The sequence below is a fragment of the Mesoplodon bidens genome (genome assembly GCF_964165515.1).
Source record: "Mesoplodon bidens genome assembly, chromosome: 8".
Classification (NCBI taxonomy): Eukaryota; Metazoa; Chordata; class Mammalia; order Artiodactyla; family Ziphiidae; genus Mesoplodon; species Mesoplodon bidens.
The window spans coordinates 40,377,169-40,508,284 of record NC_138165.1 but is presented as its reverse complement, the minus strand read 5'-3'; the positions used below and the strand labels follow the sequence as shown (position 1 = coordinate 40,508,284).

The 131,116-nt window shown below is 36.8% G+C and overlaps 1 protein-coding gene across 3 annotated transcripts; it reads right to left on the bottom strand.

Annotated features, from left to right (window-relative positions):
* Window positions 1–25,360: 25,360 nt before the first annotated feature.
* Window positions 25,361–108,604, bottom strand: ACVR1C (activin A receptor type 1C; the record flags this gene model as incomplete). 3 transcript variants are annotated; one of them, XM_081242757.1, is made up of 9 exons in its annotated part: window positions 25,361–25,486; window positions 29,941–30,071; window positions 32,434–32,558; window positions 34,289–34,445; window positions 35,789–35,956; window positions 38,497–38,727; window positions 43,499–43,738; window positions 64,755–64,985; window positions 108,532–108,604. In XM_081242757.1, the coding sequence occupies 9 exons, from the start codon at window positions 108,602–108,604 to the stop codon at window positions 25,361–25,363; spliced, it is 1,482 nt and encodes a 493-aa protein (XP_081098883.1). The 3 variants fall into 3 exon arrangements, with proteins under 3 accessions (XP_081098883.1, XP_081098884.1, XP_081098885.1); XM_081242758.1 differs by lacking the exon at window positions 43,499–43,738; XM_081242759.1 differs by lacking the exons at window positions 38,497–38,727; window positions 43,499–43,738.
* Between the last annotated feature and the right edge of the window lie 22,512 nt (window positions 108,605–131,116).

The window sequence follows — 131,116 nt, the reverse complement described above, 5'->3', positions numbered from 1 at the left end:
TCCAGCTTCCAGCATTTTCCTCTTCCTTTAAGTCTTCACTGAAAGCCTTTTTAAGATCCATGAGGCTTCCTCTACTCATTTCCTTGACCCCTTTAAGATTGCACTAACACTGTCTTAAAGATGCTTCTCATTTCTGCCTGAGTCCTAGTCTTAAAGCTATTTCCACATATATTTGCTTTAGTTTTGGCTGTATGCTACTTCCTGAAACCCAAATGTGTTCCAACTGTTTACTCCTGCCTGTAAAACCACCCTATAACTCAATGACCTAAAAGAATGATATTTATTTTGCTCAGGAATCTGCAATTAGAGAAAAACTCTGTGGGGATTGCTCATCTCTGCTCAACTCAGCCTTAGCAGGGGCAGCTTAAAGGCTGATGACTGAATTCACATTTTATCTCTGCTCCATGATGTTTGGGACGTCAGCTGGTAGACTAAAATCTTGCAAATGATTTGTAGGCTGGGGCCTGGAATAACCTTAAGGCTTATTAACTCACATGCCTGCTGGTTGATACTGACTATTGGCTTAAATCTTTACTGGGGCTGTTAGCCAGAACACCTACATGTAATCTTTCCATGTGTCCTGAGCTTCATTACAACAAGGTGGTTGGATTGCAAGAGTGAACATTTTTAGAGAAATAGTGAGCCAATAAGAAGATGTATTACCTTGTATGACACGGATGGATGTCATGGATGTCACTTCTGCTGCATTCTTTTCATTGAGACAGTCACACAGGCCCCATAAGTTCAAGTGGAAGAGAAATAGCTTCCATAGAAGGGACAGTAGCAATGTTCTGGAAGGATACGTGAGACCAAAAAAATATTTTTGTCATTTTCGGAAAATACCGTCTGCCTCAAAGGAGATAAATGAAATAATTTACATTAAAAAAGTAAATGTTCAACACATATCAATTCTCTGTCTCAAGCAAAACATATGTTTCTCTTCTACCTTCATCCAGAATACTGCCTTAACATGGGATATATTCATGGTCTTTAAAGACAACTTGGATTGAATGCACAATCTTGTGAGTGTTTGTGTGTGTAAAAATTTTTATATGGGGAGAACACATCACATTCTTAAAATATCATTGACCAGAAACAAATACAATTAAGAACTATTGCTATGATCTGTATTATAGAGTACAATATTTTAAAATTGCATTTTTGGAAAAGGGACCTATTTCCTGTAATGCTGAAGTCAGTTTTACAGGTGTTTCATTCAGAGAAATTAACAGAAGAAAAAAGGAGCATTGGTACAAAAAGTTAAATTTCCTATCATTTTTTAATCTAAATGATATGTATTATATAGTCTTAAGCAAACACATATTGTCTCTTTATGTGTTAAATAAGCTCTCTCAACTGAAACCAGAATCAATTTGCAGTAATTCAGCATTACTATTTCTTTAGAGTGGGCATCAAAGAACATACATTATGATAGTACTGAAAGTCACTGGGGACTGTGTCAACCTGCCCCTAGAGTTGTTTGTTCTCAAATTTCGATAACAAGCTCTGGTTTCATGAATCTAACCTCAAAAGACATTAAGTTAGATTCACATGGGTCATGATTCAAAGGTGACCAAGCTATGTGAAGGAGGAAGTAATGAAGCAAAATTCTTTTCCCCTTCTAAACCAGTCCTCGCCACTATAATTCCTATTATCTACTGCTTCTTGAGTAACTAGAGCAGGAAATGGAAAATACACATAATCAGAAAGGAAAAGAAGAAAAAGTGGTAGTAAGAAAGAGGGATATAAGTATTATATTAGGAAAGATGTCAGGGACTTGCCACTCCAACCCCCAATTCCAGAGAAGAAAAACTTATAACTGTCAGAAATAAGATGGCAGTGTCAAAAGTACATATAATTACCTACATTCATTTAGAATAATAATCAATGGTTTTCTTCTAGCATTCTGTAAAAACTTCAAATTTCATAACGATCTAAAACTAAAGATCCAAGTAACATAGGCATGCTAGAAAATATTATTTTCAATCTATTTCTACAATGAAATTGAACATTGCAGAGACAATTTTGGAAATGCTTGCCTGCTTACAAGTAGTCTGTACCTCAAAGTTATTATTCGCCACCTCCCACCATCTGTCTATACTAACTCCTCAATATGAACAAATGATTGTGAAGCCTTTGTGATCCTTTTCTCTCTCTCTCTCATTCCCTTACCCTGCCCCCTTTAGTATAAACACGGCTTAATGAATTGTACCTGTCCAAAATTTTATTGTAGTTACTCGATTCAGTTTCAAAAGACCTAGTCCACAGAATAGACAAGCTTATTGATAAGTAATTCAAAAAACACATTTAATACATCAAAAACTTAAAAAATAAAAGTAGATACTTCTGCTTCCATCCATGACAGACCATCTGGTGCTATAATTGCCTCCCTGCCATAAAGAGTTAAAAATCTGAAATGAATGAAATATATGCACAATATATATGTGAAATAGATATGCAAATATACTTGTATAATATACAGTTGACCCTTGAACAACACTGGTTTGAACTGTGTGGCTTCATTAGATGAGGATTTTTTTCCCTAGTAAATATTACAGGACTACACCATCTGTGGTTGTTGGAATCCCTGAATGCCAAACAGCAGATAGGGAGAAACTGCATATATGAAGGACTGATTATAAGTTATATGCAGATTTTCAACTGCATGAAAAGTTGGCACCCCTAACCCCAACATTGCTCAAGGGTCATCTATACATGGAGTATTATATATTTTATATTATATATATTATATATAATATATTTACATATATATATTTCAGACATCAAACAATAGGAAGCACAGGATTATAATTGCTAAAATGAGGGAAACACATGAAACAGGCAGCCCCACCGTTGCCCAGGATATTTTCCTAGAGGCACTAGGAAGGAGGAGGATTGTGAGGAGAGAGGAGGAACCAAGCTCACTGAGGAGATGGAGTTTGGAGTTTGAGAAAGCTAAGATAACTCATATTTGCAGAACAGGAGGGAGCTTCGCAGAGAAATAGCTGCAAATGTCTGCAAATGTCTTTTGCCAAATATAGTACAGTGCGTGCTTAGGTGAATCTTAATGAGAAAAGGCAAAGAACAATTATCGAGAAGTTGTAAACTGAACAATTCCCAGAGCTCACACAGGACTGGGAAATGTTTGAGTACTGACCAGGCAGTGTATAGAGAGCTTACTGAAACCTGGGGCATTCAGTTGAAATCCCAGGAGGGTCACACCTGTGTAATAGTGTTAAACTAGCCCTAGAGTTAGGCTACTTTAACAAAAGTAGCTAGATTAACAAAACAATCTTGAAAACAAGATTTGAAAGGATAAAACTATTCTCCAAGCCCCTTAAATGCCTTCTAAATCAAACTTCAACTCTCCTAAAAGGATGACAATAAAATCCAGACACTCACTAAATGTAGCCTTTACAATGTTCAGCTTCTAATAAAAAATTACTAGACATGCAAAGAGGAAGAAAAATATAATCTACAAACAAGAGAAAAAGCAGTTAAAAGAAATAGACCCAAAGGAAGACAAAGATTTTAAAACAGCTACTATAAATATGCTCAAGGACACATAAAAGTACACATGAAAATAGTGAGAAAAGAAAAGGTGTATAAAAAATCCAAACGATACTTCTAGAGCTGAAAAAAGCATAATATTAGAAATGAAAATTTCACTAGAAAGGTATATAAGCAGATTGGAAAATGCAAAAGAAAGAGAAAATAAACTTTAAGTCATAAGCAATAGAAATGAATCAAACTGAAGCACAGAAAAGAAGCAGCAGAAAAAAGATGTTTAGAATCTCAGCTACCAATGGAACAATATGAGGTTGACTAATATAAACATACTTGAAGCCTCTTATTTGAAGAAAAAAGCAAAAAAAGATCATAATACAGAAGAAGACAAGAATTACCACTGACTTTTTTTATCAGAAATAATGAAAACTAGAAGATAACACAACATCTTTAAAGTGCTGACAAACAAAACAAAGCAATTTAGATTTCTATGTCCAGTGAAAATATTCTTCAAAAATGAAAGGTATTTTCAGATTAACAAAAGCTGAGAGAATTTGGTGTTATATAAGTAATGTTAAGGGAAAATCTTCTGACTGAAGAAAATAACCTCAGATTAAAACTCAAATCTACACAAAGAAATCAAGAGCATCAGATATAGTAAATATGATGAAAAAATAGTGCTCATTTAAGGATTTTTAATTTATTTAAAATATAACCGACCATTTAAAGTGAAAATTAAGTCAATATATTGTGAAATTATAACATATATAGAAGTAAATTGTACAACAATAAAAACACAAAGGAGGAAGAAAATAGAAATATATTTTGTAAAATTCTTACATTATATGTAAACTGATATGACAGTATTTGAAGGTAGATTATGGTAAATTAATTAAAGTTGCATATTGTAAAACCTACAGTGATCCCTTAAAAAAAAAAGAGTTGTCGCCAAGTTATAGAGGAAATAAATTAGAACAGTGAAAGTAGTGAACTAGTTCAAAATAAAATAAGAAGAAAGTAAAATAAAAGAACAGATGAGAAAACTACAAAAAAATAGCAAGGTAATAAATTAAAATTAAATATATTGATTTATATTATATAATATATATTTAATATATATATATGTATTTATATATATACAATATATAATATATTATATATAATTATATATAATTATTATTTTATATAATTATATATAATTTTTTATATTTTATATTTTATATTTTATAATTTTATATATTTTATATTTTTATATTTTATATTTTACAATTTTATATTTTTATATTTTTTATAATTTTATATAATTAATAATTATATTATATATAATTATATATATTTAATATATATTACATATAAATGGTCTACACACTCCAATTTTGTAAAGTCAGAGGTTATCAGACTGGCTAAAAATGTGAGACCCAACTATATGCTGTCTACAAGAAATCCACTTTAAATTCAATCTATAAGAAAGCTGCATTGGCTTTACTAATATCATACAAAGCATATTTCAGAATAAGAATACTATGAGATTTCAAAAGAGATATCTCATAATAATAAAGGGATTCATTAACAAGAAGACATAAAATCATAAAATTTTAGGTGAATGCACCTAAAACCAGCTTCAAAATATATAAACAAAAACTGACTGAGTGAAAGCAGAAACTGACAAATCCACAATTATGTTTGGAGTTTTCAACATCTTTCTTTCAGTAACTGATAGAAAATAGAAATCAGACAGTTTAAAAAGACTTGAAAACTCTATCAAGTAATGTGTCTTTATTTACTATTATAGAACGCTATACACAAAACTACAGAATTCGTATTGTTTTCAAGTGCACACAGAGTACTCACCAAGATAAACCATATTCCAGACCATAAAACAATACATTGAATAATAAGTTTAAAAGGATAGAAACCATTTGGAGTATGGACAACTCAGGACAAAACTATCCGTAAACTAGATTTGAGCTCAGAAGACTGATTCCAGTAGCAAGGACAACATGTCATCTGCAAAGGGAGAATACTGCCAACTTCTGGAAAGATGTTCTTTTTTCCAATGATCTGTTGGTCAAAGTATATAGAACTTGCTTATTCCTATTTGATAAGTAGAAAGAAGGAGAATGAGATTTTGCTCCCTATTTTTTATGACTTAGAGTCATCATACTTATGTTTTAGAACTATTGTAAATGTTACCTGAAAAGGAGGCAACATAAAGAGTAGAAATGAGCTAAAACAGTAGTGGCATAAAGATGAAGAGGAGGAATAGTCATACTAAGGAACTAGCAACAATAGAACTTGGTTACTGGGTGGAACAAGAGAATCAGTCAAGAGCACAGGTTTGTCATGAAGAAAATGAGTTCATTTTGACAAAATATTTGTACCTAGTCCATATAAAGAACAATCACAACTCAACAATAAGAAAACAAACAACCGATTTTAAAATGGGCAAAATATTTTAACATACCTCCCAATATGAGTCAATACTCACAGGAAATGAAGCTAAATATCATTAGCCATCACAAAATTGCAATTTAAAATAACAAAGAGGGCTTCCCTGGTGGTGCAGTGGTTAAGAATCCGCCTGCCAATGCAGGGGTTACGGGTTCAAGCCCTGGCCGGGGAAGATCCCACATGCCGCAGAACAACTAAGCCCGTGTGCCACAACTACTGAAGCCTGTGTGCCTAGAGCCCGTGCTCCACAACAAGAGAAGCCACTGCAATGAGAAGCCCGCACACCGCAACGAAGAGTAGCCCCCGCTCACCACAACTAGAGAAAGCCCGTGCCCAGCAACGAAGACCCAATGCAGCCAAAAATAAATAAATAAAATAATTAAATTTTAAAAAATAACAAGGAGATACTACTGCATTGTCACTAGGAAGGCTAAAATGAAAAAGTTGGGAGCAACTATTACCTCATACATTGACAGTGAGAGTATAAAATGGTACAAATACTTTGGACAATGGTTTTCACTTATCATTTGATCCAGAAATTACACTCCTAGGTATTTACCCAAGAGAAATGAAAATACATATCCACAATAAAACTTTTGCATGAATGTTCATAGCAGACTTATTCATAATAGCTCCAAACTGGAAAACCCAAATGCCCAAAGGTAACTGGATAAACAAATTGTGGGGCTTCCCTGGTGGCGCAGTGGTTGAGAGTCCGCCTGCCGATGCAGGGGATACGGGTTCGTGCCCCGGTCTGGGAAGATCCCACATGCCGCGGAGAGGCTGGGCCCGTGAGCCATGGCCTCTGGGCCTGTGCGTCCGGAGCCTGTGCTCCGCAATGGGGGAGGCCACAACAGTGAGAGGCCCGCGTATAGCAAAAAAAAAAAAAAAACCAAAAAAAAAACCCAAAAAAACAAATTGTGATATGTTAATACAACAGAATTGCACCCAGCAATACAAAAGAACAAGCTGCAGATACATCTAACAACATGAACGATTCTCAAATACATTATGCTAAGCAAAGGAAGTCAGATACAAAAAGGACATTTTGACATTTGAGTCAAGTAACTGTAGCACATCAGAGTGGATACATCAGGAAGCAACTAAAAATTAGGACTGGATCTTAGAAGAGAAGTCTGGAACAAACATGTAGGTCTGTTAAAGAAAAAGAGCAGATGAGATCACCAAAAGGGAATTTTTAGGCTGAAAAGAGCCAAAGCCAGAATCCTGGGTAAATATTAGCATTTTAGGGATACACAGAGAAAAGAAACTTTGTGGAGAACACTGAAAAAGAGAAAAAGAGGTAGTAGGAGGAGAACCAGAAGAAAATGATTTCAGAAAATAAGGAAAAATAATTCTGGGAGAGGACATTCTGTGTCAAAGATCCTAGAAAGACTAAGAAAGAAAAGGGTAAAGTGTTTTCTGCACTAGGCTATATACGATCATTCCTGAGCATAGAGAAGGATACTTTAGAGGAGCAATGAGAAAAAAGGTCTATTACAGTGGGCTGAGGAATGGATGAGAGGGGAGATGGGGACAGACAATATATCCTACAGAAGTTTGTTTCAGAAAGGAAAGAAGAAATAAAGAAATTGCTACGTCTACGTATTTCTATGAATTTCTGTGAATGTAATCTTCCTACCGGATTATAAATTTGGGCTATTTAATATGTACTCTTCAGCAAATGGCTTCTCAGTAAGAGGTTCATGATATCACCCATGCATTTCTGATAAAGGAAAAGCTAACTTAGAGAAAAGCACATTTTATAAACTAGTTCACATATTATATAAAAGCAAAGATCCAGATTGCGGTATAGAATTGAAAGTCTTGTTTTTGCTCTGTGCAGAAAACTAGGCTGTATTTCCTTGTTTCTGGTTCACTTGTATCTCGTGATTGTGTCACCTTGTGTTTCTCCATTTGAAAATAAAAGGCAAACTCAGCAGTTCCTTTTTTCCTAAACTGCTTCAGTAACCAGCAGTTGCCACATTAAAAGCTTTAGCTGGAAGATTGTAAAAATAGTCTAATGCTTCCTAGCAGGTAACTACTTTTGAACAACTTCTCCTTTCAGGGATGTAGTGAGGTCAAATCAAATGGCCTAGGAAGGACAGGCTGTGAGAGAGAAGCAAGAGCTGGTTGAGATTCAAATGGCAGAAGTGCATTGTGTTTGGAATGTTTTGTGTAAATGTTAAACAGCGCCCACATTTAACCACCTGCTTCTTATTTAGAAGAGTTCAAATGAACAATTTCAAGCACAATTGAGTAACACTCAAAAGAAAATCAAGTGTAATTTCCTAAGTTGCTGAAGCAAGTGTTCTTCTATGAAATCACCATTAGTATTTCTAAACCGAATTTGATTATATGTGAAATTTACTGCACACAGTTCAGTGGCACCTGGAAATTTCTTCACGCATAGATAAAATTACAAGAAAGACTTTATAAGATGATTGTTTCTGTGTGTGTGTGTGTGTGTGTGTTTTAAAATACCCTGGGTCATATTTGTGATAAAAGTAAATTACTAAAGATGAAATCTTTAATTATCTTTAATAATTTTTCATTTAATTTTTCTCTTCCTTGTGAATAAAATTTGCTTTTCTTTTAAGGCACAGTAAAAAGTAGGGAAAAAGTACCATATAAAGACACCTACATGACACCAACTGTACAGCTTATCTTGAAATTCTTCACCTGTCTGCTCTCTCCAAATATTGACCAATTAGGGAAGAAAGGTAATGGTAGGATTTTCAGGTTACTTTGATAAATCTCCTAAGAAGATAACTCTTTTACTGCCTTTATTAAATACCAACGTCCCATTATCTTTGCTGCTTTAAACCCTTCAGTCTCCCTCAAAGGCAGAATCAAGTTTAAATGTTGAACCTCATCAGATCTTCCATTCTAGTTCCATGGTTACTCACTGCCATGAGCATTCCTGACTTTCAGATATTTTTTCCTACCAAGGACTTCTCTGTTTATTCCACTTACACAGATCTTTCCCATCTTACAGTATCAACTCAGTAATTTTCTTGCCTCTTCCAGCTTAACTGATACTTCATTTCTTTGTCTTTGTTATCATTCTATATCTGTACCCACACTCAGCCTTAATAATTTTCTTCCTTATGACATCTCTGTATTACTAGCTTCTAAGGCTAGATAGCAATTCATGTACATGCTTTGTCTTCCTTAATAGATTATCTTTTTAAGTGCAGGAGCTTACTGGTTTCTTAACACCACCTACAATGACTCTTACGATACTATGCAGCAGCAATATTTGATAAAGATTTGTTGACTAATATATGAGAGGAAAATAATTTTAACTTTTAATTATAGAAGTGATTGTAATTACAACATTGTTAGATATAGCATTAAAAAACTATAGAAAAATGTTTCTCATTAAATAATTGTAAAGAAACTATTCAAATTAAAGTTTTCATAACCCTCCTTAACTGAACATACATTTATTTCCTCTAAAAGTCATAAAAGTCATAAATCTCTTCTAGAACATCCCATAAAACAGCCTGGATTTAGTAATTCCCTGATCTCCAGGAATCCATCCTAAGGGAAGGAAGGTAACTCTTCAATTGTTAAGTTCACTCATTAGGTAAATCATTTCATCAGCATGAATGTTCAACTTTTGCACACATTAGTGCTAAAATATCAAATGCTAAAAAGTTATTACAAAATTAGAGCTGAGGATAAAATACTAACACTAGTGCTGCTGAAACTAAACCACTTGTTTTATTTATTGCATAGGTTTCACCATCTAGGTTGATGTAAAATAAATATATTTTGCCTTTCTCCTCAACTCCAAGAAGAAGCTAATGATGAAGCCAGATGAGAACCTAATTTAATGATTGTTGAGCAAGAATATTTGGCTTGTAAATCTGGCTAGTACCCACTTAATGCAAGATAACGAGGACACATCAACAAAACTACCCCCCAAATGGAAAAAAAAAATGAAGAAGCAAAAGAACTTCAGAACCCACACCAAAAATAAAACCCATGCAGGGTTCTGCTTCTCTTATGCTAAGTCCTAGAAAACTCTTTGTAGGGTTGGAAATATAAACCAAACAACCTAATTTTCTCATAATGTCAGTCTGGAACAGCCACTATGAAATTGGCTAAACTATTCTTGATTGGGTTTTATTACAGACATTTCTGGGGGCGGGGGAGTTAATGCATTCCATACAGTATTACTCACTGTGCAAAACAATATATTAGAGAGGGGGAAGATGGCGGAAGAGTAAGATGCGGAGATCACCTTCCTCACCACAAATACATCAGAAATACATCTACACGTGGAACAACTCCTACAGAACACCTACTGAACGCTGGCAGAAGACCTCAGACCTCCCAAAAGGCAAGAAACTCCCCACGTACCTGGGTAGGGCAAAAGAAAAAAGAATAAACAGAGACAAAAGGATAGGGATGGGACCTGCACCAGTGGGAGGGAGCCGTGAAGGAGGGAAGGTTTCTACACACTACAAGCCCCTTCGCAGGCGGAGACTGCGGATGGCGGAGGGGGGAAGCTTCGGGGCCGCGGAGGAGAGCACAGCAACAGGGGTGTGGAGGGCAAAGCGGAGAGATTCCGGCACAGAGGATCGGTGCCCTCAGGCACACACCAGCCCGAGAGGCTTGTCTGCTCGGCCACCGGGGCGGGCGGGGCTGGGAGTTGAGGCTCAGGCTTCGGTCAGAGCGCAGGCAGAAGGATGGCAGCGTGAACACAGCCTGAAGGGGTTAGTGCACCACGGCTGGCCGGGAGGGAGTCCCGGGAAAAGTCAGGACCTGCTGAAGAGGCAAGAAACTTTTTCTTCCCGCTTTGTTTCCTGGTGCGCGAGGAGAGGGGATTAAGAGCGCTGCTTAAAGGAGCCCCACAGACGGGCGCGAGCCGCAGCTACCAGCGCGGACCCCAGAGACGGGCATGAGACGCTAAGGCTGCTGCTGCCGCCACCAAGAAGCCTGTGTGCGAGCACAGGTCACTCTCCACACCTCCCTTCGGGGGAGACTGTGTAGCCCGCCACTGTCAGGGTCCCAGGATCCAGGGACAACTTCCCCAGGAGAACGCACGGCGCGCCTCAGACTGGTGCAACGTCACGCCGGCCTCTGCCGCCGCAGGCTCGCCGCGCACTCCGTGCCTCTCCCTCCCCCTGGCCTGAGTGAGCCGGAGCACCCGAATCAGTGGCTCCTTTAACCCAGTCCTGTCTGAGTGAAAAACAGATGCCCTCCGGCGACCTACATGCAGAGGCAGGGCCAAATCCAAAGCTGAACCCCGGGAGCTGTGCGAACAAAGAAGAGAAAGGGAAATCGCTCCCAGCAGCCACAGATGCAGTGGAATAAATCTCCACAATCAACTTGATATACCCTGCATCTGTGGAATACCTGAATAGACAACAAATCATCCCAAATTGAGGAGGTGGACTTTGAGGTCAAGATTTATTATTTTTTCCCCTTTTCCTCTTTTTGTGAGTGTGTATGTGTATGCTTCTGTGTGAGATTTTGTCTGTATAGTTTTGCTTTCACGATTTGTCCTAGGGTTCTTTCCATCCATTTTTTTTTTTTACTTAAAAAAATTTTTTTCTTAATAATTACTTTTTTATTTTAATAAGTTTATTTTATTTTACCTTACTTTATTTTCTTTTCTTTTATCCTCTTTCTTTCTTTCTACTTTTTCTCCCTTTTATTCTGAGCCGTGTGGATGAAAGGCTCTTGGTGCTGCAGCCAGGAGTCAGTGCTATGCCTCTGACGGGGGAGAGCCAACTCCAGGATATTGGTCCACAAGATACCTCCCAGCTCCACGTAATATCAAACGGCGAAAATCTCCCAGAGATCTCCATATCAACACCAGCACCCAGCTTCACTCAACGACCAGCAAGCTATAGTGCAGGACACCCTATGCCAAACAACTAGCAAGACAGGAACACAACCCCACCCATTAGCAGAGAGGCTGCCTAAAATCATAAGTCCACAGACACCCCAAAACACACCACCAGACGTGGACCTGCCCACCAGAAAGACAAGATACAGCTTCATCCACCAAAACACAGGCACTAGTCCCCTCCACCAGGAAGCCTACACAACCCACTGAACCAACTTTAGCCACAGGGGACAGACACCAAAAACAATGGGAACTACGAACCTGCAGCCTGCAAAAAGGAGACTACAAACACAGTAAGATAAGCAAAATAGAAAAACACACAGCAGATGAGGGAACAAGATAAAAACCCACCAGACCTAACAAATGAAGAGGAAATAGGCAGTCTACCTGAAAAAGAATTCAGAATAATGATAGTAAAAATGATCCATAATCTTGGAAATAGAAGAGAGAAAATACAAGAAACACTTAACAAGGACCTAGAAGTAAAGATGAAACAAGCAACGATAAACAACACAATAAATGAAATTAAAAATACTCTAGAAGGGATCAATAGCAGAATAACTGAGGCAGAAGAACGGATAAGTGAGGTGGAAGATAAAATAGTGGAAATAACTACTGCAGATCAGAATAAAGAAAAAAGAATGAAAAGAACTGAGGATAGTCTCAGAGACCTCTGGGACAACATTAAACACACCAACATTCGAATTATAGGGGATCCAGAAGAAGAAGAGAAAAAGAAAAGGAATGAGAAAATATTTGAAGGGATTATAGTTAAAAACTTCCCTAATATGGGAAAGGAAATAGTTAATCAAGTCCAGGAAGCGCAGAGAGTTCCATACAAGATAAATCCAAGGAGAAACACGCCAAGACACATATTAATCAAACTGTCAAAAATTAAATACAAAGAAACCATATTAAAAGCATCAAGGGAAAAACAACAACACACAATTCCCTTATGGGAATCCCCATCAGGTTAACAGCTGATCTTTCAGCAGAAACTCTGCAAGCCAGAAGGGACTGGCTGGACATATTTAAAGTGATGAAGGAGAAAACCCTACAACCAAGATTACCCAGCAAGGATCTCATTCATTTTTGATGGAGAAATTAAAACCTTTACAGACAAGCAAAAGATGAGAGAATTCAGCACCACCAAACCAGATTTACAACAAAGGTTAAAGGATCTCTAGGCAAGAAACACAAGAGAAGGAAAAGACCTACAATAACAAACCCAAAACAATTAAGAAAATGGGAATAGGAACATACATATCAATAATTACCTTAAATGTAAATGGATTAAATGCTCCCACCAAAAGACACAGACTGGCTGAATGGATACAAAAATAAGACCCATATATATGCTGTCTCAAGAGACCCACTTCAGACCTAGAGATACATACAGATTGAAAGTAAGGGGATAGAAAAAGATATTCCATGCTAATGGAAACCAAAAGAAAGCTGGAGTAGCAATTCTCATATCAGACAAAATAGACTTTAAAATAAAGACTATTAGAAGAGACAAAGAGGGACACTACATAATGATCAAGGGATCAATCCAAGAAGAAGATATAGCAATTGTAAATATTTATGCACCCAACATAGGAGCACCTCAATACATAAGGCAAATACTAACAGCCATAAAAGGGGAAATCGACAGTAACACATTCATAGTAGGAGACTTTAACACCCCACTTTCACCAATGGACAGATCATCCAAAATGAAAATAAATAAGGAAACACAAGCTATAAATGATACAGTAAACAAGATGGACTTAATTGATATTTATAGGACATTCCATCCAAAAACAACAGAATACACATTTTGCTCAAGTGCTCATGGAACACTCTCCAGGATAGATCATATCTTGGGTCACAAATCAAGCCTTGGTAAATTTAAGAAAATTGAAATTGTATCAAGTATCTTTTCCGACCACAATGCTATGAGACTAGATATCAATTACAGGAAAAGAGCTGTAAAAAATACAAACACATGGAGGCTAAACAATACACTACTTAATAGTGAAGTGATCACTGAAAAAATCAAAGAGGAAATCAAAAAATACCTAGAAACAAATGACAATGGAGACACGATGACCCAAAACCTATGGGATGCAGCAAAAGCAGTTCTAAGAGGGAAGTTTATACAAATACAATCCTACCTTAAGAAACAGGAAACATCTCGAATAAACAACCTAACCTTGCACCTAAAGCAATTAGACATAGAGGAACCAAAACCCCCCAAAGTTAGCAGAACGAAAGAAATCATAAAGATCAGATCAGAAATAAATGAAAAAGAAATGAAGGAAACGATAGCAAAGATCAATAAAACTAAAAGCTGGTTCTTTGAGAAGATAAACAAAATTGATAAACCGTTAGCCAGACTCATCAAGAAAAAAAGGGAGAAGACTCAAATCAATCGAATTAAAAATGAAAAAGGAGAAGTAACAACTGACACTGCAGAAATACAAAAGATCATGAGAGATTACTACAAGCAACTCTATGCCAATAAAATGGAAAACCTGAAAGAAATGGACAAATTCTTAGAAATGCACAACCTGCCAAGACTGAATCAGGAAGAAATAGAAAATATAAACAGACCAATCACAAGCACTGAAATTGAAACTGTGATTAAAAATCTTCCAACAAACAAAAGCCCAGGACCAGATGGCTTCACAGGAGAATTCTATCAAACAGTTAGAGAAGAGCTAACACCTATCCTTCTCAAACTTGCAAAATATAGCAGAGGGAGGAACACTCCCAAAATCATTCTACAAGGCCACCATCACCCTGATACCGAAACCAGACAAAGATGTCACAAAGAAAGAAAACTACAGGCCAATATCACTGATGAACATAGATGCAAAAATCCTCAACAAAATACTAGCAAACAGAATCCAACAGCACATTAAGAGGATCATACACCATGATCAATTGGAGTTTATTCCAGGAATGCAAGCATTCTTCAATATACGCAAATCAATCAATGTGATACACCATATTAAAAAATTGAAGGAGAAAAACCATATGGTCATCTCAATAGATGCAGAGAAAGCTTTTGACAAAATTCAACACCCATTTATGATAAAAACCCTGCAGAAAGTAGGCATAAAGGGAACTTTCCTCAACATAATAAAGGCCATCTATGACAAACCCACAGCCAACATCGTCCTCAATGGTGAAAAACTGAAAGCATTTCTATTAAGATCAGGAACAAGACAAGGTTTCCCACTCTCACCACTCTTATTCAACATAATTTTGGAAGTTTTAGCCACAGCAATCAGAGAAGAAAAGGAAATAAAAGGAATCCAAGTTGGAAAAGAAGTAAAGCTGTCACTGTTTGCAGATGACATGCTACTATACATAGAGAATCCTAAAGATGCTACCAGAAAACTACTAGAGCTAATCAATGAATTTGGTAAAGTAGCAGGATACAAAATTAATGCACAGAAATCTCTTCATTTCTATATACTAATGATGAAAAATCTGAAAGTGAAATCAAGGAAACACACCCATTTACCACTGCAACAAAAAGAATAAAATATCTAGGAATAAACCTACCTAAGGAGACAAAAGACCTGTATGCAGAAAATTATAAGACACTGATGAAAGAAATTAAAGATGATACAAATAGATGGAGAGATATACCATGTTCTTGGATTGGAAGAATCAACATTGTGAAAATGACTCTACTACCCAAAGCAATCTACAGATTCAATGCAATCCCTATCAAACTACCACTGGCATTTTTCACAGAACTAGAACAAAAAATTTCACAATTTGTTTGGAAACACAAAAGATCCTGAATATCCAAAGCAATCTTGAGAATGAAAAGTGGAGCTGCAGGAATCAGGCTCCCTGACTTCAGACTATACTACAAAGCTACAGTAATCAAGACAGTATGGTACTGGCACAAAAACAGAAAGAAAGATCACTGGAACAGGATAGAAAGCCCAGAGATAAACCCACACACATATGGTCACCTTGTCTTTGATAAAGTAGGCAGGAATGTACAGTGGAGAAAGGACAGCCTCTTCAATAAGTGGTGCTGGGAAAACTGGACAGGTACATGTAGAAGTATGAGATTAGATCACTCCCTAACACCATACACAAAAATAAGCTCAAAATGGATTAAAGACCTAAATGTAAGGCCGGAAACTTTCAAACTCTTAGAGGAAAACATAGGCAGAACACTCTATGACATAAATCACAGCAAGATTCTTTTTAACCCACCTCCTAGAGAAATTGAAATAAAAACAAAAATAAACAAATGGGACCTAATGAAACTTCAAAGCTTTTGCACAGCAAAGGACACCATAAATAAGACCAGAAGACAACCCTCAGAATGGGAGAAAATATTTGCAAATGAAGCAACTGACAAAGGATTAATCTCCAAAATGTACAAGCAGCTCATGCAGCTCAATAACAAAAAAACAAACAACCCAATCCAAAAATGGGCAGAAGACCTAAATAGACATTTCTCCAAAGAAGATATACAGACTGCCAATAAACACATGAAAGAATGCTCAACATCATTAATCATTAGAGAAATGCAAATCAAAACTACAATGAGATATCATCTCACAGCAGTGAGAATGGCCATCATCAAAAAATCTAGAAAGAATAAATGCTGGAGAGGGTGTGGAGAAAAGGGAACATTCTTGGACTGCTGGTGGGAATGTGAATTGGTACAGCCACTATGGAGAACAGTATGGAAGTTCCTTAAAAAACTACAAATGGAACAACCATATGACCCAGCAATCCCACTACTGGGCATATACCCTGAGAAAACCATAATTCAAAAAGAGTCATGTACCAAAATGTTCATTGCAGCTCTATTTACAATAGCCAGGAGATGGAAACAACCTAAGTGTCCATCATCGGATGAATGGATAAAGAAGATGTGGCACATATATACAATGGAATATTACTCAGCCATAAAAGGAAATGAAATTGAGCTATTTGTAATGAGGTGGATAGACCTAGAGTCTGTCATACAGAGTGAAGTAAGTCAGAAAGAGAAAGACAAATACTGTATGCTAACAGATATATATGGAATTTAAGAAAGAAAAACAAATGTCATGAAGAACCTAGGGGTAAGACAGGAATAAAGACACAGACCTACTAGAGAATGGACTTGAGGATATGGGGAGGGGGAAGGGTAAGCTATGATAAAGTGAGAGAGTGGCATGAACATATATACACTACCAAATGTAAAATAGATAGCTACTGGGAATCAGCCGCATAGCCCAGGGAGATCAGCTCGGTGTTTTTTTTTTTTTTTTTTTTTTTTTTTTTTTGCGGTAGGCGGGCCTCTCACTGTTGTGGCCTCTCCCCCTGCAGAGCACAGGCTCCGGACGCGCAGGCCCAGCAGCCATGGCTCACGGGCCTAGCCGCTCTGCGGCATGTGGGATCTTCCCAGACCGGGGCACGAACCCGTGTCCCCTGCATCGGCAGGCGGACTCTCAACCACTGCGCCACCAGGGAAGCCCCAGCTCGGTGTTTTGTGACCACCTAGAGGCGTGGTATAGGGAGGGTGGGAGGGTAGGAGACGCAAGAGGGAAGAGATATGGGAACATATGTATATGTATAACTGATTCACTTTGTTATAAAGCAGAAACTAACACACCATTGTAAGGCAATTATACTCCAATAAAGATGTAAGGAAAAAATATATATATATTAGTCTTAATGTTTTAAAACTACATCTTCAAACTTAACTGAAATTACCCCTAATTCTAGTGCTCAAGGATTTAGTCACCATGATTCTATATACTACAAGACACATGATATATTATAATGCCAGCTAATGCAGAATGACTTAAAGAAAAATAAAACAGACCGAGTGGATAGAATGACAAAGGGTGCTGCTCTAGAAAAGGTGGCAAGAAAGGTCTGTTTGGTATGATGGTTTTCGAACAGAAACTTAAGCCATACAAATGTGTAGAGAAGGAACAGGCAGAGGAAATAGAGCAAATCCCTTAAACAGGTATGTGTAGGGCAAGTTCAAGGAACAGCCAGATGAGGCATTTCCAGAACAGCTGGGGCTGGAGATAAGGGGATACCGGAAATAAAGGCAGAGAGGTTGTCAGGGTCCATATGCCCAAGGTGCTTGTAGACCTCGTGAGTGTTAGGCTTTTATTTTAAGTGTGAAGGAAGCTATTTTAGGCTTGAAAGCAGGACAATCCAGCTCAAATATTTTTCCTGTTACTCTACAGGAAAAATAAAACAAAGGCTATTGTCCTAAGTCTCATGTAGAGAAATAGCTGTTGAAGAAGCAAGTGTCACTTCCAGGAAGGAAGGAAGGAAAATTCCAGTGCCCATGGAGCCAGCATTTAAATTCCCAAAACCCCCTCCATATACTGCATGCAAATATAAATACGATTTTAAAATAATAGAATATAATTGTATAGAAACTGGAATATGACACTTTTCATTTTTATTTAAAATAGAGCTCTATATGCTTCACAGAAACAAGTTCAAGGAGTGCTTAATTTATTATCTTTGCCACTTTACAAAACAATACATTTTTGGAAAATGCATACATAAAAATATAACATTTAGGCAGATACCTATTTACATCTGGAGGCAACTGAAAGTTATGCAATAATATTTTTAAAAGCTTTAAACTAAATACTTTTATGACTTGCTTTTGGTAAAGTTAAACATTTGGTATGAAGGCTATCACTGAGTTCATACTAAATTCTAAAATACTGTTATTTTTAAACAAAATAAGTATACATATATTACTATAAAATGCATATTTCCACCAGCTAGAAATTAATGAAACCTCTGAATATCATTCATTTCTCTTTGGAATTTGGAATTCTCTTCAGCATCAATGATTAACTTGCAACTACTAAAATTTCCATCTACATATATTTTATACAATTTATTGCCTATTTCTCATTTTAAAACCTAATTTATTTCTTCATATTTCTTATATACATTCATTTGTGCCTGTCTGTTGAAAGGTAATATCTTTTTACATTCTTAAGTATTTCAGCTAGCTTACAACGTCTTTACAACAGTGATTCTTTTCACAGTAGTTCAAGAGTTCAAGGCATGCTTTGCAATGTCAAAATGCAATGGTTTTGACATTTGTAATATGTTCTTAGGTATAAGAAAAGTCACACTACCAAAAGAAAAGTATAATTAGTATTAGTACTTTGAAAATCAATCCAAAATTACTTTTTTTGAGATCTGAATCTAATTTTCTCTTTTTAGGATATTTTAAAATCTGAAACACAGATTAAGTTTGAATAATTTTCTCCAGTCTAGGATCAGAAGAGTACAAAAGCTTAACACTAGTCATTGTGGAAATGCACTAGAATTTAGTATTTTAGCTAAAAACCTTACTTTATATAAAGAGAAAAAATAGTTGGCTTTTTAAAAATATTTAACTACTTGTATTTAGCCTACTGGAGGAAATGGAGATATTGGTAAATATAACTCTAATCCTGCATTAGTTAGACAGAATTTAGGCATGTCATTGCCTTTTTAAAGGCAAAGTCAGCGAATAGGTTTGGGCGTGGAATTAAAAACTCAATGGAGATATAAAAATTAGGGTCCATGTGTCTTGCTACCTATTGTCTGGGTTGAAAAATTAAAACAACAAGATAAACATGCAATCTCTTTTGCTCTCTTGGGAATGTAGGATGAAAATCTAAAGTATTTTTTTTCCAAGTTCTCAATTTGCAGATATCAGGAACCATTTTGAAGTTTTAGTTCTCATTTTCTGAAGATTTGTAAGCAGGCCCGTTTCTAACGTTATATAAGCTAATACGGTGCTTTTCTGCAAACTATAAAAATATTTCTGCAATTGCAGGTTGGAGTTCAGCCCCTACCTACCCCTCAGCTGAGAGGATTCTAGCAAAGCACACGCCCAGCTGGATCTGGTGACACTCAGCATAAGGTTAATTTCCCTAATGCAGTCGGATTCTTAGTGGCTATGCTAGTATTCAGGTTCATGTAGCCCAGAGTAAAAATCTAGCAGTTAAAACTGTTAGTTATGGAGAGAAAAACTTCTTGTAGGATAACATTGACCAATGATAAAAAAAAATTAGTCATGTCTGAAAATATTAAAATCTAGGATTAGATAGAGCTCATATTCTCCTAAATGTTGTATTAATCTACAACTTAATTCAGAAGTATCCTGGAAGTTATATTAATAGAGGGACTTTTTAAATGGGGATTATTACCTAAAATCAATATAATATTATATTCCAAACCATATGGCATAATGGCTTAATTTTAAAGGACAGTCAAAGCAAAACAAAGCAATAGTATGAAATATAGCAGGAAGAAATTTAGCAATCACATTATGGGACATATATTTCACATTCTCTGTCCAATCCACGTCTTAGGTGGAATTTATCATTAAGGCAAAAGTAGATATCCTTTGTATGTTAGCTAAAAGCTAGAATATACCTAGACTGCTTAGTCTTTTTAAATTTAAAAGATAGTCTTCTCTGCCATTAACAAATACACTCTCCATAATGCCAAATGAAAAAGTACCAGAGAAGTCATGAGATGAAAGCTCTCATATGTGGATATGGGAAATTAAAATCTTGTTAAGAGGTTCAGTGTGTAGCAATCTGGACAGGAGCTAGAATACTAAAAGAACAGTGATTGAAATTGATGAAATCCAGCAAAGATATTTTTTAATGAACTGAAAGAATGTGAATGCCGAGGATGAACTAACGAGAAACTAAGAAAGAAGTAAGATAATGTGCTACTACACATGGTCCCACATTCAACTACCAAATCATCTTTCACTCCCACTCCAGTGCATACAGAGAAAGAACAATCCTTATAAAAAGAAGTCATGAAGCATCTCTTATCACTACTTGCACCAAGAAATTCTATATTCTCACAATTTCTAAATTTTATTCAGCACTCCAGTGGTCACCTACCTAGCTGGACAGCTATTTTACAACTCTTCCTTAGCCTATTTTAGTTTTTCTCACTGACCTCACCATTAGTGAGCAGAATATTTTAGCAGAAATAAAAAGAGAAGGGGGATTTGATCATCACCATTAAATGGCATGTTAGTTTACATTCAATGTAGGTGTAGATGGATGCTAATTATTTTTTAATTAGTAAATGTTGGATGTGGCAGGGCAGTGTGGTAGGTGTCACCACTGGCTTCTCACATTAGTTCTGCTAATAACTAGTGGTCGTTTATCTCTGATCTTCAGTTTCTTCATCTAACAAAATATGGGAATTGAATTATAAAATCTCTTACATCCTTTACAATTCCCAAATACTGGGTTTGGTTTTTGTCCGTGACACCTCTAAAATAATTTAGACCACCAAGGGATTATCCCTTTATTAGAAGGCTAAATAGTAAAATGATTAAGGTAAATATTAGCTAGTTTTTTTTAAATTAGAGACTAAAGATAATTTTGGGAGACAGTGAGGGAATATTTTAAAAGGAGGTGAGAAAAATAATGAAGCATAAAAGAAAAGCTAGAGGGAGAAAAGAAAGCCAAATATCTGAAAATTTGTATCAAAACACTTTGGAAAATTGTCTATACTGTAGAAATTCTATTTAATATTAACATTTTAATGAAATTTTTATATTCCAACTGACATTTTTTTCTGTTTAGAAGCCCTCAGGAGCAAAGGGATTAGTGTCTTCACCAAATAATGCATCAAGTCCATGTAGGTATTAGCTTGTGGAGGGAGCTAATACAAAACATTATCAAACATAGAAGAATATGTTTCACAAAAGAAAAAATATTTAGAATCTCTCCAAAAACCACAATGACACCATTTTAAGATACTAATTCTTAAACATTTCCAAATAACTTAAAATGTTGTACTTGTAAATTTATTTAAAGGAACAATTATTAAGACATCAACTGCCATCACCTTCACTCATTTGCTATTTTTAATTTCCTGGTGGGAAATAAAATGTCCATACTTTAAATAATTTTTTGTAAATGAATTACATTTCCGTATTTATTTTAAACAATTAATCAGAAACCATTCCCTGCTAAGTAATTTTAAGTTGAACTTTATATAATGGCAAATGTGAGCTCCCTGCCTTCAGATGATTTGCTAAGTAGTTTCCCTGGTACTTTTGCATAAATTCTAAGATAGCCCTGAGTTTTCTCTGCCCCAATAAGTCATATGGTGGCAAAATTCCAGCATAGTAGAAGTAGTTTTCTTTTATTTTATTTAATAATTCTACTAAGGTAGAAATATTACAAATAATAAATTTTTGTGGAACGTCTAACCTAGTGAATCTATTGTAGATTTTCATTTTAAAATAAAAGCTGGTTTTGAAGTCTTCAGACACTGCAATCAGGTTACTATTTTCATATAATCATGGAAATTTAAAATGCAAAGTTAATTGAAAGTATAAAGATGAGAAGCAAGTGCTATACCTAAAATAGTGCACGACACAGTCATGTTTCACTTAACTTTCAAGTCAGAACATAAATTAAGAATTCTAGATGTGACATGCCAAATATTTTAGACAGAAGAAAGCACACAACAGAATCTGTACCAATTACACACTTAAATGCTTAGCTTATAAGGCAACAAGTTCATGCTGTAATATTGACAACAAATGATGTTTCCCTTAGTTTAAGGAAGTGATGCTGCATATAAATCCCATCACCACTTTATACAGTACTGAAATTTCATAAATAGCATTTTCCCAAGCTTCACGTTATACCCAAAGCCAAAATATTTGAAAGGAGCAAAGAACACTGACACTTTGAGCCTAAGAAGAATATTTTTTGCTTGTAACACAATTCAAAAGAAATAAATATTACACAATGACTCCATTAAAAAGAAATAATATAAAGTTTAACAGCATAGGTTATATACAGTAAATTTGCCTAATGCTCTAAACTGTATCATATTTCTGTAAATGAGCATTTTCTATTTATAATCATTCTGAAAGTTAAGGAAAAATTAGAACTTTTAACTTTTTCTTACAATTTATGTTAACCTACCCTCTTTCTTTAAAAATGCATTTGGAAATTGAAATATAAGACTATTCATTTAGGAGTTATAGTTAACAAACACAAAAACAAGAAAAATATCTCAAAATGTACAGATTTCTCTAGAGTGGAAGTTGACTCAATAAAAATATGGAATTATATTTGGACAACTTCAAATAGATTATAAAACATAATGTCAAGGAAAATGGGAGATTATAAAACACCTTCTCTCAAAAATTAAATAAGTATATTCACCCATCATATGTGAATAAAAGAGGAAATATTACTCTTGTTTTTATGAAACTATAGTACAATCATAGTAAATAAATAATTTCATTCTCACATATGCAGAAACAATCTATGAGAAACCAGGGTAACAAGCACAAGCAAGATTACTCCTTCACAGAACCTCTTTTTAGAATTCCTTCCCATATGCACTTTAAAAAATTGATTACATAATTTAGATTGTCTCGAATAACCAATAAAGATACTTTCTAAATGTGTTGCAAATTGAGAGCAATTTTTGAAACCCAAGGTCATATAGAATTCAAAACATCCTCACATTTGTCAATTTACTTCCCCTACACACCCACATCCCTGTTCCAATTCCCAAATTAGACTTTAAAATCCCTGAGGGCAGAACCTATCCACCATTTAATTTTCCTGTTGAACCCAAAATTGTGGCAACGAAGATATGCAGTGCCCCACATTTTTTAATGAATGGATAATTGCATGAATGAGAATGAAGGTATATGTAAACCATAGCTGTCAGATTTTTGCCTTTGATATCTCATCCTAGTCAAATGAAGATGGGTTTAGTAACACATTTCCATAGTGGAATGAAGTGTAATCACTAGATTGTGCTCTATGTGATAATACACAGGTATATCCTTTAGAACACTGTTACCCAAGTCATGCTTTGTAGAAACTAAAATGTGGGCTAGTAAAAGGTTTCCCCTGTTTTTTATAAAAGAGTTCCACTGGGCAAATAATTTGGAAAATCCAGTTTAAAGAAATTCAAGTAACATTTTTTTACCGCTAGACTCCTCAAAGCACATAATATACTAATATGCGGTATCACTTTCTAAAAATCTATCAAAGAAAGAACACTTTTGGTCTTTGAGCATCTCAGAAGAGCATTCTAAGGAACAGAGTTTAGGAAACAATGTTTTAGAACAATAAATGATACCATGTTAAATCTTCCTTCACCAAAGCAGAATTATAGATTTGAAGGAAATATTTAATGTTCCATGTATTATTCAGAATGCATCACTTTTGTCTCCACAGGAAATAGAATAGAAGCAAAATTATCATGAGCCTTCTGTACCCATTGCTCATTTTGAAAAGGTAAGGGAATTTCTCTTTACTGATAACCCTTGCTTGGGTTTGGTTATCATATTTCATTTAAGAGTTTTCTTAATTTTTCCTCAAAATATCCCCTAGTAGCCTCTTCCTTTTCTGTTCTTCTCTTTCTAAATGCATATGTACAAAAGTAGTAGGGACCTCTGCAATACATCTTAAAGACATCTCTGACAATTTATGACCTTATGACTGATTAATGTCTGGAAGTATTCAGAGAACATTAAAACTCATCTAACAAATAGGGTGACTATGGAATTTCTATGAGGAAAATGTCAGTGGATATTGTCCTGAGAGTTCATACAGATCCATTATGATTCTGCAAAATAACTTAATTTGTCTTCCGTTTAACTAAACCACAAATTCCATCATGAAAGATGTTGTTTCTCCATAGGGAGAAAAAATACTATAGGAATTAAAGGGAAAGTAGGAAGCTAGCTAACTACCATGTGGATTATCATAAGATTTGGACCTAGTGACAGCTCTATCACTAGCTATGTGACTTTGGGACATCTGTCAATGTCTCAAGGTGTCAGGTGTCTCATTTGAAAATAAGAGAAAGTAACAACCTTGTGACTTTCCAACTGTTTGCCTCAGGGTCTGCTGTGATGGTGGATTATGAAGAGGAGAACACGGAAGGAGAAACCAAGGAAGTGATCTGATCTCCCTTCCATCTTCCACCTGAGCAGCACTACTTTTACATGTTTTGTAAAGTTCAGAGCAATATTTAATTTTTAAAAGATCCTGTTTAAAGAGAAAACCACAGATTCTATGATCTAAAGTTTTGTTTAGATATAACATCCTCCAGTCCACATTTTTAATAAACGTGTTTTCATCTCAGGAAAAAACAATGGGCTTTTATATTTTCTTTTCTATTCATTCATGTGCTCCTGATTCAAGTAAAATAAAACCTTAATAACTTTCATTATTTCATATAGCTTATTTTACACTTTTATAATATGTTTCTTAAATAAAAAGATGAGTTGATGTGTTGCTTTTCAAAATAAAATTAAAGACAACATGGGGAGTGGATGAAGTCAACTCCAGCCCATACTTGACTTTAGTTATTTTTTCATGGTGCCTTTGGGCACTTAAATACTGCACTGCATTATCTTTGAGGTAGAACAACAGCAACGATGACAAAACAAAGGCCAAAAAATTCACATAAAAAGGAAAAATGAGAAAGAAAGATGTGAGAGGTTTCTTTTTAACACAATTCTCATCATCAGGCTTTGCAGTCTTCTTTGACACAAAGTTGAGAAATAGTCTTCTTAATCCGAAGGGCGGTTAGGCGGGCTGCCCCATTGGCATACCAACACTCACGCATTATTCTCCCCATGACTCGGAGTGCCTTTAAGAGAGAAAATATCAAAGTCTTTAGCACAAAACACAGTACAAGAGAAGAAAAACCACAAACACAGGAATCGATGCTAAGCTCTGATACAGAAATAGAAAACTTAAATCAATATGAGAAGGAGATCAGGGCCAAATCACTTCAAAAATCCTGTCAAGGGTGTCTCCCCCAAGACAAGGAACAGGGCATCTCCCCCCAGACACAGACCAGGGTGTCTCCCCTCTGAAAGGGACCAGGGCGTCTCCACTCAGACAAGGACCAGGGCGTTTCCAGACAAAAAGGGACCGTGGCTTCTCCTCCCAGACAGAGACCAGGGTGACTTCTCTCAGAAAAAGACCAGAGCGTCTCCTCTCAGAGACCAGGGTGACTTCTCTCAGAAAGGGACCAGGGTATTGTCCCACTGACAGAGACCAGGGCATCTCCCCTCAGAGGGACCAGAGCATCTCCCCGCAGAAAGAGACCAAGGTGACTTCTCTCAGAAAAAAACTAGAGTGTCTCTTCTCAGAGACCAGGACATCTACCCTCAGACCAGGACCAGGACGTTTCCTCTCAGAAAGGGACCAGACTGTCTCCCCTCAGACAAGGACTAAGGCATCTCCCCTGAGAGGGACCAGAGTGTCTCCCCATGGACAGAGACCAAGATGACTTCTCTCAGAAAAAGACCAGGCTCTCCCCTCAAACAGAGAAAAAAGTTTCTCCCTTCAGACAGAGACCAGGTCAACTTCTAGCATAGAAAGACCAGGGCTCTCCCCTCAGACAGAGCCCAGGCTGTCTCCCCTCAAACAGAGACCAGGGCACCTCCTCTCCTAGGGAGACCAGGGTGTCTCCTCTCAGACAGGCCGGGTGTCTCCTCTCAGAAAGGCACCAGGCGAACTCCTCTGGCTTTAGGCAGAGGCACAAGGCCCACTGATCTGCTAGATGATTTGAAGCCATCATTTGTGAACCTTGAAGGTAGCTACAGGAGATGATAGGGAGCCTTTGCTCAGTGGCATTTTGGTTTATGGAATTACACTATCATTTTTAAGGTCATGTTTGATTAGCATAATGTGAAATGATGGACCAGTTTCATTTGTTTTAATCCTTTCTGTTTAATGTTTAGTTGTTTATTTGTCTTCCACCTACTCTGTTGAATGTAATTTTAGGAAAGAGAATATGGTCACCTTATACAACATCCTTTTACAGTAAGTGAAATCAATTGAATAGCTTTATCTTCTTGAGATGATCAATAATCTTTGAAACATAATTAACCTTTTAATGCATTTTATGTATGCATTTTATGAAAATTTTCCTCTTCCTTCAAGCTGCCTGAAAATAACATGCTTTCAATTAAGAAATTATATATGTTATGTATAAAAAAGCTAAAATTTCTGCCCTTGGGCTTTCAGAATACATAAACTTTCTTTAAAATTTTTGTAGTGGAATTAAAATATTTTTTAAAATCCTGTCAAAACACAGATATTAATCCTATAGAGGGAGGCTATTAATCCTCTTTTAATTGAAAATTCTGGGAATATGGTAGAATGACTATCTTTTAAAATATTCTAAGAAAGGACATGAAAGACAAAAATGGATAAGGGATGGGTTGGAAATTCCCGGTATTGCTCTGGATCGTAAGTACACACATATACATTTTTTTAAAGTCATCAAACTATATACTAAGATTTATTCATTTTATCATATGTAAATTATGCCACAATAAAATAATGATCTAAATACTAATATCAAAAATTTTGAATTAAAAAAATCAGTATAAGTGGACTGGTAAATAAATAAGATAAATACTCAGAGGGGAAAACAATGAGAATGCATGAATCCAGAGAGGTATAAGAAATCACTGAAGCAAGGTGTTGCTCTGATGGCATCTGCTGATCTCACAGTCTAGAATTTCAGAATTGATGGACCATATGTGAAAGACAGGAAATACAGCCCAAAGCACACAGAAGGTGTCAGATCAAGACATTTACAAAGTCCAGACTGTAAGGATGAATTGGTCTTAGAAGGAACTTTGTGAAGAAAATTGTCTAAATCTTTGATCTTGGTAAAGAAAAAAATCAAACCTTAGCCTTAAAATGTTGCAGTAAGCCTGAGCTCATAGTGAAAATTCACAAGAAGATGAGGAAATAAAGTATCATAAGCAAGAGTTAGTCAAAACAACAAACAGGAAAATCAAACCTATCAAAACATTAGATGTTAGAATTAAATGATATAAAATATTTAAAAAATAAAGTACATTTTAAAAAGCAAAGAGAAAAGTCTAAACATAAGTAAAAAGCAAAAGTATATTTAAAACAAAACAAAACAAACAAATGGCATTTTTCACAGAATCAGAACAAAAAACAAAGAAAATTTTAAAAAGAAAACAAAACCCCCAAAACAAACAATAAAAAAACAAAACTAATATAAAAAAAGGTGTCAAAGGTAAGCCATGCAAAGTTTTAAGGGGCCAAACTATCATAACTTTCACACATTATACTGGAAGTCCTAGAAACTGCAATAAGAAAGGTATGAGTCTCCGGACTCTCATTATTTGGGGATATGATCATCTAAGTAGGCACCCCAAAAGAATCTATAGTTTTATACCCTAAAGAAATAATTTTTACACACAGACACCGCAGTATTGTTTTAAAAGAAACTAAAAATCACACATGTGACAATCAACAGTAGAGTAAAAAAAAGAAATTGTGCTATATCCATACAATGGAATACTACACAGATATGAAAATAAACAGATTATAGCTATACATATATAAGGTAAAGTAAAAAAAAATTAAGAAGAATATCTATAGTAAGTGTCATTAATATATTTCACAAATAAACAGAAGTTAGCCATATACACGTACATATATATATACATATATATATATGTATGGCTAAATTTTAAAGCAAAGCAAAACAATAATAAAATGATTAGTTATAACAGTAGTCTCGGGCTTCCCTGGTGGCGCAGTGGTTGAGAGTCCGCCTGCCGATGCAGGGGACACGGGTTCGTGCCCCGGTCCGGGAAGATCCCACATGCCGCGCAGCGGCTGGGCCCGCGAGCCATGGCCGCGGAGCCTGTGTGTCCGGAGCCTGTGCTCCGCAATGGGAGAGGCCACAGCAGTGAGAGGCCCGCGTACAGCAAAAAAAAAAAAAAAAAAAAAAAAGAAAAAAAAAATAACAGTAGTCTCTCAGAGGGGTGAGGAATCTTCAAAGGTATTGGAAGTGTTCTATTTTTTAAACTTGGTCATGAATTCTATTATCTCTACATATAACTTTACATATATGTTAATATCCTCTCATATGCATGAAATGGTTAATATCAGAAAAAATTTTAATTTAACTTCAATTTGCTTATAAATGCCTCAAATTCTGCTTCTAAAATGAGTATATAGGTAAGCTATCTACACAAAATAGAAATATCAGGACATAAATCTTGCCTTAAACAAGAAACGAGTTGAGTGAAACATGAAGGAGAGGAAAAATAAGGAAAAAAGTAACTGTATAAGATATGACATATGACAGAGCCAAAACTAAAAGATGTCACCTAAAAAATCGCCTCAAGCATTACATTTAAATATGGCAGAAGACAAACAGCCATAGTTGGGATAGGGGAGATTAAAGCATTAAAATAGTTGTGGAACTAGTTAGATGATTTATAGTCTTTCCTCCACCTTACCTTTTACTTCCTGTGGGAGCTAGAGAAGTCTCTCTCTTCACACAGGCAGAACAAGCATTGCAATATGTCTGCTCTATGATGGCTACTACATGTGTGGTTCAAGATGAGGAGATAAACAACAATGGTCCCTGCCATGGGGAAGCTTTTCTGATGGAAGAGAATAAACTCAAATTTCAGCAAGTTAGGGATTAGGAATAATTTATTGACTCTAAGGATGACTGAAATTGTAATACTCTGTGTAGCACAGACATTGACTACCCACCAAATATGCCTGTGTTCCCGACATTCCCAGCTCCCTTTCAGCTGGATGGGACTGTGTGACTCGTTCTGGTCTATGAACCATGAGTGGAAATGAAATGTGTCACTTGAGCCAAAGTATTAGACAGCCAGTGTGTGACCCTCCAGCTCCTCTCTTCTCCTGATCTAGACCTCTGGAAACTATGTGTTGAGATAGCATCATCACAAGATCAAAGTCACCTGGATTACTGAATCACCACAGGGAGCACAGATTCCAATGAAAGTTGCCTAACCTATAGGGGACTTGGCATAGCAAGAAATAAAGTCTTGTGTGAAGTCACTGGGATGTCAAGGTTGTTCCTGCCACATAACTTAGCCTTATGATACTGACAGCTAAAGGGAATAAAATCCTTCTGAAGCTTGTATGAAGACATATACCTACATACATGAAATGAATTGGATGCCTAGATAAAGAGAAGGACTATAGCCTCTGAAAATCCACCCTGATACTTACCTCAAAATTATAATGGCAAAAATATACATAAGAACATAGCCTTACTTCACAGCTTTGCCACTGGTTCGGAATACTTGGTCGGAACTTCTGGTCACAGACAACCTTCCTCATTTCCTCTATTGACGGATCTGAAGGCACCATGTCATAATAAGGCAACTGGTACTCCTCAACAATTCCTATAAAAAAGTTGCGTAATAAATTTCCCAGTGTGAATAATAAACAAAGATGTTTACTTCAAAATAATACCAATTAAGTTTTCTAGGCACAAGTGGTACCCTGGAAAACTGGAAAATCAGGTTTATTAAAATTATGTATCATTGTAAAACCAAAGATATAAGTTTAAAGCACTAAGTTGAATAGTTATATAAGTTTATGAAATTTTATTCTATGAAAATTTATATAATTTTGATAATTAAATAAGTTATATGAGACAAAAGTATATGTAATTACTGTACAAAATATATAATTTTATATAATTATACATATATAATTTTATATAAAATATGTTACATTTACATAACTTTTAATAATTATAAAAATATAATTTTATATTATGAAAATTATGTAAATTTTGATTTACATAAAATGCCATTGTGCAATTCAGAAGTAATACCTAATTACAAAATTTATAGCAAGCCTCACTGATCTGTGAATGATGTATATTTCTCCATGAATGAAGTATATTTCTCCTTTTCAAAACACAATAGCTTTCTCTTTTTGAAAATTGTTAGGCAATCTTTTAAGACCTGAGTTTTTTACATTTGGATTTTACAGCTACTAGATCTGAGAATGTTCCAGAGAAATGGCCAAAGATATTTGAAGATGAACAGTTCAACGTGAAGGTTAATAGTTAAAGAGTCTCAAATAATAGACAAAGATTTGACTTTAATTATCAGAATGTTACTTGAGTTCAAGAATTTCCTTACAGAATCAATTGAATTAAACTATAGTTCTTTTAATTTAAATATTTAAGATTGGCATAATTTAGGGCTTCCCTGGTGACGCAGTGGTTGGGAGTCTGCCTGCCGATGCAGGGGACACGGGTTCGTGCCCCGGGCCGGGAGGATCCCACGTGCCGCGGAGCAGCTGGGCCCGTGAGCCTTGGCCGCTGAGCCTGCGCTCCGCAACGGGAGAGGCCACAGCAGTGGGAGGCCCGTGTACGGCAAAAAAAAAAAAAAAAAAAAAAAGATTGGCATAATTTAGAAAATGAAATTCAAATCATGTTAACTAAATTACCATTTCAACTGTTGAAGAAAATTTAAGGACAAAAATCTAAAAGCAAATCTAGACAAATATCAGTATGAAATTTAAAAAAATAATAACATGTTTGAATCTTGCTATTTACCAAGAACCTTCCTAAGCCCTTTACATGTTTTAACTAATTATTCCTCAAAAGCACTGAATAAAGAAAGTACCATATTATCCCATTTTTACAGAATCAGGAAACTGAGGCACAAAGAGTGTCATGAATTTTCTCAAGGTCACATAGCTAGTAAGTGGCAGATCTGGAACTCGATCCCAGGCTTGGGGATTCCAGTGTCCATGTTCTGTTTCTGCACCACTCTAAGTCTATTGCTTCTATGAATAGTTTTATCTTCCTGAATATTTTATTATCTAACCTAGGAATAAAAGGGGGAAAGTATGTTTTCTCATTCAAATATAATTTTAAACTTTTAAGCTTTTCATTTTTTAAAAAATGAGATTGATGTAAGGCAAAATGACATCAATACAAAATGCAAAAACTGACAGTGGTTTAATAATGACAGTTCTTTCATTGAATGTTTACTATGAGCAGGCTCTATACAAAAAGCTTCACATGAATTAATTGAATTAGTCCATTAAATCCTTAAAGCCCAAGAGGTCAGTTTTATTATCTTCATTTTACAGATGAGGAAAGTGAGACCATATAACTCACCTAAAGTCAGACATTCAGGAAGTTGCTAAACCAAGGTTTAGGACTAAGTCTGTCTCACTTGAAACTGAAAAATCTAAATCATTTTCTACCAGGATTTAACTTTTCTCCACTGATGAAACAACTTCATCAGACTGCGTTTTCAGGGTTTCATCTTCCCAAATTCTTCCTCTCATTGTTAATCTCTAAACTGCTGGGAGCAGTAGAGTCAGGAAGTTAGTCTTTGCTTACCTCTGCCCTCCACTTTAATCCCCACACATACATCATCACCAGAAAGAAATGAACAAGAAAAGCCTGAGAACCAGAAGACTTCAATTTAAGTCCTGCGGCCTTGGCAAGTCATTTAGCTTCCTTGGGTTTCATTTCTGATATAAAATAGGAATACAGCTCAAAGAAGAAAATTTTCAAGTGCTTTGCAAAGTATTATTATGGAAATCAGAATTATCAGGAGAACTAAGCGGTAATCACAACCTAAAATCTCCGTTCTGTTCAAAATGCTCCACTTTTGCCACTGGAAAGATATCGCCAAAAGGTAATCTCTTAAATATTTAGAAACTATTCAATATAGTGCATTGAATTAGAGCATCAAGGAAAGGCAGACACAAAGAATATTTCCAAAATCTTACCTCCAACTGAACACCTCCGGGCTATTTCCCAGTAAACCAGACCAACAGAATAGATGTCAGCTCGTTTGAAGGACTCGAAGATATTCACATTTATTGTATCATCAAGCATTTCAGGAGCCATGTACCTTCAAAAACATGCACACTTCAGATTCTGTGTATGATTTTATAGCAGTCCAGTAAAACACAATGTTAATAAATCCTGATATACAATATGTTAAGGCAGTTTACATCAAATTTACAGGTTGATCTGAGCCACTATAATAGAATAAAATTAAATAATACAGTTATTGAATGATAATTTAAAAACATTTTAAATAGAACTAGAGATCATCCTAGTGTTAAAGCCTGTGGGCCAGGAGCCAAATACTTGGAAAGCACTCAATAGGAAAGATGGAACTCAATTTCCGGTAGTTTGTAGCCAAGAAAGCTCCTTGAGGGCAAGGAGTATGTTCTATTCATCATGGTGGGCCCAGTACACCAACACAGTGCTCAGCATCATTCCACAAATACCTGCTCTGAATGAACAATATTATTATACATTGGCTCCAAGACATATATTCATATTATATATTGGATCCAATAAAATTACAGCCTTGCTTGAATAGGACTAAGTCAAAAGTTCTACAGTCCCTGGGACCTGACTGAGCCTAGCTGTCTTAGGGATGTTTCGAGGATTTCTCAGAATATTGAGGTGAGGATGCAACACTCTCCCCAATCTTTTGAAACCTTTAGATTCTCTGAAGGAATCCAGCATCCCAGGCTTCCCTGACGGACAAGTTAAAACTTGCTTTTTAAAGGGAAAAAAGAAGAGGTCCCTTAGGGCTGCCCAGTCTGAATAAATTGTCCTGAAGTGTTTCTGGGGCCCCATTAAAGTCTCCCAGGGAACAAAGTGAAGGACTCAGAGGGACTGGCCTGGAATATCAAATATGGCTTGTAGGCTAACTATACCAGCTTAGAAATTCTCTACTCTCAAGGGCCTTTAACAACTCCAGGAAACTGTTTTGGTTATTTCTGATTTCAAGGTCAAGAAACCTGGAATTATGCCAAAGTAGCACAGATCCTGAAATTCAAATGAAAGGAAACAGAAGTACGCTGGCCATATGGCCACAGTCTGGCTATAATAAGAAAACACCAGGAATCCCATTACTAATGGGCCTGTCCTGACATACGTGTGGTATGCTCTATATAAATCATGCTTGTTCTTAACTTTCAGAGGTTCTGTTCCTTGAAAGCGGGAATTGTGTCCAAACTCATATTACCTTAATACACATCAAATGGGGAGACTTAAGGATATGTACAACTATAGGTAAACATGTTACATAATATTTTTAAATATTGAGAGAATATTATAGAGATATATATATATATCACCTATATCATATAGATATATATATTATATCACCTATCTAGTTCAGTGTATTGATTCTATATCTGTTAGGACCTGAATGTATAGAACTAGCCCTGAGTTTCAGTTCATTTACGAGGTATTGAAGTATTGATATAAAGGCCTTGGAGGAGCTATACACTGCTAACATTTTTTTCCTCCTCTCTGTAGGAAAACTATTCTCAGATGTGGCACACTAAAAATAATATATCACCATCACTTCCACCATTCCTTTCCACTGGACTCCCCACACAAATAGCTACTTTCTATATGATCAAATGCCAACTCTTCTTGCTTTATAACCATTGTGCCACTGATTTCTCGGTGACCCAGAGAAGACTTCTTCCTTTCTTGGGCCTAATGGTTTCCCACTTTGGATTTGCCACCCACCTCCCTATACACATATCCCAGGCATTCATGTTTATGGGGCAGTCATAAGTCTCAGTATGCTACCAAAGTAAGTTATCTTACCTTTTGGTTCCTACTTTAGGATTCTGAGGTATGTCAATAGTGTTCATTATTGAATCATGCTTCACAGCCAACCCTAAGTCTGCTATGGCACAAGTTTCACATTTTTTCACTAAGATATTCTTTGATTTTATATCTCGATGAGCAATAGCAGGTTTACCTATGAAGCATAAGGTAAACATATTCACTTTTTTCGTTACTGGAGATTGAACCTCTCTGAAAGGAGTCAACTTGAAGACTTGGCTCAAATGTTATCTTCTAAGAAAGGTCTTCCCTGACCCCCATTCTACATTCCACGTCATTCTGCATCAGACTATCCCATTTTGCCTTCTTCATAGCCCTTATCACTATCTAAATAATCTTACTCATTCATATGCATTATCTGTCCCTCCCAACTAGACTGTAGGCTACATAAGGGCAGTGGCTATGTCTTACTCATCACCATGCCTCCAATGCTTAGAACACTAGGTGACATTTAGTAACCACTAGTAAATATTTGCTGAATAAGTAGGGAAAGTATTAGCATTGCTACGTCCACATAAGAACATAGCAAATATTCTCTTACAAAACAAGTTTCAAACTTCTACCACCCTACACCAGCAGTTCTCAAATGTGGCCCAAAGATCCCTGGGAGTCCTTAAGGCTCTTTTCCAACTACATATCTGTGTGATGTCACATTTTCTTCACATACTTCAACCAAAAACAACATACTGGGACAGACTGAATGAAGAACAGGTATGAAAATCCAGACATTAGGGAGATTTGCAAAAGTGTAAAATGGCATTATTTTAGCTAGATTGGCTTTTGTACTACAAAAATTATGTAACTTTTTAAAATTACGTTATTTATTTTAATATTTAATTGGTTAATTATTATACTTTAAGTAAATTAATAAATACTTTAAAATTTCTCAATTTTAGTTTCTAATATAGTAAATATTAATAGATATAACCCACATATACAAACTTTTGGGGTCCTCAATAATCTTTAAGAGTTTAAAGAGATCATGAATCCAAATCTGAGAAGCACTACAGTGACTAGACTGACTTTCTAGAGCCAATTCTCTATTAACTCAATAAACAGACAAGACAGTGTGTATTATTTGGAGTTCAAGTACATGATATATAAGTCTTTTTTAAAGGTCAGAATAACTCTTTCTAATTATTTTAATTATCAAAGGTTATCAAAAGTTAAATCATTTGTATTCTCTGAAAATAGAGCATTTGCCACCAAAGCAAGATCTCTCAGGTACATATGGTAAATAGCAAAGATAGAGCCACTAGGAATAAAAATATTATTATGGATAGTATACAAAGTGACAAGTATGTAGATGAGAGTTGGCTATATCATGACAAAACCTTCAGCTTTATAAAATACCTTTAGTGTTTCTTTACATTTGATAATTGTTTGTAATAAACTAAAACACAGCTGAACACTAAAATACAATTTAGTGTTTCTATCCTCATATTCAAGGATAAAAATAATTATAAAGAAAATACATACCTTGTGTACCAACAATCTCCATATGAAGGTGGGCCAGACCACTAGCTATTGAAAGTGCCAGTTTGATCATTCCAGCCACTGTCACTATGTTTCTATTCAAATAGTCATATAAGGAGCCCTGTTCATGATATTCAGAGACAAGCCAAAGTTGAGTCCAAGTTCCATTATCTAACGGGAAAAAGTTATTTTGTTGCTGTAAGTTTATGTTGAGAAAGAAGCCAAAAGCTTTTAACAAATGTCAGTGTTTAAAGCAAATCTGTGTTGTTAACAAAGCAAAGTTAACTCCTTCAGTGATAATACTTACAGTCCAAGTTAGTAGGGTGAAAATTCTCAATGAATTCCTATTGATATATTAGAACCTGTTACATGTACCCACCATCGCTATAGGAAGCCGTGAGGCAGTGATTCTACCAACTGAACTACTCCTTTCTTATTCCCTCTATATCAATACCTGCTGGTAATAGTAACCACATTATGGCAGAAACTACTGAGAGATGCATTTAGGCTCAGCGTTGTGTTATAAATTATTCTTCAGCTTTTAAGAAAGATTGTACCAATAAAAAACAGAAATATAACAAATTTACACAAAGTATTATTACTATCATAAAAGTTCTAACATTCCAAGGATGTTCATATTATTCATCTTTCAAAATATGAAATTTATGATTTCCCTAAAAGCTTAATATAAGTGCCAAACACAATTACTAGACCTTTTCAAATAATTTACCTTATTTAACCAAAGCTAATCCAGTTTATAAAAGATTTTTAGCAGAAGAGAAATTAGCCTAAAATTTCTCTAGGTATTAGAGTCCCTAGACTTAGCTTTAGCTTTCAGAATCAGATGTCTACAATAGCCCTGGGAAGTCCTGACCAGTTTTGATCCTCAGTGAAAGGGAACTATAATTAAAAAACATCTGCTAAGGAATTTTTGTACCTAGTGCTTTATGTACAAGAGCTCCTGGTTATCCAAGTATTTAATTTCCAAATCCAGGTAGTGACAACATTTCCTAGGAATGCAAAAATCAACATAACATGATAAAGTTCACTAATAAATTGACCACATATAAAACTAACACTTACACCTCTCTCCCTGCTTAACACCAGTGGCTATCTTTGCCCTCTCGTATCAATGTCTTTGTCAGACAGTTGACTAAACTAAAGAGTGAAACTGTAAATGTTGCAAAAGATATAGAAATGCATGAAAATGAAAGTGATGTTAGAGACCACTTGGAATCAAAGCCACTGACAAGTAAGCCATTGACACAGGTAGACCAGTTAAACTGAAGAAGAGACAATCAAGGGTGATCTTTCTTGTGCATTTTGTTTTATAATCCAATAAATGTCATGATTAAATTAGCTCTGTCAGGATGATCCATATAACTGCAGTCATTACTGCTTTCATAACATTGCGAATTAAGCTAACCAGTAGATAGTTTAGCTCAATGTTATGAAGAAAAAGTAAAAGTTCTTAACAGTTTAATAAGAAATGTTTCATTTTCAATAGTATAGTTAAGAATTTGGAAAGAACCTTTTTCTTTTTTAAGCTCAGTTTCTCCCTGGCTTTACTTGGCTTTATTCAGTTTCTCCCTGGCAAATCAGAAAAGACAAATCATCAGCAGACATAACTATGGCCAAAATGTATAATAACACTAAACTTCTCTTTGGCCATCTAATTAATCATAAATACTTTCATGATCAAGCTTATATTAAATAGAAATAACCATAGATTTAAATTTTTCCTGGGTAATGGTAGGTTTCTGGTAGCCACAGATAATTTGTGGCTAGATAGACGTTATAATCTCCACCTCTCCAGAGTTCTTCATGAGTATTACTGATTCAAATTAAAAAAATAATTGACTGGATCAAGTTTTGCTCACCTTTGTTCCCTGTTTCCCTTTAAGGGAATTGTTGCACAGCTGAATGAGTAAAAGCTATGCAAAAAGAAGAAAGAGAGCATAGGTAATCCACAAACTCTATATCTATTCCCTGATTACTGATTATACACAAAATTTTATGACTATTGATTTAAATACCAAAAAGTTGATGGTCTGTCTTATTCCACAAATCTCATAAAGCAGTGTTATCTGGGGTTGTTAATGTTAAACCTCACGATATAAACCATACTCAAAGTACATTAATATCACTAAAATTATCTTGCTTGCCACCATTCTAATAATGTTTATGGAAAACTAGAGTCCTGGAGTTGAGGTCTGTTGTACAGATGAAAGTATAGTCCTAACAAAGATGAATATTCAACTATCATTCATTGGTATCTTTGTACCAGTTATCAAAATATTGAAATATTTCTGTCCTGTTTAATTAACAGCTGCTATTCAAAACATCCAATGGTATTCCTTTGCCCTAGACACCCAAAGCAACTCCTGAACCCCCAAGATGCCTCCAGATCTTTTTATGACCCAGCAACTAAAGGGTTCTGTTCTGGTTGGTTAGTTCCTGTGCCATACCTGTCATCAAATATTTAAAATATCAAGCTGGCTATAGTGTCATCATGACTTCATATCACTCGTCTGCCCTGCTATGTTTTACATTTATTGCACATTTATCTGTGGAGAAGAGGAAAGCATTTTCTTTCCTCAAAAAAGAAATCAGACTTTTACATAGATTTTATTAAAACAAAGAGATTATTTATTCTCCTCTGATAGTAGACATAATATCTTATTTGCTGGACCCAATTAGATTGAAAATACCTTTGTTGTCAGCAGCAATGAAACCAAGGATGTTTTCATGTCTCAGCATAACCGTCTGATAAATTTCTGCCTCTCGAAACCAAGATCTTTCATCTCTAGAGGAGAATATTTTCACAGCCACATCTTCCCCGCACCATCTTCCGTGCCAGACCTCACCAAATCTACCTTTTCCTACTATTTCCTGAAGTACAATCGTCCTTGCAATTGTTCTTTGAACCAATAGAGGCAGACCTAACCAAAGAAAAGATGAAATTGATGATTAAAAACAAGTAATTGCCAGAATATAACTGTCATGATGACCATTATTTTCACATAAAAAAGCAAACATTTAACCACTTTAGTAATTTTACTGATTTTGAAGAAATAAGCACCATTATACCAAACTTTATTTTAGTCAAAGCATGCTCAAAAAGTACTCCAAATTCTTACTATGATTTCTCTTCTCATATTCACAAACAAAAATTTCTTGAATATAGCCTGCCACTGCAGATATCTAATTTTCCAAAATTGTTGCAAATCTCTCTGATTTGCACATTGAAGCCAGTCAGTTTATTAAATACACAAAGGTTAAAAAACATAAGTTGTTAGCCTCTAAAATAAAATATATGATTCCTACTACAACAGAAAATTCTTTATGAATTTTTTTAAAAACCAAGTTAAAATTGGAAAGAGAAGAATCGAATTCAATGATGAAGTGAGGCAATCATGTTACACTAAAAGCAAGGTACAGTCATAGAAAATATCAAATGAATATTTTCTGTGGAATAAAAGAAAGTCAAAGAAAATATATTCTGAATGTATGTAAAATGTTTAGGTTCTTTTGAACCAATAGCTTTACCTCTAGAATTCTATTCCAAAGATTTAACGAAAAATGCAGAAAAATTTATGTCAAGATATTTAATATATTATTATTTACAGAAAAAGTAAGGAAGAGTGTCTGATAATAGAAAAATTGTTAAGTACAGTGCAGAGGTTGAGACCACAGATAAGAAAGCCTTGGGTTCAGATTTCATCTGTGCCACATGGTAATCATGGGCAAATTATTGAACTTCTCTGAGCTTCAGCTTCCTTACCTGAAAACCTGTGGGCAATAATATTACCTATATCATAGGGATACTTTGAGAATTAATAAGCATGTTAAGCACCTAGCACGGTATCTGGCCTATTACATGCTCAATAATGGTTTGCCCTTAACATTATGTCTAAGGATGGATTACTTAGAGCCAAAAATAATGATGCTGTTTAAGAAGAGTTATTTCTTAATGACATAGGAAAGTACTTTGGCTATAATAAAAACCATACTTTGTTAAATGAAAAAATACTTTTGTTAAAGACAAATAGCATAGCAAATTCTATCCATCTAAATAAGTGTATCTAGCTATTCAAAATATTCACGGGAAAAAGACTGAAAAGAATATATGCTAAATGCTATGATGGGTATTTCTATTTAGTGGAATCGGGGTGAAGAAAATTGTGATATTCTCCTTTCTAATTCTTTTCATTTACTTAATGTCCACAATATTCCATAAATATTTATTACTCTTATAATTAGAAGGAAAATAGCTAAAGAGGTCACAGTATAATTTATTTGGGAAAGTCATGTTTAGTTGTCATTGTACTCAGGTGGCTGGGAAACCCTTATAGCAACAACCCTGTAAGCTCCTGTAGGCTTCGACCTCTACTCCTGAAATGAGCCACAGTTTATTCAGATGTTCTCATGTTCATGAGAACCACCCACCATGACTAAATAAGCACAGACTATAAATTTGCTATTATGGATCTCAACAATTAGTCACAAAGCCTCACAGCCAGAAAGTTCTTCTGAGATGATCTGGTTTAACTTTATCATTTAGAGATGAGAAAATTGGGGCTGTGTGGTAGTTAAAAACTTGCCCAGGAATAAGTGGACGTCCAACCTACAACTAAAACACTGTTTTTCAATCCAAATTCTTATGCTCTCACCATTCAGTGGATATGATTATAGTCCTCCCCAGCTGGAAAGATTTCTAGCAGCAAACTATCCAGGATATTTTTGTAAGCCATAGTCAGTTTCACTACTTGCCACACAATGAAAGTTGTACTAACAATTATTAAGCCAAAGTACAATTTCAATCTCCCTCTCTTCCCTCCCCTCGTCTTGCACACACAAACTCACGAAAGCATCACCAGGACCAATCACAACGACAATGACAACGACAACAATACCAACAATACAACAACAATTGGCTAGAGAACTAGAGAAGCCAACGTTTTCAAACTGCAAATTGATTAGGCAAATAATCAATGCTGCAGACCGGGGACAAAGAAGGATTTCATCTAAGGTACTCAGCACAGCAATTAAGTTGAGGCAGTAAAACAATGAAAATTGCTTCGGCATCTTTCAAAGCAACCACCAAAAATAATCTGAGTAATTTTTGTGTTACACACTTAGAGATTTCCTTTGAAGACACATGGACTTTGGCTCTCCCTGCTATGGTACTCTTTTTTACCAGGGGCTGTAGAAGCTGATGCCTGACTTATGGAAATGTCACCACCCATCAGTAGTGTTATATCATGACAGGAAAGCAGAAACCTACCAAGCCTCTTAGAAGCCATCTGAGACACCATGATCTCTCAAAGACCATCCAGTCAAACACCAGTCCCTTTTCCTCTCTTGCAAACATTATATCCCTTTGAAATCTGTCCCTCACAAGGTAGGGATATGCTTCATAATTTTTGTCTCTCAACATCTCACAAAGCTGCTTCTTGCTTAAGGTCGCTGTCCAGGGAAGAGAAGCAGAGGAGAAGCAGAACTCCTGATTTCCTTCCTATGGGTGAGCTTTTGTGACAGAAGCCTTGCTACACATGGACCAGTTCTCCCTGATGATCAAAGGCAGTATGGCCATCCATTACTGTTAGCCAGTGGTCACTGGCAAACATACGCAGCTGGCTTTGGAGAAAAGTGCCTAGAACTATTATAAGTTGATCGTTAAAGAGATCATCCATGCTTGGGTATATTTACGGCTTTCTTTTAAGAGAGAACTTAGAATAATCTAAAGAGGAAAGGGTCCAGCAGTCAATAAGTCCAGATTTAGGTTTCAAGATGCACAAAAATACCAAAAAACTTAACGATAATTTTTGATTTTATGCCCTGGCTCACAACTGCTTTCTTAAACTAAATATCCAGTCTCCAGTTATAAAATCTCCATTACTTTTATTTGAAAGGGAAATCCTGGTCAATCTTAAGTATAGTCAAGAAGTAGCTCCAAAACACATATTTCTGCCTTACCTCTTCATACGAACTGAAAGGTTTGGTGGGGATTAAATAGATGGTTATTTAATCACTTGAACCTTTTAATAAATTGTATAAGGTTTCAAGGAACTTGGCACAAATCAGAGCTTTCTGTGCCTATATTCTGAGCCTAGAATGTTGCCAGGGCTCAGGAAGTTAGGGTGCAGTGGCCCCCAAAAGGTAACACTCAAGGAAGGAAAGAGTATTAAATCCTAGTAAGTTTTACTTTTAAAGAAAAAATGCCAACTTTCTATCCAACAATTTAATCTGGATTTCAGTTTTATAAACTTCGCAGTTTGGAGGAACTCTTTCCAGTATTCCTCCTTTGAAAACATGCCGCCTGATTTGTGCAATGATGTTGTAAACACTGAGGCTTTGGTCAGTGAGCAAGCGATCTTGCCCCCAGAAGCAGCCAACTATCTGGGCTTTCTGGATGACATAATTAGGCCTCTCTCTCTCTCTTTTTTTTTTTTTTTTTTGCGGTACGCGGGCCTCTCACTGTTGTGGCCTCTCCCGTTGCGGAGCACAGGCTCCGGACGCGCAGGCTCAGCAGCCATGGCTCATGGGCCCAGCCGCTCCGCGGCATGTGGGATCTTCCCGGACCGGGGCATGAACCCGTGTCCCCCGCATCGGCAGGAGGACTCTCAACCACTGCGCCACCAGGGAAGCCCTAGGCCTCTCTTTTCTGATAAATACTTCTGAGTCCAAAGCTGCTTCTTGTTAAATATGGATGCCCATATAGATGCTACCAACCCTCTGTCATCTGCCCTTGTTAATTGTGCCTGCCTGGACACTCTCAAAGGCCATGGGCAAGGGAGTTCCTCAAAATCTGTTTGGGGTAATCACCCTTAATGATCTATCCAAAGCAAGATGGGATGCAGGGGTGACTGAAGTGACTCAATTAGGCTTACCCTAGCTCATGTTTCTGCAACACCACATGCTGACAGGATTTCTGGAATTATACATGAAAGTTGGGAGTCCCCTGACATTTTAGGGAGTTTGTTATTATGGGATGTGGGTCAGGGGTCAACGCTCTTCTGTCACCAGAAACTCAGAAAGCCCTCAGATGCTTTGTGCTATGAGAAAGGCTCATTTAAGCCATAATACAGCCTGGTATTTTGAACTGCTTCATCAGGGGTTCTGAAGTTCCATTAAAGAGGGAAAGAGTTGTCCTATAATCTTAGGAGCACAAGCCAGCACAGGAATGCTGTGCTGCTCCCTTTCATCTTCCGTTTCTATGCTTTAAGACCACATTCTTGATCCCACGGGTTGCCTACCGATTCCAAAGACCTTTATAATCACAAGCAAAGAACGCTACTTTGCATAACTAATATGTTTTCCCCAGAACTCAACTGCTTAAGCCCCGTAACTATTTTGTGCCCATGAAACATGACCAAGACAGCAACAATGATTATTACTAACTATAATGTGGGAGAGGGCAGAGAAAAAAAACCTCTTTCTGGCTTCAGAAATAAATTCTGAAGGCATGTGAAAATGAGAATCTGAACACCTAAAGGCACAAAAAGCAATTGAGAAGACTTCATTCTTTAGGCCAGGACAGTTTTTACTCTTCATCAAATCCTGAAAGGAGTTTCCATGCCAGAATTTACCATGTACCATATCAAGCATTTTAAACAATGGAATTAATAATATTTGGGCCCTTTTTTGTTAAAATGGGTGTTATTTTTAAGTAGAGTTTTTCTTACTGAAAAATGAACAATAGGCACATACCAGAGCCAGATCCAGAGGCAGTCACATCGTAAATCAGATCTTTTAGAGTTTTCCCAGCATTAACCAGATTGCACTCAGAAAGGGGCTCCTCCACATTTGGTCTCTTTTTCTTTCTGTAGGTGCACAGTCGACCTTGGCATGCCCATACTGTCAGCAGTGAAGCTATGGACAGGAGGCAAACTGGCACAGTAATAATAATGGTCAGCTCCATGGGTCCAAGTTTTGGGGCATTTGGTGATGCTGTAATCAAAAAAAGAAAGAACATGACCATATGTTAACCCACGTAAAGTATTTTAGAAATTGGAAATGCGATCACCAAAATTTTACATCTATAATGTGCAGCTACACAGTATGCACTCATGTTAGTTGGTGAAGACTCTATGATAAAAGCAAAGACGGGGAAAGGGAGTTGAGGTGAGGATGCAGTTGCAGTTCCGTTCTGCTAGGTGACAATGGAAGATAGAATTAGGATCATGGAAGGCACTAGCACCTGCGATCCTTTTTAAAACCTCCAAACCATTTGACATTTTATTACTATTTTCTCCCCATTTTTCAGCAATCCATCCTTAAGGCACATTCATTCTTTTAGCCACAGATAATTACTGAGCTCTTGCAATATGCTGCCACTATTCCAGGTGATGGAGATATAGCAGTGAGTGAGAGAGCCCAAATCCTTGCTCTGTGGTGCTTATGTTCTCATACAACCACAGATGGGTATGTAATACAAAAGCAAGAGATCATAAGTGCTATGAAGAAAAAGAAAGCAGAACAAAGAGACAAAGTGATGGTGGGACACTACTTTAGAGAGACTGGTCACAGAAGGCCACTCTGAGGAGGGGGCAGGGAGCTACAAGAGAATTATCTCAGGGAAGCATGTTCCCAGCAGAAGGAAAGCAAGTGCAAGGTGCCCTGAGGTGGAGAACTTCTTGGAGTGTTCAGGAACAATCTTTGCCTCAAGTGCAGTAAATGAGGAGAAAGGTAGAAGGAAATGGGGTCAGGGAGGTCAAAAAGAAAAAGATCATGTGGGGTCTTGAAGGCTAAAAGGACTGTGAATTGTATTCCAAGTGGAAGCTGGCACAGGGTTCTGAACAGACAAAAGATAGGATCTAACTTATATCTTGAGTGACCGTGGTGTGAACAGACACTAGGGGCACAAAGTAAAAGCTAAGAAACCAATTACAACGTATCTGGTATTTTCATGGTAAGCATTTTTGCCACAAACATTTTTGCTGAATAACTACTTGGCCATAAGGCAATACTGCTGTAAAAGATAAAATAACAAAAAATAAAGGTGACATTAAAAAGGAAACAATGAAACGGTGAAAAATGAATAACAAAATTTAAAAGACTTTATAGTGAAATACAAAATATTTGAATACATTTAAAATGTGTAAGAGATTCATGGTGATACTGCATAAATAACTAATTTTATCTAATGAGCTGTACCTAAGCACTTGTCTTCCAAGTCTTTCGTTCATAGTATTTTATACCTTTTTTTTTGCTTGTTGATTCGTCTCCTCATTCAGCATCACACATTTTCGCTAAAATTTATTCCTTAATTAAGAGAGGTATCAGTTTCCAAATGCTAGGATGCATACTTGTAACTGAGCTTTGTATTGCTTTATGAAAGTCTCTATGCTGTTGTTTGCTCTTGGCAAATTGTCACACGTCTATTGATAGACATTCCAAAGGTGCATGGGAAATGTGGGTTCAACTCTGCACCTTCAAATCACCGAAGGATTTGCAAGCCAATATGTTATCATTTTCTAGTATCGTATGCAATCTTGTTTTACATTCTCTTATTTCACACTTCCAGTAATTTATTACCGTCTTTTCTATCAAGTCGATATAATTGTTATCATCCAGTATTTTAAGACCGCCACACCTACTCATCACTGTAGAGACCATTATGAGGGCTAAGGTTTATCTAATATAAAAATAGGAGCACTCCATCAATGGAGAAATGAAACCAAACTGTCAACCAGTTATTTCATCTTTCATGGCAAAATTACCTTACGGCCAATTAGTTATATGGCAAAAACTGTTTGCTGCAAAAATGTTTGCGGCGAGGATGTTTACCTGGAAAATACCTACAACCCAATTAGAAGCCTGATGCAATTATGCAGGCAGAGATGATGGTTTTGGCTGACAACTCTATCTAAAATAGTACTTCCTTCTCACTCCCCATTCACTCTCTATACCCTTGTCCTGTTTTATTTAACTTCCTGGATCTTATCACCACCTGGCACATCATAGATTCATTTATTTATTATCTGATTTCTTCCAAAAAACATATGCTAGTTCTTAATGAGAGGAAGAATTAAGTCACTCCTCAGACTTCCTTTTTGGTAATGACAACCCAGGAGAGCTTATTATACTAAATGTACTTGAATTTTACTTACAACATGTTAACCAGAATATGTGAACATAATTTGAAAACAAATATTATTTAATTCTAAAGGAAAAAGAATCAAATTCCTCAAAGATGTGTTCATAAAAGTTTCACTATAAGCCTAAAAATAGTAGTCTATCTACTACCAATGAGTAAAATATTTAAAACTGTTAAGTGAACTTTGGAAACAAACATATTTCATGCTCTTCTACTTTGTGAATTTTGGCAGATCACCAACTTTCCTTCTCCTGAGTGTTGCAGGATTCCTCTGAAATCTTTAGAAGTTGTACAGGTGCATATGAGGACAGCTTGGACTTGAGTGTTCTTAGGACAAGGTGATAAAAGAGATCTCAGACTTGACTTTGAATGAGAAATCATTAACCATGGAAGTTGCACTTCTGAAGTTTGCTGTTATAAAAAAGTTTTATAATCCACTTCATAATAATCTTTCAAATCTACATTTCAAGTTGCATCCATATTTTTATGTCCTCACAAAGGTATTCCAGGAATTCTAAGAAAGCCACAGAATGTACTTAACCATTTGCAACTTACACAAACATGTACCTAAACATGTTTTTAAAAATAAAACTCCACTACTGGATACATTTATATGGCTAAATTTTATTTTGATACATGTTATTAGGAACTATCAATATAAACATTACTGTTAAAAAGCTTATTGATTGTCTTCATTTTAGTAAAGCTCTATTAAGCAGAACTCAGATCATCACTATGGCAACCAATAAAGAGGCGAAAGGTCAGCAAGCCTGAAAATAGAATAATATCTATAAAAGTGCACTGCTCTGGTGATGGCTACTCCTCTCAGGGATGTTTATTACAGATGGGCAATGTTTCTACTTTTGTGAACAATTTACTGAAACGAGTTAGTAAGAAAAAAAGATGACTCAGGTAGAAAAAGGCTAGCAACACCATCCAGAAAGAGCTCCTTAAGCACTGAGCAATTTTTAAGGCAAACATTTGTAAAACTATCTTCTAAACCAAATGTTGATTGTAATCTCTACAGGAGACAAATGAAGAAAACTGTTGTCTACACCCAATGGTCATGGTAGAAAAAGACAGTAGTGCAGTTAAGAATACATTTTAATAAGTTATCTCGGATGAAAATATTAATTTTTCTAACAGATTTTACATTCTTTTTTGTTTGTTTGTTTTGCGGTACGCGGGCCTCTCACTGTTGTGGCCTCTCCCGTTGTGGAGCACAGGCTCCGGACGCACAGGCTCAGCGGCCATGGCTCACGGGCCCAGCCGCTCCGCGGCATGCGGGATCTTCCCGGACTGGGGCACGAACCCGTGTCCCCTGCATCGGCAGGTGGACTCTTAACCACTGTGCCACCAGGGAAGCCCCAGATTTTACATTCTTGATCGTAGGAGAACTCTTGTTTTTGTTTTTTGTTTTTTGCTTTTTAAAATATTTTTTCCATTTCTATAATTTTATTTATTTTTATTTTTTTGTCTGCATTGGGTCTTCATTGCTGTGCACAGGCTTTCTCTAGTTGCAGCAAGCGGGGACTACTCTTTGTTGTGGTGCACGGGCTTCTCATTGCAGTGGCTACTCTTGTTGCAGAGCAGGGCTCTAGGCATGCGGGTTTCAGTAGTTGCAGCATGTGGGCTCAGTAGTTGTGGCTCGCAAGCTCTAGAGCACAGGCTCAGTAGTTGTGGTGCACGGGCTTAGTTGCTCCGTGGCATGTGGGATCTTCCTGGACCAGGGATCAAAACCGTGTCCCCTACATTGGCAGGTGGATTCTTAACCACTGTACTGCCAGGGAAGTCCCAGGAGAACTTTTATTATTTGATAATTTCCAATTTTTGAGACCATGTCAACTGAGGTGATTTCTCCATGGAATAAGCAGCTCCATGGTGGCATACGTTAATCCCAAAAGTGAGGTCTGGGAGTGCTGCATTGTTAACTCTAGTTATTTCACTCTCTAGTAAATTAAATAGAAGAGACTGGGAAAAAAGAGACAAGCACTAGCCCACATGAATGAGAGTCTAGCTTACAAAAGTCTCCCCTATGTAAGTTCTGCAGTCCATTAAACCAAGATGACGCAGGGGAAGGAGGTATTAACAAGCCAGGAAGAAGGGAATGTATGAGGTGGAAGATTCTGTGCAGCTGGAGGAAATCATACAAAAGGCAAAAGATTGTAAGAAGGTAAGAACAAAAAAAGGGAGAGGAAAAAAGAAGGAAGGAGGGAGGAAGGAAGGAAGAAAAAGGAAAGGAAGGAGGAATTTTTAAAAATTATTTTTGTGAATTTGCAGCTTTCCCTAGAGACAGGAGTGGAACTGGTGATTGTGAAAGCAGTGGTGGTTACTACTGCCCAAATAAAGTTCAGAACCAGTTTAGATGCCTCAGCTTCTCCCAGGACAGTTCCTGTTACCTCCTCTCCACCTCCTATTTCTGGCTTTAGGGAGGCAAACTTCTCAAGATGAAAAGAAAAAGATGAGAAAATGTGGGCATGATCTCCACGTTTCTTCCCCTGTTGACCTTTTCTCTTTCTTTATTAAAAGTATGAAAAATTATTGATGTTTATGAGATTTATATGACCTTCATATTAATTAATTTCTATTTCTTTAGTATATGCTAATAGGAGGAGATGCCTTAGAACTGAGGAGAGATGTAGACTTGATCAGTGGCTTCAAATAACACAAAAATCCTGTAGTATATTTGTGTTCAACTTAAAGGTATATTTCTTCACTGTATTTGAATGGTATTCAACTGACTAGAAACTGATATATTACAATGGAGCGATGTACAGAAAATAAGGATATAGTGACTGAAAAGATATATACTGGCTGGACAGCTGTTTAAAAACAAATCTGAGCAAAGAAAACAGAGGTCTTCATCCAGATGAAGTGAATTTTTATGAACCATTTCAAGGTTAGTGCTTCCTTCCCAAAAGTTGCTATAGCAAGTAGCTATATAAATTTAAGAGGGTCCAAAGCACCCCTAAAGAAACCACAAACTAATTTAGCATTGAACCACTCTTAATCCTTTTATCAAAAGTTTTCCCTAAGTGAAAAGATGCTATTATTGCAAGGTTGAATCCATGAATGTATAAATATCAAGTCTTCAACTGCCTCCCTATCACCCGCCCGCCCCCCGCCCACCCCAGGAAAAGGGAAGCATTTGTTTCTCCAGCTTGTGGCTTTGAAATGTTCTCAGAATAAAGCAACCAAAAAGACAGTGTTGCTCGAGATGCTTTCTGATAGGTCTGTTTCTGTCCTGGCACCAGAAGAAATGCCACTAGGAACAACTGAATGACATGGTGATGTACAGTCCATCTACCTACCCTATAAACTTCTATGACCTCTGACTTCAGTTAAAGAACTTTTTGTTTAGTTCACAGGTCTCTGGGGGGAAAGTGTGGAAATAATACGTGCAGCTGAAACAGAAAAAAGAAATACATTACCTCTAAGATATTCAAAGCTACCTTGCTAATTAGCTCAACAAGAATGATTTCTTTTGTCAAAAAGAGTGACATGTTAAGCAATGAGAAATCTCCCAAATCTTCTCCTTTACCTGCCATTTCAAAGCACCCAGAAATATGGGTACCATTATCTCAAACATTTGCCTTATGGTAATGAAAATACATTTCTAATTGATTTCTTGTTGCTTTACTAAATTGGTTCAAATCCTGGAACCAAATGGGTTGGTGTGTATAATATTGCACTGAGAACAACTCTCTGGGATGGGGAGCAGAGAGTGGGGCACAGTCCACATCTTTGTGGAATTTAAAATCTACTAAGGGATACATGACCCATCTAGGGTACAATTCCAAAGCAATTTGGCTGGTAAAATTATGGAGAAAACTTTATGTAGGAGCGAGAGATGTGGCAGATAAGAAAAAGATCATGATGAAGAGTTCCATTCATGATGAATCAATCTAGTATAAAGAATCTGTAACTAAAACTGTACATGTGTGAAGCACACACATGGGAAGTAGAACGGGTCCAAGGAGTTAAGTCACAAACGCAGTTTTATTTGTCTAACACTTCCATGTAATTCTTTACTCCTGATTACAGGGAGCCCTCCACTACCACCCCCCCGCCACGAGAGCTTGTCTTAGCCTCCTACTTCTTCACAGTGACCCTTATATTTATAAATGCCACCAGAAAAAATGCAGTTAGAAGTTAATTTGGTTAGATCCCTCCAACATGCTTCACTATAGGGGGAAGCAAATGGTGCCCCTTCTTCACAGAGTGAGAATATCCTGTCAAACAGGTTGTTTCTGATCAACATGAACCTCAAGTACTGAACAATGGCAGAATATTTTCTAATCTAGAGATCCAACTGAGCCATGACAGTGACAGAAATAACATGAGAATTATTTCTGCCTTTTAACCATACCAGATGTGGTATTGATGGGCCATTCCGTCATTCAGTGCTCAGTCTATAAATGGCTACTAGTATACAAGGTCTACATCTGGCCTGAGTTTATGCATGTGTAACAGGCAGAGAGCACCACACTTCAAAATATTTCCTGGGGGCTTCCCTGGTGGCACAGTGGTTGAGAGTCCGCCTGCCGATGCAGGGGACGCGGGTTCGTGCCCCGGTCTGGGAAGTTCCCACATGCCGCTCCGCGGCTGGCCCCGTGAGCCATGGCCGCTGAGCCTGTGCGTCCGGAGCCTGTGCTCCGCAACGGGAGAGGCCACAACAGTGAGGGGCCTGCATACCGCAAAAAATATATATATATATATATTTATATATATATATTTCCTGGCTAGTTCCCTTTGTGCTGCCAGTTTTCTGGGAGGAACACTGAGAAGTCTCAAACCTTCTTTTGTCCACCAGCACCTGAATTTAAAAATAACAATGATTTTATATATTAAGGAAATAAGAATGTTAGATTGAAGAGTATAATCTTTGGCATAAGGGGTAGGAAGAACTCTGACTCAAGCAGATGTGAGATTAATACAATGTAGGAAGAATTCAAATCGGCTTCACAGTTTTTCTTAAGTTTAGGGCACGCACCAGAGATCAGTTTCTTAATCTGTCATCAAAACACATATTCTTTTTTTATTTATTAATTTTTTATTTTATATTGATTTACCATGTTGTGTTAGTTTCAGGTGTACAGCAAAGTGATTCAGTTATACATACTCATATATCTATTCTTTTTCAGATTATTTTCCCATACAGGTTATAACAGAGTATTGAGTAGAGTTCCCTGTGCTATACAGTAGGTCCTTGTTGATTATCTATTTTATATATAGTAGTGTGTATTCTTGAATGATACATATCTATAAAGAAATTAGATAGAAATTACTCAAAGAATATTTTAATTTTTTTAAGCCAAACTTTTACTTAAGAAAAATGAAAGTTCCTTGGAAGAAGCACCCTATCTCATAGCTGAGGGCGTTGTTCAAAGAAGGCACTTAAAAATATTGGTGACAAAGAAAAGTTACACTTCTCTGTCCTAAAGTTCATGCTAATAGAATTTCTCCCTCAGCTAACACATTCACACAAAGCAGCTTGTCCGTTTGGAAAAGACTGACATAAGATAATGATATTTTGACCCAGTTCAACATCCTGTATATGATAATCACCTGAAAAATATTTGAGTAAACAGGTAATAGTATTTATGTGACTGAGAAGAGTAGGGCTTACATCGTGTAAAATCCTCAATTTAGAATTGGTTATAAATTTTATTTTCAATTTCCTATGAATCCCTATGAACAAAATTTCATAATTAAAATCAGTGTACTTGTTCCTTGAGACAAGAAATGTTTCCTATATTAAACATTTAAAGTACAAGTTTGACTTTTTGTATGCTTATATTTCATAGACTTTTCAAAATGTAAAAATCATAGCATCTTTCAGCTTATGGGGAAAAAAAATCCCTGTTTGGCACACCTGTCAGGTGTGTGGGGAATCCTCAGAGAATGAGCTACAAATGGATTTGTTCATGTGGTGGCAGAACAATTCCACAAGGGGTCCCATGAGTATTTCTCAGCATGCTGATGTCACCTTACACTGCCTAGAGCAATGAATTTACATTTAAAATAGAAAACCATAAAAGTTGAGACAACAATGGATTTTTAAAAGGGATTAAGATAGCAAGACTTTTCAGCTCCCCAAAGAATAATATTCACTACCTGAGTCTGCAAATTTTTATAATTATAGCATGCTTTAAAATGATTAATTTTGATAAATTCAATTCTAATGTTTTCACATTTTATCTTCCTTCAAATGTAATCCTTCAGTTTTCCTTAAAGTCTAATTTAGACATGTGCCTAACAATATGCATTGTTCATCTACCCTAGCTGATATAAATAATAAATTGTTCTTTGTTTCTTTACACAATTGAGAACAGGAAGGTGAAAATTGTACTGAGGTTAATTAGGAAAGTACCCACATTTTAATGTTGTGCATGTATTTTCTTTATTGAAACTAATTATTTGAATTAGTCAAAAATACAATAGTATTAAAATAGTGTATTGAACTCCAAAAGGAAAAATCAGAAATTATTATTACACTTACCCTTTCAAGTACTGTATGTTTTGGTAGCAAAATGGGAACAAAGATACCCAGAACTTGAATGTTTTTGTTGAATACTCTATTTCCGTATGAAGGGTGGTAATTAGTGCACGCATAAACTAAATAGCAGTTCCTATAAAAATTAACCCTATATATAAGAGGCTTCTCTAGCCCAGGTTTCCTGACCTTATCCTCGATGAATTTTCATAGACAATTTTAGAATGTTCTTGATGCTATTTGACATCACCACTATTTCTCTGAGCATGTCTCTGATGTCACCTAGAGTCACCAGAAATCATTTGTTACAAATCACAATGCAACCCACTATGAAAGAAACAAGCAACAAAATGTGATTCCTTCACATAGGAAAGACATGTTTTAATAATAAGAAAGGAAAGTCAGACATAAAATTATATTAAACAGAATAACTCAACTATATTAAAATAGAAAATATACTAAACTACTGAGAGTAGGAACTCTAGGCCAGTGGATATAAGTTCAATAGGTATTGAATGAGTGAATGAATGAACAAGGAAAGCTCATGCCCAATAAGGAAATCAGTCACTTCTGCTTCAGCCAACTTCAAGAATGCCAAATCTTCTGATTTTTTCAAGATAAGCCAGATGCCTGGATTTTTATACTGACTCAATGTTTAACATTATAAAGAAACTCACTTTTTTTCCCCAGAAACTATGTAGATCAAATGAAACCTGTCTGTGGGTCAGGTACAACCAATAAGCAGGTAGAACTCTCAATGACTTGTTTTGCTGTTTCTATGTTCATTAGAATTAGATTTAGCTACTAATGACAGAGGAAACTATATAGAAGTTTCCTTTTCTCTTTCATGTAAAAGAAATTTGAAGATGGATAGTCCAATGTTAGCAGGTTGGCTCCATGTCGTTTTTGGTCAGGGTCCTTTCAGCTCCCTTGTTTCCATCCTTATCATGTAGTCATTATCCTCATGGTCCAAGGCAGCTGCTAAACTCCATCCTTTACATCCAGGCAGCATGATGGAGGATGGCATATAAGGTGCCAGTTCTGTTTTAAATGAGTCTTCTCAGAAGTTCTCCAAAACACTGCCAGTCAACTCATTAGCCACAACTTACGCCAAACCTACCAGTAAGAGTAGCTGAAAATACTGTCAGTTGGAGGGAGAGCCATACACCTAGCTAAGTCTAGGTTCTGCTACTCAATGGGTATTGGAGGAAACTAGATGTCTTTGAAACATTTATAGTCTTAGCAAACTTTGATCCAATAGATTTTTTCATTAGAAAAAGAACACATTTGCAACAAAACAAACAGTATAAAAATTTATAAAGAAAGAATTAAATAATGTCCTCAGCCGGTTAGCTCTCCGATATCAACTCCGGATGTTAAGAGAATGTGTAATTTTCATAAATTTACCCATATTCAAAAGTTACTTTGGGACTTCCCTGGTGGCCCAGCTGTTAAGACTCTGTGTTTCCAATGCAGGGGGTGCGGGTTCGATCTTTGGTTGGGGAGCTAAGATCCTTCGTGCCGCGCGGTGTGGCCAAAAAAAGTTACTTTGAAACTTGATGTTTTGTTTTCCTTTTGTTGTGAAATATAATAAATATAGAGAAAAGTGCATACAACATATACACTGAGCATAAAAATAATTATAAACCCCCATGGATCACCAGCCCCCTTACCCCCTACCTGTTCCCCAACTCGGAGATACCCCACATGATCATATCCTTTCCCAACCTCCAGAGTAATCATTATCCTGATTTGGCAAATAATCATTTCTCTGTTCTTGTACTGTGCTTCCCAGAATTCCTTTTCCTGTATTGTTACAGGTTAAAGTTGGGATACTTACATATATGTTCATAAATGAGAATGGCTTGTAATTTCCTTTTTACATACTGTCTTTGTTGGCTTTTGATATCAAGGTTATGCATAAAAGGAGTTAAGGAGTGTTTCCTCTTTGTCCATGTTTTGGAAGAGTTGTGTAACAGTTACACAGTTATCTGTTCCTGGAAATTTAGCAGAATTTTGTGGTAGAACGTCTTGGGCTTTGAAATTTTCCTTACAGATATGTCATAAGACTATTATAATTTACATTATAACTTTCTAAAAATTAGGTTGCTCATAAATCATGTTGTTTCAACCTTATGTAGTCTCACTGGTTTTTTAAAAAAATCTACTTATTCTATCAATTACCAAGACAGTGGTGAATCTCCTTCTGAGATCATGGACTTCTTTATTTCTCCTTATAGATCTGTAAATATTTTATTTATTTATTTATTTATTTATTTACATCTTTATTGGAGTATAATTGCTTTACAATGGTGTGCTAGTTTCTGCTTTATAACAAAGTGAATCAGTTATACATATACATATGTTCCTATATCTCTTCTCTCTTGCGTCTCCCTCCCTCCCACCCTCCCTATTTTTTTCTTTAGTTTTGAGGCCATATTCTTTTTGGCTGTATTGGGTTTTTATTGCTGCACACGGGCTTTCTCTAGTTGCGGCGAGTGTGGACTACTATTCCTCGCGGTGCGCAGGCTTCTCATTGTGGTGGCTTCACTTGTTGCAGAGCATGAGCTCTAGGCACGTGGGCTTCAGTAGTTGCAGCACGCAGGCTCAGTAGTTGTGGCATGCGGGCCCTAGATCATACGGGCTTTAGTAGTTGTGGCACATGGGCTCAGTAGTTGTGGCTCACAGGCTCTAGAGCGCAGGTTCAGTAGCTGTGGTGCACGGCCTTAGTTGCTCTGCAGCATGTGGGGTCTTCCTGGACCAGGGATCAAACCTGTGTTCCCTGCACTGGCAGGTGTATTTTTAACCACCGTGCCACCAGGAAAGTCTGAGACCATATTCTTAAGTACACAGAAATTTAAATTTATTAAGAATCCCAGGTAGGGACTTTCCCTGGTGGTCCAGTGGTAAAGAATCTGCCTTGCAATGCAGGGGACACAGGTTTGATCCCTGGTGAGGGAACTAAGATCCCACATGCTGCAGGGCAACTAAGCCCGCGTGCCACAACTACTGAGCTCGCGCACCTCAACTAGAGAGCCTGCATGCCGCAAACTACAGAGCCCACACACTCTGGAACCCTTGCACCACGGAGCCCATGTGCCACAACTAGAGAAGAGAAAACGCATGCCACAACTAGAGAGAAGCCTGTGTGCCACAGTGAGGAGCCCACGCACCACAACGAAAGATCCTGTATGCCTCAACGAAGATCCTGTGTACCACAACTAAGACCCGATGCAGCCAAAAATAAATTAAAAGAAAAGAATCCCTGGTAAATTGAAACTTTAATCATTAAAAAGTGAACTTTTTAACTCTAGTAATTTTTTTTTCATTGAAGTTAATTTTGCCTGCTAGTAATATGTCAACATTTTTATTAGTGTAATATATGCATGGTATATGTAAAAGCACATATCAAACCTTCTTATACTTTCCTCTATTTGTCACCCTCTCTTCCATATTTTCCATTATGTATTTTCTTTATTACTGAATACAAAATAGTTTCTTCGGCCCGTATTTCAGATCCCTAATTCTCTCTTCAGTTGTTGTTATACAAATTGTTGTTAAACCTATACATTAAGTTTCTAATTTTTGTCATTGTATCTTTAATTTTAAAAAGTTTTCTTCAATATTGTTCAAATCTGTTAGGTCTTTTTTTATAATTTCCTATTCTCTAACAAATGTTTTCAAATTCGCCTTTTGTTTTTTTAAACAGAGAATAGCTACTCTATAATTATTGTCTGATAATTCCAATATATGAAACTTTGTGCTCTCTTCTATTGGCTGATGCTCATGCTGCTTTGAACCTCTGTAAGCTTGGAGTGCTTGTTCTTCATTATGTACTTCTCATGTCCTTGAAAAAGCGTTTGTTGTGTCTCTTTGAGACCTAATATTAAAGTGCCTTTCTCCAGAGAGTTTGAACTTTCTTCTGGCAGGCAACTGGGGACACTATTAGTCTGGGTATACTTTTAAAAAGTTTTTCTTCTGGAAAGTACCACTTAGACAATGGAAACTCAGGTTTGAAATCCATGTGATGGCTATGCTATGTCCACAGCTTCTCAAGAATTAGGTTTTTGGTTTGTTTTAAAGTTGTTGCTTTCCATTATTTCTTTTTTTCCCCTGCTCTGCTTAGTAATAAACCCAAGCCTCCTCCCTGGGGTTAGAAGGAGATGTATTTACATCTGGTTTAAACTTGCAATAAGGAAAGAGACCTTTGATAATTCTGCTAAACATGGCAGTTTCTATTTGATGACCCAATCTGAGCAAATCATGTTTTTTTACTTTTGTCTTCCCTGAATCTTGAGATTGCTAATAGCAAAACCCAACATTTCCCTTGTTAGAAAAAGCAGATACACATGAGGAAAAAAATGTACTAGATAAGAGTATCAGAAAGTTAGATAATAATGTCTTAAACAATAATGGTGTTCACCAATTCACATAAAAAGAAAACTGGAAATAGGCTGTTGACACTGTTGAGTCTCTTTGTTAACAAATCATAGAAAGAAACTACTTCCAGATTTCTTGTCATGCTGAGGCTATGAACTCCTTCACTGGTTAAGATATTATCTAAGTTTCTGATACTTTTAGTTGAAAACATCCTCCTTTACCTTTTACCAATCCAGTGGGTGGAAAATAATAGTATGTTGTTTTAATTTGCACCTCCCCAGCTATTAGTTTTGTTGAACATCTTTTCAATACTTGACCACTTTGAAGATTCTCTTCTGTAAAATTTCCATGTGTGTTTTTTGCCCAATTTTTCATTTAGCACCCCCTCTCCTTCTCTCTTTCCACTTTCTCCCTTGTCATGTACACAGGCATGTGCACATGCACACACACACAGACACAGAGGCTCTTTATCTTTTAAATAGTTATTTTTTTCCAGTCATATATGCTACAAATATCTCTATCCCATATTTCACTTATCTTGGTTTTATTTATGTTATCTTTTATTATTCATTTTTATTTTAGTTTGCTTGTAGTCAATTATATCTGTCTTTTCCTTTTACAGCAATTGGATTTCCTGTCTTACTTAAAAACAGCTTCCATACTGTAAAGTCATAAAAACCCTTTTTTTCCCTAAATTTTCCTCTGACATTTAACTTGTTTTATGTTTCACAATTAGATATTTAATCAAGCTTTAATTTATTTTTGTATATGGTATGACACTGTGGTACAGCCCTGTTTTCTTCCAGATGGATAGATAATTATGCCAGCATCATTTCAAAAATAAACCATCCTGGAGTTTCCACTTCTGCCAAGTTACACTTTAGATGTCCACAGAGCCCTTCTTAGTACAGCACACACAAAAATGCTGAATAAAATATAAATGAAAAACTCTTTTTTCTATTATATGATTAACCTGGTAGGAAAATTAATGAATTGCTCAGCAGCCAAAAATAAAATGCAAATCCAAGGAGGTATCTGAGCACTGGGACTGTCATTTACCCTGGAGGCATCTGCCAGTTCTTGGTAGTTAAGTGCTTAGTTTATCAGATTATATAACAAGATCAGGAAATAAAACATGGTTCCTGAAATTGTGAAAGGTCAGATCAGAGATCCTGGTATAAATCAGTCAAATATGAATGGCATTACATTGAAAATAAAACAAAATAGAAAATTTCTGAAGAGAGAGACAGGGTGTATATTCATCTATTTGTCTGTCTCAACCTTGACTTTGGGTAGAGCAAAAAGAAAGCCCAAATCTCTCTGAGAGGTCCTCACCATAAGTGTGCATCCATATAGGCAGGCTTAGAGCCAGAATTCATGGTGTATGTTGGCCAAAAGAAACCTAATCAAAACACTGAATGGGTTGGAGTTGGTAGCACTTCCAGATACCTGACAGTAGCTAATATAAATCTCCTCTGGAGGAACATATTTTAAATACAGGCATCAAAAGTTTCCTCCAGATATGATTCTCAAAACATGAACTCACAATCAAAAATTACAAAACACGCAAGAAAAGTAGCCACCCAGAATATGAGTCAGCAGATTCAAACTCATAGAAGCTGTAGATATTATTAATTAATTATCAGAGACTCAAATATTAGAAAATATAGGGAAAACAGTTTAAGAAGCTTGAAGAATAGATACAAAAGGCCCAACTTACACAAAATCAGTAAAGAAACTGTGAGAACTTATTAGAGGGCTCACAGACAGAACCCATTATAGGGACACACACCCCAAACATCTTTTGGAACATTTTCCAAAAGAATGGAACTTTTTCACTTATTATTTGTTTGTTTACCCTGAAAACAACCCCCTCCCCATCCTCCACCCCAAAAGTATGCACTAATTTGGGTAAATAAGTCCTTTTTTTTATTGAAGTGGAAATGATCTTGAAGAGCTAAGAATACATCATTTATTTTTGAGGTGAATTTTTCCCACCAAAGTGGCTTCTCTCCTAATTTCAGAGGAAGCTGTGAGTGGTCAATCTGCATGAATTACTGTGCAGGAAATTTACTGAAGCCTGAGAGTACTAGATCTAAAGTCACTGGAGTCAGGGCAAGACAAGTAGAATACAGAAAGGTGGGCAGATATTTTTGGAGTTTAAAAGAGCTATTTTTATCTGGTCTAAAAATAAACAGTAATAAGAAATTAGGTTACACTATATAAAATACATGTTTCTCTTGCTTAACTGATTTACATAGCCTATATTTAATTGTAATATTTAAATATTCAGTATGTTTGTATAATGAAAATAACAACATATTTACTATTAGTAGAGACATGAGCTCCAAGCACTAGTCAAATACATGCCTGTTTTTGGAAATGGTTGTTGCCTTTCAAGTTTACTTAGAAAAAAGCCCTCTAAATATTTGTGATAATAGTTGAACTTGGAAGGTCACTCCAGTGACATCAAAGATATCTACTACAATAAGCTTCAGGGAAATGAGCAATTTTTCTAATGTTATATTTCTACTAAACTATAAAATTACTTCTATCAAAAAAACTAACTCCTGAAAATTAAACCCACATGCAATGTGAAACAAGGAAGTACTTTTTTTTAAGGGCAAGTGATCAAATTTAATGTGATCTAAATCAAATCCTGCTTACAATGATCTGAATTAATTCAACTTTAATCCAATTTAGTATTATAAATGAATGGGTAAGAAGGTTTTAAAGGGCCATTTAAAAGAAAAACATTGTAAATTAAAGTAGTAACCAGATTCTTAATAGTTTGTTGAACTAGTTAATTAAAATAATAAATGTCCTTGCTGCATTTAAAATTACCACATTTTAAATATCAACTAAAACAGTCTCTCTTAAACTGTAAATATGTAAACAACTTATGGGGTCTGATCAGCATTTTTACTTAATGAAAGAGCACAGAGTACCTTGTACATTTTATGGGTAAGAATATTTTGTGAAATTCTTGTTTCAGATGTGTGTGCATGTGGGTTGGGGGAAATTATATAAAATGTGTTTCTTTCTGTGTGCCACAATGGAAAGCTGTAAGAAAGCTGCTAGTCTAAGGTTTTAAGAATTAGAATCAAACACTTAAGAGGATTTTTAGGAGGGCAAGAGTTTGTGCCTACAGATCTCCAGTTACTGAGTTACTAGGACACCATCAGGGAGAGGAAGGGGGGAGAAAAAAGTCACGAGATGTATTCAAGGTAGGAAGTTTGTCACAAAGAAACAAAGCAAGAGCCCAATCATCACAAACAGGACCTAAGGACAGAAAAGAGCCAGCTGAAACATGACAAGAGTGGGTTACTGTACCTACATGAAGTCAGTTATCCAGAAATGACACCACAGTCTGGGGTGATGAATGAAAGAGCCAAGACGCAAGGATCCACTTAGCTTCCAGCTGGAACTGAAAAGGGAAGTCCCAGAGTTTCTCCAACCTGTTCTGGTCACCTCCCAACCTTTTCTTCTACCATTTTACCCATGAATGTGATGCAGAGTATTAAGTACTATGGAAATATCACACTGTCTACTTTTCAGAGTGCTTTTATATATTTCATATACATGTGATCACATTTGAAATTGATAAATTCCTACTAGGCAGAGCAGGGGATATCAATCACACTCACCTGATGACACAAAAACAGCAGAGTTCTTGGCACTGGCTGTATCACAGCTCAGCCTAGAGGTTCCCAACTCCTCTCCAACAGCTGCTGTTCCAAACACAGCTAATAACCATTCAGTGTTGCCTCACAGAGAGAACAACCTAACACAAGATGACTGCACATGCAATCCTACTCAATTCAATGTCAATTTACCATACCCATGTCACTAAAAGAAACAAATTTTTAGTTTATGTAAAGAAATTTTATATCAATTAAATGTCACATAGCATTTTTTGTAGACATATTAATTAACTGGCTAGATAATACATATCTTCCCTGTTATAAGTAAACTTTGAAAGCCAATTAAGACAATCCATCATATCAGTAGACTAAAGAAGAAAAGTCATGTTATAATATCAATAAATCCATGAAAATACTTGAAAAATGTTAATGTTCGTTCATGATTTTAAAAAAGACTTTCCCAGAACTAGCAATAAAAGCAAATTTCCTCAGTTGATAACAGGGATCTACAAAAAAAACCTTCATACTTAATGGTAAAAGAGTGAGTGCACTCCTCCTAGAACCAGGAAAAAGGCAAGGATTTTTAACCACGCTTACTCACCATCATATTAGTATCCTAGCTAGTGCAAAAAAAACAAGAAAAAGAAATAAAATGCATAGAGATCAGAATGGAAGATGTAAAACTGTCTGTACTCACAGATAAGATTATTCTGTATGTAGAAAATGCCAAAGAATTTTTTAAAAAGCTATTAGAACTAATATGCTATTTTCACAAGCTTACAGGATATAAGGTCAATATACAAAATTAATTTTATTTTCATATACTGGCAGTTAACATTTAGAAATTGATATATTAAAATAGTAGATGCTACCATTTATAGTAGCATCTAAAAACATGCAATACTTAGGGATAAATTCAAGGAAATATGTATAAGACCTATTTTCTGATAGCTACAATACACTAAGAGTAACTGAAGAAAAACCAAATAAATGGAAAAACATACTATGTTCATGGATCAAAAGAGTTAATATTATTAACATGACTATTTTCTCCAAATAATCCATATTCAACTCAATCTAATAAAAATTTCATCATCATATTTTTGTGAAAATTGTCAAACTGATTCCAAAATTTAAATGGAAATTCAAAGGACTTAGAATAGCCAAATCAATTTTGAAAAAGAACAAAGTTGGAGGGGTCATACGACCTGATTTTAATACTTACTATAAGGCTACAATAATCAAGAAAGTTTGATAGTGACATAAGTATAGACATATAGAGGCCAGAAATATACCCACATATACATGGTCACTTTATTTTCATTCAAAGGGTCAAAGTAATTGAAAGGATAGATTTTTCCACAAATGATGCTGGGAGCAACTTCATATACATGTGGAAAAAATAAAACTCCATCTAACCTCACATAATAACAAAAATTAAATTTAAATTGAACATAGACCTAAATGTAAAAGCTGAAATGTTAAAATTTCTACAAGAAAACATAAAAGAAAATATTTATGACCTTTGGATAGATAAAGACTTCCCAGGACATGAAATATGTGAACCATTAATAATTTTTAAAAAGATAAAATATACCTCATCAAATTTTGATCTTCTATTCTGCAAAAGACACCTTCAAGGAAGCAAAATGTCAATCCACAGAATGAGAGAAAATAGTTATAATATACATATCTGATAAAGGACTTGTATTCAGAATATATAAAGAACTCTTAAATTCAACCATAAGAAGATAACCCAATTTTTTTAATATGCAAAATATTTGACACTTTATAAAGAAAGAAACACAAATGTCCAATGTGCACAAGAAAAAATACTTTATTCTCATTAGTCATTAGGGAAATGCAAATTAAAACCACAATGAAATACCACTATATAATCACTTGAATGGCCAAAATTAAAAACACTGATTATACCAAGTGCTGACAAAAATATGGATCAAATGGAACTATCATACATTTCTGTTGGGGATACAAAATGGTATAAGCAGTGTGAAAACTATTTGGGAGATTAGATTTATAAATTAAACGTATTGTTATTATTTGACCATTCAATTCCACTCTTAGGTATTTTCTCAAGAGAAAGGTAACATATCTCCAAAGACTTGTACTCAATTGTTCATCGCAGCTTTGTTAGTAACAGCCCCCAAATGAAAACAACCTGAATACCCATTGTGGATGAAAGTGTAAAAAGAACAAAACATATAGTGGGATCCCAGCAGTAAAAATGAAACAAGTTGCTGATATACCCAACTTCATGAATAAATCTCAAAAACATGCTGAGTGAAAGAAGCCAAGTGCAAAATTATATCTTCCATAGGACTCCTTTTATGTGAAACTCCAGTAAAAATTAATCTACAGCTATTAGAAAATAGATCAGTTTCCCGGCCCTGGTGAAAGTGGCGATTGACTGAGAACATTTTGAGGTAATGGAAATGTTGTGGCAGTTACATAAATGTATGTGTCAAGACACATCAAACTGTACACTTAAGATGTGTGCATTTCACTATATCTATATTATATCTCAATAAAATTGATTTTTTAAAGAGAAAGTCTGGTTTCCAAGTGGACTTGAAGGTAGAACATAGGCATCTCAGTAGTTAGACAGAGTTTAGAGTTGGGCTGGGAAGGACCCACATCCTAGCTGCGCTAAGCACCTTTAATTTGCCCAACTGCGTGTGAACCATTTTGTCCTCCAAGACCTTTTGTTGCAGTCAAAGTACTGTCTTGTACCCATACTGACTGGCAGAACATGGTCTTATGGATAATTCTTTATTGAGAAGACACATTAAAGAGGTCATTGCCACAGCCTAATATGGAGACTTTCCTTCCCCTCCTTAATCTTTTGGATCTTGGTCATGGGAAGACTAGCATCAAATATAGGGGACCTTCATTTTAGGGTTCTCTGGTCCACCAAAACCAGGGGAGAAGATATAAGGAAAGAAAAATTCTGGTATCAGAATAGATACCAGATCACTATCAAACCAAGGAGGTCTATGGAATCTGAGACAAAACAACTGTGGTCTAAAATCAAAGACTCCTAGTAGCTTTGGGGGATGAAATATGCCAAGTATGACTTCTGAGGTTGTAACACATAGGATAATGCTTCAGAGTAGTGTTTCACAAAGAATGGGACAAGTATTAGGGGTGGTTCATTAAATGACTTTTAAGGGTTCTTGAGATTAATTGGAGTGGAAAACCAACATGATACTAAATAACATGGAATCACACAAGAATTTCTCCTCTAGTTCTCTTAGTTTTTCTGATTATGTATCAGAAGGACTCATTTCATGTTAGTATGTCTGTAACACCACTGTCTTCTCTTTTAAACAAAAAGAAAATACAAAATACCTAACTGTAATGCAGTCAGTACATTTGTTTGTTTATTTACTTAGTTACCTTTTATTTATGGCAAGTAAATTGGTTTTTCATTTGTAGAAGTAATGTCAAGTTTTTGCATAAACGTTCTCCAGTAAAAAAGGGGGAGAACAGTTTAATTTATTAAAAATAATAATAATAATAGGTTAAAAATACTATATTAGAATATGGTGATATATGAACATCTGAGATTGGATAACAGTACATGTAAATGTGCATTTGTGAGGAAGAATATGTATTTGTGTATAGATATTAACATACTAAAAAAATCTACAAGCAGGATATTTTCATGTCATAAATTAGTTTTTAATTTGAATTACTTGCCTCTTACTAGCCCCCAAAATTTCAGACTCCAGATTATTGATAAAAGGCCAGATTAAGATTTTTTACCTTATAAATTAGGATAAAACTCCATGAAATTGGGGGAAAGGCAAGAATATATTTGCACAATAATGAAGGGTCAAATTCCATTCTATCTGTCTTTCTGTTAATGAGTGCTCTCACTTGAGTGTAGGCAAAGAAGATATGCAGAAGTTACCCATGAAAAAAAGATTGTCTCCATAAAAGTTGGCAATCTACTATTTTTGTTTTGCTCTTTTTTCTCTTCTTTTTTCTTGGTATACATTTTAATTTCTTTCCTTTAAGAGAATCCATAAAAATTTATATTTTACTTTAGGTTCATTAATTACTTCAAAAAATACAACTCATGTGTACAGATTTCTTCAAAATTGTTATGCTGTTGTCAATGTTTTGACAGTCTTGTGCAATTTTTAAAAAATCAACCTCAACTAGGCTCTAGAGATTTTTACCAAAAACAAAAAAAGGGAGAGAGAGAACTGTAAAACAGATTTTCTTATTTAAAGAAACATAAAACAGTTTGATTTCTATCATGTGTATATAACTTTCCAAGTGTACAATTAAATTTGGCATGAACAAAGATAAACCCTTTACCTGTTGGAAGGTGCAGAGTTATGTTGTTGCAAAAATCTGTGAAGCAGCATTCCGTTTTGGTAACATTGTTGGAACTATGACAGAAGACTTGCGCATTTAATTCTGGGAGAGAGACACAGGACTTGATCACCTGTTCCTTTCCGTTGGTTAACATAACGGAAGCCCAACATGCTCCTTCTGTTTGGCAGGTAAAGTTTGAAGAGTCACACAAAAGACAAACACACTTCAAACCTGGAAAAGGTAAGGCAAAAAGCTTTAGGAAGCTATAATGCAAATTTATTTCATAATACTTGAATAGAGAAATTCAATCTTTATGAAGTTTGAGAGAGGGTTTAAATAGTACTAGATAGACACACATGCTAAAGCTGTTACTCCCTCTCTGCAACGTGTTTTATCAGAAGGGTTGCCCAATCATCATTTACTATTGCTTATATTTTTACAAGCAATTTCTTCAGTTGTTACTACATTTTGAAACAATTTTCTCATCCATGGTGTAAATCCCTCCTTTTTAAGCTCAACCAGCTCATTCCTAAATCAATAGCTCCTATGAAATGCTAGGATATAGTAACACAGTAACCTAGGGGCGCTGTCCAGCATCACTTGTAGCACATAAGTGTTGTTACAGGAGCTAAGTAACTGAACAGTCCAGTGTATTCTGTTCATTTACAATTTCTCCTTTAAACTGTTAAGTGAATGTGCTAAACCCAAACCTAACCATAGATATTTAGAGCTTTAAAAAATAGTGTGACTCTTCACATTTATATTCTGTGATTCTTTAACATTATTGTATTGTCACAGTTACCTTTAAGGCATTGACGAGCCATTATACTTCCCCCTCTTCACTAAAGAATACATCTCAGAATGAGAGTCATTTGAACATAGACCATGACTTTCAGGCAATTTTCTTTAATGAACACATTTATTCAGTAGAGCAAAACACATCAATAGTAGAATTTAATATATTTGCATCAATAAAACTTTCAAAAATTAGACTTTGCTAAATTAATCTGTTTCCTTCTCAAGTTTTCTCAACATTCCCTACTTAATAAACACACACACACATATACACACACACCCCACGTTAACTCACATGTTCAAAGTGGTAGAGTACTTCTGTTCTGACGTTAAATATCTGTCATCACGTCAACCACTGGAATAGTCCAGTGATTGTGAGTAATTTATTCAAATTTTATTTAAATTGTTTTTAAATAGAACAATGCCGAATAAGCCTTTTGTATCATTACTTTAATGAAGGTTTTGTTAAATCGTAACAGCACCCTGCAATTTCTGAATGTCCAACGTTTTTCCATACAATCTTTTTTTCTCAAATTAAAGTCTTTAAATTTCTAATTGCTCAAATTGGAGCTGATTTTATACCTGTAAAATATTTGATACATAAATGGCTATTTTTATACTCAACTTCAAATACCAATGTAAGCAATATAGATAATATTCCTATATAACTGCATGTGTAAGAAAGAACAAACCACATAGTGATCAATAGAAATTATCTCTTCTTTTGATAATTGTTCTTGAACAGTAAAATACCATCCCTACAAACATTTTTATTACTACATGCTAAGGGACTTACAATCATGAAATAAAATACCATTTTTTATCAACATTGGATCAAGCATAATAGCTTACTCTTCTATTTATTCTAGTGGTTATCAATATAAATAAATATAATCTTTTGTTGATATTAATGTGCTATGGTAGAACCTAATAAGGTAGACTGATTGGGACTCAGTAGAGCTAGATATATAAAATCTAGGTGATCTGGAAATGTTTTAAGTCACTCTCCTTGCATAAAAGAGAGCTCATATAATAAAGATCCATCCACCCAGGCATCTTCTGACAGTGGAATCTCCCTCTCTCTAGCACCTTCTGATTCAAACCTGACAAAAGCCTTCAAATCCTGGTAATAATCTTGGCTATTACTTGGCTCCTCTGTGCTTCCACACCCTTATATGAAAGTTGAGATATACCTCCTCATGGTGTCATTATGGAGAATAAAATAGTTAATCTACATAAAGTCCTAAGAATAATGCCTGGTTCATAGGAATTACTATGTAAATATTAGTGACTCTGTCTTCTTTTACTGGAGGAGTTAAAGCTGGTGGTCCTATGAAACAATCAAAATACATTGTAATCCATAAAGACGGAATGAACTAATGTGCACAGACCATTTAAAAAGCATAACAAAGAGTGTTTTTCCTATGTTTTCCTCTAAGAGTTTTACAGTGTCCAGTCTTAAATTTAGGTCTTTAATCCATTTTGAGCTTATTTTCGTGTATGGTGTTAGCTAGTGTTATAATTTCATTTTTTACATGCAGCTGTCCATTTTTCCCAGCGCCACTTATTGAAGAGGTTGTCCTTTCCCCATTGATATTCTTGCTTCCTTTGTCATAAATTAGGTGACCATATGTGTGTGGGTTTATCTCTGGGCTTAAAACTCTTAGAGGAAAACATAGGAGAAACACTCTTGGACATAAACCACAGCAAGATCTTTTTTGACCCACCTCCTAGAGTAATGAAAATAGAAACAAAAATAAACAAATGGGACCTAATGAAACTTAAAAGCTTTTGCACAGCAAAGGAAACCATAAACAAGATGAAAAGACAACCATCAGAATGGGAGAAAATATTTGCAAATGAAGCAATGGACAAAGGATTAATCTCCAAAATATACAAACAGCTCATGCAGCTCAATATCAAGAAAACAAACAACCCAATTAAAAAATGGGCAGAAGACCTAAATAGACATTTCACCTAAGAAGACATACAGTTGGCCAGAGGCACATGAAAAGATGCTCAATATCACTAATTGTTAGAGAAACGCAAATCAAAACTACAGTAAGGTATCACCTCACACAGGTCAGAATGGACATCATCAAAAAATCTACAAACAATAAATGCTGGAGAGGGTGTGGAGAAAAGGGAACCCTCTTGCACTGTTGGTGGGAATGTAAATTGATACAGCCACTATGGAGAACAGTATGGAGGTTCCTTAAAAAACTAAAAATAGAACTACCATATGACTGGCCATATACCCTGAGAAAACCATAATTCAAAAGGACACATGTACCCAATGTTCACTGCAGCACTATTTACAATAGCCAGGACATGGAAACAACCTAAATGTCCAATGGCAGATGAATGGATAAAGAAGATGTGGTACATATATACAATGGAATATTACTCAGCCATATGAAGGAATGAAATTGGGTCATTTGTAGAGATGTGGATGGACCTAGAGTCTGTCATACAGTGAAGTAAGCCAGAAAGAGAAAAACAAATACCAGATATTAATGTATATATGTGGAATCTAGAAAAATGGTACAGATGAACCTATTTGAAGGGTAGGAATAGAGATGTAGATGTAGAGAATGGACATGTGGACACAGTGGGGGAAGGGGAGGGTGGGACGAATTGGGAGATTAGGACTGACATATATACACTACCATACATAAAACAGATAGCTAACAGGAACATGCTATAAAGAACAGGAAGCTCAGCTTCGTGCTCTGTGACGACCTAGATGGGTGGGATGGGGGAGGTGGTGGGAGGGAGGTCCAAGAGGGAGGGGATATAGGTATACATATAGCTGATTCACTTCATTGTACAGCAGAAACTGACACAACATTGTAAAGCAATTATACTCCAATAAAGAATAAAAATAAAAAATAAAAAGCATAACAAAGAAATTCATCTCTTTCTGCACAGCTGAGTGAGTTGAATGTTCTTATTCTTTTAATGGTCCAGGCTAGATCCCCAGTGGTCACAAAGAAGGGTGGTCTTGTGATAGTACAGATAAAGATTTCAGGAAAAGACCAAGTTTCCAGTCCTGGCTCTGTCACTCACTTGTTGATTGGCTTTGGAGAAGATAGTTAACTTTATAGGGCTTCAGTGCCTTCCTCTGAAAAATGGGAAATTAACCAAGGGAGGGGCAGTGGGTCTAGAAATCCTGAAGTCTCGTAGAGTGCCAACATTTTACAATTTTATGAATTTACAACTTATGGAAATTTACAATTACAAAATATGGAAAACTCTTTTACAATTAAAAAACCTACCCCACTGTGGTTATTCTTCAATCTCAGATTTTAAGGGGCTGAAGTTGGGAAGAATAACTCTTCTGACACACAGTCTCAAACCATTTGTTACTAGACTCTTCATCAGAGTCTCCTTCAATTTTCTATTTCCATGAGAAGCCTAGCCTGGAAATCAAGGCAAGTAACTAAGGGATATGGGTCCAATGAGTGGAGACAACCATAAAGTACTCAATAACTAAACATATGTTAGTTTCGTGTGTGCTTATCATTGCGTATAATTCCCAGTGCAACCATGGGAATTAGTTGCCACTCTCTCCATTTTACAGATAATGAAATGAGGCTCAAAAAGATCAAGTGACTGAATTTATGTGGTAGTCATCAGACTACTCAAACAATGTTGTCTCTATCCTACCAAAGCTGATATTTAAAAAAAAAAAAGATGGGTACAGAAACCATCCTCTCACCTCACCAGTTTCTAGCAATGGTGAATAAAACATAACTTATTATAAAATTTATATTTTATATACAAGAAAATATTTTATTTTTAGAATAAAATTTAATTCTAATACAGCAAAAAGAAATTAATAATTACTTAACAATGGACAACTGATATTTTGATCTTTATTGTCCTAATTATCTTTTTAAATAAATTCTACCTACATATTTTCTGAGGAGACAAGTGGTCAAATAAAAGTCAATATCCTGTGCCTTACATCTAGTATAAATAACCTTACCTTTCAGTTTGTTTAAGTTTTGTATTAAGTGTAAGTTTCTAAGTACATAATCTGATACTTTCTCTTGGAAGCATTACTAGCTCCTTATAAATATGATTACAGGGCTTCCCTGGTGGCATAGTGGTTGAGAGTCCATCTGCCAATGCAGGGGACACGGGTTCGTGCCCTGGTCTGAGAAGATCCCACATGCCGGGGAGCGGCTGGGCCCGTGAGCCATGGCCGCTGAGCCTGTGCGTCTGGAGCCTGTGCTCTGCAACGGGAGAGGCCACAACAGTGAGAGGCCTGCGTACCGCAAAAAAAAAAAAAATCTCCTTCAATTTAAAGTAAAAGGCACCAATCAGAAGAATAATACAGACCAAACTGATACAGTTAAGACATAGTAAGTGACACATTTACTTTAAATCTTGCATGATGGAAAACATTGACAAAACTGAGAATTTGTTGATGATAATGGCTTCAAACAATTGCTAAATGTCCTCATTTATTCCAAGTCAATTGGCTGTACTGTAGCACTGACAGAGAACAAACAGCAAACTAAAATGAACCTAAGATGTATATCTAATACACAACCTACAAACATATTCAGTCTTGCACATAGTGGATTGGTGAGAAATGAAAAATGCAAGACTGAACATAGATCCCTAGTGTTACCAATTAAAACATAGGTTGCCATTAGAGATGAGACATGCATTCATATTTTGTTTTTTAAAAAAATTATGCTATTGAATCAATTACACTAAAATATTCTATGACAGGATAAAACTGGTTGGTAGCAGACAACAGGTCAGAGGTACATTTCTTTATTTTATACTTTCCCATTATACTGTACTTGAGTCATATGGAAAGGGATAGCAAATGAAGTTGAAGAAGGAGGTAATTACCCGTAATAAGGAGGTCTATTAGATTTTCCCCACAAGGAAGATTGCACTTTTCTTGTGTCTCCTCCTACCCTTTTAATTATCCTCTTCTTCCCCTTTTTGCCAATTAGTCTATAAAAGCCAAGACATCTGTTACCCACATGAAACCAAAGGATGTGCATATTTCTAATCAACCAGAAAATAAATGTTCATAAGACTACAAAAAAGAACCAAATGTATCACTTGTGTTTGTGTGCTATTCTTACTAATATTTGGTTGGGGAATATTAGTGTTTTGAATTAGATACTATTTTCAATAAACTGGTTTCCTACATTTGGGGGTTATATGCTAAAATATTTATTGGCCAGTGCCTTACATAAATTTCTGACACATACCTTTTCCTCTTTTCCAGAAATTAGGTGATTCAATTTCCCTAATTTGGGAGCAGGACATAAAATGCAAAATATTTTTTTAATTCAGAAAACTGTCTCAGGTTTGACCTGCTGCCTTTCATCATTTGCAGACTTCTGAGTTAAAAAAGAACAACTCAAGCTCATCAGTGTGCTGAATATGAAAAGGACAGTAACAGGAGAGGAGCAAGGACGACTGGCACTAATGTCTGTGAAGTAAAGCTAGACAGGGCAATGGAAATTCTTTGACCCTTTCTATTCCTTTTCAAAATTTTATTTTTTTGTCATATGGTCATTTCAAAACATTTTCCTTTCTTAATGGTAAGGAAAAATAGAATAGAAAAAGAAAGTAGCTTTAATAAAATATGGGCAGAGGACCTTCAAGATGGCAGAGGAGTAAGATGTGGAGATCACCTGCCTCCCCACAAATACATCAAAAATACATCTACATGTGGAACAACTCCTACAGAACACCTACTGAATGCTGGCAGAAGACCTCAGACTTCCCCAAAGGCAAGAAACTCCCCATGTACCTGGGTAGAGCAAAAGAGAAAAAGGAAAAACAGAGACAAAAGAATAGGGATGGGGCCTGCACCTCTGGGAGGGAGCTGTGAAGGAGGAAAAGTTTCCACACACTAGGAAGCCCCTTCACTGGTGGAGATGGGCTGGGGCGGGGCGGGAGGAACCTTCAGAGCCATGGAGGAGAGTGCAGCAACAGGGGTGCAGAGGGCAAAGCAGAGAGATTCCCTCACAGAGGATCGGTGCCAACCAGCACTCATCAGCCTGAGATGCTTGTCTGCTCACCCACCGGGGAGGGTGGGGGCTGGGAGCTGAGGTTCGGGCTTTGGAGGTCAGATCCCAGGGAGAGGTTGGGATCTCTGGGGTTGGCTGCATGAACACAACCTGAAGGGGGCTAGTGCGCCACAACTAGCTGGGAGGGAGTCAGGGAAAAAGTCTGGAACTGCCTAAGAGTCAAGAGACCATTGTTTCAGAGTGCGTGAGGAGAGGGGATTCAGAGCACCACCTAAAAGAGCTCCAGAGATGGGCATGAGCCACGGCTATCAGTGCGGACACCAGAGATGGGCATAAAACGCTAAGGCTGCTGCTGCAGCCACCAAGAATCCTGTGTGCAAGCACAGATCACTATCCACACCTCCCCTCCTGGGAGCCTCTGCAGCCCACCACTGCCAGGGTCCCATGATCCAGGAAGAACTTCCCCAGGAGAACACATGGTGCGCCTCAGGTGCTGGCCTCTGCCGCTGCAGGCTCACCCCACATTCCGTACCTCTCCCTTCCCCCGGCCTGAGTGAGCCAGAGCCCCCGAATCAGACACTCCTTTAACCCCCTCCTGTCTGGGCTAAGAACAGATGCCATCAGGTAACCTACATGCAGAGGTGGGGCCAAATCCAAAGCTGAACCCCAGGAGCTGTGCAAACAAAGAAGAGAAAGGGAAATCTCTCCCAGCAGCCTCAGGAGCAGCGGATTAAATCTCCACAATCGACTTGTTGTACCCTGCATCTGTGGACTATCTGAATAGACAATGAATCATCCCAAAATTGAGGCGGTGGATTTGGGATCAACTGTAGACTTGGGGTTTGCTTTCTGCATCTAATTTGTTTCTGGTTTTATGTTTATTAAGTATTTAGAGCTTATTATCATTGATAGCTTTTTTATTGATTTGGTTGCTCACTTCCTTTCTTTATATATATATATATTTTTTCTTTTCCTTTTTCTCTTTTTGTGACTGTGTATGTGTATGCTTCTTTGTGTGATTTTGTATGCATAGGGTTGCTTTTACCATTTGTCCTAGGGTTCTGTCAGTCTGTTTTTCTTTTTAGTATAGTTTTTAGCACTTGTTATCATTGGTGGATTGGTTTATTGGTTTGGTTGCTCTCTTCTTTTTTTAAAAATTTTTTATTTTAATAACTTTATTTATTTTTCTTTCTTTCTTCCTTTTCTACCTTTTATTCTGAGCCGTGTGGCTGACAGGGTCTTCATGCTCTGGCCGGGTGTCAGGCCTGAGCCCCTGAGGTGAGAGAGCCGAGTTCAGGACATTGGTCCACCAGAGACCTCCGGACCCCATGTTATACCAATTGGCGAGAGCTCTCCCAGAGATCCCCGTCTCAAGGCTAAGAACCAGCTTGAGTCAATGACCAGCAAGCTACAGTGCTGGACATGCCATGACAAACAACTAGCAAGACAGGAACAGAACCCCACCCTTTAGCAGAGAGGCTGCCTAAAATCATAGTAAGTTCACAGACATCCCAAAACACACCACCAGGTGCAGTCCTGCCCACTAGAAACACAAGATCCAGCCTCATCCACCAGAACACAGGCACCAGTACCCTCCACCAGGAAGCCTACACAAACCACTTAACCAAACTTAGCCACTAGGGGCAGGCACCAAAAACAGTGGGAACTGTGAACCTGCAGCCTGCAAAAAGGAGACCACAAACACTGTAAGTTAAGCAAAATGAGAAGACAGAGAAATACACAGTACATGAAGGAGCAAGCGGTAAACTCACCAGACCAAACAAATGACGAGGAAATAGGCTGTCTGCCTGAAAAAGAATTCAGAGTACTGATAGTAAAGATGATCCAAAATCTTGGAAACAGAATGGAGAAAATACAAGAAACATTTAACAAGGACCTAGAAGAACTAAAGAGCAAACAAACAGTGATGAACAACACAATAAATGAAATTAAAAATTCTCTAGAAGAAATCAATAGCAGAAAAACTGAGGCAGAAGAATGGATAAGTGACCTAGAAGATAAAATAGTGGAAATAACTACCAAAGAGAAGAATAAAGAAAAAAGAATGAACAGAATTGAGGACAGTCTCAGAGACCTCTGGACAACAGTAAACTCACCAATATTCGAATTATAGGGGTCCCAGAAGAGGAAGAGAAAAAGGAAGAGTCTGAGAAAATATTTGAGGAGATTATACTTGAAAACTTCCTTAATATGGTAAAGGAAATGGTCAATCAAGTCCAGGAAGCTCAGAGAGTCCCATACAGGATAAATACAAGGAGAAACATGCCAAGACACGTCTTAATCAAACTATCAAAAATTAGATACAAAGAAAAAATATTAAAAGCAGCAAGGGAAAAGGAACAAATAACATACAAGGGAATCTCCATAAGATTAACAGCTGATCTTTCAGCAGAAACTCTGCAAGCCAGAAGGGACTGGCAGGACATATTTAAAGTGATGAAGGGGAAAAACCTACAACCAAGGTTACTCTACCCAGTAAGGATCTCATTCAGATTCGAAAGAGAAATTAAAACCTTTACAGACAAGCAAAAGCGAAGAGAATTCAGAACCAACAAACCAGCTTTGCAACAAATGCTAAAGGAACTTCTCTAGGCAGGAACACAAGAAACTTACAAAAATAAACCCAAACCAATTAAGAAAACGGTAATAGGCACATACGTATCAATAATTACCTTAAATGTAAATGGATTAAATGCTCCAGCCAAAAGACACAGACTGGCTGAATGGATACAAAAACAAGACCCATATATATGCTGTCTACAAGAGACCCACTTCAGACCTAGGGACACATACAGACTGAAAGTAGGGGATGGAAAAAGGTATTCCATGCAAATGGAAATGAAAAGAAAGCTGGAGTAGCAATTCTTATATCAGACAAAAAAGACTTTAAAATAAAGACTATTACAAGAGACAAGGACACTGCATAATGATTGAGGGATCAATCCAAGAAGAACATATAATGGTTGTAAATATTTATGCACCAAACAAAGGAGCACCTCAATACATACAGCAAATGTTAACAGCCATAAAAGGGGAAATTGACAGTAACACAATCATAGTAGGGGACTTTAACACCCTACTTTCACCGATGGACAGATCGTCCAAATTGAAAATAAATAAGGAAACATAAGCTTTAAATGACACATTAAAAAACATGGACTTAATTCATATTTATAGGACAGTCCATCCAAAAAAAAAACAGAATACACTTTCTTCTCAAGTGCTCATGGAACATTCTCCAGGAGAGACCATATCTCAGGTCACAAATCAAGCCATGGTTAATTTAAGAAAATTGAAATTGTATCAAGTATCTTTTCTAACCACAACGCTATGAGACTAGATAGCAATTATAGGGAAAAAAACCTGCAAAAAATACAAACACATGGAGGCTAAACAATACACTACTTAATAGCCAAGAGATCACTGAAGAAATAGAAGAGGAAATCAAAAAATACCTAGAAACAAATGACAATGAAAACACGACAACCCAAAACCTATGAGATGCAGCAAAAACAGTTCTAAGAGGGAAGTTTATAGCAATATAATCTTACCTCAAGAAACAAGAAACATCTCAAATAAACAACCTAACCTCACACCTAAAGCAATTAGAGAAAGAAGAACAAGAAAACCCCAAAGTCAGCAGAAGGAAAGAAATCATAAAGATCAGATGAGAAATAAATGAAAAAGAAATGAAGGAAACAATAGGAAAGATCAATAAAACTAAAAGCTCGTTCTCTGAGAAGATAAACAAAATTGATAAACCATTAGCCAGACTCATCAAGAAAAAAATGGAGAAGACTCAAATCAATAGAACTACAAATGAAAAAGGAGAAGTAACAACTGACACTGCAGAAATACAAAGGATAATGAGAGATTATTACAAGCAACTCTATGCCAATAAAATGGACAACCTGGAAGAAATGATCAAATTCTTAGAAAGCACAACCTTCCAAGGCTGAACCAGGAAGAAATGAAAAATATAAACAGACTAATCACAAGCACTGAAATTGAGACTGTGATTAAAAATCTTCCAACAGGGCTTCCCTGGTGGCGCAGTGGTTGAGTGTCCGCCTGCCGATGCAGGGGACGCGGGTTCGTGCCCCGGTCCGGGAAGATCCCACATTCCCTGGGCCCGTGAGCCATGACCACTGAGCCTGCGCATCCGGAGCCTGTGCTCCGCAACGGGAGGGGCCACAACAGTGACAGGCCCGCAACAGTGAGAGGCCCGCAACAGTGAGAGGCCCACGTACTGAAAAAAAAAAAAAAAAAAAAAAAAAATCTTCCAACAAACAAAAGCCCAGGACCAGATGGCTTCATAGGCAAATTCTATCAAACAGTTAGAGGAGAGCTAACGCCTATCCTTCTCAAACTCTTCTAAAATATAGCAGAGGGAGGAACATTCCCAAACTCATTCTACGAGGCCACCATCACCCTGATAACAAAACCAGACAAAGATGTCACCAAAAAAGAAAACTACAGGCCAATATCACTGATGAACATAGATGCAAAAATCCTTAACAAAATGCTAGCAAACAGAATCCAACAGCACATTAAAAGGATCATACACCATGATCAAGTGGGGTTTACCCGAGGAATGCAAGGATTTTTCAATATATGCAAATCAGTCAATATGATACACCATATTAACAAACTGAACGAGAAAAACCACATGATCATCTCAATAGATGTAGAAAAAGATTTTGACAAAATTCAACACCCACTTATGATAAAAAACCCTCTGGAAAGGGGGTTTACCTCAACGTAATAAAGATCATGTTGACAAACCCACAGCCAACATCATTCTCAATGGTGAAAAACTGAAACCATTTCCACTATGATCAGGAACAAGACAAGGTTGCCCACTCTCACCACTATTATTTAACACAGTTTTGTAAGTTTTAGCCACAGTAACCAGAGAAGAAAAAGAAATAAAAGGAATCCAAATTGGAAATGAAGAAGTAAAACTGTCACTGTTTGCAGATGACATGATACTATACATAGAGAATCCTAAAGATGCTACCAGAAAACCATTAGAGCTAAACAATGAATTTGGTAAAGTAGCAGGATACAAAATTAATGCACAGAAATCTCTTGCATTCCTATACACTAATGATGAAAAATCTGAAAGAGAAATTAAGGAAACACTCCCATTTATATTGGAACAAAAAGAATAAAATACCTAGGAATAAACCTACCTAAGGACACAAAAGACCTGTATACAGAAAACTATAAGACACTGATGAAAGAAATTAAAGATGATACAAACAGGTAGAGAGATATACCATGTTCTTGGGTTGGAGGATTCAACATTGTGAAAATGACTATACTACCCAAAGCAATCTACAGATTCAATGCAATCCCTATCAAACTACCACTGGCAGTTTTCAAAGAACTAGAACAAAAAAATACACAATTTGTATGGAAACACAAAAGACCCCAAATAGCCTAAGCAATCTTGAGAAAGAAAAATGGAGCTGGAGGAATCAGATTCCTGGACTTCAGACTATACTACAAAGCTACAGTAGTCAAGACAGTATGGTTTTGGCACAAAAGCAGAAATATAGATCAGTGGAACAGGGTAGAAAACTCAGAGATAAACCCACACACATATGTTTACCTTATCTTTGATAAAGAAGGCAGAAATATACGGTGGAGAAAAGACAGCCTCTCCAAGAAGTGGTGCTGGGAAAACTGGACAGCTACATGTAAGAGAATGAAATTAGAACACTCCCTAACACCCTACACAAAAATAAACTCAAAATGGATTAAAGACTTAAATGTTAGGCCAGACACTATAAAAACTCTTAGAAGAAATCATAGGCAGAACACTTTATGACATAAACCACAGCAAGATCCTTTTTGACCCACCTCCTAGAGAAATGGAAATAAAAACAAAAAGAAACAAATGGGACCTAATGAAACTTAAAAGTTTTTGCACAGCAAAGGAAACCATAAACAAGATGAAAAGACAACCCTCAGAAGGGGAGAAAATATTTGCAAATGAAGCAACTGACAAAGAATTAATCTCCAAAGTATACAAGCAGCTCATGCAGCTCAATATCAAAAAAAAAAACAACCGGGTTTCCCTGGTGCTGCAGTGGTTGAGAGTCCGCCTGCCGATGCAGGGGACACGGGTTCGTGCCCCGGTCCAGGAAGATCCCACATGCTGCGGAGCAGCTAGGCCTGTGAGCCATGGCTGCTGAGCCTCCATGTCCGGAGCCCGTGCTCCGCAATGGGAGAGACTACAACAGTGAGAGGCCTGCGTACCGCAAAAAAAAAAGAAAAAAAAAAACACCCAATCCAAAAATGGTCAGAGGACCTAAATAGACATTTCTCCAAAGAAGATATACAGATTGCCAGCAAACACATGAAAGAATACTCAACATCACTAATCATTAGAAAAATGCAAATCCAAACTACAATTAGGTACCACCTCACAACGGTCAGAATGGCCATCATCAAAAAATCCACAAACAATAAATGCTGGAGAGGGTGTGGAGAAAAGGGAACCCTCTTGCACTGTTGGTGGGAATGTAAATTGATACAGCCACTATGGAGAACAGTATGGAGGTTCCTTAAAAAACTGAAAATAGAGCTACCATATAACCCAGCAATCCCACTACTGGGCATATACCCTGAGAAAACCATAATTCTAAGAGTCATGTACCACAATGTTCATTGCAGCACTATTTACAATAGCCAGGACATGGAAGCAACCTAAGTGTCCATTGACAAATGAATGCATAAAGAAGATATGGAGCATATATACAATGGAATGTTACTCAGCCACAAAAAGAAACAAAACTAAGTTATTTATATTCAGGTGGATGGACCCAGAGTCTGTCATACAGAGTGAAGTAAGTCAGAAAGAGAAAAACAAATACCGTATGCTAACACATATATATGGAATCTAAAAAAAAAAAAAAGGTTCTGATGAACCTAGGGCCAGGACAGCAATAAAGATGCAGACGTAGAGAATGGACTTGAGGACACGGGGAGGGGGAAGGGTAAGCTGGGATGAAGTGAGAGAGTGGCATTGACATATATACACTACCAAATGTAAAATAGATAGCTAGTGGGAAGCAGCTGCATAGCACAGGGAGATCAGCTCACTGCTTTGTGACCACCTAGAGGAGTGGGACAGGGAGGGTGGGAGGGAGATGCAAGAGGGAGGGGTTATGGTGATATATGAATACATATAGCTGATTCACTTTGTTATACAGCAGAAACTAACAACAACCTTGTAAAGCAATTATACTACAATAAAGATGCTAAATAAACAAATAAAATATGGGCAATATAAAAGCAAACTTTTTGGCTAAATGATCTTTAAGCAGAAATTCAACTTCTAGAAATTATATTTGCCCGGCTGTATCCAAAGAAATGTATAACTCCTAAAATATAGGAATGTATACCCAGCACAACGGAAAACCATTCCTTTGTGCAAGTGGCAATTATATTCCCTGTTCCAGGAGGCCTCATCCTCATGGCTGAGAAGGAGCAGAACCACCGTAACAGGAGGGATGCTATCTAGGTGAACCGCTTTCACCTCCAGTTGTAGAGCTCAATTTAGGAAAAGTCCAGCACATCTTGAATTCTAATATTAGCTATTCTGAATGTCCTCAATCCAAAAGCAGCACTAAACGGACTTCCCTGGTGGTCCAGTGGTAAAGAATCCGCCTTCCAGTGCAAGGGACGCGGGTTCAACCCCTGGTCGGGGAACTAAGATCCCACATGCCAAGGGGCAACTAAGCCCACGTGCCACAACTACCGAGCTCACGTGCCTCAGTGAGAGAGCCGCATGCCGCAAACTACAGAGACCACGTGCCCTGGAGCCTGAGCCACAACTAGCGAGAAGCCCGCGTGCCACAATGAAGAGTGCACACCACAGTGAAAGATCCCACATGCTTCAGCGAAGACCCTGCATGCTGCAAGTAAGACCCGACGCAGCCAAAATAAATAAATTAATTAAATAAAGAGAATAAAATAAATAAATATGAAAAAATAAAGCAGCACTAAATGAAACCTGAGGTTTCAGCCCACCTTTACCATAAACCACCTAAGACTTCAGACAAATTTCTCAACCTCTCCACATCTTAGACTCCTCATCCGATATATCATAAGGTCAGGAAGTAGATTAGCTTTCTAAAGAACCCTTTAGCTTTCTATAGCCCTCTTCTGCTCTAAGCTCAGGTCACAATTCTCATTATAAGTAATTTTTAGGTTACCCTATCTATCATAGATAGAGAGCTGGGGTCAGAAATATGAGCACCCAGTGAAGGACAGGTTTGTACCTCCAAATCCACACACATATTTCAGTGGGTGAGTGGATCCTACTGGTTTGTAATCCAACAAAACTTCTCCAGTCAATATTAAAGATGATTTATCTTGCTCTATATTTATCATATGAGAATCTAGTGTTCTTTTCAATGTCAGCATGATATTTTGGGGAAGTAGAGGAAAGTTCAAAGCCTCTCTGAATTGATCTTGACATCCAGACTCTTGACTAATCCCTAAATCACAGTATATACATGATTACAACTTTAGACCTTGACTGTAGTCATGTAAGGAAGAAAAGGACTGACTCTGTTTGGGGTCTCCCATCTCAAAGCATCATGTCAAAGAAAAGGCTGTTCCTAATCACAGGACACATGTCTTCTGCTACCCTCCCATATACTTCTTATTGAATTTGAGAAGTTTTCTTACGTTGGCAGCCTAAGTGGTTCCTTATCAAACTGTTCCTTCAAGTCCTGAGATTTTGTATTGTCTTCTGCCTAGGAGAAGAGTGACTCTCAATGGATTCCAATTACATTTAAGATAAAACAAAATCCACAATCATTATTATGACCTAAGAGCCTAGTAAGTCTGGATTCTTCTCAATCCTTGAACCTCATTTCTTATAACTAAGCCTCCTGGACACACCGGTCTCCTTGTTATAGTTCTAAATAACAAGTTCTTTCCCACATCATTGTCTTTGCTCAGACTGGTCCCTTTGCCTGTCATGCTCTTCTTTTCCTTCTAATTCTTCAGATCTCAGCTCGAACATCACCACCTCTGAGAAATCTTCACAGACTCCTCTTGCCAGACCATCTGCTCTCCATCCTTTCTGGTACTTAACTGAAATCTGTAATTAGCTTATTTATTATATCAGCCTCATAGAATGAAAACTTCATGAAGCCAGGGATCTTTTCCTGCCTTATCTACCATCATATTCCCCAACAACTAGAAGAGGGTATGGCGTATGATAAAAACCCAATTAACAAGTATTAAATTAAAAATTGTAGAAAACTGCAAAGTACAGAAGAATATAAGACAGCTAAATTCATAACACAACTCAAAACCCTATAATATTCTCATTGTGGTATATTTTCTTCTAGTTTTTTCCATAAGAGTTTTTCACAGTTGAATTCTACCTATAAACACAATTTTAAGTGCTGCTTTTTAAGTCTGTCAGCATTATATCATAAGCTTTATAATATCTTCTTTATGGTCATTCAATGGTATTGATAGACCTATTATTAATGTAAATGGATGGCATATAGCATTTCCTTACTTTTAGGCGTTGCAGTTGTTTCTAATTTTTGCAATTAAATAACACTGTTGAACATCTTTGTGGATTAATTTTTAACCAAATTTAATTTCCTAATCTAGAGCCCCAAAAATTACAACATCTGACATTCTTGATAGAATTGTCAAACAGCCTTCCAGAAAAGTTGTACTAATTAAGATTTCCATTGGCCCTTATGAAAGTACCTATTTCACAATACATTTTTCAGCATTAGATATTCTCACTAAAAACTTAATAATATGACAGATGGAAGCTGCATCTCATTTTAATCTGCTTTTCCCTCCTAATGGGGTTGAAATTTTTTTTTCATATTTCCTCTGGATTTTCTCTTAGGTGAATTTTTTGTCCATGCCATTTATCTCTTGGATAAATCTTAAAACTTCTCAGTTTAAAAGAGCTGTCTAGGGGGCTTCCCTGGTGGCGCAGTGGTTGGGAGTCCACCTGCCGATGCAGGGGACATGGGTTCGTGCCCCGGTCCGGGAGGATCCCACATGCCGCGGAGCGGCTGGGCCTGTGAGCCATGGCCGCTGAGCCTGCACGTCCGGAGCCTGTGTGTCCGGAGCCTGTGCTCCGCAATGGGAGAGGCCACAACACTGAGAGGCCCGCGTACCGCAAAAATAAATAAATAAATAAATAAAAGAGCTGTCTATACAAAGCGAAAGAGAGGCATGGACATATATACAGTACCAAACGTAAGGTAGATAGATAGTGGGAAGCAGCCGCATAGCACAGGGAGATGGGCTCGGTGCTTTGTGTCCGCCTGGAGGGGTGGGATGGGGAGGGTGGGAGGGAGGGAGACGCAGGAGGGAAGGGATGTGGGAACAGATGTATATGTATGGCTGATTCACTTTGTTATAAAGCAGAAACTAATAAAAAAAAAAGAGCTGTCTATAAAGATAGAAATCCTTTGTCATATGTATCACATATAACCTTTCCCACATTCATTTTATTTGCTTTTTTCCTAATGTACCATCTTCATTGTTTTGAAAAATATATATATTTCCTCTGGATTACCAGTCTTTTACTTGGCACTTTCCTCCTTTGTCTTCAAGCTTGAAAAATCTCCCATCCAGATGTTTTCTAAATGTTCAATATTTTATTCCACCTAATGATTTTTTATACACTAACCATTAAATTCATGTGGAATTTGATTGTGGTATGAAAAAATACATAATTTTTAAATTTTTTATTTATTTATTTATTTTTGGCTGTGTTGGGTCTTCGTTGCTGCATGCAGGCTTTCTCTAGTTGTGGCGAGTGGGAGCTACTCTTCGTTGCGGTGCACAGGCTTCTCATTGCAGTGGCTTCTCTTGTTGCAGAGCATGGGCTCTAGGCATGTGGGCTTCAGTAGTTGTGGCACGTGGGCTCAGTAGTTGTGGCTCGCGGAATCTAGAGCACAGGCTTGGTAGTTGTGGCGCATGGGCTTAGTTGCTCCAAAGCATGTGGGATCTTCCTGGACCAGGGCTTAAACCCGTGTCCCCTGCACTGGCAGGCGGATTCTCAACCACTGTGCCACCAGGAAAGTCCCTCTCAAGCATTTTTAAAACCCGTATTTCTTTTAACTAAACATAAAAATCTGACACCCTTAGTTTTCTATTATTTGACATTGGAAATAAAATGAATAAAAGAAAAATAGATATTTAAGTCTTTAATACTTACTGTTATTTGCATATTCATTTAGATCCCATTGCCCATAGAGCTGTTATGTTGATGTTCACATAAAATCACACTTGATAGTAATGGTTACCAGATTTGGGGATATCACCCACCCGTAAAATTTTGAAAATAATTTTGGGACTCAGTCAAGGGTTGAACTAAATAATCAAGGGTTGAACTAAATTTTTGCTTTCCCAAGGAAGAACATTAAAAAAAAAAAAAAAAAAAACCACACTCTATTACCGTCATTTCCAAAAAGAAAGGGAATTATAATACCAATGAAGTAAGGAGGGACATAAATCACAGGTTTAAGGACAGACCTTAATAAGATCAAGGATATCTTTTAAAATTTTCAGATGTTGAAAACCGTAATTGTATTTTAACATGTTACATTTCTTTTGTTTTTTTCTGATACAGATCGTTCATCTGGGGATGAACTGTGCATCAGAAAGTGGAACTTGAGTGTTCAACCTGTTCCTGTACTTTGTTTTGTTCATGATCAATGGCCACAATCCACATAGAAATGTTCTCTTAAATGCAAGAGGCAACCATCCATAGTGCTATTTTTATTCAATATGGAATGTTCCAAAAAACTGAATAAAGCTGAATAATAAAAGCCACGCACGCCAAGCTACAAAGAAAGCTAATAGTGGGAGACAGCACAATGTTTGACTAACAAGGGACTTCTTTGTTCAGAAAACAGACTGCTGGGCCTTCTGGGCTCAACTCAATGAGCTCAGTCTAGGCAAATTCTCACCTGCCAAAGATTCACTTTGTAAATGCTTCCACCAGTATTGGGGCACAGATATTAACACTGTATTTAATCAACCTGTACTTTTAGGTCCATTTGATTGAACTTGGAGGAAGGTATTTTTTAAATTATTACAGACCGGCGTTCAATATACTGCTTCTCAAATCTGTGATTTACTTGATGATGAGCTCTTAATCAGGAACACACCGTATAATTTTAATATTGTTTCCATGAGAAATTATTACCAATTATAACCACCTCCTGAAGGATATGATTTCCAGCAATATCTTGTAGTGATGAGCACAGATTGCTACTCTGTTGCACGGAGAAATGAACCTATGTAAAGAAAAGAATGGCCCAGGAGTTCTGGTTCAGTTCAGTGTATTTTGGAGGCAGGGTGTTAATCCTAGTTCTAGTAACATGGCCTTTGAGGCTTCTGCGACCTCAGCTGATCCATCCAAGAAAGAATTCAATTAGATGACCTCTAATGTCCTTCCCAATTCTAAAGATCTATGACTCCAAGAGGTGAATGCATAGATGGCCACCATACAGTATGAGATAGAGCAATGTGAGTGATTGCATACCCAGTGAACAAAGAAGTCATTGTCCTAGAATCTTAGTTCTCGAAGAAACCTGTTCAGGGGATTATTGCATCGTTCTGCTGAAGATTGAAGTGTATAATCAGAGTTCATACTTTGGAAGTCCACTGAGTCATAGAAAGCTAGTGTTGTCTTTTCACTCTCTGTGAAGTAGAGAAGATAGAAATCAAGTGGGAGAGGATCACAGAGAATTTGGTGATGAAAGGAGAATATGTACATGTGAAATATTTCATCTATTTATAAAAAATGGAATAAAATACAGAAAGTTGATACAAAGATAAACTTTTAAAAGCTAAGGAAGTTCTGACTTATTTAAAGGAGGCAATTAAAATAATCAATAAAGAAAAACGTAACTAATAATTAATAGTCAAACAACAGGACTAAAAGAATATGCAGATAGAAAAAGAGACAAAATGGTTGCAAGTTTAGAATGAAAGTGGCAAATGAAATTGAAAAATTAAAGTCTTCAGCGTTCTTAAGGGCTCACTTGTCAAAAATTTTTATCACAATCCACAGTTCTTCATTTCTATGATCAGATATAGTAAGGAATAGATAATTCTCAATCTAGAAATAAAAGGAAACTACAAAGTAAGAAGCTGCTCTAACTAAAAATAGAGTGGCAAGTGAAGAGTTGAAAGGGGAAGAGGAGGGCAAGTGATTTAAAAGGAAAGTTTTCTCTAAGGCTGATCCCACTGGGCCTCTTTCCAACACTGACCCCAAAACTCAAAGGCTTAGCTTGGATACTGTGAAGAACTTATATTGTACAAGCATGAAATGGGCAGCATTACCTTCTTCTATTCAAAGAAGATGGGTAGGAGTGGGAGCGGATGAGTGGGAGATGACATTTTTAAATTCATAATTTTAAAAATATATGTAATTCTCAGACCTCTAGGGATTATCATAGCTGCTATAGAAGATAGGTTACATGGCTTTCCCTGGAATTATGTTTTCCTTTTGTTTATCAAAGTATTATTAAACAAAATAACTGCTTGCTTTTTTCAGCTACGCAAGTATATTTCAAGACATAAAAGTGAAGAAATATAAGAAATTAGAGGACCTCAGAAGCCTCAAAGAATTCATATTAAGCCAAAAGAAAAGGAAAGTCTAAGGCAGGTCGTGCTGAGTTTTGCTGCTACTGTCGTGATAAGCCAGTATAAAACAGTACAAAACAAAAAACTATAGCAAAATAATAAAAACAACCCTTATCTTTCTAGCTCTGTTCATTTAAGTTTAACATTGTGGGAATTCAGCAAGGTGTAGGGAAAGCATCCTGTGCTTCAGAAGACTCCACATCTGTAGCTGAAATCCTGAGCCACTGCTAGACCAGCTGCATGGCCCGGGAAGTTTCTTCACCTCTCTAAATGTGACTACACACTGGGGAAGCAGGGGTAATAATTCCAATCTCACAAGGTTTTTGTGATTAAGAGATATTTTATATAAAACATTTGACACACAGATGTTAAAACAAAAAACCTAAAAATTAAGTTTCTGCTGTTGTTAGAAGTTATAAGCTGTTCAGAGCTCAACATTCAAAGCCCAAACCATACTCCTTGAATATAACTGTGAGTGTTTCTGACAACTCTTTCTGGCTTTGATTAATTTTTTTCTTTGGTAGTGAAACTGCAGCACTAAGGTGATAAAATCAGCAGCTGTAACTCGAAATAGACTTTTTTTTGTCTTAAGAAAACCCCAAAACTTTGACATCTGAGCATGATCAAAGAGTAGAAGTATCTAGAATGTTAACTCTCATATTGGTTGCTACACTAATTTTTTTCCCACATATCAATCAATGATTTCTTGAGTTTGACAAATAAATTTGAAAATGACAAATATGTCAATAGAAAAATGAACAAAGAAGATGAACAGAGAAAGAAAAGCTGTCAATAAACATGAAAAGCTTTAATCTCATTAATAATCAAAACAGGAAATTAATATAAAGACATAATTTTTATTTAAAGTTATTTTGTAAATTACAACAACCAGAAATGACAAGACGGGATCAATTTACACACAGTTGATGGAGTATCATTTGGTACAAACTTTTGGGAGTACAATCTGACATATCTGTCTCAAATGTTTATGATCTTTGCAGTTGTATTTCCACTTCCTTTATATGAAATAATCAAAAAAACAAAATTTTATTTAAAATTTCCATTGTGGAATTATTATTCACAAAAGTGAAAAATGGAAATAACCTAAATATCCCCAAATCAAAATGTTTAAATAAATTTTGATAATCCATATGACAGCATAATACTCTGTTTTTAATAATATTTAATTAGAGTAGCTCACTATAGATAGTAAATGAAAAGTAGAGTTATAAAACATCTAGGATATGATCTTAATTTACATAGAAATAAAGATTAGGAGGAAATAAAATAGTAATAGTGGTTATCTCTGAGGTATCAAACTAAAGATGATTTTTACATTTTTCAACACTTTTCCCTAATTTCCTATAATGAACGCATATTAATGCTATAATCAGAAACTAACAAAAAAGTTTTGTTAAAATCACTTTTTGCTCTGTTAAAATATTTAGTTCATAGGGAGTGCCTGAGGATATCATAGTGATATCTTCAGTCAGCTCTTCTGCCTATGCCTTTAAAATAACACTGATGGCAGAGTCTGGTATTCACCCACATGTGTGCTGCCATGTTACCCCATTGCTTACAGCAACTCTATTTTCAAGTCCAAAAATTGTAGTTTGTGCTCTGAAAATAGGCTAGCATATTTGAAAGCAGGGCTATCCCTGAAAATTCAGATATATGAATATCACATAATGACTCCCACTCTACACTGGAATCTTACCTGATCTCGAAGACATAAACCAACAAACTAGCGTAGCCTGATGATCTTTCTATAACATTTCGTCTCATCTTTTAATTTGTCTTAGAAGAGGGTCAAAACCGGCATGGTGACTTTCTCTGACTGTGTAGAAGACAATCAAGAAAATGCTGACTGCCCACTATGTGCATGACACTGTATTAAACAAGGGGTACCTCTAACCTGACTCAGCAAAATAAGGTTTGTTAATGCATTAATGGGCCTGTGTATAGACTGCAGATGTAAGCAAAATTCTCCATAAGCAAGCTTAATGCTATAGTAAACCAACAAAAAGAGCCAAAGCAGCCCATAAGTGCTCTCTTGTAGGTGATAAATGACCTTTCAAGTTGAACCAAATGCTTTCACCTAAAAAATCAGGTGAGCAATGCCACATTTACAAAAGGCTTTATCTGTGTATGGATAACAACCCTCAGTTGCAATTTCCTTTGCTAAGAGAAGAAATCACTGCTAATGAATGAAACACAGCCTTATGTACCCTAATTTGATTTCATTTCTGTCTACCTTATGCCATTTTACAGACTGAAGATGATACACACAAAAAACATTTTAATATGTCCAGACATCCCTTACTTACATGGAAGTTATATAACAAAAGTAAATCAATTACTTGTAATTTTTAATTTTTTGTTTGTTTAATCAATGTTATAAATGCACATGATAAAAAAAAAGTAGTATAGGAAGAATTAAAATGAAAAGGATCTGTCCAGTCTCACTTCCCAGAGGCACCCATTTTTAACTATTTTTGTTCTTGTTTTTAGGATACTGTCTTAGGGCATTAACTCTAAAAATAGAGTGCTGTTCTTGATTAACCAATTTGAACAACTACCTGCTGACTTCCTGATTTATATAAGACTTCCTAGTTCATACACATGAATTCCAATTTGGGAAGTAGGGTCCAGTTTATTGAGGTGTAATGTATATATGGTAACATTCATCCTTTTTAGTATACAGTTTTATGAGTTTTGACAACTGCAGTTCAAATTTCCCCCCAAATTTCCTATAAAGCTTGTTAGACAACTCCTCCTGCTACCCCAGCCCATAGCAAACAATGATGTTTTCTGTTATACATTTGCCTTCTCTAGAATGTCAAATGAATGTTGCCTTTTGATTCTGGCTTCTGCAATTTGCCTGAAGGCATTTGAGATTCATTCATGTTGTTGCATACAACAAAAGTTCATTGAATGAGGATGGAACTAGAGATTATCATACTAAGTGAAGTAAGTTAGAGAGAGAAAGATAAATATCATATGATATCACTTATATGCAGAATCAAAAAAATATGATACAAATGAACTTATTTACAAAACAGAAATTGAGTCACAGATGTAGAAAACAAACTTATGGTTACTGGGGGGAAAGAGGGTGGGAGGGATAAATTAGGAGATTGGGATTGACATATACACACTACTATATATAAAATAGATAACTAATAAGGACCTCTTATATAGCACAGGGAACACTACTCGATACTCTATAATGACCTATGTGGGAAAAGGATCTAAAACTGTATGTATAACTGATTCACTTTGCTGTACAGCAGAAACTAACACAACATTGTAAATCAACTATACTCCAATAAAAATTAAAAAAAAATTTTTAAAGTTCATTGAATGAATGCTCCAGAGTTTGTTGATCCATTCACTAGTTAAAGGACATACTTCCCAAGTTTCTGCTGATTAGGAACAAGTCTGTAATAAACATTAATATACAGATTTTTACATGAAATGTTTCGTTTCTCTTCTCTAAATATCTAGGAGTGGGATTACTACACTTTACAGAAAGTGTATGTTTAACTTTATAGAAAGTTACCAGTGTTTTTCAAAGTGGTTGTACCATTTATATTCCCACCAGTAATGTTCTAGAGTATTCTAGGTATTTAGCCTTCCTGACAGCACTTGGTATTTTCATCTTGTTTTTTGTTTGTTGTTTTGTTTTATTTTGGTTTTTTCACCACTGGAACAGGTGTGCGGCGGCATATCGTGGTTTTAATAAGTGTTTCCTCATATTTTGGTGTGCTTATTTCCATTCAGATATCTTCCTTATACCTGTTCAGGTCTTTTGCCCACTTCTTATTGGGTTCTTTGTTTCCTTGTTATTGAGTCCTGAGAATTCTTCATATATTCTGATTCAAGTGCTTATCAAATATGTGTCTTGCAAATATTATCTCCCGGCTTTCAGCTTGTCTTTTCATTCTCTTAGCAGCACCTTTCAAGGAATAAAAGTTTTAAATTTTGATAAAGTCCAATTTATCAATATTTTCTTTTATGGACCATGTTTTTGGTGGTCTCATCTAAAAAATGTTGCCTAACCCAAGGTCACAAGATTTTCTTCTATGTTTTCTATTAGAAGTTTTTATAGTTTTAGATGTTATTTTTACATTTATTACCCATTCTGACTTAACAATTATAACCATGTCGGTCATGTTTTGAGGTTCTTTTTTCTCTTTTTCTGCCTATTTTTCCAGCATTATTTGTTGAAAAGATTGTCCTTTCTCTATTGAATTGCCTTTATACTTTTGTAAAAAATCAATTGATCATGTGTGGATCTATTTCTCATTTCTTTATTCTATTCCATTAATCAATATTCCTCTTTCCTTTTGCCAGTAATGCACTGTCTTAATTATTGTAGATTTATAAGCCTTGAATCAGGCATTGTGAGATTCCAACTTTGTTCTTCTCTTTCAAAACTGATTGGTTCTTTTAGCTCATTTGCCTTTCCATATATAGTAATTTCTTTTTTAAAGTTTCGTGAATTCTGCAAAAATCCCTGCTGGAATTTTGATTGGGATGTTGACTGTGATTACACTGAATCTATAGACTTATTTGTAGATAGCTGACTTATTAACAACATTGAGCCTTCAATTCTGTGAATATAGTATATCATTCCATTTATTTAGGTCTTTGAATCTTTCAACTATGTTTTACAGTTTCCAAAATACAGATTTTCCACATATTTTGTTAGACTGATATCTAAATATTACATGGATTTTTAGATGCTACTGTAAATGGTTCCTTTTTTCCAATTTCTAGTTTTTTGTTGTTACTATATAAAAAGACAATTGATTTTTTATACTAACTGTGTATCATGCAACCTTGAACTTGAACAAGAACTTATTGGTCCTAATAATTTTTTGGAGATTCTTTGGTATTTTCTACATATAAAATCAAATCATCTGTGAATAAAGAAATTTTTGTTTATTCCTGTCTAATCCATATGACTTTTATACAGTTTTCTTATCTTAATGCATTGGCTAGGACTTTACATTTGGTATTTATTAGAAGTAGTAAGAACAGACATCCTTGCCTTGTTCCCACACTTAGTGAGACGCATCCAGTCTTTCACAGATAAGTACAATGTTAGCTGTAAGTTTTCTGAAAAAGCTCTTTCTCATGTTAAGGAAGTTCACTTTCTATTCTTAGTTTGGTGAGAGTTTTTATTATAGACGTGAGTGTTGTCATCTGGGTTTTGTGCATCTATTGATATTGTCATATTTTTTTTTCTTTGGGCTACTGTTTTGTAATATCAGATTTCTGAATGTTGAAAGCCTTGTATACCCAGGTAAAACCCCACCTGATCATGATGTATTACCCTGTTATTATATTGTTGGATTCAATTTCATATTTTGTTTAAGTTTTTGCATCTCTATGAGAGATACTGGTCTGTAGGTTTTTTTCATTGAGATGTCTTTACCTAGTTTTGGTCTCAGTGTAATACTGGTCTTATAAAACGAGCTGAAAAGTGTTCACTCTACTTCCATATTCTGAAAGAATTTGTGGAAATAGACATTATTCTTCTTAAAATGTTTTATAGAATTCACCAGTTAAGCCATCTGGGACTGGATACTTCTTTGATAGAAGTTTTCAAGCTTTGAGCTATGAAATAAATCCCTCTGACTATTCAGTTACTTCTTGAGTAACGTTGGTAGTTTGTACTTTTTAAGAAATTGTTCATAACCCTCCTACACTGTTGGTGGGAATGCAAGTTGGTACAGCCACTGTGAACAGTATGGAGATTCCTTAAAAACACTATCGATAAAAATAGAGATATTATCATATGATCCAGCTGGATCCATATGATCCAGAAATCTCACTCCTGGGCATATAACCAGAGAAAACCATAATTCAAAGGGATATGTGCACCCCAGTGTTCATTGCAGCACTATTTACAATAGCCAGGACATGGAAGCAACCTAAATGTCCATTGATGGAGGAATGGATAAAGAAGATGTGGTACATATATATACAATGGAATATTACTCAGCCATAAAAAAGAATGAAATAATGCCATTCGTAGTGAGGTGGATGGGCCTAGAGTCTGTCATACTGAGTGAAGTCAGTCAGACAGAGAAAGACAAATATCATATGATATCACTTATATGTGGATGGTACAAATGAACCTATTTCCAAAGCAGAAATTGAGTCATGGATGTAGAAAACAAACTTATGGTTACCAAGGGGGAAAAGGGGGAAGGGATAAATTGGGAGATTGGAATTGGAATATACAGACTAGTACATATAAAATAGATAACTAATAAAAACCTAGTATACAGCACAGGGAGCTCTACTCAATACTCTGTAATGACCTATATGGGAAAAGAATCTAAAAAAGAATGGATATATACATATGTATAACTAATTAACACAACATTATAAATCAACTATACTCCAATAAAAAAATTAATTAAAAAAAAGAAATGTGTTCATTTATCTAAATATCCTAATTGTGGGCATAAAAATGTTTAAAATATCCCCTTATTTTTATGTATGTAGGGTCTATAGTGATGTCGTCTTTCACTTCTGACATTGGTAATTTGTGTATTGCCCTTTTCCTTGGTAAATCTAGACAGAGGTAAACCAATTTTATTGATCTTTTTTTTTTTTTTTTTTTGCGGTACGCGGGCCTCTCACTGTTGTGGCTTCTTCCGTTGCGGAGCATAGGCTCCGGACGCACAGTCTCAGCAGCCATGGCTCATGGGCCCAGCCACTCCGTGGCATGTGGGATCTTCCCAGACCGGGGTACGAACCCGTGTCCCCTGCATCGGCAGGCGGACTCCCAACCACTGCGCCACCAGGGAAGCTCCAATTTTATTGATCTTTAAAAACAAAAAAAGTTTTTGGTTTCCTTGATTTTCTTTAATGTTTTTTATATTTTCAACTTCCTTGGCTTCTCTTCTTACCTTTATTTCCTTCCTTCTGTTTGCTTTATTTGCTGTTCTTATAAATTTCACTCTAATCACTGCTTTGGGTATAGCCCACAGTTTTTGATATGTGTGTTTTCATTTCCTTCCATTTAAAATATTATCTAATTTTTCTTTTGACTTCTACTTTGATCCATGAGTATTCAGGAGTTTATTGCTTAATTTCCAAATATTTGGGGATTTTCCAGATAGGCTCCTGTTGTTGATTTCTAGTTTACTTCCATTATGTTCAAAGAAAATACCCTGTATATTTTAAGTCTTTTAAATTTATTAGGTTTGTTCTATGACCCACAATAAGATCTATGTGTATTAACATTCTATGTGCACTTTAAAATGATGTATATTCTGTTGTTGATAGGAATGTTACACAAATGTCAATTAAGTCAAGTTGGTTAAAAGTATTTTTCAGATCTTATATATTCTTACTAATTTTTGGTCTGCTTATTTTATCAATTATGAGAGGGGAGCATTGAAGACTCAAATTTTAATTACGGATTTGATTTTTTCCTTTCAGTTCTATCAATTGTTGTTACATGAATTTTGAAGATCTGTATTTAGGTGCATGCGCATTTAAGATTATCATATCTTCTTGGTTAGTTATCTCCTTTATCATTATGGAACATCCCTTTCAACATTCCATTTTCTGAAGTCAATTTTGTTATTAAGATAGTCACTCCAGTTTTCTTATGATTATTGTTTGCATGGTACTTTTCTCATTCTTTTACATTTAACCTATTTGTGTCTTTATAGTTAAAGTGCATTTCTCATATTGAAAGTGAGTTTTTTAGAGCCAGCATATAGTTAGTTCTTGTTTGTTTTTTCAATTTGATAGTCTCATCTTTTTAATTACTGTATTTAAACCACTTACATTTAATGTAATTAAATAATTATTGATATGGTTGAATTAAAATCTACCATCTTGCTAGTTTCTTTCTATTTGTTCCATCTGTGTTTGGTGCCTTTGCCATTTTGTCATCATGTTTTGCGATTTTAAATTTTTTATTTTATTTTATGTACATTATTGGTTTCTTATTTATACCTTAATATTTTAATTTACACTTTACTATTTTAGGCATTGCCCTTGATTGTAAAATATACATCTCTAATTAATTATAGTATAACTTCAAATAATACTATATAACCCTTCACATATAAGAAACTTAACAATTGTATATTCCCATTTCCTCCTTCCCATCCTTTGTGCTGAAGCTGTCATACATTTTATCCATACATATGCTATAAACTCACAGAGAATTGCTACTATTTTTGTTTCAGAGGGTCAATCATCTTTTAGAGTGATTAAAGTTAAGGAAAATTTTATTTTATATTTATCTTCATTTTAGCCATTTCCAGAGATCTTGACTTCTCTCTGTGGATACAATTCTCTGATGTTGTATTCATTCTGTCTGAAAAAGTTGCTTTAACATTTCTTGTAGTGCAGGTCTTGTGGTAATAAATTCTCAGTTTTTATTTGTCTGAAAATGTCTGTTTCTCCTTCATTTAATAGGATAACTTTATGTGGTATGGAATACTGAGTTGACAGTTTTATACTGTACTTTAAAGTTGTCACTTTATTGTTTTCTGATTTGCATAGCTTCTGATGAGACATCTGCTTTAATTCTTAACTTTGTTCCTTTGTATGTTATAGGTCTATTTTATTTGGGCTTCCTTCAAGATTTACTCTCTATCTTTGAATCTGATCAATTTGTATATGATATGTCTAATAGTGTGGGGTTTGGAAGGAGAGATATTTATCCTGCTTGGGTTTCTTTGAGTCTCTGTGACTGATGATTTGATATCTTTCATTATATTTGGAAAATTATTCATCAATCTCTTCAAATATTTCTTCTATCCCATTCTCTTTTCCACCTGATTCCATTTACACATATGTTATGCCACTTGATATTGTATTACACCTCTTGGATGCCCTGTTTTTGTTCTTTTCATTCTTCTCTCTTTACCTCCTGACACCTTCCACTTTTGTGTAGTGACTTTATAATAGTAAAATTACATAATTATAAGGTAATTTCTATTGTTCCATCTTCAAGTTCATGATTCTTTCTTTGGCTGTGTTAAGTCTACTGATAAGCATATCAAGAACATTCTTCCTCTCATGTTTCATATCTAGCATTTCCATTTGACATTTTCTTACACTCTATCTTTCTACTAAAATGCCACGTCTGTTCATGCATATTTTTTTTCTCATCAGGCATACCCTAACATGGTGCTTTATTTCTACTAAACATAAAATCAGGAAACAGAAGCAAACAAAAGAAATAAACCACCTAATCAGTTTTAAAACATAAAAATGGGCTCCAGGGTAGAGTAGAATCTAGAACAGTATTTTAGAAAATAAAATTGAAAAAAATAAATAATGCCAAAAGCACACAGTAAATGAAGCCTGTTTCAAAGCAAAAAGACTAAATTAAAAATAAAAACTTTCAGGCACTTCAGGGAGCACAAGAAGCACTATTAAGCTGAGCAAGTTGTGAATAGGGAGGAATTCAACACCTGTTTGGGAAGCCTTTTCCATTTAGGACTCATAAACCAAGCTCTGTCATTTAAGCTTTAATTCTTTGAAAAAACAAGCCTTTATCAATAAAGGTGCCTCACTCTGCCAATTTTCTTTTACTTGGGATGGCACTCAGAGTGCAAATGATGTTCATGCATATTTTTCACCTTTTCCACACAGCTTTTAATCACAGTTATTTTTAATTCCCTGTATGATAGTTCCAATATCTGCAGCATATCTAAACCAGGTTCTATTGAGTGTCCTGTCTCTGGACAGTAAGGTTTTTTCCTTGATTATTTGTGTTTCTAATAATTTTTGGTTGATGTCAAATATAATCATACTATTGGTAAATGTAATCATATTATTATATGGTCTTTACATTAAAGTAGGAGATGTCATGGGATAAAGAGGGGAGTAAAGTAGGAAGAATGAAGTGTCAGGTATAAAGAGTGAAGTATGAAATAGTACAGTATTGACTCAAAATAAACATTAAGTTAAGAAAGAATACAGTTAGGTCTAGAGTAACCTAATTTATTATTATTAATTTTAGGTTACTCTAGATACAGTAAAAATAACAATAATTAAAACAGAGTGTAACTAAATCCATAAAGGAAATAAATGGAATATGCCCCAAAAATGATCAAACAAAAAGAAGGCAAAATAGAAGAAACAGAGGAACAATAGAGAGACAAATAGCAAGATGGTAGGCTTAAATCCATATCAATAATTACACTAAATGTTAATGGGCTAGCCATTTAATTTGATGCAATATCTGCATCAAATTAAATGTAAATATTGTCATATCGTTAAAGGATAAAAATCAAGAACCAACTGAACATTATATACAAAGGGTGTGCTTCAAATATAAAGATACAGATGGGTTGTAAGTAAAAGGATGGGGAAAATATACATGCAAATATGAAGCATGGTTATAATAATATCAGAGAGAATAGACTCAAGACAAGGAGTATTACTGAGATGAAGAGAGAGATTTTATAATAATTAAATAGTCATTGCATCAGGTAGACAGACAACTCTAAATGTGTATGTGTCTAATAAGAGTTTCAAAACACATGAAATAAAAACCGAAAGAACTAAAGGGAGAGAGAGACAAATCCACAAGTACAGCAGGAGATTTTTAACACTCCCCTCTCAGTAAAAATGTGATGATGTGAACAACACTATCAACAAACTTTACCTAATTGGCATTTACAAAGCAACACACTCAGCAGCCAAAACTAATCTACGGTGAAAAAAATAAGAACAGCAGATGCCTTTGGGAGTATGGCATTGAGAAATGACTGGGTAAGGACGTGAGTAAACTCGTTGTGGTGATGTTTAACATTAACATCTTGAAGATTAAGTGACTGCATTTTGCAACACCAAGAATGCACACATAAGACTTGTGAATGTCATTATATGTAAATGTTTCATCAAAAGAGAATAGTGTTGTGTTTGCAAGTGTTTGCAAATATTGAATTTGTGTAATAACATGCATGCTGAAGTACTTAGAGAATAGTGTACTGCTATTTGTAATTTATTTAAAAATGCATCAAAAATAAAATGTATTAATGAATACAGAGATAAATGGATGTATATGGACAAAGCAAGTATAATCTAGTTGGTGAATGTATCAGTAGTAACTATAAAATTCTTTCAATTCCGGTGTATGAAAAGCTTAATAATAAAATTTTGAGAAAAATGAAAATAAAAGCTTTTCCAGAAAACCAAAGTAGATTAGAAATGGATAAATAAGATGTGGTACACATATACAATGGAATATTACTCAGTCATAAAAAGGAACAAAATAATTTTGCAGCAACATGGATGGATCTAGAGATTGCCACACTAAGTGAAGTAAGTCAGACAGAGAAAGACAAATATCATATGATATCACTTATATGTGTATTCTAAAAAAAATGGTACAAATGAACTTATCTACAAAACAGAAGTTGAGTCACAGACGTAGAAAACAAACTTATAGCTACCAGAGGGGAAAGGGGAGGGAGGGACAAACTGAGAGATTGGGATTGACATATACACACTACTATATATAAAATAGATAACTAATAAGGACCTACTGTATAGCACAGGGAACTCTACTCAATACTCTGTCATGACCTATATGGGAAAAGAATCTAAAAAGAGTGGATATATACATATGTATAACTGATTCACTTTGCTGTAGAGAAGAAACTAACACATTATTATCTACTCCAATAAAATAAAAAAAATAATGTATTGTCATCAGAACTGAGCTACAAGAAATGTTAAAAGAAGTTCTTCAGGCTGAAAGAAAGTGACACCAGTTGTAAATTCAGATCCACACAAAATAATGAAGAGCAATAAATGGAAATGATAAATAGGTGGGTAAATGCAAAATACCACGTTCATTTTTTTCTTCTATTTTTGGGGGCTGCATTGGGTCTTTGTTGCTGCGTTTCTCTAGTTGTGGCAAGCAGGGGCTACTCTCCATTGTGGTGTGCAGGCTTCTCATTGCTTCTCTTGTTGCGGAGCACAGGCTCTAGGTGCACGGGCTTCAGTAGTTGTGGCGTGAGGGCTCAGTAGTTTTGGCTCACAGGCTCTAGAGCTCAGGCTCAGTAGTTTTGATGCACGGGCTTAGTTGCCCCATGGCATGTGGGGTCTTCCTGGACCAGGGATCGAACCTGAGTCCCCTGCATTGGCAGGCAGATTCTTAACCACTGCACCATGAGGGAAGTCCCCATATTCATTTTTTAATTCACTTAAAGGTAATTACATCAACTATACTTCAATGGAAAAGTTAATAAAACTAAAAACAAATAAATAAATAAATATAATTAAATATTTAAAGCCAAAATAATAACTTGTCCCAAGGTTTATAAAATATTTAGAAGTAAAATATATGAGATTAATAGCACAAAGGACAAGAAGACAGAAATGGAAGAATATGATAATAATGTTCTTAGATTAAACTATGATAATTTAAAGATGGATGTTATAAATCTTGCAGTAATCACTAAAAACAAAGAGATGTAGCTTATAAACTAGTATTAGAAATAATATAGAGGCTTCCCTGCTGGCGCAGTGGTTGAGAGTCTGCCTGCCAATGCAGGGGACGTGGGTTCGAGCCCTGGTCTGGGAAGATCTCACATGCCGCAGAGCAACTGGGCCCGTGAATCACAATTACTGTGCCTGCGTGTCTGGAGCCTGTGCTCCGCAACAAGAGAGGCCGCGATAGTGAGAGGCTCATGCACCGCGATGAAGAGTGGCCCCCGCTTGCCACACTAGAGAAAGCTCTCACACAGAAACGAAGACCCAACACAGCCATAAATAAATTAATTAATTAAGTTTTAAAAAAAGAAATAATATAGAATACTAATATTTAGTCAATTAAATGAAGGCAAAAAAAGGAAGAAAGAGAAGGAGAGATATAAACATAATAAGATGACAGATTTAAACATAACCACATTGATAAATGCATTAAATGTATATGGTCTAAACACTACATTTAAAAGACAAGTATGGAAGACTGGACGAAAAACAATACCTAACCATTTTCTCTCTTCAAGTAACCATCTATACACATACACAAACACACACATACATATATACATATGTATATATATGTATATGTACATATATACGTATGCATGTATACATATGTACACATAAAGTTAAGAATATGAGGATGGGAAATTTATAACATGCAGACATTCAGCACAAGATAGCTGGAATAGCTATATTAATAGTAAAAAAAGGATAGATATACAAATACTAAGCATAGCTGGGATGTCTATATTAATTTTGACAGAGTAGACTTTAAAGCAAAGAATGTTGCCAGTGATAAAGAAAGAAATGTCATAATAATAAATATTACCAGGGATAAAGCAAGTGGTTTCCTAATGCTGAATATACATCAAGAGGACATAATAATCTTAATGGGTATGTACCCATTAACAAACTTTTCAAATACATGAAGCAAAAATTGGAAAAACTAAAATGAAGAATAGGGGGCTTCCCTGGTGGCGCAGTGGTTGAGAGTCTGCCTGCTGATGCAGGGGACACGGGTTCGTGCCCCGGTCCGGGAAGATCCCACATGCCGCGGAGTGGCTAGGCCCGTGAGCCATGGCCGCTGAGCCTGCGCATCTGGACCCTGTGCTCCACAACAACAGAGGCTGTGATAGTGAGAGGCCTGCGCACCGCGATGAAGAGTGGCCCCCGCTTGCCACAACTAGAGAAAACCCTCGCACAGAAACGAAGATACAACACAGCCATAAATAAATAAATAAATAAATAAATTTTTAAAAAAAAGAATAGCTGAATTCAAATATAAGTTGAAGATGTCAACAATCCTCTCTCAGTGACTGATAAAATAAGAAGACAGAAAATCAGTAAAGATATAGATGACTTGAATAACATGTTAAGCAACTTGACCTGAATAACATTTATAGAACACTCCACCCTACAACAACAGAATGCATATTATTTTCAAGTGCACGTGGTACATTCACCAGGTCAGACACATGCTAGGTTCTGAAACAAAATAAAAATGAAATTTAGGGCTTCCCTGGTGGCGCAGTGGTTGAGAGTCCACCTGCCGATGCAGGGGACACGGGTTCGTGCCTCGGTCCGGGAAGATCCCACATGCCGCGGAGCGGCTAGGCCCGTGAGCCATGGCCGCTGAGCTTGCACGTCCAGAGCCTGTGCTCCGCAACGGGAGAGGCCACAACAGTGAGAGGCCCGCGTACCGCAAAAAAAAAAAAAAAAAAAAAATGAAATTAAAAAAACTGAAATTATACAGCTGATGTATTTTCATCCCCAATGGATTTAAATTAGAAGTCAATAACAAAATGATCTGGAAATTCCCAAAATATTTGGAAATTAACCAACAGATATCTAAGTAACCCACAGGTCCCAGAAAAAGCACAAAAACTAGAAAATATTTTGAAATCAATGAAAACAAAAACACAGTACAGCACAATTTATGGATGAGCTGAAGTAGTTGCTGAGAAGGAAATTTAGAGCTTTAAATGCTTATAGCAGAAAAGAAGGAAGGTCTTAAGTGAATGACTTAAGAAAGAGTCAGCAAACTATGGCCCACTGGCTGTCCCACTTGTAAGTAAAATTTTATTGAAACACAGCAACACCTATTTATGTATTGTCTATGCCTGCTTTTATACTACAATGGCAGAATTAAGTAGCTGCAGCAGAGACTGTAGGGTCCATAAGACTAAAATATGTACTATCTGACCCTTTAAGAAAAAGTTGGTCAACTCTTGATCTAAGGTACCAACTTAAGAAGGTAGAATAAAAAAGAATAAATTAAATTCAAAGTAAGTATAGAAAAGAAATAGTGATGATAAGAGCAGAAAACAATTGAAGGAAAAAACAACAAAGAAAATCAATAAAACCAAAAGTTTTTTATTTGAAAGAAATCAATAAAATCAATAAACCTCCAGTTAGACTGATCAAGGGAAAGAAAGAATATTCAAATTCTCAATGTCAAGAATATAAGAAGGGACAGCATTACAAATACTATAGGTATTAAAAAGGTAATAAGGAAATACTATGAAAAACTATGATAAAGACAATATCCAAAGGAGAGTTCAGGAAAACTAATTCTAAAGGAGCATCTCATCTTGATTTGTCACAGTAACTCTCAATCCTTTTAAAGAGGTCCAGCTGTTTTAACAAAGTCAACTTTCTTCTATGTGCAAGAAAGCAATGCCTTTTAATATAATAGAGCTAATATAATATATCTAGAGAACAGCTGTATCTAGAGAACAGCTATAAAAGGGAGAGAGGTTCATTCAACTATGCATTTATTATTCTGTAAGGAATCTTCTGCTAATCATATAATTATTCTTTTTTCAGTGTTTCAAATTTAGAGTGTATTGTCTGTTTCCTGGAAATACACACGCTTGATTCCAAGTGGAATTTGAGTGAGAATCCAGTCTCACTATGATTTTAGAGAGGCAAACGTTCACAGTGTAGATCTTTACTCTTGAAGAGAAATAATGGGAATGGAAAGAAGGAAAAAACACATTTCTAGGGGATCAGGCCAGGAAAATGTCATCAGATAAAGTTATGAGATGTGATGAGTTAATATTCTTTAATATATTTTGGCTCTTTTTGAAAACAATCTGGCTCCTGAAAGCTGTGTTAATCAGGATTACCACCCTCTGAGTTAACATCTCTAAGATAAGCATGCATTTATGAAACTAAACATTTTGCATTAAAATGATGATTGTCCAGATCCTGATGGATTAGATTTTTTTCTAATCTGGTTTTTGACCAAAGTATTAATTCAACCATGGCATTGAATGAAAAATTTGTAAGGAACTTAATCAGCATACAGAGATGTAGCATCTATCTCTGTCATTTTACCTTAGCATGAGACAAGAATGATAAAACAGATTAGAAGAAAATATAAGTGTTTCACTTTCAAAATTAGAGAACCTAATCATTTTCTTGATGTGAAAAGTTTAATGAAAAAGTAGACTGATCTAATTTGGGATGCTTAAGTCACTGGCTAATTTAAATTGTTTTAAAAAAACTAATAAGCCAGGCTCTTGAGTCATAAGGAATGATTCACCCATGAATTCTTGAGGGGATTAATTTAAAACAGTTCCGAAGAAACAGCATCTTCACATACCTACTCTAAAAAAACAGAAGAGAACAACAGAAAAGGGAAATTATTCTAGAGGAGAAAAAGGGAAGCATCAGGACAGAATAGAACCTTGTTAGCCTGGTTGGCCAATCAGAGCAGATGAATTCAAGAGCACATGATAAGGCAAAAGAGTGAAAAATAATGGAGTATTGGCTTCTATGAAGATAAAGTCTTCCTTGTCTCTTTCACACTCCTACTCACCTCCTCCCTCTCTTTTACTTTTTGCTGGATCCCTAAGTGAGAGGAGTAGTGATCTGTATTGTTCAGGTTCCAGGGAACCGAGAGACCCACGCGCTTCAGGGATCCAGCTTTCAAAGAACATGAAAGGCACAGGGCTCATGGTCATGACTCTGTCTCCTACTTCTTTTCATAGCAAGCGTGGGAAGGGCAGGACCTGCTTCCTCATAGAAGAGAACCAGCCACCTATCTCCACAGACTCTCCACCTTTCCCCACTTAGCAGTCACCCCTGAGATTATGGCCTGGAACTCCTGTCAGAGCTGCCATGAAGGTTGAACTACCATGAGCTACTGGAGATAGAGGTCCCCTGCTTTGTCACTCTGGCTTCATCCATGCATTGCAAGACCTTTTGTTGGTAGCGTAGTGTCAGGATCCAGGATTCTGACTTATCACAAACCCCCTTTCTTTATCCTAGGCTATTTAGTTGTTCAAAGTTTAGAAAAAGGGAGAATATTAGAGTTCTGCCATGCAATTTGCGGCCAAAGTACCAGGCAACAACAACAAAAAATTACTTTGCCTTATTTTCTCTCCCTTTTCTAGATGCCCCCCTTAGTAAGCCATCTTAGACTGGAGGAGAGGCACAGCTGAACCAAGACAGTATTTAGGTATTCCTAGGTCCCTTAACAAAAGAGTAATTTCTTTTTTTTATTATTATTACATTTACTTTTTAACAGCTTTATTGAGATAATATACCATACAATTTGTCAAAGTATGTAATTTGATGGCTTTAGTACATTCATATAGTTGTGCATCTATCTGGAATTTCTATATCATTTATGAACATATCCCAATATTATCCCAATTTTTTAATATAAATTTATTTATTTATTTTTGGCTGCGTTGGGTCTTTGTTGCTGCACGTGGGCTTTCTCTAGTTGCAGCGAGCGGGGGCTACTTTTCGTTGTGGTATGTGGGCTTCTCATTGCGGTGGCTTCTCTTGTTGCAGAACACGGGCTCTAGGCGCTCAGGCTTCAGTAGTTGTGGCACATGGGCTCAGTAGTTGTGGCTCACGGGCTCTAGAGCACAGGTTCAGTAGTTGTGGCGCCCGGGCTTAGTTGCTCCGTGGCATGTGGGATCTTCCCAGACCAGGGCTCGAATCCGTGATCCTTGCATTGGCAGGCAGATTCTTAACCACTGTGCCACCAGGGAAGTCCTATCCCAATTTCTTAAACAATGTAAAGATAAACCTTGAGATTTTTACTATTTGCTGTGAAAATTTTTAAACATGAAATCCCAATCAATAAAAAATCCAGAAAAAGATATAAAAGATAAGGAATGATAAATACACACTCTGTGCTTAGAACTTTTCCTTTTTTTCCTATTTAGTTCTATTTTCCATTTATATTTGAAAATTAATCCTATTGTTTACTTATTAAAAACAAACTCTTTATATTCATGTGAACATATCTGTTTGAGTTTTTAATGATCCATGCCTACAGTTCACTTATAGGACACTTTTCCCCTGCAAACCTCAAAATGAAGCCAATGCTAATTATCTGGTAGCAGGTCAAGACTTAGCTAGAACAGGAACTAAACATCCTCTGGCTGATATTTATGTATCCCTGTCCCTCTCCTGAAGGACTCAAGATCATTCTTTTAGGAAGATGCTCTGGAACCATAAACTGTCAGATTATCAGGTCCTGTGTGACTCTAGTTGTTCTCCTCTCTTCTAACCTTTCCTTATTTACAATAAGAGATGCAAGTTCTGCCAAGAAAAATACAACAAACTGGATCTCAGCTGCTGCCTAGAAGTTTTTTAAAGAGAAACACATGAATGTTTATTCAAAAGGAAAACACAGTTGGCCCTCTGTAGCCACAGGTTCCACATCTGCAGATATAGCCAACCAACTCCAGAGAGTTCCAAAAAAGCAAAAGTTGAATTTGCCATGCACTGGTAACTCTTTACATAGGTTTTATGTTATATTTACAACTATTTACATAGTGTTTACACTGTATTAAGTATTATAAGTAATCTAGATGATTTAAAGTACAATACATGGGAGGATGTATGTAGATTATATGTAAATACCACACCATTTTACATAAGGGACTTGAGCATCCTCAAGTTTCAAATTTCAGTATCCCGGGGGTCCTGGAACCAGTCCCCCTGTACTCTAAAAATGCACTTGAAAGCAGCAATCACATTCAAAAGACCATAACTTTGGGCAAAACCAACTGCTTTCACATAACAATAAATCATTTGCACAGAGTCTAGAGAGTATTGTTTCTTTTTCACACATCCTTTTATGTTAAGGTACTCATGTAACATTAGGAAAGGCTGGGTATCCCCCTCTGTTGACTCAGAAGGACATTCAGTGCCAAGACTTGGAAGTGATCTATTCAGAGATACACATGGGGATGGCAGCAAAGCTAGAATAGAAGTTTTAAGAGATGAGGACTAGAAAATAAGTGTATTTTCTAATGCAAGAGCTGGGAATACATATATATCTGAAGGAGTTCATCTCACCACAATATTTATTTAATGTCGGGTTGCCAGATAAAAGTACAGAATACCCAGTTAAACTAGAATTAAACAGCAATTAATTTTTAATATATGTATGCCCCATGTCATATTTGTAACATACTTATACTAAAAAATTATTTGTTGTTTATCTAAAATTCAGTTTAACTGGGCATGCTGTGATTCACTAAATCTGTGACTCTATTTAATGTGTCTTTTAAAATTATCTAAAGGGACTTCCCCGGTGGTGCAGTGGTTAAGAATCCGCCTGCCAATGCAGGGGACACGGGTTTGATCCCTGGTCCAAGAAGATCCCACATGCCGCAGAGCAACTAAGCCTGTGTACCACAACTACTGAGCCTGTGCTCTAGAGCCCGTGAGCTACAACTACTGAGCCTGTGAGCCACAACTACTGAAGCCCACACGCCCAGAGCCCGTGTCTGCAACAAGAGAAGCCACCACAATGAGAAGCCCGCGCACCACAACAAAGAGCAGCCCCCGCTCACTGCAACTAGAGAAAGCCCACGCCCAGCAATGAAGACCCAATGCAGTCAAATAAATAAATTCTATTAAAAAATAAATAAATAAATAAAATTATCTGTAAATGCCCTTGGCTTTAGATTTTTTAATCTTCAGGTCAGACTTATCCCCTGAACTCCAGACTCATAAAACCAATTGCTCACATGACATCTCCACCCCAGTACCTACAAGACATTTAACACTCAACATACCCAAAACTGAGCTCCAGCTCTCCCCCACCATGCCCCACCTCTCCCCAGGCCTGCTCAGCCTGCAGTCAGCCTCACCTTACTTAATGGTCTATTCTTCTATTGCTTGGGTCAAAATTTGATGCCATCCTTTGCTCCTCTCTTACTCTCACACCTTGAATCCTGTATTTTTGCATCATTGTAGAAAATCGGAGGAACTCTCTATTTTATACTTCTGTAAATTTGAGGCTAGAAAACAGGTTCAGGCAGTACAATCAATGAAGAAATATGCTCCCAAGGACTTCTGCACAGAGTTTCTCCTAGTCCAAAGAAGTCTCTTTTTTGGAACCAGGGAGCCTCTTGCTACACTTGTGTTAATCAACCAATAAACGACCATGCTTAAAGAAGGGAAAAGGTCAGGCTTCCCTGGTGGCACAGTGGTTGGGAGTCTGCCTGCCAATGCAGGGGACACGGGTTCGAGCCCTGGTCTGGGAGGATCCCACGGAGCAACTGGGCCTGTGAGCCACAACTACTGAGCCTGCGCGTCTGGAGCTTGTGCTCCGCAACAAGAGAGGCCGCGACAGTGAGAGGCCCGCGCACTGCGATGAAGAGTGGCACCCGCTCGCCGCAACTAGAGAAAGCCCACGCACAGAGACAAAGATCCAACACAGCCAAAAAAAACAAAAAAAAACAAAAACAACAAAAAATAGAAGGGCAAAGGTGCCATCTTTTGCATTATAAACTCAGTCCAAGGCTTTCACTTTTACTTCCAGCACAGTTTAAATGTATAGTAGGAACTGCTAACTGCTGTTAAGTGTGGGGGGGGGGGAAACAACTCACTACTTGAAACCCCTACCCCACTCTGGTTATTAAATGAAACAGTTATCTTTTCACCTTTACAGTAACAGCATCTAGCTTTCTGGACTCTTAATAATCCTTTCCATCCAGAAGACAAAGGAGTTTCATGAAATTAGTAGAAAATATACAGTGTGTAAATCTGTATAATGTCCAAGTCCAGCTTCAAATTTGAGAACTCCATGGCATTTTCTGGCAATTCTTTGTTTAATATACATGATAAATGTGAGGTCATGTCGGGTCTTTCTTATCAACATCAAGGAACCCAGAAACTAGATAATTAGAGCAACACAGAGCAGCCTAATTTTTTTAGCCAGTCCAGACCAATAAATAGTTTCTCTAAGTTTCCACCAGACCAGTGGTTACCCTCTGAGATTCTCACCAAGGAGCAATGATTTCTACTCTGCTGTCAAGGCTTGACATGCTTAAGGTGCTAGAGATGCTGGGGAAGAACAGCCAAAGCAAAAAGGGTTTATTGGTTCATCAGTATCTTCAGATATTTAAGGTCCTAGGCTTGGTGCTCAACAGAGCCAAATTGGGAAGTAGTGTTTTCTGTCATGTGGTTTTGCTATGTCACTGTCGATAGCAACTTCTCATATAACATGTCAACAATGGCATGTACGTCTCCAAAACATGGTAAATATGATTAACAATGCAATTTGTAAAAGTGACCAGGTCAAGGGCTTCCCTGGTGGCGCAGTGGTTGAGAGTCCGCCTGCCGATGCAGGGGACACGGGTTCGTGCCCTGGTCCGGGAAGATCCCACGTGCCACGGAGCGGCTGGGCCCGTGAGCCATGGCCGCTGAGCCTGCATGTCCGGAGCCTGGGCTCCACAACGGGAGAGGCCACAACAGTGAGAGGCCCGCGTGCCGCAAAAAAAAAAAAAAAAAAAGTGACCAGGTCAAAAATAATGAAGGTAGACACATGAGAAAAACAACTTAAAAGACTAAATAAATAACCTTGAATCCCTCTATCAAATAATCAGATTTGTATAAAAAAATAAGAATCAAAAATATAGATTGCAATATACTTTTTTTTTCCTGTGGGACACAAAGAGGAGTAAAATTTCTTAAACAGGCTTCAGAATGATTGCATTCTACATAGAAAAGTTCATTGTTAAAGTTCAATTTTGATAAGTACTTCTCTACTGTATTGCCACATTATCTCCATATCAGGCATTTTTATTAGCCTTCAATTTTTAAGGAAACAATCAAATTTGAATGGATGATCTATTTTTTTTCTTTTTTGCACATTTCAATGTCAAAAGTTTCCATGCCTTTTTAAGAACATAGCAGGCAGGGCATGTGTTTCCTTTGTTGCTGTGCCCAGGGTCTCTGAAATCTTCTAAAGATTCTGTCATATAACAAAATATACCTTTCAAGCTAGATAAAAAATAATTGAGTCTATTTTTTTTAATGTCTGCAACAAAGCTATTAGCTCCCTGAAATAAAAAGGGTTTGTACAGATAGCCTTCAGAGGCAACTTCACAGGTGTCCAGTTAAAACTGTGATCTCCAGAAGACTTTGTGTGTGTAAATTCTATTAAGTCATCAAGAGCACTTTGAGTATTCCAACTTAGTGGAGTTTCTGCCCTTTCTCATAAAGACCTTCCCATAGTCATTTTTCTTCCCAGTGATGAATTTACTAACTCTGAATGCAAATACTTCCCTTTATCCCATCATCTTCCTGACAAGTCTCTGGGTAACTGCTTCCTAAAAGGCTGTGCCTTTTCAAAGATAACTGAAATGTTTTCATCCTAATATTGTATCAACTGATCACTTCCAACAATCAAATTTTCATTTGAATATTGTATTTGGTGAGTCTCTCAGACCATCTGAAATACTGAATCTGCACGTGACAGCAATCATACTATTCAAAACATTCTCCTGCACATGTCACTAAGAGGAAAACTACCTACCCTGGAGTATAGCTATTAATGTCAAACAGACTGTCATCGGAGAAAACAAAAATGCATCAAAATCAGCTTCAGACAAAGTACAGCCCTACGGAAAAACACCAGGTTTTTTATGTGCAAATGTCTTAAATGTCTGATTGACATGTTTAAAGAATGAGTTAGCAAGGAATCTGCTCCTGGTCTCTCTCCATAACCCAGAATAATGTGATAATGAAAAGAATTTTAGAGTTAAAGGGTTTTTCATCATAGCACACTATACGCATTTGCCCCAGTTTCTAGTAAACATTATGAAGAAATGTTTAATTTCTAGCTTGGGCCGAGGGCTCTATTTAGCCTATCAAAGTACAGACCTGTCATAAACGCTGGGACTCTTGCCAGAAAATTTTTTTCCTGCAGCTCTTAGTAAATAAAGATCATACCTCGAAAGCATTGTGCCTTGCAAACCACGCAGATTTAAGCTCCCACTCCCGCCTACAGAGCTTGGCACCAGCGGCTTTTGAGGTATCCCTCATCTCCTAAAACTCAAGACTGAATCGCCACCACCACTCCCCACTCTCCCACCACCACCGCGTCGTCATCCTTGCTCAGCTCTCCGGAGCTCAGCACGGAGCGTCCCCCAAGCCCCTGAAGAGTGAACTCACGGTGCCACCCAACTCCCAGCCCTGCACACACCCACAAACGCTCTCCTACTTCCTCCGCTACAATCTGCCCCCAAATGTGTCACCCACCTCACCCCTAATCCCATACCCCAACGTCCCTGGAGCTCTTGCCCCCTCCTGGTGGCTTCATCCCCAAGACACCTGTCTACCCCGCTGGCCGACTTCAGGTGCCCACGCTGCGCTCTATCCCGCGCCCCCTCAATCTAACTGGCGCTTCGCACTCCGCCCCGAGGAAGGTCAGTTCGTTCGGAGCACCTTCTTTCCCCACCCCTTGCCCACCCGCAGACCGCCCCCGACGCCCACCCTCGCGGGCGCGTAGAAAGGGGTGCCTATAGTACCTGCCGAGAGCGCGGCGGCCGCGACGAGCAGCAGGAGAGCCTGGCGAAGCGCGGCGCCGAACGCTCGGGTCATGGCCACCAGGCGCCGCGCCCGGGCTGCGAGGCCCCGGAGCCGAGCGCGACGGCCGGGGCAGCGCGGGCCGCTTTGAAGTTCCCGGGGCGCAGGAGGGAAGCACTGCCCGACACCCTTTTGAAGTGTGCGGTTGGCTCTAATCAGCGCGGGCGCCCCCCTCCCCTGCCTCCCCCATTCCCCGCCCCCGCGGCTGGCGGTGCGCGGCGCTCCAGCCACTGGCCCCGGGCAGCCCGGCTGGCGGGGGGCGGGGGGGCGACAGAGCCCGCCCCTGCCGCGCCTCCGCCCCCTGGGCCCTCCAGCAGCCGCACGGGGCCTGCCGCTGCCCGGCTGGCGGGCAAGGGCGGCCCGCAGGAGAAGCAGTGAGATCGCAGAGAGGTGGGGGCTGGGGGGGGGGCGCAGGGGGGAGGCAAAGAAAGCAGGTGGGGTGGCGCGGAGTCCCCAAGACTGGATACGCTGAGAAGGGCGTCGGGACAGGAGGGAAAGCCCTACTGAGACTTCAGGAAGACTTAAACCCTGCAGCAGTTGCTTCCTGTTGCTCCGCTCTATAGTCTCCTACAGAAGATCCACGCGTCCAGGTCTCGACACTCATTTGTTGTCCAGTGCCCTAAAGGTTTTCTAACTAGACTGAGCTCTGAAACATCCTGGGTATTCCTCCTGGCTCCTCACTCCGCCAAGTCCTGGCTGTGCGCGCGTCTGTGGAAGGGCGCCCTCTCTGTCCAGCCCTGGAAATAACCAGGTGCTGCCTAGGCTACCTATAGTTTTGGCTTAACAAACTTCATCTCTAATCTGATGCCTTCAAGTGACCCCCACCCCTCTATGAATGGCGACCGAAGCTGGACTACCTGCACCAGGTGATGTGGTCGTCTGCAATGTGTAATCCAGGTTTAGAAGGAAGTAGAGGACCAGTCTTATGCAAAATACTTAGCAAGTACAATTTCAGCAGTTGAAAAACTGAGGGGCGGGTTGGAATCATACACAAGCTTTAAGGGGAGGTGAAGAATGATTGAAAGTACTGCATTAGACACTTTGAGTATTGTTTAAATCCCTGGGGCTTATCAAATGAGTGTGCTTCCCATGTGGATTGCGTTTGAAAATATAAGGGCAGCATTACCAATTAATAGAAATTAGCCTAAATTTAATCCAGGTATGTAGCTTGTACATTAAAGTGAATGGAATTATTTTTTAAAATTTTTATTGGAGTATAGTTGATTTACAATGTTGTGTTAGTTTCAGGTGTACAGCAAAGTGAATCAGTTATACATATACATATATCCACTCTGTTTTAGATTCTTTTCCCATATAAGCCATTACAGAGTATTCAGTAGAGTTTCCTGTGCTATACAGTAGGTCCTTATTAGTTATCTATTTTATATATAGTAGTGTGTATATGTCAATCTGAATGGGATTATTTTTAACTGAACAACACAAAAAGCCAAGAATCCAGTGCTGGTGTTATTGCTGCTGTTAAGGGCCTCTTTGAAAAGTGATTGTCATATAAATTAATTGCTTGACAGTAAGAGATATTACTTGCTTCTTCACCTACTTTAGCTCTAAATAGCACATCTATGGAAGACCTCTGGTGAAATGCTGTATGCAGTTGACTTAATCAAAGAGTCACGATATTGAGGGTGGGATATTTGTCGGACTTTGATGCATGATAGTGACAGTCTTGAGGATCTCACCCCCACCACCACCACCTTGTATGGATCAAAACATTCCTAAGCATAAAAAGACTTTGTTCTCATTTCATTCTGGATCCAAGCAAACAAATAAATCAAAAAAAAATTGGAGATCTGGGACAAGCCTGAGCCCTTCCAGACACCCACAAAACAGATGCTTTTTTTAAAAAAAGAAAAGAAAATGCTAGAACTGGCTGACTTGGCTTGCTCATTATTTGGTAACTATACCCTAGATTGTGATCTACCACTGGATCATGAGACTTGGAGCCTAAAGATCAGGGCCTCCTTCCTCAAAAGTAAGTGGAACTTTGTTCCTCCCTATTTCTCAGAACCGCGACAGGATTAAAAAAGGTGGTGAATGTGAACATACTGTCAAACCAAGACATTATGCTAATGTCAGGTATTTACCCTCCACATATTTATTTTGTCTCTTGAATACAGTAAGCAATTTCCCTGCAAGTTGGAAAGCTCTCATCTTCTAAGAAAGCAAGGTTATTATCCCAAGAAGTCTGATATTGAATAACTTCAATATTCTAAACAAATTCAACACTTTCCTCTTAGTCTAATGATGCATTGTCTGCTATGTTATCCACCAGCCTCATGTGAGTAGTGAGCACTTGAACTGTGTCTAGTCCAAATTGACATGTGCTGTAAGTATAAAATGCATGCTGGATTTCAAAGACTTATTACAAAATAAGAATATAAAATATATCATTAATAATTTTGTATTGCTTGCATGTTGAAATGATAATATTTTGGATACATTGGGTCAAATAAAATATATTACTAAAATTCATTTCACCTATTCCTTTTTACTTTTTAATATAGCTATTAGAAAATTTTAAATTATATGTGTGACTCGCATTCTATCTCTATTGGACAGTGCTGGTCTAATGAATCCTCCTCAAATGGCAAAAGATCATTACCTTTGTCTTAAGCACAGTATAAAAAAGCCAAGTGTTGTTAAGTACCTTGCCAGTCAACATGTGGCCAGCCAATGAAGGAAGCAGCAACTCTTGATATCTTGGTGCAAAGTTCTGTGATACAACAAAAAAAGGTTAATATGTCAAAATCTAAATACTTAACTTGTAGGATTATATTAAACTACATCTCCAAATACCATTTCCCTCTGTCCTAAGCTCATGTTCTTCTTCCAACATCAGTTCTATGGCAGCTTTGAAGTAACAAGTTAACCACTCAGCATGTATTGAGTTCCAATGGCTGGCAAAGTATATTCTTAGGCAATTATAAATATTTCTGATAGGCTTGAAGAAAAGAGCTTCACCCTTATAATGTGTCCCAATTTTTACTTAAGAGTATACTTTATTTGTACACACACACATAAACACACCTATGGAAATTAATCCAGTTTTAATCCAATATCTTTAAAAATGAACTATTCTTAAGAAAATACTCCTTGGAGCATAGTGAGTGACTCCTGTTACTTAATATAAGCAGCACAAATGCATTGTTCAAGATATGATATAATATAGTACATCTATCATACTTTTGTACATAGAAAAAAATTTACATGTGAATTTTTTTAAAATTTCACTGGAAAGAAATTTACATGCAAATATGTTTCTAAAGATTTAAGGTTCCCCCCACCCTTAATCATCTATTTGTACATATTCATTACCATAGCAACATTACATCATGACTCCTGGATTCTCATCATCAAAGGAAAACAAAAACAACAAATAATTGAGGAGTTCATAACCCATCAGCAAAACAGACTTTGGGTGAGTAAATCTTACATAACCAGGGAAACAGGTATAAATTGTAAAGATTTGATACATTTTCAGAATAACATTCCAAATGAATAAGGCAAGTAAATGTGTAATAACTGAACTTTGAAAATGACTATTGGTTGGGTGTGGTTGTTTAGGATTTTTTTTATCGTACAGGTCTCTTTTATTATTACCCTTTCCAGAATCATGAATGCCATGCATCTTAATTTCTCATTTCATCTTGGAACATGAACTTGTCATGGAACAAGCATATGGTGAGGAGGCATACTATGATAATTTGCTATATACTGTCAAGGTCTAATCTTTTCCCATTTTACTGCGTTTTTCCTTCCATAAACTCACATTCTCTCTAAAGAAGTGCATGACACACTCATCTCCACTCATCTCATCTCTTAATCCCAGAAAGTTTTACGCTGGGAAATTTTAGTTTCACTTCGGTTCTTCTTCTTCTCTTGTCTGTTGTTAATTCTATCCCATGAAAATAGTCATGTGTTTTAGGAACTTTGTTGAGATTCTACAATATATACCTTCAAAGTGTCTATACCTCATGAGACAGCTCAGGTCTCATAGAAAAGAAAAATAATGACCCTGCTCTGTGGACGTGGATAATGGGAGGATATCAAACAGTTTCTTAGCTCGACTGCCACTGCTAAAAGCTTAATATCTTTGTAAAGTATTCACACTAGGTGTTTTCACCACCTTCCAAAATGACTGCACCCGCTTCACTGATTTTTGTATGCTTTTAATACTATTAATATGGTCTTTCAACAAACTCAAACTTTGTCTGTTTTCTCTTCCACTGGCTAATGTCAGTGTGCTAAGCTGATTAGCTGCATTCAGTACAGGCTCTATCCATAAAAGGCAGGTCAGAGATTCAGTTCCACGTAAGCAAGCCTCCACCACTTGGATCATTTCCTTAAAATGGGCCTATAATTATACTCCACCAGAGTGAGGTTACAAGGAGGTAAGAGAGTTAGATGACTCAGTACAAATCCATCCCTTCCTGAGTAAATCACTCAAAAAAAACAGTTATTTTTAACCCCAGACAAATACCCTGTTTCTTTCCCCCTTATCACCTCCCTCTGTCTCATCTTTTACATCCAGTTAATCAGCAGTTCCTATGGATTCTAACTTTTATAAAAAATCTCTCAAAGTTTTTCCCTTCTTTCCATCTCACTGCAACCATCCTACCGCAAATCATCATCTTCTTTTACTTGAAATGTCAAAAATGCCTCCTAACTGGTCCCCCTTCCTTGAGATTCACTCCTCTCCGATCTATTCTCATGGACTCTTCAGCCAGAAGGATCTTTTTATAGCACAAATGTGTTCATGTAACAGAATGCTACCTAAGACGTATTACTAGTTCTAACACTGGCAGTTCTGACATTGGCAACTGAAATTAACTTGGCACATAATAAGCACCCAGGGGGACTGGCCTTTGAAGTGCTCTGCCCTGTCCCCCAATGGGCACAGACAGTGCATCTGACACCATCAACACCCTGAGGCTGGACAGTGGATGATTCTGGTAGGATCTCTCCTTCTGCTGCATCTGAACACTAGCTGTGGCTTTCTTCACCCTAACTGTAGATTCAAGGAAGGCTTGGGAACGGAGCATCAGGTTTTTAAAAATATTTATTTAGTTATTTACTTTTGGCTGTAAAACATAAAATGCACAAAGTAAAAAAGATTGCCAATGACAAAAGCCCAAAAATAGTTATCAGAAGTACTCACTTTCTATCCCCTAAGAGTGAGACCCTTGTTGCTAAACTGAGAAGTCAGGGATTTTTCTATAACCTAACAGGACAAGAAACCAAAAAGAACAATGATAGAAAGCATCACTGCCCAAAGCACCAGAGGAGTAAATTTGAGAGTGATGCGAAGGATGCTGGGAGATCTCAAAAATAATCCAAACTCAATTACTTCCTGTTGGATTGTCTATGTGACCCAGTAGCTTTTACTAACCTGCTGCCAAGTAGGGTGCTTATCTTGTGATAGGACCCCACGTGTGTCCTCCTCTTAGAGGTTCATAATAAGTCATTATCAACTCACTCATTTCCTTTAAGGTGACTCCTACATTAGGATTATCAAACATACAGCAAACCATGACATTTTGGAAGATGGGGTACATTATTTTCTTGGTGTGCGTCTTCTCCTTATCTATTGTATAGAGATGTAAAATACATTGATACTTCTATTTATGAATTCTCTGGAAACCAGATTCTTAAGAAACTGCTGTGGTTGAGGGAAAAAGTCACCCAATACTTGGTCCATCACTGAAAACCAAGTTGGCTCATAGCTTATCTCTTCCCACTCTGGGCACAAGGACTCCACCAGTTGAAAGTAAATGGACTCCACCAGTTGAAAGTAAATTAGCCTCACTCCAAGAAAAGAGGCAAAGTAAGCCCAGCTGGTCTTTGCTATTTCTAGCTTCTCTTATTCCTCTTTTGCCCCCTCTGTCCTACACAAAGGGCTCCTAATCTCCCACCCATTCCTCCCACTCAAAGAAGAAACGTTCTGAAATTGTATGGTTATTGGTTGGTAAATTATATTTCAGAATGAACAAAATTCTATCAGGCTAGTATATAGCTGTATATTTGTATATTGTGCCTTTAAGGGTTTTTTTTTTTTGAAGAAAAATTTTTTCTTACATGACTTTCAGAAAACAGCAATGATTAGGGGGAAATCTGAGGGCTATGGAGAAACTTACAAGAAAGAAGAATCTAAAGATATTCCTCTAAAGAGCCCAGAATCTTGCTCAATAACTCAAGTCTAATACTTTCTGAGGTTTCAATGGAAAGAATATTGTCATGTAGGCAAGAGGTTGATGGATAAACAACTCAGTAATCAACTCTGCCACCACCACGTGGGCCCAGAGAGTGGGGACATGGGGACATAAATAGAAGAAAAATTCACGTGTAATACTACAGCTTGATGTGGAACATAACTGCTCTCTAAATTCCTAGTCCTGGAGTTGATGCAAGACTGGAGGAGTGAAACAAACTCCACTTGAAGCTCAGATATAATAACAAGGGAAACCAAACCAGATAGGAACATACGACCAGGCAACATAGTTCATAAAGTATTATTTGTTCATGTTCTTTCCTGTGGTCTCCTAGAGAGGCGTTTCCCCCCTCAGCTCCAGACTCATTTCCCTGTGGCCTGTTCAGCAGAGGCCATCTTATTTAGGGGGAGGCTGACCCCAGAGAGCAACAGACATTCCCTCTTGCCTTTCTAAAGCCCACCTGCTAAATGTTCATTCTTTTCTGAGAATTCTCCTCTTCATCACATCATTGACTCCAGTAATATCCAACTCTTTAAAGTGAGACCACTTACTCTCCTTCCACCCACATAGGTGTGACCTTACCACTTCACAGGAGAACCATAACAGAATCCAAAGCACCAAAAGCACCAAAAGAGATACACGTTCAGGTGCACACACATGTGCACACACACAGAGTAGCAAGGACCCAATTCACTGCAGCACCATACGTATCTCTTTGTGGATGACTGACAGTCAAGTCTGCAATCAAAAGCACCAAATATGAATTTCATTTCGCTGAAAAGGGTAGCCTGTCCCATTACCCTGCTGCAGCTATCTATTAAGAGATCAAGCTCAGACTATACCAGAGAGGCAGAGAAGTGGACAACTGATTGTCATCTGTTTCTTCAAGGTTCTGGAAGACCTGTTATTTCCAAAAAGTGGACTTATTTTGTTGAAACCTTTGAATTATTGCCATCTCTGCTATTTGATAACTGTGTAACTATGGTCAAGTTATCCTTTGGGTCTCTGTTCTTTTCTCATGAATTCTCACTGGGCAATTGTGAGAAATACACTAGAATTAGTATCGCTTGATGATCTAAAGCTGTACTACATTGTAAGCACTCAGTCAATGTAAATGTCCATCATCTTCTTTCCTAGTTTTTACTAAAAATTGTGTTTAAAATTGACTTCTTCCCAAAGGAAATAGGAATAGTTAGTAGCATTAATGTTTAATAATTTCCACAAGGTAAAAATCATTTAACTATTTAGAGTGGCATTTTGTACTTAACTCACAAGGTGGTTCACCAATTATTACTTAATTCACCCAATACCTGCTTTGTGCAAGGCACTGATTTCAGACACTGGGTATATAGTGTAAAAAAAAATGTCATCTACTTTTTTGAAATTTATGTCAAACAAAAGAAAAAGATCTTAAAAACTAGTTACAGAATTAATTAAATTGTGATAAGTATTAGAAAGGGCAAATATAGGGTACTCTAAAAATTACAATGGGTTGAATCTGTCAGAAGTAGCAAGGAAAGTTTCTGTTAGGATGTGTGTTGAGCAGAGTTTGAAAGTAGAATAGAAATTAGTTAGGGGTTGAGTGCTTGCATGTGTGTGTGTGTGTGTGTGTGTGTGTGTGTGTGTGTGTGTATGAAAGACTCAAGGCAAGTAGGCACTTGGTTTTAGAGAAATCCGAATGCTAGAGATGAGTCTGAAGATGTATTCAGATCAGGTGGGCACCTTTTAGGCAATATTAAGGATTTGGATCCTAATTTTTAAAGTAATGGGAAGTCACTGGAATTTTTCAATAAAGGGAATGGCATGATCAGATTGAAATGTTAAAATACCACTCCAGCTTCTAATGCGGAAAATGGGCTGTGCCTAGGCCAGAGAGAAATCTAGGTCACTAGCCAGGAGGATTGCTCAGTCATCTGGCTGAAAAAAGACTCTTGGCAGGAACAAATTTTGACAAAGGAAATAGAAAAAAGAGCAGTTTGTTGAAAGAGGAGGGGGAGACAGGAAAGGAGAGGAATGATTCAATGTATCCCTCAGCGTTCTGATGCCTGCCCTGGGTGGGCCATTCACTCAGAGAGGGAACACTGAGAAGAGTCAGGTTGGATTTACATATATACACTACTATATATTAAATAGATAACCAACAAGAACCTGCTGTATAGCACAGGGACTATACTCAATATTTTGTAATAACCTATAAGGGAAAAGAATCTGAAAAAGTATATGTATATATATATATATATATGCATAACTGAATCACTTTGTTGTACATCTAAAACTAACACAACATTGTAAATCAACTATACTTTAAAAAAGAGTCATATTGGATGTGTATGAATTCCACTTCAGATACTGAGTTCGAAATGATGAGACAGGCATTAGAGCTGAGGAACCAGTAGTGAGATATGTAAGTGTAGGGTTTATAAGATTGATCTTGGTGAGAAGCAAAAATTTGAGAGTTCTCTTGGTATGCAAGGCAGTGGAAAAAATTTTCTATATTCTTTTTTTTTCAGAACAGACACCCACTGTAGCTGTCTTAAAGTTTTTCCTGATTTTTTTACAGTCTCCCAGTAGAGTTCATAATTGGTTCAACCTGACCTAAAATGTTTTCAAGAATCATGCTCTATGGCACCAGGTTTAGACTCTTAACCAATTACTTGTTTTAACTGATTCAGAAAATTCAAAGTTCTTTCTTGAGCAAAATGTTATCTCTATGCATAAATACCAGCATATTAGCTAGCTCCTGAGCTGGTGTGTTGATCTTTTCACTGGGCTTGACTTCACATTCAGATATTCAAGTATAACAACCGGAAGAAAACTTTGCCCCTTCAAATCTGGGTTTAAACCATGTGGCTTCATTAGATTCACAACACAAAATAGCTACAATACTGCTACTTCTCAGAAAATCCAGTCGTGAATGAAAGCAATCCATTTTTGCCTGAGAAAATATTTGTAGGGGAGGAGGGAAGCAAAATATGGTCCTCTGCTAAGTTAATCAGTAAGAAAAGTGTTTGTCATTGAAGGCATTTGTATTATTTTCATCTGCTATTTTGCCCTAACTGGGGATCATTTCCTTGAAATGATCTTTGTCGGTTAAGGCATTAAAGAACAAATATTTGCAAGGTCTTAAAGCTCTGCCTCTTTTTAGGCATGAAGTGATAGAAAAGGAAGAAGGAGGAAAACTTAAATTTTTAATTTATATTCCTCAGTGTTCCATAAAGAATTTCAGATGCTTTACAAGAATTCATGGAATGGAGACACTGCTTTAGGAAAGATCCCTTGTGTTCTCCCTACTTGCTGCAAGTAATAAATCCTTCTCCCGCCAAAAACAAAAATTCATGGAATTAAATATATATATTTATTTACACACACACACAAAACAAGGGAAAATACAAATCAGAGTAGATGACTATAACTGAGGGTGAGATAAAATTCAGGTATGCAAGCCAAAGACCCCCTCCAGAAGTACTAAAGTTGGATTGCAGATTCGAGTCTGAAATTTTGGCTTTTGCGTAAAGGGATACATCATTACTTTCTTTATTATGCATAAGGAAGGTATATTCTCTCTTCTAAAAGTAATTTGTTGGTTGAGGTTTCGTTTAGAAGACACTGGAGGTATTTTTAAACAGTTTAAATATTTAAGATATTTGAGTATATTTAAAATATACTCAAAAATATTCCGAAAGCAAATGCAGTCGTAGATTTTATACATCTATTTCTGGCAATATTCTTCAATTCAAGACTAGGGCATTATTCCAAAAACAACTCAGTAACAGCAATTCTGTGAGATGACAGAAGTGGAGGGAAGACGGTCAGTGTGGCCCAAATATGTGGCTCTATGATGGCCTAACTTAATCCACAGCTAAAATCTGACAGAGCTAAATGACTGACTCTTTACTGTTTTAGATAAGGTATCCTAAGGGAATCTGCTTAAAGCTATCGATCTCCAGAAAAACAAACATTGCACACACACGCGCACAATGTATAAATTCAGAAGGTTCACTAATCTTTTAGAGCCCAGGTTGGAATATGGGATCTTAAGAATATGGGATCTTAAGTGCCTATAAAAAAATTCTATACAAAAATTAGAGGTATTATGAAGGAGTGTTTAAGATTATATGCACTGGCACCCCACGGACCTCAGTTTGATTGCAGGCTCTGCCACTTGCTAGCTGTAGAGCTTTAAGCAAGCTATTTAAGTTCTCTAAGCCTCAGTTTTCTCATCTATAAAATGGGGTCCATAATATTATTTAATTCAGAGGGTCAAGGTGAGGATTAAATGAGGTAATGCATATAAAGGGCTTAGCACAATGTCCTTAACATACTAAGGACTTAATTAATAGTAACTATTAGTTATTATTAGCTTAATTAATAATTGAAGGTATTATTACTTGTTACATTGTTTATATTTCCCTAGACGACCAAGAACATTAGAGAAGTGGCAATCAAACAACAAAAGACTGTGCTTATATATAAATGTAAACAATTTCTCTAGGAAGGGTATATAAAATCTTTTGTCAGATTTTCAGTGAAGTCCATGGGTGGAAAACATAAAGACCACGGAAACAAAGCAAACTCGTGTTGGCTCTGTTCTCTGTGAAAGTACTGACTCACAGACACGGTTCCGCACTCAACATTTTGAGAGGACACTCACCAGCTCAGGGCAAATATTTATCTCATATGTTGATTCTCTAAGAGACAATAGTGGCCTCATGGGTCACTAAATGTCACTAAGCTCTTTTAGTGATCTGATTCTATTTTGGGACACTCCATCATTGACCTTAACTCTCCTGACCCATCTCTTAGATCCTTGGATGGATCAAAGATACATTAACCTAAGAAGCGAGAGAAAACCTCCCAAGTAAGTTACTGAGCTATGCAAAATTACTTTAAAATCTCTCCTAAAATGCCAGCAGTCATCACCGCCTCCCTGTTTTTGGCTGTTCCCTCCTTTTCCATTTTCTCAGTTATTTCACCCAATGCCACTACTGTTCTTTTTTTTTTTTCTTGCCTAACCCAGACCCCCCATTTTTATCCTCTTTAAAGCTAATGTTTCCAATAAGAATATTCTTTTTTGGTTGACCAAACAATCTGGGTACATCTCTAAATCTTAACTCATCTTCATAGTGTTTATTGCATCATGCTCAAAGATTTGTTTGTTGCTAGACATAAAACATGATTTATATTATCCTTTTCCCAAGTCAGAACCATTCTGAACACTTGTGTCTCCTTTCACACAACCAAGAATTCACTGTATTGACATGAAAATTTAAAAGCTTTAAGAGTTGGAAAACTTCCAAAAGCCTTGCAAAATTAAGGTTAAAGATGAGACCTATGCATCTGGGGAGCAATGAGCCTTGTTTTCTGAAGCTCTGCCTTGATAATATGTTTATACATTATGTGACTCAAATAAAAGCCATCTGCAGCTCTTGCCTTTGCTATTTTATCTTTGTTTTAGTATCACGATTTCTGTTTTCTGAATTTTTTATCTCAAGGAATTATTTAATATTAGGACAATATCCTCACTGCAAACAAATCAGGCCCCTTATGAGTACCTACAATAAAGAAAAGGTGCATATAGTGCTTACTATATGCTAGGGGCATGCTCTGAGCCTGTCATACATTATCTAATATTATTTTTACCACACTCTTGTGAGGACAGCTACCTTTCACATTCTATAGGTGAGAGGGACTAAGACAGAGTTTAAATGACTTACCCTTGCTCATTGAATGTAAAGTTTTGATTTTTAACTCAAGTTTGTCGGACTCTAAAGCCCTTGTTTCTCCAACTAATCAAGAGGGATCCAATTAATTTCATCAGAAACAACAAAAGGACTTTATGAAATTACATATTTTTGAGTCCCTGAAGCTTCTAATTCAGTAGATCTAGGTAGAACTTGGAAAACTGGTAAGGACTTGATCAATTGTATCTGTTGTTAGTTATTAGTTATGCTGTTTCAGTTTTTCTAATAAGACCAAGAACATTAGAGAAGGGGGTATTAATAGTCAAAGCATTGTGTGAATATGTAAATGTGTATCTCTCTGGGAAGTGTTCCATAACCTTGATCAGATTCTCAATGAGGCCCTTGAACCAAGAAAGTTAAGAAACACTGGATAGAGGCAAACACAAGTGAGTTTGTTCCATTTTTTTTAATGAAGGTTTCTATTCACACCTAAGTACATTTTATTCACCTTTTAAGAATGCCAGCGTGCTCAGAGCAGGCGTGTTTATTTCATACGGTGTTACTCTAAACTCTATAGGTCACAGAATATCTCAAAGCTTTTTTATTGCTCAAATTACAAATACCTTGGACCATTCCACCTTTCATACTAACACCTCTTCACCTATCCCACAAGTCCTTGGAATTTCTCAAGTCCATGGGATTCAGATTCATAGCCAGGTTTGGGAACAACTATTATTTCCTGAAACTCTTGGTGTAATACTAATCCTATTTATTAACTAAAACCTCTTTATTAACTAGCACCAGTTGGTGGCCTGAAATAATAAAAGTTTCCCTAAATATGTATCATATTTGCATAGATACTAGAGCAGTTTTTAAATGGTATGTATCTTACTACCACAGCTAAATTCATGTTAGTTATTACTTCTGCACACCTTTATCCTCCAAGCTGTTTATGAACATGAATGCCTGATCATTAGGAATGCCATCGTGGTGTGAGATAACACTCATCATCCTAGCATAGGATCTATTCTTCGAATTGATTTCTAGAGGTGATGCAGCACACACCTTTGGTTACTGCCCCATTGCTCATTATCCCCTTCCTTCTGATTTGTTGGTTGCAATGTGTCCAGCCCTGTGGAATAAATTATCATTGGCCTAAGTCACTCCCTTTTGTCCTGTGGTAGGAATATGACACAGTTCTTACTCATTAACAAAAGAATTGGAGGTGGGCAGTCTCAGCATTGGTTTCGTAGATCACATTGTCATAAAGAACCAAGGTACCGTGCCAGCCTCAACTCTGCACAGGTAACATATACCCCTTTTTTTTAAGGATTTAGGTTCCTACGATATATTGATGTAAATCTATAGTTAAGCATTATTGTTTTCAATAAAAACACAGTGATTTCTGTCAACTTCAATATTGGAATTATCAAAAAACTTTTGATGCTATATATTAAAACAGATTAATTTTAAAATAATATATATTAAAAACATATCCATTAAAACCATCTATTAAAAACTGATTATTTGGTTATATATATGATCAAACTAATCAGTTTCCAGTGAGCATGGCTAACATTAAATAATGTCTTGAAGCCTTGATAGAGGATATTGCAGGCAAGGCAAGGAAATGGATGCCAGACGTTACATTGAATAGAACATTCTATACAAAGCTGAATTGATGAGCAATTTGTTGTCCCACTGCAATGGTAAAATATTTTTGGTTTCTTTAGATTAGTGAGAATCCTGTAGAATTGATTTAAAAACAAGATCTTGAACATTATGTAATGCTACAGACAATGTTTAAAAGAATAATTTATTGACACTATTCACTATGATTATGGCTCAAAGGATTGTCATGATTTTGTCAAGGACTCCCAAATGCTTGCCATTTTACAAGCACGTTGTCATTGAGAGGACACAGCCAGACATGTTTCCCTTCAACTCACCTTGGATGATTTTTTTTAAACCACCGAAGCAAACTTGACTTGAAATGTATTCAGTGGCTTATGTAAATGTTTTGCATAATATATTACATGTGAGAAAAAGAATTTGACTATTCATCTAGTCCAAATTTCTGTCATTGTTCTCATTTTGTTTTGTATTTGCTTAAGAATGCTTTCCCTTTACCTTGCACTTACTTTTAAAGGTTCCAGCAAAAAGCCCTCATTGCTTAGCCCTCTTGCTAAGTATTAAGTGTTTGGGGAGCAAGGCCAGTGCCAAAACTGGTAAACATGTAGTCTGCCATAGTAGAGGATTAATTAAACTGTTAACATAACTGGAATGAAAGTCAGAAAACTTGGATTCTTCTTCTGGTTCCTTCACTAACTACTATGTATTTTAGGGGCAAACTACAACAAGTAACATGTAGTTAGCGCTTGCAACATGATAAGAATTTTACCAAGCATAAAAAAGGGGTTTTCTCATTGAAACAACATATTATCCCTCTTAGGGACTTAATATTATTGGCCTCATCCTCACATCAAAAAAAGTGAAGCTCAGAATTTACAGTTAAGTTCCCATAGCTAGGAAGTGGTGAACCAGGATTTGAACCTGACAGTATGATTTCAGAAGTTAAGCTTAACCACATAGGCTTCTCTCCTCTCCTAACCTCATTTTCCTCTTGTGTATAATTACAAGAGAAATATATTAATAAGATAATTTCTAAGGCGCTTCTATGCTTCAACATTTTTTAACATCTATGTTTCCAGGTACTTTGCCCTTAAGCAAGATAAGATTCAGCAAGAAAGATAAGTCTCCAATACAAATATATATAATATAAGGCTATCCATAGTAAAAATGGCTAAGTTCAATTTAATAAACATTAATTCAGCACTACAGATATATCAGATGTAGTTTAGTTATGTAATTGATGATACATTGTGTGTTTATACATATATGAATAAAATATTCAAGATGGGAAAGCTTCAAGTTTGGGAAAGAAATGTCAAGTGTAAGCTGATGGTTTTAATAATATGAAACAAATACCATGATGGAGATATTCTTAGGACACTCATATGAGGAAGCACAAGGCACTTAACCCATCCTGAAATAAAGGGGGAGGGAGAAGAAGTCAGAAAAATCCTCCTCTGGAAGAAGATGTCCAAGCTGAGCCCTACCCAGGGAGTAGAGTCGGCCAGAAAAGGAGGGGGTAAGGGACGGAAAGTGCAGGAGCAAAGCCACAGGGCAGTGAAACAGAACGACACATATGGGAAGCAACAAATACTTTGTTACTGGAGATTCACATATGAGGCAGGATATAGTAGATGATGAGACTAGAGAAGAAGGTGAGGCCACATCATGGAACTACTTAAATATTATTTTTAAAAGCATAGATCCTAACCAATTGGTCATGGTCAGCAAAGAAACTGCACATGTACCACATTCCTCTCTGTCTATGCCCAAGGTAGACATCACTAACAGATCATCAGTCTCCCCACTGAACCTGGTCACACTCAGACGGTCCTCCTCAAATCAGTGCCCTGGGCAATTACCATGAATGGATTGCAATTTGCATTCAAGATGGATTTCATCTGCTCTTCCAATTGTAGCTGATAGGCAGCTATCCAAAAGCTCCTGTTGGGCAAGCTGTATACAGTCAATAGAGGAACTTGTTAAAAATGTAATTACAAGTTTAGTACACTGAATGGAGCCTGATAGTCTGGATTTTTAATAACTTCCATAGAGAATCCTTTTGCACTGCCATGTTTGGGAACCCGTGAGGCAGAGCATTCAGGACAAAAAGAATGACATGAATCCAGAGTTGCAAAGTGGTGGCCCACAAGCTAAATTTGCCTTTCATGTTTTACCGGGCTGGCTACACATTATATTTTGTATTTATAGTTTATATTTCCCAATATTTAATAACCACATAAACTCAGAATTTTTTTTTTTGGCTTCTCCTTAAAAATTAGAAAACCTGCAGCACTGGACTTCCATTCCAACATGATAACAACCAGCTGGAACTGAACGAAGCTGCCTCTTTGGATGGGGCGTGCACTTACTATTTTGTCACAGACCTCTTCATTCCCTGCTACTTCAGATGAATATCACTGCTGTTTACCATGGTGTTTTCACTCTTGCTTTGCTTATGCAGATAGTGTGTACAGACAAGAGGAAAGTGAAATATTTTTTGGACCCCTGTCTTTGTCAAAAGCAGGAAAACAAATGACAAACCAAAAAGGCCATTCTTAGAGGCAGAAAATTCATGACTATTAGGGCATCAAGTCTTTTCTCAAGAAATTTCCAAAAAAATTATGTTCTTATGCAATGGCTTTGCCAAACAACTGTAAGTCAGTTTCACAATTTTAATGATACCAGGGAAGTTTCATCTGCCACTGTTTTCCTTATATGTTAAAGAGCAAAAGTCCATTAGGATTGCAGCAGAGAAAGAAAGCCCATCCCGGAATGTGACACTACTTGCTGCAGTGCAGAATTTAGTATGATGGGGCTGGGTTCAGTTTGTCGGCAAAATCACCTCATTATAACCGGCACCAGCTCTAACAAGGATTTCGGCCTTATCTTAAAACATGTGCTGCTGGCAAACCAGTCCTAAATTTAGTGTTTTGTGAGCAATCCTGCTCTACACCCTGATTATTTGTGATCTCATAATTGGTTTTCCAACTGTATTCTGAAAACATAAATCATCGTAGGTGAGATTTTAGAAGTAACTATTCCATTAAACTTTGCAGCAAACAGTACTGTGTAAGGATAACCATGATGTCATTTTTGTTAAGTTTCAGATACACAAGTACTTGAATACATTCTAGTCATAAACCTTTAAACCACAGAGAGATATAGAGAAAGAAAAGCAAAAGTCTCCCATACTCTCTCCCCTACCTCTCCACCTCCCTCTCCTCAGAGGATCCCACTTTCCTTATCAGAAGCACACTAAACTAACATTTAGGTATGACTTTTCCAAACGTTCTTCTACATAGCTATATACACTATATATACTTTTGTCTGGAGGATTTCTTATCACTTCTGGAATCACACTATATATTTTGTTCTGCAACTTGCATTTTCATACAGCAGTATGTTTGGGAAACTGTTCCTTATTAGAAGTTACCACATGATTTTTAACCATTGTATAGCATTCCATATCAACCATTCTTCTATTGATGGATATTTAGATCGTTTCTATGTTTTTTTATGATGTGGCAATTAATTCTCTTAATGCTATATCTTAGTGCACACATGTATGTACAAAATATGTCTAGAAGTGGCATTTGCCAATTCAAGTGAATGTATAATTTTTTAGGTACTCCCAAACTATATTCTACCTGCAATGTACCTATATGCTCTTGGCTATTACCAATATTTTAAATGTTTGTCTATCTAAGGGAAAAATATATCTCTGTTTGAATTTGCATTTGAACATTTTTCACATGTTTATTAATCATTTGTAATTTCTTAAATTTCTATTATGTTGTTTTTTCCCATCTTAATTGGCATGAAGTTTTTAGATATTAAGGCTGATATCATTTTATGCCCATATGTTGCAAAAAATTTTTGTCAGGTTGACAATTGTCTTTTGACTTTAATTTTGACATCTACTGCACAGAAATTCTGAACTTTTAAATATTAAAATCAGTTGATGTTTTCCTTTATAACTTCTGAATTTTGTGAATCCCAGGAAAGTTTTACCTTTTTCAGGGTTATAAATATACTATTCTTCTCTACTTTCTCTTTTTTTTTTTTTTTTTTGGTTGCCCTGGGTCTTCATTGTGATGTGCGGGCTTCTGTCTAGTTTCAGCATGAGGGCTTCTCTAGTTGTGGTGCACGGGCTCAGTAGTTGTGGTACGTGGGCTTCTCTCTAGTTGCAGTGTGCGGGCTTAGTTGCCCTGCTGCATGTGGGATCTTAGTTCCCTGACCAGGAGTTGAACCCATGTCCCCTGCATTGGAGGGCAGATTCTTAACCACTGGACCAGCAGGGAAGTCCCTCTTCTCTATTTTCTATACCGGTTACTCACCAGGCCTACTGGTCTGGGTTTGAATCTCATAATTAGATGAATGTGGGTCTTCAGCCTTCTTGAAAAGCTTGGTGGGCAAGCCAGGTTCTTCAGGGCCCATGTGGCAATGTGCAGTCGACAATTAGGAGACCTGCTTTTCCATATAATCCAGCTCTAAAATCGTGTGGCTCTGGGAGTGTGGCATGTTTAGAGACACTATCTTAAACAATGACATTCCCACTATGTTTACCTTTGGCATCACTTGGGCTCTCTCTAGATCAGCAGAGGAAGCTATCACAATCGGGGTTCTACCCAGCAAACTGACTTTAATGATAATAACAATAATAACATTATTATTAATTATTAATAATCACATTAATATGCTGCTGATGATAATCGTTCTAAATATTGCCAGTTAGGTGTATCAGGATGACATGTATCATCTCATTTAATATTCCCAGTAATCTTATGATGTAAGCCTTATTACTGCTATGACCTTCAGCAACAACTCACATTTTCTGAAGATGCCACAGCTAGTAAATAGCAGAACCAGATTTCAAATCAAAATCTGTCTGATTCCAGAAGCTATAATTATAGCCAAGAAATTATCCTACCTCATATCAGATGGTTCATGAAATAACCCCTATGAGAATATCCAGAAAACAACGGAAGGACACTAACACAGTGGCTGAGGTCCTCAAATCTAGTTAAGTAGGGGTCTGTGTCATGTAAGTTGGGCATTAAATCAGTATGAGTAAATTTGAAACTTGATATGGATTTCTGGATGGACATAAGATCTAAATGTGAAAAGTATTAATCTGTAGAAGTGCTAAAAACATCAAGTGATTTTGTTAAACAACTTGGAAGATGACATGAACTTTATAATTATCAAACAAAACTCAGGCAGTCGCTGTGCAGGTCCTCAGGCCATAGGGGCAGGAACATGTCTCCACCCTGCCTGACCAAAGATGGACAACGGGAGTGGCTGGGAAGTCCAAGATCAAGGTGCTGGCAGATGGCAGATTCGGTGTCTGGCCATGCCATGCAGCATGCGGGATCTTAGTTCCCCAACCAGGGACCGAATCCATGCCCCCTGCACTGGGAGCACCCAGTCTTAACCACTGGACTGCCAGGGAAGTCCCTATTTTAGCTTATTTAAAAATATATCTTGGATGCTGCACCAGCTCACCAGATGCATGAACTTCGAATTTCGGCAAGCCGTGCTGCCAGCCGCAGGTGAAGGGCTGTATGCCTGTTATGCTAGAACTATGCTACAGGATTTGTGGACTTCTACAAAGGCACTCTCATCCTTTGGTCTAACTCTGTGTTCTCTAGGGACTCCCAGACCACGCTGAAGGACGAGAGCCAGTTTACAAGGCACTGCAGGGTCCAAAGCCAGGACCAAGGACAGAAAAGTTGGAGAAAAAAAAGATTCCCAAGGATATCCATCCTCTGTGGCCTCTGTTAGTTCTGCGATATGTTCCTTTCAATCAACACCAGTGTGGATGTATCTTGTCACTATAGAAACCATCTGCTTTCAGATCTTAGTTCCCTAATGGGGGATTGAACCTGGGCCATGGCGGTGAAAGAGCTGAGTCTTGACCACTGGACTAACAGGAAATTCCCAAGCTGTGTGGCTGATAGGGTCTTGGTGCTCTGGGCAGATATCACGCCAGCACCTCTGAGGTGGGAGAGCCAAGTTCAGGACCTTGGTCCACCAGAGACCTCCCGGCTCCACATAATATCAAACTGTGAAAGCTCGCCCAGAGATCTCCATCTCAACACTAAGACCCAGATCCACTCAATGACCAACAAGCTACAGTGGTGTACACCCTATGCTAAATAACTAGCAAAACAGGAACACAGCCACACCCATTAGCAGAGAGGCTGCCTAAAATCAAAATAAGGTCACAGACACCCCAAAAACACCACCGACATGTTCCTCCCCATCAGAAAGACAAGATGCAGCCTCATCCACCAGAACACAGGCACCAGTCCCCTCCACCAGGAAGACTACACAACCAACTGAACCAACCCTAGCCACTGGGGGCAGACACCAAAACAACGGGAACTACGAACATGCAGCCCACAAAAAGAAGATCCCAAGCACAGTAAGTTAAGCAAATGAGAAGACAGAGAAACACACAGCAGATGAAGAGGCAAGGTAAAAACCCACCAGACCAAACAAATGAAGAGGAAATAGGCAGTCTCCCTGAAAAAGAATTCAGAGTAATGATAGTAAAAATGATCCAAAATTTTGGAAATAGAATAGAGAAAATAAAAGAAATGTTTAACAAGGGCCTAGAAGAACTGAAGAGCAAACAATGATGAACAACACAATAAATAAAATTTAAAATTCTCTACAAGGAATCAATAGCAGAATAACTGAGAAAGAAGAATGGGTAAGTGACTTGGAAGAAAAAATAATAGAAATAACTACTACACAGCAGAATAAAGAAAAAAGAATGAAAAGAATTGAGGACAGTCTCAGAGACCTCTGGGACATTAAATGCCCAAACATTCACATTATAGGGGTCCCAGAAGAGAAAGAGAAACAAAAAGGGAGTAAGAAAATATTTGAAGAGATTATACTTGAAAACTTCCCTAATATGGGAAAGGAAACTGTTAATCAAGTCTAGGAAGCACAGAGAGTCCCATACAGGATATATCCAAAGAGAAACATGCCAAGACACATATTAATCAAACTACCAAAAATTAAAGACAAAGAAAATAATATTAAAAGCAGCAACGGAAAAACAACAAATAACACACAAGGGAATCCCCATAAGGTTAACAGCTGATCTTTCAGCAGAAACTCTGCAAACCAGAAAGAAGTGGCAGGACATATTTAAAGTGATGAAAGGGAAAAACCTAAAACCAAGGTTACTCTACCCAGCAAGGATCTCATTCAGATTCAATGCAGAAATTAAAATCTTCACAGAGAAGCAAAAGCTAAAAGAATTCAGCGCCACCAAACCAGCTTTACAACAAATGCTAAAGGAACTTCTCTAGGCAGCAAACACAAGAGATGGAAAAGACCTACAATAACAAACCCAAAACAATTAAGAAAATGGTAATAGTAACATACATATCAATAACTATCTTAAATATAAATGGATTAAGTGCTCCAACCAAAAGACATAGACTGGCTGAATGGATACAAAAACAAGACCTGTATATATGCTGTCTACAAGACACCTACTTCAGATCTAGGGACATATACAGACTGAAAGTGAGGGGATGGAAAAAGATATTCCATGCAATTAGAAATCAAAAAAAAAAAGCTGGAGTAGCAATTCTCACATCAGACAAAATAGACTTTAAAATAAAGACTATTACAAGAGACAAAGAAGGACACTACATAATGATCAAGAGATTAATCCAAAAGGAAGATACAACAATTGTAAATATTTATGTACCCAACATAGGAGCACCTCAATACATAAAGCAAATGCTAACAGCCATAAAAGGGGAAATTGACAGTAACACAATCATAGTAGGGGACTTTAACACCCCACTATCACCAATGAACAGATCATCCAAAATGAAAATAAATAAGGAAACACAAACTTTAAATGATACATTAAACAAGATGGGCTTAATTGATATTTATAGGACATACCAACCAAAAACAACAGAATACACTTTCTTCTCAACTGCTCATGGAACATTCTCCAGGATAGATCATATCTTGGGTCACAAATCAATCCTTGGTAAATTTAAGAAAATTGAAATCATATCAAGTATCTTTTCCGAACACAGTGCTATGAGACTACATATCAATTACAGGAAAAATTCTGTAAAAAACACAAACACATGGAGGTTAACAATACAATACTAAAAAACCAAGAAATCAAAGAGGAAATCAAAAAATACCTAGAAACCAATGACAATGAAAACACATGACCCAAAACCTATAGGATTCAGCAAAAGCAGTTCTAACAGGGAAGTTTATAGCAATACAATCTTACCTCAAGAAACAAGAAACATCTAAAATAAACATCCTAACCTTACACTTAAAGCAATTAGAGAATGAAGAACAATAAAACCCAAAGTTAGCAGAAGGAAAGAAATCATAAAGATCAAATGAGAAATAAATGAAAAAGAAATGAAGGAAACAATACCAAAGGTCAATAAAACTAAAAGTTGGTTCTTTGAGAAGACAAACAAAATTGATAAACCATTAGCCAGACTCATCAAGAAAAAAAGGGAGAAGACTCAAATCAATAGAATTAGAAAAGAAAAAGGAAAAGTAACGACTGACACTGCAGAAATACAAAGGATCATGAGAGATTATTACGAGCAACAATATGCCAATAAAACGGACAACCTGGAAGAAATGGACAAATTCTTAGAAATGCACAACCTTCTGAGACTGAACCAGGAAGAAATAGAAAATATGAACAGAACAATCACAAGCACCGAAATTGAAACTGTGATTAAAAATCTTCCAACAAACAAAAGCCCAGGACCAGATGGCTTCACAGGCGAATTCCACCAAACATTTAGAGAAGAGCTAGCACCTATCCTTCTCAAACTCTTCCAAAATATAACAAAAGAAGTAACACTCCCAAACTCATTCTACGAGGCCACCATCACCCTGATACCAAAACCAGACAAAGATACAAAGAAAGAAAACTACAGGCCAATATCACTTATGAACATAGA